Source organism: Ranitomeya imitator, chromosome 1 (assembly GCF_032444005.1).
Source record: "Ranitomeya imitator isolate aRanImi1 chromosome 1, aRanImi1.pri, whole genome shotgun sequence".
Lineage (NCBI taxonomy): Eukaryota > Metazoa > Chordata > Amphibia > Anura > Dendrobatidae > Ranitomeya > Ranitomeya imitator.
Genome location: NC_091282.1, coordinates 533253457 through 533397635, shown reverse-complemented (window position 1 = coordinate 533397635; position 144179 = coordinate 533253457). Strand labels below are relative to the sequence as shown.

At 45.8% G+C, this 144179-nt stretch overlaps 1 protein-coding gene across 2 annotated transcripts; it reads left to right on the top strand.

Moving 5' to 3' along the window:
- The first annotated feature begins 53602 nt into the window (after positions 1-53602).
- MELK (maternal embryonic leucine zipper kinase) lies at positions 53603-122295 on the top strand. Of its 2 annotated transcripts, none has more exons than XM_069767519.1 (18): positions 53603-53695; positions 83753-83845; positions 86893-86978; positions 87552-87668; positions 88961-89104; positions 89194-89262; positions 97421-97513; positions 97695-97793; positions 97890-97958; positions 98163-98261; positions 98418-98504; positions 99641-99769; positions 116048-116188; positions 116974-117190; positions 118958-119045; positions 120168-120336; positions 120449-120552; positions 121876-122295. In XM_069767519.1, exons 1-18 carry the CDS (start codon positions 53635-53637, stop codon positions 122060-122062), a joined length of 2052 nt encoding a protein of 683 aa, XP_069623620.1. In that variant the 5' UTR covers positions 53603-53634; the 3' UTR covers positions 122063-122295. The 2 variants fall into 2 exon arrangements, with proteins under 2 accessions (XP_069623620.1, XP_069623627.1); XM_069767526.1 differs by lacking the exon at positions 53603-53695 and adding an exon at positions 62097-62199.
- Positions 122296-144179: the final 21884 nt, after the last annotated feature.

Genomic DNA, 144179 nt, shown 5'->3' with positions numbered 1-144179 from the left:
ATATAGCCAAGGAAAGGTAAAGACTCCTGCTCAAACATACACTTCTCCAACTTTGCATAAAGAGAGTTTGCCCGTAGGAGGTCGAAGACTCTGCCAACATCTCTCCGGTGGGAGTCAATATCTGGAGAAAAGATGAGAATATCATCCAGATAGAACTGAGGTGGAAAGCATATCCCGGAAGATGTCGTTGACAAAGTCTTGGAAAACGGCTGGGGCATTACAGAGCCCGAAGGGCATTACCAGATACTCATAGTGCCCATCTCTGGTGTTAAACGCCGTTTTCCATTTGTCCCCCTCACGGATGCAAATCAGGTTGTAAGCACCCCGCAGATCTAGTTTAGTAAACACCCTTGCTCCCCGAAGCCTATCGAAAAGCTCAGATATCAAGGGCAAAGGATACCTGTTCTTAACGGTGATAGCGTTAAGACCCCTGTAATCTATGCATGGACGTAGTTCCCCATTCTTCTTCTGCACGAAAAAGAACCCTGCCCCAGCAGGTGACACCGACTTCCTGATGAACCCTCTTGCCAGATTCTCTTGAATGTACTGAGACATTGCCTCCGTCTCCGGGAGAGATAATGGATAGACTCGACCCCGGGGAGGCTCAGCACCAGGCAAGAGATCAATAGGACAGTCATAGGGGCGATGGGGCGGAAGGGTCTCCGCCGCCTTTTTGGAGAACACGTCTGCATAAGACCAATATTGCTTGGGGAGAGAGGATAGATCTGCGGGTACCTCTGTAGTAGCAACCTGAACGCACTCTCGGTGACACCTACCCCCACAAGATTCACCCCATCCCAGAATTCTGCCTGAGGACCACTCGATGTGAGGAGAGTGGTACCGTAGCCAAGGTATCCCCAACAGGACCTCATCAATTCCCTCAGGAATGATGAGCAGAGATATAATCTCCTGATGGGATGGCGACACGGACAGGGTAAAAGGGATGGTCTGATGTGTTATCTGTGAGGGCAGTGTCGACCCATTCACCACTCGTACCGTTACTGGTGGAGGTAGCATAACCAGGGGTATTGCGTGACGTTGGGCGAAGGCAGAAGACATAAAATTGCCCTCCGCCCCAGAATCCACGCAGAGCTCTACCGAGTGGGAGGATGAGCCTAATGTTATTGTCCCCTTAAAGGACAATTTGGAGGCAAACATCGCCGTGTCTAGTGTACCTCCACCTACTACCACTAGACGCTGACGTTTCCTCGACCGCTGGGGACATCTGGTGGCAAGATGTCCTGACTGCTGGCACACATGACAAACCTGGAGTGCACGAGCGGTCCGGGACTTAGATCCCGCTCGAGACACTACCATAGGCTCAAGGGACTCAGGAGCCTGGACTGGAGATTCCAAAGGTTTGGCGAAGGTGGGAGCCAGCCAAAACCTCTGCCTACACTGGGCTCGCTCTAACCTCCGCTCGTGAAAACGGAGGTCAATACGAGTGGATACTGTTATTAATTCCTCCAGTGTGGCGGGAATCTCCCTAGTGGCCAGGGCGTCCTTAACGTGGTCAGCCAGCCCCCTCCAAAATATAGGAATGAGGGCTTTATCCGACCACTCCAGCTCAGATGCTAGGGTGCGGAAGTGTACGGCAAAATGGCTGACCAAAGACGAGCCCTGAGTCAATGCCAACAGTTGGAGCGCCGTTTCATGGGTGACACGAGGTCTTAAAAAGACCTGTTTCAGAGTGCTCAGGAATAACGGAGCACTCTGCACCACATGATCGCCACGCTCCCACAGCGGCGTAGCCCACTGCAACGCCCTGTCCGACAGGAGAGACACGATAAACCCCACCTTTGCCCGCTCTGTAGGGAAACGAGAGGCCAGAAGCTCGAGATGTATAGAGCACTGACTCACGAAACCCCTACAAGACTTACTGTCACCAGAAAATTTCTCTGGTAGCGGGAGGCGAGATAGAGTCGGAACAGGGGTGGCAGTGGACAAGGTAGCTGCAGCCACGCTAGCAGCCTGAACAGTGACAGCAGTGACATCCACAGCTGAGGTTGAACGCTCTAGAGCCGCCAACCTTCCCTCCAGCTGCTGGATGTACCGCTGTAAACGCTGATCGTCCGCCATTTACTAGCCAGACCTTGGCGCTAGTATTATGTTAGGACTGGCGGAACGCACCAAGTACAAGATGAAATGGAACTAGGTGCGTTCGCAGTCCGAGGTCCACCGTGCAGGTAAAAACCCTGCTGCTAGTAAGACGGACTATATGGCGGTACTACAAGTATACACGCACAGGTTAACTACACCCTGCGTGAAGGAAGCGATCCTGTTGCGTCACAGGACCGTGGTACCGCACATAGAGCACGAGCAAGTAGTCAGCAAACTCAACCCCAACTAGGATTGAAGTCCGATTAGACACTTGCTGGCACAACACCGCAACTGGGTGTGTAAGGAAACCAAACAATAATATAAAGGCACAAGAGTGCGTGCGGTGCCGCACAGACGGACGCCACTAACCACCCAGGCTTGGGTCAGGAAAGCGCAGAGCAAGCGTACGGCGCCGTACAGGCGGACACAGCAACTGGTAGCTGTAATGTGTGTTACGTGCTGTTGGATAAGTCGGGCGCTAGATAGCAAACATACACCTTCCGCGAACAGACATTCAATAGGTAGGGTTATTTAAAGAGCAACTTTCACTCACAACACACACACATATTTACAAGACAATACTAGCGCATGGCCGTGCGGTCATGCGCAGTTTATATAGCTGCAGCACAGGAAACAGCTAAAGAAGTTTTGCCCTTTCAGGACCTGCCAAAAGGACCAATGGGATGTGCTGCAGTACCTGAACATGTGACCCTCGATCTCCAACAGGAGATCTTGCCCTGGGCATGCTCAGTGTGTGCAAATAAGGACTTAGATCCAGAAACGTCCACTCGCCGCTGCCCAGCACTGGCCTCAATGGCAGAAGCAGGAAAAGCAGCAGTAACTCTTCGCACAGAGTCAGACTGAGCGAGACGCTGCGATCGACGTCCCTGCTGAGCAGACTCCACTGCGGCTGGAGGAGAATGGGAGACCGCAGCGGAGACGGATCGAGATTCCCCCTGTGCAGCAGAGGAAACTCGACTCCTAACATACAGTGGCCCAGATTTATTCACTAGTCTCCCTGAAGAAAAAAAAAAAGGGTGCAGATTAAAATTGGCAAATCTGCATCAGTGGCAGTCCTGTGTGTGGCATCTGTGTCTCATTTTCTGGCACAGAAAACATACAGTCTAACAGTGGGCCTGATTTCTTGCCAATTCTCCCATAAATAAAAAAAAATAGTGGGAGATTAAGATTGGCAATTCTGCCTCAGTTCCAGTAGTGTGTGTGGCATCTGTCTTTAATTTTGTGCCACAGAAAACCTAGTGTGTAATACTTTGCCAGATTTTTTTTAAATTCTCCCAGAAAAAAAAAATAGTGGGAGATTAAGATTGGCAATTCTGCCTCAGTGCCAGTCGTGTGTGTGGCATCTGTCTCTCATTTTGTGCCACAGAAAACCTAGTGTGTAACACTGGGCCTGATTTCTTGACAATTCTCCCACAATAAAGTTACAAAAAAAGTGGGAGATTAAGATTGGCAATTCTGCCTCAGTTCCAGTAGTGTGTGTGGCATCTGTCTTTAATTTTGTGCCACAGAAAACCTAGTGTGTAATACTTTGCCAGATTTTTTTTAAATTCTCCCAGAAAAAAAAAATAGTGGGAGATTAAGATTGGCAATTCTGCCTCAGTGCCAGTCGTGTGTGTGGCATCTGTCTTTAATTTTGTGCCACAGAAAACCTAGTGTGTAACACTGGGCCTGATTTCTTGACATTTCTCCCACAATAAAGTTACAAAAAAGTTTGAGATTAAGATTGGCATTTCTGCCTCAGTGCCAGTCGTGTGTGTGGTATCTGTCTTTAATTTTGTGCCACAGAAAACCTAGTGTGTAATACTGGGCCAGATTTCTTTTAAATTCTCCCAGAAAAAAAAAAATAGTGGGAGATTAAGATTGGCAATTCTGCCTCAGTGCCAGTCGTGTGTGTGGCATCTGTCGCTCATTTTGTGCCACAGAAAACCTAGTGTGTAACACTGGGCCTGATTTCTTGACAATTCTCCCACAATAAAGTTACAAAAAAAGTGGGAGATTAAGATTGGCATTTCTGCCTCAGTGCCAGTCGTGTGTGTGGCATCTGTCTTTAACTTTGTGCCACAGAAAACCTAGTGCATAATACAGGGCCAGATTTTTTTAAAATTCTCCCAGAAAAAAAAATAGTGGGAGATTAGGATTGGCAATTCTGCCTCAGTGCCAGTCGTGTGTGTGGCATCTGTCTTTAATTTTGTTCCACAGAAAACCTAGTGTGTAATACTGGGCCAGATTTTTTTTAAATTCTCCCAGAAAAAAAAAATGGGAGATTAAGATTGGCAATTCTGCCTCAGTGCCAGTCGTGTGTGTGGCATCTGTCTTTAATTTTGTGCCACAGAAAACCTAGTGTGTAACACTGGGCCAGATTTTTTTTAAATTCTCCCAGAAAAAAAAAATAGTGGGAGATTAAGATTGGCAATTCTGCCTCAGTGCCAGTCGTGTGTGTGGCATCTGTCTTTAATTTTGTGCCACAGAAAACCTAGTGTGTAACACTGGGCCTGATTTCTTGACAATTCTCCCACAATAAAGTTACAAAGTGGGAGATTAAGATTGGCATTTCTGCCTCAGTGGCAGTGCTGTGTGTGACATCTGTCTCTAATTTTGCGCCACAGAAAACCTAGTGTGTAATACTGGGCCAGATTTTTTTTAAATTCTCCCAGGAAAAAAAAATAGTGGGAAATTAAGATTGGCATTTCTGCCTCAGTGCCAGTCCTGTGTGTGGCATCTGTCTCTCATTTTGTGCCACAGAAAACATAGAGTATAACAGTGGGCCTGATTTCTTGCCAATTCTCCAATAAATAAAAAAAAATAGTGGGAGATTAAGATTGGCAATTCTGCCTCAGTGCCAGTCGTGTGTGTGGCATCTGTCTTTCATTTTATGCCACAGAACATATACTGTATAAGAGTGGGCCACATTTCTTCAATATTCTCCCAGAAAAAATAAAAAGGGGGAGATTTTTATTGGTAGTGTCTGCATCTGCGTCAGTCCTGTTAGTGGCATATCTGTCTGCCACTGAAGCTGTGTACTGTTATACATTGGGCCTGATTTTCCCTGCAGTCTCACCCACCCATAAAGGGATATATAAATCCAACAGAAGTTTGAGTTCACCTTGTAACTGGTTTTACAGTAACAAATACCGTTAGTTTGGTTACGTTTTTCAAACAATGAGGAAGTCTGGTGGAAAAGGTCGTGGCCGTGGGCGGTCATTGCCAGCTGGTAATGATGGTAGTGGTGGTGGAGCATCAGGTGGTCGTGGGAAAAGCAATATAGCACCTAAGTCTCGAGTTGTTGAGCCAGGTTCGTCGTCTGGCTACACAAGGCCTCGAACGCTCCCTTTTCTGGGAGTAGGAAAACCGCTTTTAAAGCCGGAGCAGCAAGAACAAGTTTTGGTTTTCCTTGCTGACTGAGCCTCTAGCTCTTTCGCCTCCTCTTCTGAAACTGCTAAATGTAAAAGCAGCGCGTCATTAGTGGATGTTCACGGTCAGGGACAAGTCGCTTCCTTGTCTTCTTCACCAAGAACAACAGAGAAGGATGCGTCAGGCGACACAACGGGTTACTCCATGGAGCTCTTTACACATACCGTTCCTGGGTTAGAAAGTGAAATAGTTAACAGGCCATGCCCATTACAAGTTGAATCGGACATGGAGTGCACAGATGCACAGCCACAGCCAGATTGCTATGCTGTTCCTTTGACTCAGACCAGAACATTGCCCTCGCAGTGTACTGATCCAGAATCAGACCCAGATGAGACTATAGTGCCCCGTCACGAACGCTATACCACCGGCTTACACGGTGACACAGACGAAGTTGCACATGAGATAGAAGAGGAGGTCATAGATGACCCAGTTGTTGACCCTGATTGGCAGCCATTGGGGGAACAGGGTGCAGGCGGCAGTAGCTCTGAAGTGGAGGAGGAGGAGCCGCAGCAGGCATCAACATCGCAACAGGTTCCATCTGCCATGCCCGTATCTGGCCAAAAACGCGTGGCAAAACCAGATGTAGGACAGCGTGGCCATCCGGTTAAAGAAGCTCAGTCTGCAATGCCTGAAAAGGTATCCGATAGTAGAAAGAGTGCAGTCTGGCATTTTTTTAAACAACATCCAAATGATCAGCGCAAAGTCATCTGTCAAAAATGTTCAACTACCTTAAGCAGAGGTCAGAATCTTAAAAGTCTAAATACAAGTTGCATGCGTAGACATTTAACCACCATGCATTTGCAAGCCTGGACTAACTACCAAACGTCCCTTAAGGTTGTAGCACCCTCGGCCAATGAAGCTAGTCAGCAACGCTACATCCCTTCCCTCACTGTAAGCCCACCATTTCCCGCACCACCTGCAGTAAATGTGCAGGTTTCGCTGCCAGGTCAAAGCAGTCAGGGAATCACCAGGTTCGTGGTAGGAAACACTGCATGTAGGGCACCAGCAAGAATACCATCTCCAACCCTCTCTCAGTCTGCCATGTCCACCGCTACCCCCGCTAGTTCCACAATCTGCAGCTCTCCACTCCAGCTCACCCTACATGAGACTCTCATTAGGAAAAGGAAGTACTCATCCTCTCATCCGCGTACACAGGGTTTGAACGCCCACATTGCTAGACTAATCTCGTTAGAGATGATGCCCTACCGGTTAGATGAAAGCGAAGCTTTCAAAGCCCTGATGAACTACGCAGTACCACGCTATGACCTACCCAGTCGACACTTCTTTTCGAGAAAAGCCATCCCAGCCCTCCACCAGCATGTAAAAGACCGCATTGTCCATGCATTCAGGCAATCTGTGAGTACGAAGGTGCACCTGACAACAGATGCATGGACCAGTAGGCATGGCCAGGGACGTTACGTGTCCATCGCGGCACACTGGGTGAATGTGGTGGATGCAGGGTCCACAGGGGAGAGCAATATTGGGACAGTTCTGCCTAGCCCATGGTCTAGGAAACAGTTGGCTGTAGGCTTTCGCCCCCCCTCCTCCTCCTCCTCATCCTCCTGCAGAAGCGAGAGCTCGTCCACAGACCGCAGTCGCACGACCACTCCATCCGCAGCTGCCACTGTTGCACACGAGGTGTCCCATTATGGGACAGCTAGTGGCAAGCATCAGCAGGCTGTATTGGCAATGAAGTGTTTGGGCGACAACAGACACACTGTGGAAGTTCTGTCCGAGTTCTTGCAGCAAGAAACTCAGTCATGGCTGGGCAGTGTACATCTTGAGGCAGGCAAGGTAGTGAGTGATAACGGAAGGAATTTTATGGCTGTCATAGCCCTTTCACAATTGAAACACATTCCTTGCCTGGCTCACACCTTAAACCTGGTGGTGCAGTGCTTCCTGAAAAGTTATCCGGTGTTACCCGACCTGCTCCTCAAAGTGCGCAGACTTTGCTCGCATATCCGCCGTTCGCCCATACACTCCAGCCGTATGCAGAAACATCAGCGGTTTTTGAACCTTCCCTAGCATCGCCTAATCATCGACGTTGCAGCAAGGTGGAAATCCACACTGCACATTATTCAGAGACTGTGCGAACAGAGGCGTGCTGTTATGTATTTGTGAGAGGATACACATACACGGGCAGGCAGTTGGATGGCAGACATGGAGTTGTCAGGTGTGCAGTGGTCGAAGGTACAAGACCTGTGTCAAGTCCTTCAGTGTTTTGAGGAATGCACACAGCTGGTTAGTGCAGACAATGCCATAATAAGCATGAGCATCCCCCTAATGCGTCTGCTGATGCAAAGTTTGACGCACATAAAGGAGCAGGCATCTGCAGCGAGGAAGAGGGAAGCCTTGATGACAGTCAGCCATTGTCTGGTCAGGGCAGTCTACAGGACGAGGTAGCGTGCGAAGAGGAGGAGCACGAGGAGGATGATGGGGATGAGTATTTTTTGAATGAGGAAGCTTCTCCGGGGCCAATAGAAACAGACAAGTGACTTAGATTTGCCTGAAACTGCCCCTCAACCCAGCACAACCGCAGATTTGACAACTGGAACTTTGGCCCACATGGTGGATTATGCCTTACGTATCCTCAAAAGGGACCCACGCATTATTAAAATGATGACCGATGACGATTACTGGTTGGCCTGCCTCCTTGATCCTTGCTATAAAGGCAAATTGCAAAATATCATGCCACATGAGAACCTCGAACAAATATTAGCAACCAAACAAGCAACTCTTGTAGACCGTTTGATTCAGGCACTCCCAGCACACAGCGCCGGTGATGGTTCTCACACGAACTGCAGGGGGCAACAGGGCAGAGGTGTTAGAGGTGCACAAATCAGAAGTGGCGTTGGACAGAGGGGTTTTCTGACCAGGTTGTGGAGTGATTTCACAATGACCGCAGACAGGACAGGTACTGCAGCATCAATTCAAAGTGACAGGAGACAACATTTGTCCAGTATGGTTACTAACTATTTTTCATCCCTTATCGATGTTCTCCCTCAACCGTCATTCCCATTTGATTACTGGGCATCCAAAATAGACACCTGGCCTGAATTGGCAGAATATGCATTGCAGGAGCTTGCTTGCCCAGCAGCTAGTGTGCTATCACAAAGAGTATTCAGTGCTGCTGGCTCAATATTGACCGAAAAAAGGACTCGTCTGGCTACCCAAAATGTTGATGATCTAACCTTCATTAAAATGAACCACTCATGGATTTCGAATTATTTTGCCCCACCTTTCCCGGCTGACACCAAGCTTTCCTATAAAAAGGTCTTGCTTGTGGACTGGTCTTACTGACTGTTCCAATCTCTTAATTTGCAGCAGCTGTTTGTCCAGCATACGACATGTTTACACCTCCCTAAATGGGCTAACTCCCCCCACGGGACCGTGGTCTCGCCACTTGGCGAAAGCACCCGTGAGAGTGCCGTTTGTCTGAAGAGGTGGGTGTCCCCGCTTTTGGTTGATGGCACTGCCACTGGGTCCCTCATAGTACAATAAAGTGTCTCTGGCGGTGGTGGCCCGCACCCAACGTCAGACACACCGTTGTAACATGAGGGGCCCTGGGCCTGTACCGCCGGCCACAAGAGAGTTTCCCCCTCCAGCTCAAACAGTGCTCTACCACTTGCAAAATTATCTCTCACAGCTCCACCAATGTTTAGTCTATGCGCTGACATCCTTCAATGCCTGGCACTGACAATACCAATTTGTTGACATGTATGATGCTAGTTAAAATAGTCAGGGTCAGTGTCCTATATTGACACCAGTAAATACTTAGCGCCAAATTACTATGTCTGAAACTCAGCAGAGGAGCCCACCCCTGTACCTAAGTATGCCACCCTATTTTTTGGGTTTTGTTGTTTTGTGAGACATTAACATCTATTTATTTTTTGGGAGTACTAACTGTGTCAGACACTCCTTCCAATCATCCTCCGCTGACCACACCAATGCTGCCTGACTACCCCTGCAAGATAATTCAAACAGCTTTTAGCCTATTTTTTAAAATTTTAGGCCTACTAAGTCTGTCTGCGGTCCCTCCTTCCATTTGTCCTCCGCTGAGCACACCAATGCCGACCGTGTACCCATGTAACTTTTTTTCAACCTGCAGTGAGCCTACTTTGTGGTGTAAGGCCTACTAGCAGTGTCTGTCTGCGCCACTTAATACAGCTGTCTTCCTCTTAAAAAAAAAAAAAAAAAAGGCTGGCTTTCAGCCTGTCAGAATTATAAAACTGCATTGGGGCCAAAAGTTTCATTGTGGTCTACAAACTGAGTCTTCCGCTCTAAGGTGTTCTCTCTGTTGCCTTTCCCTCGCTTCTATCTTGAAGCTCTTGTTAAGTAGTTGTTGAAACAACACTGCATTAGGCCTACAAGTTGGGTCTGGGTTCTACAAACGGTGTCTTCTGCTCCAAGGTGTTCTCCAGGTTGCCACATAATCGAAGCTGCATAGAGCCTATTTTGTTATTTTAGGCCTACTAAGTCTGTCTGTTGTCCCTCCTTCCAATAGTCCTCGACTGACCACACCAATGCTGCCTGTGTACCCCTGGAACCTATTTAAAAGTGCATAGAGCCTACTTTTTTTATTTTAGGCCTACTAAGTGTTTCTGCGGTCCCTCCTTCCAATTGTCCTCCACTGAGCACACCAATGCAAACCATGTACCCATGTAACCTTTTTTAAACCTGCGTCGATCCAACTTTGTGGTGTAAGGCCTACTAACAGTGTCTGGCAGCGCCACTCAATACAGCTGTCCTCTTTAAAAAAAATTACCTGCAATTATCAGGTTTTCAGCCTATCGGAATTTAACAACTGCAGTAGGGCTACTAGTTTGGTTGGGGCCTACTAACAGTGTCTGCTGCTCCAAAGTGTTCTCCTGGTTGCCTTTCCTGAGCTTCTATCTTCAGGCTCTTGTGAAATAGTTGTTAAATGGAACAACTGCATTTGGCCTACTAGTTGGGTTGGGGCCTACTAATGGTGTCTGCCGCTCCGTGCTGTTCTCCTGGTTTCCTGTCCTGAAATTCCATTTTCAGGCTCTCGTTAAGTAGTTGTTGAAACAACACTGCATTAGGCCTACAAGTTGGGTCTGGGTTGTAGAGGCGGTGTCTGCCGCTCCAAGGTGTTCTCCAGGTTGCCTCTCCCTAGCTTCTATCTTCAGGCTCTCGTTAAATTGTTTTTAATATAACACTGCATTTGGCCTACTTGTTTTGTTGGCCCTACTAACGGTGTCTGCCGCTCCTTGATGTTCTCCTACACTGAACAAACCAGTGCCGCCTGTTTACTTCTGTTACCAATTTTGAACTGCATTTAGCCTACTTACTGATTTGGGCCTACTCACTGTGTCAGCCTTTCAATACAGTTGTACTCCACTGAACAAAGCAATGCCCCCTGGTTAGTCCTGTTACCAATTTTGAACTGCATTTAGCCCACTTTATTCTTTGGGCCTATATCTGTGTTTCCTCCTCATCCTGCCCATTGCCCAGCCAATGATAGATGAGTCTGCTGGTACATTGACCCATAACGCTACATTCCCCGTGCACGCTACACTGCAAGAATGTGACCCAGCTGAAAGTCAGGTTCCCCTTCCCGCATACCATACCACCTTACATGGGGACAAAGAGGAAGGTACAGATGAAATTGCAGGTTCCTTCATCAGGTGGGGGGGGGAAACTCGTTGGCGACATCACTGGCACAGGGCCCCTCATAGTACGCAAAAGTGTCGCTGCCGGTGGGAGGCGCCCCCGCCGTGCAAACACACCGCCGTACTTTGAGGGGCCCTGTGCCAGTGCCAATGCCGATGAGTGGGCCCCCCCTGCTTGCTCAGGATCACAGCACTTGCAAAGTTTAAATACTTACCTCTCCCTGCTCCACTGCCGTGACATGGTCAAGATTTCCTGGGCCCACTAAATACTTGAACCAGCCCTACCCCCCACAACTTTAGCCAAATGGCCCCCAATTTCCAATGCCTTACTATTATTATAAGGTAAATTAAGATTGACAAGCTTCAGTAACAAGAATGGATGTTTTTGCCATTAAAATGGGCACTGTAGGTGTTTTCCTGGCCTCCACTCACTGCCGACTATGCTTCCCCATTGACTTGCATTGGGTTTCGTGTTTCGGTCGATCCCTGACTTTTCGCGATAAATGGCCGATTTCACTCGACTCGACTTTTGAGATAGTCGGTTTTCGCGAAACCCGACTCGACCCTAAAAAACTAAAAGTCGCTCAACCCTATAATGCAGTAGAGGATATCTCAAGTAGAAATTGTTTGTAGCACCTAGTCAATGTTATACAGGCCTCATCGACGGGCAAAAAAAAATTCTGTTACTAACGTAATACTGTAGTGAACATCTCACGTAGAAATTGTTTGTAGCATTTAGTTAATGTTATACAGGCCCCCAACGTCATACAGTAGGGGGCATCTACTTCAAAATTTTTTTAAAGCATATCTTTTTTGTCATCCAGCCCTCATCCACACTTAAACAATTCTTTCTTCTGTTACTAACGTCATGCAGTACGGAACATCTCACTTTGAAATATTTTGGAACACGTAGTCAATGTTAGACTGTCCTCATCCACTGGCTCCCAAAAATGTTGTCGGTTACTAGGGGACATCGCACTTTGAAATTTTTTTGGAGCAGATCTTTTTGTCATATAGGCCTCATACGCACTGAAACAATTCTTTCTTCTGTTAGTAGCATGATTCATCACGGCATGATTCACCTTCTAATTCTAATTCACCTTTGTGCCACTGAAATTCAGCTGTGTGCAGAGGTTTTGCAAAGTAAAAAATATAATTTTTAGTGGATAATTGTCTGCTCCTAGAACACTATCTAAGCAACATGACTGCGAAAAAGTGAGGTTGTGGTGGAAGGGAGATTAGCCTTGGTGTTCAAGGTGTATGTGGGGTAGGTGTTAATGTTTCTGAAAGCAATAGTGAACCAACAATGTGACATCCTATCCAAAGACAACTGACAACTTCTGTTACTGGATTGTGAAGTTTTTAGTGTGTTGCATTGTTCTCATTTAATTGCAGTCTTTGATATCTTTAGTGGGGTTTATGTGCCTGCTGTTGCTGCTGCTGCTGCTATACACACACTATCTATATATATAATGGTCTAAGGGGTACTTCCGTCTGTCTGTCTGTCTTTCTGTCTGTCTGTAACGGAAATCCCGCATCGCTGATTGGTCGCGGCCACCAGGATGCGACCAATCAGCGACGGGCACAGTCCGGCCGAGAATTAGTCCCTCCCTACTTCCGTCCAGTCAGAGCCCGGCACCCTCGCCATACTCCCCTCCAGTCAGTGCTGACACAGGGTTAATGGCAGCGTTAACGGACTGCGTTACCCGCGGCATATTAACCCTGTGTGACCAACTTTTTACTATTGATGCTGCCTATGCAGCATCAATAGTAAAAAGATCTAATGTTAAAAATAATAAAAAAAACAAAAAACCTGCTATTCTCACCTTCCGTCGTCCGCCAATGCGCGAACGGCTGCTGCCAGTTTCCGTTCCCAGCGATGCATTGCGAAATTACCCAGAAGACTTAGCGGTCTCGAGAGACCGCTAAGTCATCTGGGTAATTTTGCAATGCATTGCTGGGAACAGAAGCTGGCGGCAGCAGCGCGCGCATCGGGACTGCTTCGCTGGATGCCGGTGGGTGAGTATATAACTATTTTTTATTTTAATTTTTTTTTAACAGGGATATGGTGCCCACACTGCTGTATACTATGTGGGCTGTGTTATATACTGCGTGGCTGCTATATACTACGTGGCCAGTGTTATATACTATGTGGGCTGTGTTATATACTGCATGGGCTGTGTTGTATACTATGTTAGCTGTGTTATATAATACGTGGGCTGTGTTATATACTATGTGGGCTGTGTTATATACTACGTGGGCTGTGCTATACAGTCATAGCCAAAAGTATTGACACCCTTGCAATTTTGTCAGGATTGCCCCAAAAATCTGTAGCAGGCCCAAAAATATTTAGCTACAGTTCTTAGATTTATCACTGTGAGTTATACACCACACACATCGCATATAATTGCTCAAAATATCTTTCAGTTTTAGTACTCCTCTTTTTTTTGTCATAGACCAAAAAAATCAAGGCCACATTTACAGTATAGAACATGGGCTGTGTTACATACTGAGTGGCTGCTATATACTACATGGGCAGTGTTATATACTGCATGGGCAGTGTTATATACTGCGTGGGCTGTGGTATATACTGCGTGTGCTGTGTTATATACTGTGTGGCCACTGTTATTTACTGCGTATCCTGTATTATATACTGCGTGGCCTGTGTTATATACTGCATGGCCTGTGTTATATACTGCGTGGCCTGTGTTATATACTGCGTGGGCTGTGCTATATACTGTGTGGGCTGTGCTTTATATTACATGGGGTGTGTTATATACTACATGGCTGTGTTATAGACTGCGTGTCTGCCATATACTACATGGCTCCTATATACTACGTGGCCTGTGCTATGTACTATGTGGCTGCTATATACATACATACATATGCTAGAATACCCGATGCATTAGAATCGGGCCACCATCTAGTTTACACTATAATCAATTGCTTAAAATGGCCACCACAAACCAGACAATATCTTGGGACTTTCCAGACATGAAGAGGAACTTCTCTCGGCCTCTCACAGCTTTCAACCTCTGAGACACAAGGACGGTAACACCCTTGACCTGGTCTTTGTCCGACTCTATTCAATCTCCTACCGCTTACCCTCTCTGACCACAACATTCTCTCCTTCACGCTCACAATTCCTCGCCCACCCCAGCACACTCCTACCTACCACACATTCAGAAATCTTCAAACCATTAACCCTCATACACTTTCAGACTCCCTACACTCATCACTGTCCCCAAGCTCCTCTTTTTCCTGTCCTGATCTGGTTGTACACTACTACAATGACACTCTCAGAAGCATCCTGGACCAAGTAGCGCCCCTCACCCTCAGAACCTCCATACACAGATTAAAATAGCCCTGGCTCACATGGCAAACTCGATTTCTCCAGTGATGCTCTAGGAGTGCTGAACGCTTATGGAGGAAAACTCACACACCAGATGACTTCATCCACTTCAAATTTATGTTAAGAACCTATAACTCTGCCCTTCACCTGACCAAACAGACCTACTACACCACCCTGATCTCCTGACCATCCAACAACCCCAAGAAACTTTTTGACACCTTTCACTCCCTCGTCAGGCCAAAAGCACAAGCCTCTATCACAGATATTTGTGCTGCTGACCTGACCTTCCTTGTTATAGAGAAAATAGATAACATCCATCAGGAAATCCGCTCCCAGCCACTAAGTGCTGTTACTCCCATCCCTCCATCCTGTGGCTCACTCTCCACATTTGATCCCATCACAGAAGAAGTCTCCAGTCTCCTCCCTTCTTCTCGTCCAACTACATGCACTACTGACACCATTCCCTCACATCTCCTCCAGTCTCTCTCTCCAGTCATTACAATTCACCTAACTACAATCTTTAATCTCTCCCTCTCCTCAGACATTTTCCCATCCTCCTTCAAACACTCTATCATTACTCCATTATTAAAGAAACCCACTCTCGACCCATCCTGCACAAATAACAGACCAGTCTCCAATCTCCCCTTCATCTTTAAACTCTTGGAGCGCCGCGGTCCCACAACAAAGTTCCACTTCCAACAATATTTTATGAAATGAGGAAAAAGGTACCTGAGAGTCTGGGTGACCTCCATGTTAGTCACCCACATTTAGGCGTTTCCGGACACCTTGTTGTGATGAGGCTGCAGTGCAGTTTAGAGCAGCCTGTGGTGAGGGAAGAGAGGCTGCACACTAACAACGTAGCAACACTGAGCAGCCACACTGGTGTCACAGGTAACGAAAGAGTGGTCAGACGAGCAGAGTCAGAAACTGCCAAGAGCAGAATTACCAGATGTAACAGTAAAGCACAAAGTCAGAGCCAAGCCAGAAGTCAGAGCCAAATGGGAGCGCAGTATCCAAAACATGAAACGTAAGACGAAGTCGGGGTACAAGCCAGAAGTCAAAGCCGGTCAGAGAACGAGGTATCAGAGATGGAAAGCAAGAGGCAGGGTTCAGAGATCAGGCCGAGTCATACACTGTAAAAAAAACCACCAGATGAACACTAAGTTAGGATAAGGAACGGGTCTAAGAAAAATACGGGAAGTCAGAGGCAGAAGGATTACCAGGGTATACGAGTCAGCTGCTCTAGCCTATAAGCATGAACTATTACTGACGCTGGCCAGCAGACTGCAGAGGACTGAAAAAGCCCAGCCAGCTCCAGAATGAGGCAGAGGGGGTTAACCCCCGCATGACCAGCGCAGAGACAGAATAGGAGAAAGCAAACTCCGGACTGGATCATGACACTTGCTAGTTGGTGGGCAGGAGGGACAGTCCTTTTTCCAATGTCCTGGATTTCCACAGTAGAAACACAATTTTCTTTCTTGTCGCCATCTCCTCTCTTTCTCCCTGAGGTTGATGGCCCCCACCTCCATAGGTTCAGAAGGTGGCATAACAACAGGAGTAGCAGGAAGCACTATATCTCTCTCCCGCAGCCTCCGATCCATAAGGATAGCCTGAGTTATGGCCTCCTCCAAGGAGCTGGGTGGTTGATGGAGAGCCAGAGCGTCCTTCAGGTGTTCCGACAGTCTTCTCCTGAACTCACACCTTAGTGCAGAGTCGTTCCAGGACATCTCAGTGGACCATCGTCATAACTCAGAGCAATACCATTTGGCCGAGAGCTTACCCTGAAATAGACCCATGATAGTGTCCTCTGCCACTCTGACCCGGTCAGGTTAGTCAAAAATAAGTCCCCAGGCCTCAAAGAACCTATCAACAAACACATGTTCAGGGGCAGTAGCAGGTAAAGAGAAAGCCCAAGATTGAGGTACCTCCTGAAGTAAGGAAATAATTATCCCCACCCGCTGACTCTCATTACCAGAAGATTGAGGTCTAAGGCTGGTTTCACATTTGCGTTTAAAAACGCAGCGTTTTAAACGCAAACGCATTTGGTGAAAAAACGCATTTAAACGCTGCGTTTTTTAGGCGCATGCGTTTTTGCATGTTTTAACACAAACGCGGCGTTTTGACGCATTTACATGCGTTTATTCCTGCGTTTGCGTTTTTGAAACGCATGATGAGAAGTGTGTGACGGCTGCCAATCATCAAAATCAAGTAGAAAACCCACTATAAACAGAAATACCTAGGGTTAGGGTTAGGGTTAGGATCCCTAGTAACCCTAGGGATCCTAACCCTAACCCTAAAACACAAACTCTAACCCTAACCCTAAAACACAAACTCTAACCCTAACCCTAGGGATCCTAACCCTAACCCTAGGGACCCTAACCCTAACCCAAACCCTAACACAAACTCTAACCCTAACCCTAACACAAACTCTAACCCTAACCCTAACCCTAAAACACAAACTCTAACCCTAACCCTAGGGACCCTAACCCTAACCCAAACCCTAACACAAACTCTAACACAAGCTCTAACACAAACTCTAACACAAACTCTAACCCTAACCCAAACTCTAACCCTAACCCTAACCCTAAAATACAAACTCTAACCCTAACCCTAACCCTAACACAAACTGTAACCCTAACCCTAACCCTAAAACACAAACTCTAACCCTAACCCTAGGGATCCTAACCCTAACCCTAGGGACCCTAACCCTAACACAAACTCTAACACAACCTCTAACACAAACTCTAACCCTAGGGATCCTAACCCTAACCCTAGGGATCCTAACCCTTAGGGTTAGGGTTAGGATCCCTTAGGGTTAGGGTTGGGGGGTGGCTTTTCAATGTGTATTCTTGTGTTTTTCTATAAAAACGCATGCAAATGCATGTGCTTAAAAACGCATGCGTTTACACAGACATCAATACTTTTTTTTGAGGCAAAAAAACGCATACTTTTTTTGCGGCAAAAAAACGCCGCTAAAATTACATGTTGCATTTGTGCAACACAACGCATGCAGAGAAAAAACGCATGCGTTGTCAAAACGCATCAAAACACATGCAAAAAACGCATGCATTTTTAATGTTAAGTATAGGAAAAAAAAGCATGCTTTTTTTGCATTTTTTTCCGCAAAAACGCCCCAAAAAACGCAAATGTGAAACCAGCCTTAGAGAAAACAGCAACTTACAATTCTCCCTGAACGTACAGTACTTCTCTTTTTCTCTGGAAAAGTCATCTGGGAGCCTGACCGTAGGGTTCAGGAGAGTGCAGTGAAACATCAACAGTGTCAGAGTGCTTACAGACAGATTGGGAAAAAGATCCTTGAAGAGATTTAACCATCTCAGAAAGCTCCCTCTGCAGTTGATTATGAGATGTGGCCAGAGCCCTATGTTCAACAGACAAGTCCTGCATCATCTGCGTCAAACTAGACATCTGATCTGCCAAGGTATGGAGCGAATCCATAGAGAGAGGAGCAGAAAAAAAAACTGTCCGTTCTGGTCAGTTATAATGTCACTTCACTGCAATGCAGGTAATTGCAAGCTCCACTAGGTGGCAATAGAGTGGACGGAGGATTGCACACAGCAAGACCAGATCTGCAATGCAGTGGCGAGGCCACCACCAGGTGGCAGCAGAATAGTCAAAACAAGCCGGGTCAATAAAAGACTGTAGCGCAGTACAACAGGAATAAGCAAACACAGAGTCAATAACAAGCCAAATGGGTCAGTACCAGTCAGGAGCAGATATGCCAAAGGCAAGAGACAAAACGAAAGATCAGGGTCCAAGCAAAGTCAAAACCAGTGAGTCAATACACGAAAGGGGAACACAGAGTCAGAAAGGGAAGAGGGGATAAACAGACATGGGTTCAGTAAGCAAGCAGCAGGACAAATCAGGACAAAAGGAGTCAGCTACACACGCAGTAGGCAGAAACTATAACTGACATGGTCTGCAGGACACAGCTAAGATAAATACCAAACCTGAGACCAGACTGAGGCTGAGAAAGTTAATCCCTGGAATGACCAGACCGGAAAAAGGGGAAGACAGCACTCAAAACCCGGTCTGGATCATGACAGTTTCATATGAACTGCTGACTTGTAAAGCTATGCGGAATATGCTTGTGATATATACAGTAAATCAAGGCTATTATTAGTAGTATGCATCAAATAGAACAGAAAGGAAGCTATGTGCCATGAAAGTATACAATTTTTATTGAAAATACAATTTAAAATACAAGATAACATGTACTAAAATCCAATAGAAGGGGACAACAGTGCAAAGAGAACAACCATACAAGAGACTATAACACCACAATGTAGTACCGTGTTACCACAATAAAGAATCCATTACAGAATGTTTTTATGAAAGTAAAACAGAGGGATGGATCGCGAGCTATCTCAATATATTTCGAATCAGCCATCAGTCACCTATAGATGGGCCCCCAATTTGAAGGATCAATTGATTCACAGCTATCATCCAGGATTACAACTAAGCATTTATCCCTGTGGGAACTGCATTGCCTGCCCCAACATGCACCGAGCCACTACTTTCGAATCAAGTGACGCTTTAAAGTGTTTCACATGTTTCACAACTCCGATGCCAAACTCCTCAAAGTCACTGGTATTGATAAAGTACACATTGACTTTAGAGGATTTAGAGGAGGCAATTGGAGAAAGCATCTTGCCCAACTGGAGGCGCGTTGGATCTCCAGGATCGGGTCCCTCCAACCAGCGGGTCTTAGTGACATTTTAAGCTTTGCCCCTTTTCTGTAAATACTGTGTTTTTACATGTTTATAATATATTTTAATTTTGATTTATTTTCTAAACAGTGTCCTTCTGTTACCTCTGTTTGGGTGGTGAATGCCTTCAGTGGCAGGTAGAGTTGAGCGACTTTTACTTTTTTAGGATCAAGTCGGGTTTCGCTAAACCCGACTTTGTCAAAAGTCGGGTCGAGTGAAATCGGCCAGTTATTGCGAAAAGTCGGGGATCGGCCGAAACACGAAACCCAATGCAAGTTAATGGGGAATCAAAGTCGGCAGTGAGTGGAGGACAGGAAAACACCTACAGTGCCCATTTTAATGCCAAAAACATCCATTCTTGTTACTTGTCAATCTTAATTTACCTTATAATAATAGTCATTGAAAATTGGGGGTCATTTGGCTAAAGTTGTGGGGGGGTAGGGGCTGGTTCACGTTTTTCTTGGGCCCAGGAAACGCAGACTACGTCACGGCAGTGGAGCAGGGAGAGGTAAGTATTTCAACTTTGCAAGTGCTGTGATCCTGAGCAAGCAGGGGGGGCCCACTCATTCGCATTGGCACTGGCACAGGGCCCCTCAAAGTACGGCGGTGTGTTTGACGGGGTGCCTCCCACCGGCAGAGACACTTTTGCGTACTATGAGGGGCCCTGTGCCAGTGACGTCGCCAATGAGTATGCCCCTCCACCTGATGAAGAAACCTGCACTTTCATCTGCACCTTCTTCTTTGTCCCTGTGTCAGGTGGTATAGTATGCGGGAAGGGGAACCTGACTTTCAGCAGGGTCAGATTCTGGCTGTGTAGAGTGCAAGTGGAATGTAGTGGTCTGGGTCAATGTACCAGCAGACTCATCTAGCAGTGACTGGGCAATGGGCAGGATGAGAAGGAAACACAGTTAGTAGGCCCAAATAATAAAGTAGGCTAAATGCAGTTCAAAAGTGGTAACAGGAATAGACAGGTGGCATTGCTTTGTTCAGTGGAGGACAACTGTAATGAGTGGCAGACACAGTTAGTAGGCCCAAGTAATAAAGTGGGCCAAATGCAGATCAAAATTGGTAAAAGGAGTAAACAGGCGGCACTGCTTTGTTCAGTGGAGGAGAACAACAAGCAGCGGCAGACACCGTTAGTAGGCCCAACCAAACAAGTAGGCCAAATGCAGTTTAATATCCGAAACAGGATGAAAATTGAGGCTCAGCTTTGTTCAGTGGAGGAGAAAAACAAGGAGCGGCAGACACCGTTAGTAGGCCCAACTAAACAAGTAGGCCAAATGCAGTTTAATATCCGAAACAGGATGAGAATTGAATCTCAGCTTTGTTCAGTGGAGGAGAAAAGCAAGGAGCGGCAGACACCGTTAGTAGGCACAACCAAACAAGTAGGCCAAATGCAGTTTAATATCCGAAACAGGATGAAAATTGAGGCTCAGCTTTGTTCAGTGGAGGAGTAAAGCAAGGAGCGGCAGACACCGTTAGTAGGCCCAACCATACAAATAGGCCAAATGCAGTTTAATATCTGAAACAGGATGAAAATTGAGGCTCAGCTTTGTTCAGTGGAGGAGAAAAGCAAGGAGCGGCAGACACCGTTAGTAGGCCCAACCATACAAGTAGGCCAAATGCAGTTTAATATTTGAAACAGGAGTAAACTGGCGGCTCAGCTTTGTTCAGTGGAGGACAACTGTAATGGGAGGCAGACACAGTTAGTAGGCCTAAATAAGTAAGTAGGCTAAATGCAGTTCAAAATTGGTAACTGCAGTACACAGGCGGCATAGCTTTGTTCAATGGAGGACAGCTGTAATGAGTGGCACAGACAGACTTAGTAGGCCTAAAATAAAAAAGTAGGCTAAAAGCAGTTCAAAATTGGTAACAGGAGTAAACAGGCGGCTTGGCTTTGTTCAGTGGAGGACAACTGTAATGAGAGGCGCAGACACAGTTTGTAGGCCCACAATAAAAAAGTAGGCTAAAAGCAGTTCAAAATTGGTAACAGGAGTAAACAGGCGGCTTAGCTTTGTTCAGTGGAGGACAACTGTAATGAGTGGCGCAGACACAGTTGTAGGCCCACAATAAAAAAGTAGGCTCAAAGCAGTTCAAAATTGGTAACAGGAGTAAACAGGCGGCTTAGCTTTGTTCAGTGGAGGACAACTGTTATGAGTGGCGCAGACACGGTTAGTAGGCTCAAATACAAAAGTAGTCTCAAAGGTGTTCAAAATTGGTAACAGGACTAAACAGGCAGCATAGCTAGGTACTGGGGTGGGCTCCTCTGCTGAGTAGCAGACAGTGGTAGTAGGCGCAAAGTATTAACTGGTCAAAATGGAGGCCAGGGCCCCTGTATACTTTAACTATCATCTATCATTTCAACAAATTTGTATTGGCAGTGCCATTGAAGGATTTAACAGCACAGACTACACAGTGGTGGAGCAGGGAGAGGTAAGTATTGCAAGTGGTAGAGCCCTGTTCGAGCTGTGGGGGAACACTCTCTCGTGGGCAGCGATACTGGCACAGCAACCCTCATATTACAACGGTGTGTCTGACGTTGGGTGTGCACCACCACCGTCAGAGACACTTCATTGTACTATGAGGGACCCTGTGCCAGTGCCGTCACCCAAAAGTGGGCACACCCACCTGTCCAGGCAAACGGCACTCGCACGGGTGCTTGCGTCGAGTGGTGACCACGACCTGTGGGGGGAGTCAGACCATTTAGGGAGGTATAAAAATCGCCTATGGTGGACATTCAGCAGCTGCAAATGGAGGGATTGGAGCAGTCAGTAAGAGGAGGTCAAAAGCAAGACATTTTTCAGGCAAGCTACGTGTCAGCAGGGGAAGGTAGGGCAAAATAATTTGAAATCCATGATTGGTTCATTTTAATGAAGGTTAGATCATCAAAATTTCGGGTAGCCAGATGAGTCATTTTTTCGGTCAGTATTGAACCAGCAGCACTGAAGACTCTTTCTGATAGCACACTAGCAGCTGGGCAAGCGAGCTCCTGTAATCCATATTCTGCCAATTCAGGCCAGGTGTCTATTTTAGATGCCCAGTAATCAAAGGTGAATGACCTGTGAGGGAGAACATCGATAAGGGAGGAAAAATAGTTCATAACCATACCGTACAAATGCTGTCTCCTGTCACTTTGAATCGATGCAGCAGCACCTGCAGTGTCTGCGGTCACTGCGAAATCACTCCACAACCTGGTCATAAAACCCCTGTGTCCAACGCCACTTCTGATTTGTGCACCTCTAACACCTCTGCCTTGTTGCCCCCTACAGCTCGTGTGAGAACCATCACCGCCGCTGTGTGCTGGGAATGACTGAACCAAACGGTCTACAAGAGTTGCTTGTTTAGTAGCCAATATTTGCTCAAGGTTCTCATGTGGCATGATATTTTGTAATTTCCCTTTATATCGTGGATCCACGAGGCAGGCCAACCAGTAATCGTCATCGGTCATCATTTTTATAATGCGGGGGTCCCTTTTTAGGATACGCAAGGCATAATCAGCCATGTGGGCCAATGTTCCAGGTGTCAATTCACTGCTTGTGCTGGGTTGAGGAGCACTTTCTTGCAAATCAACATCACTTTTCTACAGCAAAAAACCTGTACCTGACCTTGCAACGCCACCAGTTTCTATTGCCCCCTGAGAAGAATCTTCCTCCCATAAATATTCATCCCCATCATCCTCCTCCTCCTCTTCATCTGCCACCTCATCCAGAAGAGTTCCCTGAGCAGACAATGGCTGACTGTCATCAAGGCTTCTCTCCTCCTCGGCCGCAGACGCCTGCTCTTTAATGTGCGTCAAACTTTGCATCAGCAGACGCATTAGTGGGATGCTCATGCTTATGATGGCGTCGTCTGCACTTACCAGCCGTGTGCATTCCTCAAAACATTGAAGGACTTGACAGAGGTCTTGTAGCTTCGACCACTGCACACCTGACAACTCCATGTCTGCCATCCAACTGCCTGCCCGTGTATGTGTATCCTCCCACAAATAAATTACAGCACGCCTCTGTTCACACAGCCTCTGAAGCATGTGCAGTGTCGAGTTCCACCTTGTTGCAACGTCGATTATTTGGTTGTGCTGGGGAAGATTCAGTGATCGCTGATGGTTCAGCATACGGCTGGAGTGTATGGGCGAACGGCGGATGTACAAGCAAAGTCTTTGCACCTTCCGGAGCAGGGCTGGTAACCCCGGATAATTTTTCAGGAAGCACTGCACCACCAGGTTAAAGGTGTGAGTCAGGCAAAGTATGTGTTTCAGTTCTGAAATGGCTATGGCAGCCATAAAATTCCTTATCACTGACTACCTTGCCTGCCTCAAGATGTACACTGCCCAGCCATGACTGAATTTCTTGCTGCAAGTACTCGGCCAGTACTTCCGCGGTGTGTCTGTTGAAGACCAAACACTTCATTTCCAACACAGCCTGCTGACGCTTACCACTAGCTGTTCCATAATGTGACACCTCGTGTGCAACACTGGCAGCTGCGGATGGAGTGGTTGGGCGACTGCGCTCTGTGGACGAGCTTTCGCTTCTGGAGGAGGAGGAGACATGTCGAACGCCTACTGCCAACTGTTTCCTAGACCGTGGGCTAGGCAGAACTGTCCCACTATGGCTGTCCCCTGTGGACCCTGCATCCACCACATTAGCCCAGTGTACCGTGATGGACACGTAACGTCTCTGACCATGCCTACTGGTCCATGCATCTGTTGTCAGGTGCACCTTTCTACTGACTGATTGCCTGAGTGCATGGACAATGCGGTCTTTGACATGCTGGTGGAGGGCTGGGATGGCTTTTCTCGCAAAGCAGTGTCGACTGGGTAGGTCATAGCGTGGTACTGCGTAGGCCATCAGGGATTTGAAAGCTTCGCTTTCAACCAACCAGTAGGGCATCATCTCTAACGAGATTAGTCTAGCAATGTGGGTGTTCAAACCCTGTGTATGCGGATGAGAGGATGAGTACTTCCTTTTCCTAACGAGAGTCTCTTGTAGGGTGAGCTGGACTGGAGAGCTGCATATGGTGGAACTAGCGGGGGTGGTGGTGGACATGGCAGATTGAGAGAGGGTTGGTGATGGTATTCTTGATGTTGGACAACATACAGTGTTTCCTACCAAGAACCTTGTGATTCCCTGACTCCTTTGGCCTTGCGACGATACCTCCACATTTGCTGTTGGTGGTGTCCTAACCGGTGGACTTACAGTGAGGGAAGCAATGTAGAGTTGCTGAGTACCTTCATTCTGAGCGGGTGCACCAACGGTACGGGACGTTTGGTAGTTAGTCCAGGCTTGCAAGTGCATGCTGGTTAAATGTCTATGCATGCACATTGTATTTAAATTTTGGACATTCTTCCCTCTGCTAAAGGTCTATGAGAATTTCTTACAGATAACTTTGCACTGATCATTCAGATCTTGGTTAAAAAATTCCCACACCGCACCCTTCCTACTACTGAATACCTTTTCAGGCATTGCACGCTGTTCTCCTTTTACCGGATGGCCACGTTGTCCTAAAAGTGTTTTTGGTTTTGTCAACCGTTTTTGGCCAGATACGGGCCTGCCAGATGAAAGCTGTTGCGTTGTAGATGCCTCCTGCAGATCATCCTCCTCCGCTTCAGAGCTACTGCCAGCGGCACCCCGTTCCCCCAATGGCTGCCAATCTGGGTCAACAACTGGGTCATGTATCACCTCCTCTTCAATGTCATGTGCACCTTCCTCTGTGTCACCGTGCAAGGTGCTATAGCATTCGGGACGGGGCACCATAGTCTCATCAGGGTCAGATTCTGGCTCAGTACACTGCGAGGGCATTGTAGTGATCTGAGTCAATGGAACAGCATAATAATCTAGCTGTGGCTGTGCATCTGTGCACTCCATGTCCGATTCATCTTGTAATGAGCTGTTAACTATTTCCCTTTCTAACCCTGGCACAGTATGTGTAAAGAGCTCCATGGAGTAGATTGTAGTGTCGCCTGCCGCATCCTTCACTTTTGCTTTGGGTGAAGGACACCACTTCCACTGATGACTCGCTGCTTTTATATTTAGAACTTTCTAAAGAGGAGGCAAAAGAGCTAGTGGCTGAGTCAGCAAGGAAAGCCAAAACTTTTTCCTGCTGCTCAGGCTTTAAAAGCGGTTTTCCTACTCCCAGATAAGGGAGCCTTCGAGGCCTTGTGTAGCCAGACGATGACACTGGCTCAACACCTCCAGCCTTAAGTGCCATTTTGCTTTTCCCACTACCACCAGATGCTCCACCACCACCACCATCAGTACCAGCTGGCAACGACCGCCCATGGCCTCTTCCACCAGACTTCCTCATTTTTGGGGAAAATCTAACCATAATAACAACCATTATATGGTACTGTAAAACAAGGTAGAAGGTGTATATAAACTTGTTGGCAATTTAAATCTCCCTTTTTTGGGGGGGGAGACTGCAGCAAAAGACAGGCCCTGTGTATTACACTACACAATGTAAGTGGCAGAACGTGGCTGGCATATATACAACAAACAGAACTGATGTATATAAACTTGTTGGCAATTTAAATCTCCCTTTTTTGGGGGGGAGACTGCAGCAAAAAACAGGCCCAGTGTATTACACTACACAATGTAAGTGGCAGAACGTGGCTGGAAGATGTACGACAAACTAACAGAACTGTGACATAGATCCATTTAGTGCCAATTTCAATCTCCCTTTTTTTGGGGGGAGACTGCAACAAAACTCAGGCCCAGTGTATTACACTACACAATGTAAGTGGCAGAACGTGGCTGGAAGATGTACGACAAACTAACAGAACTGTGACATAGATCCATTTAGTGCCAATTTAAATCTCCCTTTTTTTGGGGGGAGACTGCAACAAAACTCAGGCCCAGTGTATTACACTACAAAATGTAAGTGGCAGAACGTGGCTGGAAGATGTACGACAAACTAACAGGACTGTGACATAGATCCACTTAGTGCCAATTTCAATCTCCCTTTTTTGGGGGGAGAATGCACCAAAACTCAGGCCCAGTGTATTACACTACACAATGTAAGTGGCAGAATGTGGCTGGAAGATGTATAAAAAAATACAAGGGCTGTAGTACAATTTCAATCTCCCTACAATGATCTCAGGAAAAGTATGACAGCAATAAAAAGGACTGCTGCACACAAAAGTGTGGACAAAGAAACAAGAGAACTGTGCAGAAAGGAGCAACAGGATTTTTGCTTTTAAAAAAGCAGTTGGTTTGCACAGCGGCGTACAAACAGCAATGCAGCCATCAGGGAGCCTTATAGGGCAGCCTAATAAGCTACAGAGCTGATGCACAAAAAAAAAACTCCACTGTCCCTGCAAAGAAATGGTGGTGTTGGACAGTGGAAATCACTACAGCACAAGCAGTTAGGGGGTTAATCTTCCCTCCCTAACTATATCCCTTCTTCTGATGAAGCTGCAGCAACCTCTCCCTATGCTAAGATCGGCAGAAGTAAGATGGTGGTCGGCGTGCACGCCCCTTTATAGCTCCTGTGACGCCGCAGAAAGCAAGCCAATCACTGTAATGCCCATCTCTAAGATGGTGGGGACCGAGACCTATGTCATCACACTGCCCACACTCTGCGTCCTCCTTCATTGGATGAGAAATGGTGCTGAAAGCATCATACGAAACGTGACTTTGGCGCGAAGGTCGACAACCTCATGGCCGATCCCACACTAGGATCGGGTCGGGTTTCACGAAACCCGACTTTGCTGAAAGTCGGCGACTTTTGAAAATGTCCGATCCGTTTCGCTCAACCCTAGTGGCAGGATCTCAGGCCTTGCATAGTCTTCTTGTTTGCCGTTACACATAGCCTATAATGGAGCACGCAGGATTAAAAGACACAGTCTTCCTTGATGTTTGTGATGTTTTGCTACACAGACGCTTTGAAATATACACAGTTATATTTTATATGTATCTTTTAAAAAAACATTGTTTGTGCTCCTTTTTTGGAGTATATTATATTATTATGAATGTTAGTTATTCACATAATCTGGTATCACTTGTGTATATATATATATATACAGTATATATTCATTTGTAAATTCCAACTTCATTGTTACTGCTTTTCCTTACACTTAGAATATGCACTTCCGCATTCTTTATTGTCACCTTCCTCCTTTGCTCGTATCACTTATTTCCTTCTTATTCTCCCTAACACAGTATTACCTTCCAGGTATCATCATCATGATATACGCTCAGGAAATCCCCCACAGCAATTTTCCATTATTTGTTTTCCCTTCATTTCACACACTTCCACATCTTTTTATTTCTATTAATTTACTTCTAGCATCATCACAATTGTACCTGAAAGGTATTCTTTCTCTAACACTCTTTGTCCAGTATTTTCTCCTGCCCCACAGCATTCTCCTTTCATCTACTCACTTTCTCACAGTGAGCGCTTCCCCCTGGCTCCCCGCCTTCTGCCGTTGCCCTGGCGATGCGTCTCCATAACCTTCCACGCCTCCCCCTTGCTCTGACGCGTTGAGCGGGGTGTGACGCGGGCGTCATGTGACGCTGGCCGGTGGTGACGTCACGTGGGAGCACCGCTGGAAGCACCGTACACAGCCGCTGCCATTAATTCTGTAGGCCTATATAAGTACGATCTATGGGCACCCTTACACACACCTCCCCTCGATAAAGCTAACGCGAAACGTGCGTCGGGGTGTCAGCACCATCTCAAGGTATAGTACACACAGACCACTAATGATTTTCTTATTCATTTAATCCATACTGCTGCAAACTGTTCCGGGATTACCTATTTCACCACTGAGGATATGCACATTAAGCACTTTAATCTTCCACTTAGATACATGCACATTTGCACTTTCCTTTAAACCCGACATGTGGTATTTATCTATTGGCTTTAAGGCATAGTATGATTTCTATTGAAGCTGGTTCTTGCTCATTGATAATCCTGATATAATATGCCCTTTGTTTTACTTTCATAAAAACATTCTGTAATGGATTCTTTATTGTGGTAACACGGTACTACATTGTGGTATTATAGTCTCTTGTATGGTTGCTCTCTTTGCACTGTTGTCCCCTTCTATTGGATTTTAGTACATGTTATCTTGTATTTTAAATTGTATTTTCAATAAAAAATTGTTTACTTTTATGGCACATAGCTTCCTTGCTGTTCTATTTGATGCATTGATCCTCTTTGGAAGTGCCAATTAGGCATTCTTTTTCTTTGATGATTATTATTATTAGTAGATTGAAGAAGATGAAGTTCAAGCTCTTAGCTTTGCCATGTTTAGGAGGATAGACTCTATTACATGAGCACAATTGTGCAAACGATAGCTCGCTGCTGTGCTGCAGGGCTGCCACTAGAAATTTCGGGGCCCCATACTGGCAAAATTTTCGGGGCCCCCTTGAAACTCCGCCCAGGCTCCACCCCAGCCCCGCCTCCAGGCTCCACCCCACGAACTGTCCACAGTCCCACCACTCTCTCTTGGAAAATCTCCACTTCTCACCTATCACACATTAACAGTTCCCATCACCAGATCACACATATAGCCGGCAGCTTTTGTTTTGGCCAAAAGATTTTTTAAGCCGCCACCACAACAAGGTAGACACTTTTGGCCGGGCCCTACTCTACTGTAACCTACTAAATATTTGTTAAAATATGCAATACAATTTAGGTATATTTTTATTTATTTTTCAATTTTTAAAATGACCTATAATACTACATACAAGGAACAAATACCACAACACTATGACCAGATGACATATTACCACCACAGTGATCGAATAATATAAAATACAAGGAACAAATACCGCTACACCATGACCAGACCACATATTACCTCCACATCATGACCAGACCACATATTACCAACAATGACTGAATACTACAATACTGATCAGTAATACAAAAAAAACCCACAATACTATCACCATCAGTGCCATTATGCACAGGAGATCTGTAATTAGTAAGCAGTGTCTGTGTACAGGTAATACAGTGATCACTGGTGACATTACACACAGGAGCTCTGTATATAATGTATAGATAATAGAGTGATCACTGGTGACATTGTACACAGGACCTCTGTATATAGTATACAGTGTATAGTGTAAGTGTATAGGTAACACTGACTCACCAGTGACGTCTCTAGGTGAAGTCCTTCATCTTTCATCCAGCACAGACCGCCATCACTTTATCCAGCCAGGACTCGTCTCTGCAGGAAATAAAACAGTTATCTCGAGTTCCGCTTGTAGAACACATTACTTAATTTTCCCAACTTCTACATTACACCACATGAAGAAGGCAACATAGTATCACTCTACACAGTAACAGGACCGCCCCCCCATTTAAAACAGTATACTCAAAAAATAAAATAAATACATCACTGCAATAATAATATCCCTTAATTAGCCCCTATGGTAATATTCGCCATCCTGGCCACCGTGTGTCTCATTTCAGGCTCCAGCCATATGTTCTCTCATCCTGCCCTCATGAGTATCCATTCTACCCCATATGATCTCCCCATCCTGCCCCATCTGTCTCCATCGTATCCATCCTGCCCCATCTGTTTCCAATCCTGCACCATCTCTGTCCAGCACTCTGCCCCATCTCTGTCCAGCACTCTGCCCCATCTCTGTCCAGCACTCTGCCCCATCTCTGTCCAGCACTCTGCCCCATCTCTGTCCAGCACTCTGCCCCATCTCTGTCCAGCACTCTGCCCCATCTCTGTCCAGCACTCTGCCCCATCTCTGTCCAGCACTCTGCCCCATCTCTGTCCAGCACTCTGCCCAGCACTCTGCCCCATCTCTGTCCAGCACTCTGCCCCATCTCTGTCCAGCACTCTGCCCCATCTCTGTCCAGCACTCTGCCCAGCACTCTGTCCCATCTCTGTCCAGCACTCTGCCCCATCTCTGTCCAGCACTCTGCCCCATCTCTGTCCAGCACTCTGCCCCATCTCTGTCCAGCACTCTGCCCAGCACTCTGTCCCATCTCTGTCCAGCACTCTGCCCCATCTCTGTCCAGCACTCTGCCCCATCTCTGTCCAGCACTCTGCCCCATCTCTGTCCAGCACTCTGCCCCATCTCTGTGCAGCACTCTGCCCCGTGTCCAGCTTTCTGCCCCCCATGTGTCCAGCTTTCTGCCCCCCCCCGTGTCCAGCTTTCTGCCCCGCCCCCCCTGTCCAGCTTTCTGCCCCCCCCCCGTGTCCAGCTTTCTGCCCCCCCCCTGTGTCCAGCTTTATGCCCCCCCGTGTCCAGCTTTCTGCCCCCCCCGTGTCCAGCTTTACTGCCCCCCCCCGTGTCCAGCTTTACTGCCCCCTCTGTGTCCAGCTTTACTGCCCCCTCTGTGTCCAGATTTACTGCCCCCTCTGTGTCCAGATGTACTGCCCCCTCTGTGTCCAGATTTACTGCCCCGTGTCCAGCTTTACTGCCCCCTGTGTCCAGCTTTACTGCCCCCTCTGTGTCCAGCCTTCTGCCCCCCCTGTGTCCAGCTTTACTGCCCCCCTGTGTCCAGCTTTACTGCCCTTCTGTGTCCAGCGGCCTTCTGCCCCCCCCCCCGTGTCCAGCTTTACTGCCCCCCTGTGTCCAGCGGCCTTCTGCCCCTTCTGTGTCCAGCTGCCTTCTGCCCCCTCTGTGTCCAGCTGCCTTCTGCCCCAGTGTCCAGCTGCCTTCTGCCCCCTCTGTGTCCAGCTGCCTTCTGCCCCTCTGTGTCCAGCTGCCTTCTGCCCCCCTGTGTCCAGCTGCCTTCTGCCCCCTCTGTGTCCAGCTGCCTTCTGCCCCCCTGTGTCCAGCTGCCTTCTGCCCCCTCTGTGTCCAGCTGCCTTCTGCCCCCCTGTGTCCAGCTGCCTTCTGCCCCCTCTGTGTCCAGCTTTACTGCCCCCCCGTGTCCAGCGGCCTTCTGCCCCCGTGTCCAGCTGCCTTGTGCCCCCTCTGTGTCCAGCTGCCTTCTGCCCCCTCTGTGTCCAGCTTTACTGCCCCCCTGTGTCCAGCGGCCTTCTGCCCCCCTGTGTCCAGAGGCCTTCTGCCCCCGTGTCCAGCGGCCTTCTGCCCCCTCTGTGTCCAGCTGCCTTCTGCCCCCTCTGTGTCCAGCTGCCTTCTGCCCCCTCTGTGTCCAGCTGCCTTCTGCCCCCCTGTGTCCAGCTGCCTTCTGCCCCCTCTGTGTCCAGCTGCCTTCTGCCCCCTCTGTGTCCAGCTGCCTTCTGCCCCCTCTGTGTCCAGCTGCCTTCTGCCCCCCTGTGTCCAGCTGCCTTCTGCCCCCCTGTGTCCAGCTGCCTTCTGCCCCCTCTGTGTCCAGCTGCCTTCTGCCCCCCTGTGTCCAGCTGCCTTCTGCCCCCCTGTGTCCAGCTGCCTTCTGCCCCCTCTGTGTCCAGCTGCCTTCTGCCCCCCTGTGTCCAGCTGCCTTCTGCCCCTCTGTGTCCAGCTGCCTTCTGCCCCCTCTGTGTCCAGCTGCCTTCTGCCCCCCTGTGTCCAGCTGCCTTCTGCCCCCTCTGTGTCCAGCTGCCTTCTGCCCCCCTGTGTCCAGCTTTACTGCCCCCCTGTGTCCAGCTGCCTTCTGCCCCCTCTGTGTCCAGCTGCCTTCTGCCCCCTCTGTGTCCAGCTGCCTTCTGCCCCCGTGTCCAGCTGCCTTCTGCCCCCTCTGTGTCCAGCTGCCTTCTGCCCCCCTGTGTCCAGCTTTACTGCCCCCCTGTGTCCAGCAGCATTCTGCCCCCTCTGTGTCCAGCTGCCTTCTGCCCCCTCTGTGTCCAGCTGCCTTCTGCCCCCCTGTGTCCAGCTGCCTTCTGCCCCTCTGTGTCCAGCTGCCTTCTGCCCCCTCTGTGTCCAGCTGCCTTCTGCCCCCCTGTGTCCAGCTGCCTTCTGCCCCCTCTGTGTCCAGCTGCCTTCTGCCCCCCTGTGTCCAGCTTTACTGCCCCCCTGTGTCCAGCTGCCTTCTGCCCCCTCTGTGTCCAGCTGCCTTCTGCCCCCTCTGTGTCCAGCTGCCTTCTGCCCCCTCTGTGTCCAGCCTTCTGCCCAAACCCCCCCCCCGATCGCCGCTCTCCGCTCACCGCTCTCCGCTCTTAATAGAAAAAAAAAAAGTTCTACTTACCTGCCGCGCTCCTGATCTCTCCACGCAGCTGCACTGTGCACTCGCCGGCGACTGACAATGACGTCAGACGCCGGCGACCTGCACGCTGCGGCTGGCGGCTGTTAACTATTGACGTGCGGGCGCGGGCCCGCATGTCAATAGCGTACAGCTGCAGCGCCGGCCGCCGCTAAGGGCCCGGTTCAGCCTGCGGCTGCCGGTAGGGGCCCGGTGAGCAGGTAAGAGGGGGTCCGATGCGGGCCCCCTCTGCTCACCGGGCCCCTTACGCCAGTCACGGCTGTAATGCCCTGATGGCGGCCCTGCTGTGCTGACACAGGGTGGAGTAGGGTGAACACGACAAACTGCTGAACTGGATGCAGGCGGAAATGTTACAATGGATTGAGAAAGATGGGGTGTGCTTGGTATGTAAGATCAGTGCAAAGCAGCAGGCATGTCCAATTTCATATCAGTAACAGGCTCTCAGTCACCCCAACTGTAGGGGGTAAACGAGTGGAGGTTCTTCAGCCGCAGTCGTGTGTGACAACACTTGCCATGGTGAGGGAGGAAGAAGAATCAGAAGATGCGGTTGATGGGGTGGATGGTGGTTGGCGAGGCCCGCTAGACTGCATTTTAGCACAGGGACATTCCCAGATTAATACATGTTGATCGTGCATATGCCAGGTCATGCATGTAGTACTCAAATTATTTCATTTTCTTTTAAGTCTAGTATGTCGTTTTTAAAAAAGCTGACAGATAACGTGATTTTAGATTTTTTGGCCAGTCTGAAAAAAAGACCAAAGCTAGGCAACTGCAGAACTGTAAATGTTGCTGGAAACAGAAACACATGGGCTACTTGCACAGTGAACAAGTCTGTAGGATCATGTTCACACACCACCAAGAAACCTGAAGACACAAAAGAGAATAGTAAAACCAAAAACACTCAGTTTGAAAAAAATGTTGCAGTAATCCGCAAGTGCTAGTAAAAGATGTAAAAAACAGGGTATTTGGTTGATACGTTTTTTGCAAAAAATGTATACTAAGCTGCTCTACCAAACTTCACGGTATACCCTTATCAGAGCAGTCCTAACTAATGTATGCAATCCCTATCTGATGTATTTAAAAACCTGATCATCTGTATATTACCTGTGTGAACAGGGTTCAGAGAGGAAAAATCCATGTGTGCATACAGAGTAGAACAGCTTTTGTGCAGATAGCCCAAGAGGAGTGGTGGTGGATAACTCCCCAGTCTTGTAGACACAAGAGAACAATTATGGAAACAGAAACACATGGGCTACTTGCACAGTGAACAAGTCTGTAGGATCATGTTCACACACCACCAAAAAACCTGAAGACACAAAAGAGAATAGTAAAACCAAAAACACTCAGTTTGAAAAAAATGTTGCAGTAATCCGCAAGTGCGGAAAAACGTATCAACCAAATACCCTGTTTTTTACATCTTTTACTAGCACTTGCGGATTACTGCAACATTTTTTTCAAACTGAGTGTTTTTGGTTTTACTATTCTCTTTTGTGTCTTCAGGTTTCTTGGTGGTGTGTGAACATGATCCTACAGACTTGTTCATTGTGCAAGTAGCCCATGTGTTTCTGTTTCCATAATTGTTCTCTTGTGTCTACAAGACTGGGGAGTTATCCACCACCACTCCTCTTGGGCTATCTGCACAAAAGCTGTTCTACTCTGTATGCACACATGGATTTTTCCTCTCTGAACCCTGTTCACACAGGTAATATACAGATGATCAGGTTTTTAAATACATCAGATAGGGATTGCATACATTAGTTAGGACTGCTCTGATAAGGGTATACCGTGAAGTTTGGTAGAGACGCTTAGTATACATTTTTTGCAAAAAACGTATCAACCAAATACCCTGTTTTTTTACATCTTTTACTAGCACTTGCGGATTACTGCAACATTTTTTTCAAACTGAGTGTTTTTGGTTTTACTATTCTGTAAATGTTGCTGTCCACTGCCAAAGTTGGGGCTCAGGATGCATTGGTTGTCCTGGTTGCGTAATTCTTTGCCTGCGTAACCTCCTAGTCTTCCTCCTTCTCCTTGTCTGATGAGCTACTCAGCTGCATGCCTCTGAGTTGACACCAAGTGTGATCTACTACCTCATAGTTCATCCTCTCTGTTCTCCCACTCCTCACCCTGAGAGTTATCCTCCTCTTCTTCCTGACCTGACAGCACAGCACAGTCCGCAGGTGCCTCAAGTATCTGAATCTCGTCACGAATGGATCAGCTGTTGATGAGGGTTTGGATTATGCTCGCACCCAACTTCGTCTTGCCCTAGATCAAATTGAGAAACAATTTGGCCATTGGTGCAGATGATTTCCTCCTCTTGACTCTGTGAATCTTTGGAGCACACTTCCGATGCCCATGGCATGCAATGTGTGAACAGATCTGCAGACTCAGCTATATATGGTTCCCAACAATCAGTTGAGCGGTTGGAGAGTTGTGAAATGGGGGAAAACAAGGGTAATTGGGGTGCCACCACTGAGGACTGTACTGTGTGTGATGTTAAGGTGGAGGAAGAGGAGCAGAGGCCACTTGATGCAGCACTTGCCATCTACTGGAGAACATGTTCTTTCTGGCCCTCATCTACAATGCGTACCGCTGTACGGCTGCCAAAGAAAGGGAGTGGAATAGTCCATCCAGTACCAGAAGTAAGAAAAAAGCTGTGCAATTGCTCACTGCAGAAAAATAAACCTACTTCTCATCTCTCATATTATACCTGCCTCAAAACCCTAAACAGCTATTCAGTATTTTCAATTCTCTCCTCCATCCACCAGCTCCCCCTTCCTCTCTTCTCATCTCAGCTGAAAACTTTGCCTCACCACCTGTGAACCTGCCCCAATAAAGTCCCACCTCATTATAAACTTTACCACAGTCTTCATCCCAAGCCTAACCCACCTCTTCAACCTGTCACTAGCAACTAGTGTTTTCCCTCCTGATTTAAACATACCTCGATCAAACCCATCCTAAAAAATAAACACCCTTGACCCATCCTCTGTGTCTAGCTATCACCCCTTATCATTTCTCCCCTATGCCTCCAAACTATTGGAACAACATGTCCATTATGAATTGTCGTCCTATCTCTCCTCTTTCTCCCTCTTTGACAGCTTACAATCTGGCTTCAGACAGCACCATTCCAATGAAACTGCCCTGACTAAAGTCACTAGTTCTACTCTAATGCAATTGATGCCACTTTGTTGGTGTCTGCCACTAATTTTTGTAAATGTGTAGACTCCTGGTTGGGTCTCCTTTATGTGTGTTGCCTGTAGCAGTAGACCTCCGAGACCGTCAGGCCTCCACTGCCTTGGAGTCAACTACATGTATTTCAATCCTTACATTTTTCTGACAATAGTAGTCTATGAATCTTGATATTTGTGCCACCTGAGTGTGGCTATGCATGAAAGCGGGTTGAACTGTTGCATTTGGTATCAGGGCTCCCAGCACAGCAAGTTTACACCAATTCCTCACCCACTTCATCTTACTTTGACGTTCAATTGTAACATAGTAACATAGTAACATAGTTAGTAAGGCCGAAAAAAGACATTTGTCCATCCAGTTCAGCCTATATTCCATTATAATAAATACCCAGATCTACGTCCTTCTACAGAACCTAATAATTGTATGATACAATATTGTTCTGCTCCAGGAAGACATCCAGGCCTCTCTTGAACCCCTCGACTGAGTTCGCCATCACCACCTCCTCAGGCAAGCAATTCCAGATTCTCACTGCCCTAACAGTAAAGAATCCTCTTCTATGTTGGTGGAAAAACCTTCTCTCCTCCAGACGCAAAGAATGCCCCCTTGTGCCCGTCACCTTCCTTGGTATAAACAGATCCTCAGCGAGATATTTGTATTGTCCCCTTATATACTTAGACATGGTTATTAGATCGCCCCTCAGTCGTCTTTTTTCTAGACTAAATAATCCTAATTTCACTAATCTATCTGGGTATTGTAGTTCTCCCATCCCCTTTATTAATTTTGTTGCCCTCCTTTGTACTCTCTCTAGTTCCATTATATCCTTCCTGAGCACCGGTGCCCAAAACTGGACACAGTACTCCATGTGCGGTCTAACTAGGGATTTGTACAGAGGCAGTATAATGCTCTCATCATGTGTATCCAGACCTCTTTTAATGCACCCCATGATCCTGTTTGCCTTGGCAGCTGCTGCCTGGCACTGGCTGCTCCAGGTAAGTTTATCATTAACTAGGATCCCCAAGTCCTTCTCCCTGTCAGATTTACCCAGTGGTTTCCCGTTCAGTGTGTAATGGTGATATTGATTCCCTCTTCCCATGTGTATAACCTTACATTTATCATTGTTAAACCTCATCTGCCACCTTTCAGCCCAAGTTTCCAACTTATCCAGATCCATCTGTAGCAGAATACTATCTTCTCTTGTATTAACTGCTTTACATAGTTTTGTATCATCTGCAAATATCGATATTTTACTGTGTAAACCTTCTACCAGATCATTAATGAATATGTTGAAGAGAACAGGTCCCAATACTGACCCCTGCGGTACCCCACTGGTCACAGCGACCCAGTTAGAGACTATACCATTTATAACCACTCTCTGCTTTCTATCACTAAGCCAGTTACTAACCCATTTACATACATTTTCCCCCAGACCAAGCATTCTCATTTTGTGTACCAACCTCTTGTGCGGCACGGTATCAAACGCTTTGGAAAAATCGAGATATACCACGTCCAATGACTCACCGTGGTCCAGCCTATAGCTTACCTCTTCATAAAAACTGATTAGATTGGTTTGACAGGAGCGATTTCTCATAAACCCATGCTGATATGGAGTTAAACAGTTATTCTCATTGAGATAATCCAGAATAACATCCCTCAGAAACCCTTCAAATATTTTACCAACAATAGAGGTTAGACTTACTGGCCTATAATTTCCAGGTTCACTTTTAGAGCCCTTTTTGAATATTGGCACCACATTTGCTATGCGCCAGTCCTGCGGAACAGACCCTGTCGCTATAGAGTCACTAAAAATAAGAAATAATGGTTTATCTATTACATTACTTAGTTCTCTTAGTACTCGTGGGTGTATGCCATCCGGACCCGGAGAATTATCTATTTTAATCTTATTTAGCCGGTTTCGCACCTCTTCTTGGGTTAGATTGGTGACCCTTAATATAGGGTTTTCATTGTTTCTTGGGATTTCACCTAGCATTTCATTTTCCACCGTGAATACCGTGGAGAAGAAGGTTTTTAATATGTTAGCTTTTTCCTCGTCATCTACAACCATTCTTTCCAATTGAAAGCTGTAAATGCTGGCCCAGACCCTGATATCTCATGCTAGGCTGATTGCTGCCGTGCCATACTACAATTTGTACTGTGGGTGAATTGAGGCCACTTTTCTAGTGTCTGTCCCTCATTTGATGTGTTTTGGCAGCTTTTAGGGCAATTTGAAGATGTTGCGCATGCATTTGTTTTTGCCTCCCATTAACTTGAATGACATTCGGCTATGTTAGGAGAATATTTGACGAATAAATCAGCGAATATTGTAAATTAGGCTATCGTAATCCGAAACGAATATTGAAATATTTGCTCATCTCTAGTAAAGAGTACAAATTACATGTAGGCCTGCTGCTTGCAGATGTCTACACGAGTTGATCTACATAATTGTTTATCTTAGGCCAGTTTCACACGTCCTTTTACTTCCATTACCGTAAAAATGGTACTGGAGATATCCGTGTCTGTGTGACCATGTGTTTAATACATGCGGCACATGCGTGGCAACCGAGTGCCACTCGTGTGCTACATCAATACCACACAGACAGCCACCGGGGAAGAAGCGCTACAGTAAACGCAGTTCCCTGGGGGAGGGTGCTGAAGACGGCTCTCATCATTCTTCCTTGCTCTGCCGGCGATCGGAGCGAACAGATGACAATGATGAGAGTTATATTACGATAACAGCAGTTGGGGGCTTTTGGGACTCTTACTCCCATTATCCGACACCTGCTGCCACTAATAACAGTGACAGCAGGAGCGGATGATCGGAGTATTCCTCAGCCGCCACCTGCGACATAACAAAATAAATGAATGAAAAACCAGGCGTGAGTTCCCCCCTATTTTCAACCCTCAGCTGTCATCTTCAGCAAGGTTGGTTATCAAGAATAGAGGGGTCCTCACTCTGTTTTTTTATTATTTAAATAAATAATTTAAAAAAATGGTGTGAGGTCCCCCCCATTTTTGACAACCAGCCTTACGAAAGCTCACAGCTGGGGGCTGCTCTATGAGATGCACCAATTCTGACGCTTTGCCCAGCTCTTCCCACTTGCCCTGTAGCGGTAGAATGTGGGGTTAATATTTGTTAAAAATTGTTATGGTGATCTGCTGTGAAGACACTGAGCTTGAACTGCGGTGACCTCATCACTGTCTTTTTGGTGGAGGAGCCTATTAATGGGTTTAGTAAGCCATGAGGTACCCTTTGGTTTACGAGAGGCTTTAGCAGAGTTTTCTGCTTAAAGATTGCCCAGTGTAAATCAGACATCAAGTATGGGGAAAGATGAGGTCTTAATGCGTGAGCTTGCCTCAAAGGCTGGGACTCTACTTTTGAAGTCCAAGAATGTTGAATGAAGGTAGTGAAGGGATTAATGAGGATATAACATCCAACATGATCTGCAAGGTCTTCCTTTATAGTAAAGGGGATGATTTTAGTAATGGTCATAGAGACAACACTATAGTTATTTTAGGGTGAGAAAGTGTGGATTGGAACTATTGGTTATAGTGAGATCTATTCAATTTTGGAGTTTTGATACAAAATATGTGGGCTATATTAATCTTCATATGAAGCTATTGCTAAAGGAATGCTATGAGTAACCAATTAAATCCAGGTGGGTGGAGGACTGGAAAGGTGTAATGTATAAAAGTAAAAGTAAGCACATTTTACATCTAAACAATGACGCATGGGTAACCAGGGAGGGAACCAAGAGACTCTCAAAATGGAGCCTTAAAGGGAAGGCGCCGTGATTTTAATTTTCGTAGTAATAATTATTGATTATACAATCAATTATTTTTAATACAAAAACAAATTAACTACTTTAATAGTTTTTTATTTATTGACTTTTATGTTTGCCACTGGTGGCTGCCATTTTCATTAGTGTGGGCGTAAATGTCTGGGCACGACAATTGCACACCTCACTTACGGCATCCATGGGCATAAGAGCCAGTGGTCGGACTCCAACCGCATCTCTTGCATTGAGGCCGCTTATTCTGCCTCTTAGCTGTGATCTGGGCACCCCTCCTGGGCTGTGGGAGGATATCGCGGCCATTTTGCTGTAGTCCACAGTGTATGCTGTGGGCTTTATTTTCACCTGTCATTTCACACACTGCTCAGTGCATCCAATGACAGGAGCTTTTGCTATGAACGCTGGTCAGAGCACTGCAGGATCATGCTCTCACATGTCAGCAAGACCCCGTAGCTGTGATTGTTACCTGCGGTAATGCTAAAGCCGGTACAGTCGGTCACAGCGCTGCGGGATCATGCTGTCTGCTGTCAGCATGACCCCGCAGCTGTGACTGCCACCCATGGTAATGCTATCGCAGATACAGTCGGTCATAGCGCTGCGGGATTATGCTGGCAGATATCAGCGTGATCCCACAGCTGACTGTGACCTGCAGCTCCCATCGGAGCTATGTCTGCTGTCACTGGTAACAATGAGAGCAAGGGCCGCTGATGGGAGAATAGTATCATATGCTGGCACCTGTGCTCACAGTTAAAGGAAAAGTAAAATTACAAACCTATTCACATAAAGATAAAAAATCCATTATGCTCACCTTAATGCCCAATCCCCAACGCCCTCATCTCCTAGAAATAATGTAAAATAATAAACCAACATATACTCACCTTTCCGCTATAGTCCAGGTAATCTGAGTGTCCCACGGCGATCTCACGTGTAGAACAGTCACAGAGTTCATCAGCTCCAGTGCTCCCACTTACGGCACCGCTGCGTGAGAACTTTCCCACGTAGCAGTGGTGCCGCTCATAGACTTTCTACAAGACCATATACTGTGACGGATTGGTAAATCTGTGCTATGACATGTAAATGTCTTTTATACTGCCATATTCTGACACAAATTATGTACCTAGAAATGAGAAGTAAGGCTACTTTCACACTGGCGTTTTTTGCAATACGTCGCAATGCGTCGTTTATGGCAAAAAAACGCATCCTGCGTGTTGTGGCGGACCGCCGGGAGCAAAAAACGTTAAATGGAAAGTTTTTTGCTCCTGACGGACCGCTTTTTCCGACCGCGCATGTGCGGCCGAAACTCCGCCCCCACCTCCCCGCACCTCACAATGGGGCAGCGGATGCGCCGGAGAAATGCATCCGCTGCACCCGTTGTGCAGTGCGTCAAATGCTAGCGTCGGAATCTCTGCCCGACGCATTGCGACGGGGAGATTCCGACGCTAGTGTTAAAGTAGCCTAACTGAGTTATAAAATCTTCTAAAACATGACCAGAAAAAAATGACAAGCATGCACATTTCAGATCTACTGTCCACAAGCACACACCTTAGCATCAGGACTGGAAGTTACATTTCAAAATCACTTGTAGCTTCATGGGTCAAGTTTTCTTGCCATTTTCCCTCCCAGACCTTTCTAAATTATTGCATTTTTTCACTATAATTAGCAGCACTGTTAGGAGACAAGAAGGAAAGTGATGTCACTTGTTTTACAGAAGAAATTTATTTAAAGTAGAAAAAAGATAACTGCAAATTGGGAGTGTGAGCTAGAAAAACTACAAAATCCATTTTTCATACAAGGCAAAGTTTGGATAACCAAACTCAACTTCTTGGAAAAAAAAAAAAAACAATAAAGAAACACATTTTGAGAATAATTCTGTTGTGCCATTAGTTAGTTGTTCCTCTGATTTTGTATCTCAGCATGATACCAATTATGCACTCTATAAATTGGTTATTATTTATATGATTGAGAAATCATTTTAGAATTGACGTTTAAAGTGCTGTATAATCAGTGTCCTCCGTTAGTACAATCCCACACGTTTCTATCAACCTGCTGTTGACTGTTAGCTGACAGATTACAGACCTGTGGTGCTTTTACAGGCAGCCAATACATTCCTCCATCTTTTGCACTCACACTGTTTCAAAGTATGTGTTAAAGAGGCTTTACATTTTTTTGTAGTAGAGAAATAAAGAATATACCATGTTTCCCCTTGTTCTAAATTATTTTAATTACATTTATTGGAAGAAGAGTATTTTTTAAATTAATTTGAAGCTGAGTCGTTTTCACGCCGTTTCTTCCTAAAATAACATATTTGCACATGATTTTTAAATTTATAAGTTTATAGATTAATTTATCCTGCAACACTTTACATTTAGTATAGCTATTGGTCAGTACCATTGTGACGGGGTGTACAGCAGAGCAAGAAGGGACAACAGGCCGAGGGATGATTCAACAGATTTATTATCAAGAATGCTGGAACAACACATGCAGGTAGATCTACAGAGTCCACAATTAGTCCAACGGAACATATTCGGGGGCACCTCCCGATAATCCTTGTGCCAGGTAACAAAGCAATAGTCCACAATTAGTCCAACGGAACATATTCGGGGGCACCTCCCGATAATCCTTGTGTCAGGTAACAAAGCAATAGTCCACAATTAGTCCAAGGGATCCCAAAACAATCTCCTGAACGACGAGATAAGTCCTCAGCTCAAGTCTCGCCCCGTTCGCTTCCAGAGTCCCAGATGGGCGTGGGGTCTTGTCTCAGCTAAGAATCCCCACTCCTTCTCCTTCAAGGATCAACTCACATCTGATCTAAAAAATAAGAATGGATTGACTGAGCTCCTGGGATCAGCCCATGAAGGGGGGTAGGGGTCACACCTTCTATTCAATGGTTGGGTCCACCAGAAGATTCTAGACTGGTGGGCTCCAGGTAGTCTATGTAGTATGTACACTTGACTAGCCACCTGCTGTGAGGAAGAATGGCTATTCTTTCACTAGTGGTGTTGACAAAGCTTAATTACATTATAGCTTAGGGCTGCAAGTATTGGGGGAAGGAGACATTGTTAAAGGTGAACTCCCAGCACAAGAAAATACATAAATTACAGCTAATAGAAACCAGAGAACAGTTACATACATCAAATGGCATATTATTCAAATACAGAACAGGGCAAAAGTACATATCATGACAACCATATACTGGAATAGTTGAATACTATAATGTCTAAACAGGAGTATTGTATACAATTTGGGAACTCTTCAAGGTCATAATAGACTGCTCTAAATAAATAAAAGTAAGAATCGAAAAGTCAGAGGTCCCATAAGCATAGCAAGTCAGTTAAAGAAGCAAACTGGGGATGATCGTTACTCGAACCAAGCAATTCTTAATGAAGTGTAGAAAAGTCGGGGGTTAATCCAGGCTTTGTTTATTTTTATCAGAGTGGACCTGTCAGTATTTTCCATTGGCAGGCGAAAGCACCTGTCTATTATGAACCCCTCTGGAGGCACTAAAATCCCTCTCAGAGAAGATGCTAGAGGCATTGCAGAACAACACCTCCAAGACATAAAGGGACAGCTCATGCCAGGTGTCCGGCTTTGAGACACAATAGCAGAAGGTCACAGAGGAACTAGGGAGTACACTGGATTTGTTGGCCAGATATTGCTTGAGCATCTTTAAAATTTTGAAAAAATCAAAGGGGGTAAAATTAGTTACAGCAACTTTCATACCTGAGGCTGCTAAAAAAAGGTGAATTTGTGGGGAAAAAGAATTGTTGGGATACCACAGTGAAGAGGGAACTGTGGAACTTGGACCTGCCTCTGATGCTTCAGCAGTGACGACCAACTCCACTACCACTGGGCTGTCGGATCCTCTGAAGCAGTGTTTCTCAACTCCAGTCCTCAAGACCCCACAACAGGTCATGCTTTCAGGATTTCCTTAGTATTGAATAGGCGATGGAATTAATGCTTGAGCAAGTGATGAAATGATCACTTGTGCAATACTAAGGAAATCCTGAAAACATGACCTGTTGTGGGGTTTTGAGGATTGGAGTTGAGAAACACTGCTCTAGAGGATGGGTCGTCGGCACTGGCTGGAAACTGCTTTGCTTCAGAGTCTGTGTCACAGAAAAATAGGGTAAACGCCTGCTCCATGGTGAACGTTCTGTGGTCCATTATTATATTGAATATGCCTGCCTAACAAAAACCTAAACCTAATCTAACACTAGTATTTTTTTTAAAACTTTTGAAAAAGCTTTTAGCCTAACCCTAACTGCAAAGAATGAAAAAAAAGGGGGTGTTTGTTATCAAGTTGATGACTAGGAGATTGCGCTAGGATTTACAGAAACGGAGCAAAACGATTAGATTTTCTTTCTCTGACAGCACAGCACTTGAATGTAGTGTATCTCTCTTCTCTCCCAGAAGAACTACAAGGAGAGAAGAGAGCGACACAGCCCAAGTGCTGCCATAGTTACTAATATTGGGGCTTTTGATCACTGTGATAGACCCTATCACAGTGATCAGGTACGGACTGGGGCTGAAATTCAGTCCTGGCATTTGAAATCACTCAGGCTCATGTTGTCCCTATCCCCAAGCACTAGATAGGATATACTGTATTACTAATATTACCCTGGATAGAGGAAAGCAAGATTTACTACAAGACCAATATTTCTAATGATACCTGTGGCCTGCTTGGGTAAGTGACTGAGTCATCCACTTTGTGCTCCGTCACAACTCTTAACAGTATGGATGTCTTGAGAACACGGATTCTGTTAACAATGTAGAAGTGAACGCAGCCCACAACCAGACAGGCCCAGCTGGAATTTGCCAGAATTGCCAGATGGCCAGTCCGGCACTGCCTATCACAATATATTTTTGTCATATATCGGTAACAAAAAAGTGAAGCAGGCTCAGGAGTGCAGCGCAATTCATGCATGTCAGATGCCAGCTGTGTTACATTACTAGCATCAGCCTACAACTTCAGCTACCAGACCTCTAATTTATACTGCCCATGGTTTGCTCGGCATGAATCAAGTGACAAGATTTCTTTAAATAATAATAATAAAAAATGAAGACAAATGTTTGGTATCACTGCAGTTGTACTGGCATAAAGTTTTATATTGCCAGGTCACTTTCATCGCACAAGAAATGTAAAAAAAAAAAAACAAAGCCCAAAAAATTATTGTGGAATTGGATTTTTTTGGCAACTGTGTAATTGCATTTTTTTGTGAATTGTGGGAATTGTATTTTTTTTTTAACAATTTCACTGTACTTGGATTTTTTTCCCCATTTTCCAGTTTACAATTCTCCCATTTACCACTCAATGAAAAATAAAAAAGCTATGCCTTTTGGAAGAAGGGGAGGAAAACTAACAAAAGTACAAAATTGAAATATCGCCAGGTCATTAAGAGTTGAAAGTGAACCTGTCACCAGGTTTGGCCAATAAGAGATACGGCCATCACCTTTCAGGACTGATATACAGTACAACGTTCTCCTGGTGAACTCACTGTTGCACCATGACTTTTTCTTACTGTGCGAATGGTGATCTCACCAAGGTCACCACAGTTCATGGGCCCGACTGGGAATGCAGCCTCAGTGACTTGTGGTTACCTCGATGATATCACCGCTGGTCACTGACGCTGAGCTTGCAGAAGCTCATTCTTCAGTAGTTCCCAGCCTGAACGGTCGCATCTTGGCACTGTCCAGGTTGAAAACTAGTTATCCCCAGACATGGAGTACGGCGTGGCACAGAATGACGAACAGGTGAAAGATATTGTTGTTTTTTTATTTTTGTTTTATTACAGGAGACGAGGGATTCTGGAATGTGTGTAAGGTGAGTATAACTATGTTTGTTATTTTTAAATAAAAAGGGAAGAGTGTTTTTTTTATTTCAATTAAAAGACTTTATACTTTCTGTGTTTTTATTTACAGTATAACTATAGGATTAGTAATGGATAGGTGTCTTATATGCACCTCTCCATTACTAATCCGTGGGCTTTATGTCACCACACAATACAAATGTAACATCAATCCCACAAATATGGGAAGAGCCAGGCAAAGAGCCAGAATTGGTGCATCTAATTATCTGTTGGCTACAGGCTCTACGGTAGGGACGGGCTGCACCTCAATGGGGAGGGTGCAGCTGTGCTTGGGGAAAAAATGGTAGGACGGATGGAGGAGCTTTTAAACTAGGATCTGGTGGGAGGACAGGTAGTGCTAATAAGGGGATATATAGCCAGAGAGTGGGAGGCAGTAGGGGTAAATGAGGTTTTAGGAGGCTGGGATATGAAAGGAAAGCAGGGAACTGAGTAGGAGTAACAAATGTGCTAATAATATTAACCCCTTAATCCCATATGACATACTATCCCATCGAGGTGACCTGGGACTTAATCCCCAGTGACAGGATAGTACATCATATGCGATCGGCCAAGCTCACAGGGGAAGCGCAGCTGATCGCGGCCAGGTGTTAGCTGACTATCGCAGCTGACATCCGGCACTATGTGCCAGGAGCGGTCATAGACCGCCCCTGGCACATTAACCCCCGGCACACTGCGATGTTATGATACGGTGGTCTAGGAGTAACATGGAACGAGCTCTGAAGGACGTGGTAACTGTACTGACCGCAGTCCCTAAGCTCAACACAACACTAGAAGTAGCCGTGGAATGCTCCTAACGCTCCCTAGGCCTCGGTTTTTTTTTTCTTACGGTGTTTACTGAAGGGGTTAACTAGTGGGCCAGTTTTATAGGTCGGGTCGTTACGGAAGCGGCAATACTAAATATGTGCACTTTTATTGTTTTTTTTTTTATTTAGATGAAGAAATGTATTTATGGGAATAATATATTTTTTTATTTTTCCATTATTTAGGATTTTTTTTTTTTTTTACACATTTGGAATTTTTTTTTTATTTTGTTCCAGGGGGGGACATCACAGATCAATGATCTGACAGTTTGCATAGCACTCTGTCAGATCACTGATCTGACTTACAGTGCTGCAGGCTTCACAGTGCCTGCTCTGAGCAGGCTCTGTGAAGCCACCTCCCTCCCTGCAGGACCCGGATCCGCGGCCATCTTGGATCCGGGGCTGGAGCAGGCAGGGAGAGAGGTAAGACCCTCGCAGCAATGCGATCACATCGCGTTGCTGCGGGGGGCTCAGGGAAGCCCGCAGGGAGCCCCCTCCCTGCGCGATGCTTCCCTGTACCGCCGGCACATCGCGATCATCTTTGATCGCGGTGTGTCGGGGGTTAATGTGCCGGGGGCGGTCCGTGACCGCTCCTGGAACATAGTGCCGGATGTCAGCTGCGATAAGCAGCTGACACCCGGCCGCGATCGGCGGCACTCCCCCCGTGAGCGCTGCCGATCGCATATGACGTACTATCACATCGGTGGTCATACGGGCCCACCCCACCTCGACGGGATAGTACGTCTAATGTCAAAAAGGGGTTAAAATTTGGAAAAAATCAAAGGGGTAAAATTAGTTACAGCAACTTTCATACCTGAGGCTGCTAAAAAAGGGTGAATTTGTGGGGAAAAAGAATTGTTGGGATACCACAGTGAAGGGGTAACTGTGGAACTTGGACCTGCCTCTGATGCTTCAGCAGTGACGACCAACTCCACTGACCACAGTCCCTAAGCTCAACACAACACTAGAAGTAGCCGTGGAATGCTCCTAACTCTCCGTAGGCATCTCGTCACAACCTAAGAGCTAACTACCCCTAAAGAAAGAAGCAGGAAAACTATCTTGCCTCAGAGAAAATCCCCAAAGGATAGATTAGCCCCCCACAAATAATGACTGTGAGTGGAGAGGGAAAAGACATACACAGAATGAAACCAGGATGAGCACAGGAGGCCAGTCTAGCTAAATAGATAGGACAGGATGGAATACTGTGCGGTCAGTATAAAACACTACAAAAATCCACGCAGAGTTTACAGAAAAAACTCCACACCTGACTAAAGGTGTGGAGGGCAAATCTGCCTCCCGGAGCTTCCAGCAACACAGAATAAATTCACACTGATAAGCTGGACAAACATAGAAAGCAGAGAATGGATAAGTCCACAATCTATGGACAGAAAAGAGCAAGCAAAAACTTAGCTTAGCTGAACTGGTCAGGATAACAGGGAACTCCAAAGAGATGTGAATCCAACCAGAAACCATTTACAAGTGGCACTGGCTGAAGATAGAGCCAGACCTAAATAGCCGAGCAGAAGAGAAGATAAGTGGAGGCAGCTGATGACAGCTAACTCCAATGAGCAGCCAAACCACTAGAAACCACAAGAGGGAGCCCAAGAGCAGAACTCACAAAAGTGCCACTTACAACCACCGGAGGGAGCCCAAGAGCGGAATTCACAACACTGCGATCAAACATGATCGAAGTGTTCATAGGCATAGGGAAGCATCGCGCAGGGAGGGGGCTCCCTTCGTGCTTCCCTGAGACCTTCGGAGCAACGCGATGTGATCGCATTGCTCCGAGGGTCTCCTACCTTCTTCTCCCTGCAGGCCCGGATCCAAAATGGCCGCGGGGCTACATCCGGGTCCTACAGGTAGGTGGCTTACCGGGTCTGCTCAGAGCAAGCGCTGGTAAGCCTGCAGACCTACCTGTCAGTGCTGCGCAAAGTGTCAGATCAGCGATCTGACCCTATAACATGATGACCCCCCCCCCAGGGCAATGTTGTAAAGTGAGAAAAAAAGTATTCACATGTGTAAAAAAAAAAACCTAAATAAAGAAAAAAAATATCGTTCACATATATACATTTCTTTATCTAAATAATAAAAAACAATAAAAGTACAAATATTTAGTATCGCCGCGTCCGTAACGACCCCACCTATAAAACTGTCCCGCTAGTCAACCCCTACAGTGAACGCGGTTAAAAAAAATAAAAACGAGGCAAAAAACAACGCTTCATTATCATACTGCTGAACAAAAAGTGGAATAATACACAATCAAAAAGACGGATATAAATAACCATGGTACCACTCAAAATGTCATCTTATCCCGCAAAAAACGAGCCGCCATACAGCATCATTAGCAAAAAAATAAAAAAGTTATAGTCCTCAGAATAAAGCGATGCAAAAATAATTCTTTTTTTCTATAAAATAGTTTTTATTGTATAAAAGCGCCAACACATAAAAAAAGATATAAATGAGGTATCGCTGCAATCGTACTGACCCGAACAATAAAACTGCTTTATCAATTTTACCAAACGCGGAACGGTATAAACGCCTCCCCCAAAAAAGAAATTGATGAATAGCTGGTTTTTGCTCATTCTGCCTCACAAAAATCGGAATAAAAAGCGATCAAAAACTGTCACGTGCCCGAAAATATTACCAATAAAAACGTCAACTAGTCCCGCAAAAAACAAGACCTCCCATGACTCTGTGGACCAAAATATGGAAAAATTATAGCTCTCAAAATATGGAGATGCAAAAACTATTTTTTGCAATTAAAAGCGTCTTTTAGTTTGTGACGGCTGTCAATCATAAAAATCCGCTAAAAAAATGCTATAAAAGTAAATCAAACCCTCCTTCATCACCCCCTTAGTTAGGGAAAAATAATAAAATTTAAAAAATGTATTTATTTCCATTTTCCCATTAGGGTTAGGGCTAGGTTTAAGGCTAAGTTTAGGGCTAGGGTTAGGGTTAGGGCTAGGGTTGGGGTTAGGGCTAGGGTTGGGGTTAGGGCTAGGGTTAGGCTTAGGGTTTCAGTTAGAATTGGGGGTTTCCACTGTTTAGGCACATCAGGGGCTCTCCAAACGCGACATGGCGTCCGATCTCAATTCCAGCCAATTCTGCGTTGAAAAAGTAAAACAGTGCTCCTTCCCTTCCGAGCACTCCCGTGCGCCCAAACAGGGGTTTACCCCAAGAGATGGGATATCAGCGTACTCAGGACAAATTGGAAAACAACGTTTGGGGTCCAATTTCTCCTGTTACCCTTGGGAAAATACAAAACTGGGGGCTAAAAAATAATTTTTGTGGGAAAAAAATAATTTTTATTTTCACGGCTCTGCGTTATAAACTGCAGTGAAACACTTGGGGGTTCAAAGCTCTCACAACACATCTAGATAAGTTCCTTGGGGGGTCTACTTTCCAAAATGGTGTCACTTGTGGGGGGTTTCAATGTTTAAGCACATCAGAGGCTCTCCAAAGGCAACATGGCGTCCCATCGCAATTCCAGTCAATTTTGCATTGAAAAGTCAAACGGCGCTCCTTCCCTTCCGAGCTCTGCCATGCACCGAAACAGCGGTTTACCCCCACATATGGGGTATTAGCATACTCATGACAAATTGCACAACAACTTTTGGGGTCCAATCTCTTCTTTTACCCTTGGGAAAATAAAAAATTGGGGTCGAAAAGATCATTTTTGTGAAAAAAATGATTTTTTATTTTTACGGCTCTGCATTATAAACTTCTGTGAAGCAATTGGTGGGCCAAAGTGCTCACGACACATCTAGATAAGTTCCTTGGGGGTCTACTTTCCAAAATGGTGTCACTTGTGGGGGGTTTCAATGTTTAGGCACATCAGGGGCTCTCCAAACGCAACATGTTGTCCCATCTCAATTCCTGTCAATTTTGTATTGAAAAGACAAATAGCGTTCCTTCCCTTCCGAGCTCTGCCATGCGCCCAAACAGTGGTTTATCCCCACATATTGCCTATCGGCATACTCAGGACAAATTGTACAACAACTTTTGGGTCCATTTTCTCCTTTTACCCTTGGTAAAATAAATCAAATTGGAGCTGAAGTAAATTTTGTGTGAAGAAAAGCTAAGTGTTCATTTTTATTTAAACATTCCAAAAATTCCTGTGAAACACATGAAGGGTTAATAAACTTCTTGAATGTGTTTTTGAGCACCTTGGGGGTGCAGTTTTCAGAATGGTGTCACACTTGGTTATTTTCTATTATATAGACCCCTCAAAATGACTTCAAATGAGATGTGGTCCCTAAAAAAAAGGTGTTGTAAAAATGAGAAATTGCTGGTCAACTTTTAACCCTTATAACTCCCTAACAAAAAAATGCTGGTTCCAAAATTGTGCTGATGTAAAGTAGACATGTGGGAAATGTTATTTATTAAGTATTTTGTGTGACATATTCTCTGTGATTATACCCACCCAGGGGCGGTCCCGCTGCGGTCCAGGTCCGATGGGTGTCTCAGGTCCGGTCCAGCACCTCCCATCTTCATTCCATGACGTCCTCTTCTGGTCTTCACACTGCAGCTGCGGCGCCGGCGTACTTTGTCTGCGCTGTTGAGGGCAGAGCAAAGTACTGCAGTGCGCAGGCGCCGGGACAAGTCAAGGAGGCCCGGCGCCTTCGCACTGCAGTACTTTGCAGTACGCCTGCGCCGCAGCCGCGGCGTGAACACCAGAAGAGGACGTCATGGAATGAAGATGATAGACTCCGGACCGCACCGCGACACCCATCGGAACTGGACCGCGACACCCATTGGACCCGGACCTCAGCGGGACCGCCCCTGGGTGAGTATAATCTAATGTCTTTTTCTCCTCTTTCAGGTAACATCGGGGGCTTATCTACAGCATTACACACTAAATCCTGTGATCAATGAAGACATTGGGGCAGAGGATGAACAGGATAGTACAAAGTTTAATAAGACAAAAACAAAGGGCATTCAAAATCTTGAAAGCCGAGAATACTGAAATAGCACTCCAGGAGTATAAAGATCTAAATAAGAAATATAAAAAATAAACCAATTAAACATTAAAATGAATCCCAAATGTTTTATAAATACATCAATGCCAAAAAGAAAAAAATAGATGCTATTGGTGCCTTGAAAGATGACAGTAACAAGTTAATCACAAAGGACAAAGAAAAGGCAGAGATATTAAATAGGCACTTTTCATCAGTGTTCACAAATAAACTGTCTGTTACAGAGATTGTTCAATAAGGCAACAATCAAAATTCACAACCTGATATAACTAGTTTAACACAAAAAGAAGTGCATTTATGTCTGAGCAATTTAAACATTGACAAATCCAAGCTACTGGAACAACACGTCTACCTTGAACTGTCCTCCCATCTCTCTTCTTGCTCCCTCTTTGACCGCTTACAATGTGGCTTCCAGTCACACCATTCCACTGAAACTGCCCTAACTAAGGTCACCAATGACCTCTTAACCGCCAAGAGCAAGCGACACTACTCTGTCCTCCTCCTCCTGGACCTGTCGGCTGCCTTTGACACAGTGGACCATTCCCTATTATTACAGACCCTCTCATCCCTTGGCATCACAGACTTGGCCCTATCCTGGATCTCATCATACCTAACAGACCGGACATTCAGCCTCTCCCACTCACACACCACCTCCTCACCTCGCCCCCTATCTGTCGGAGTCCCACAAGGTTCAGTCCTAGGGTCCGTGCTCTTCTCCATTTACACCTTTGGCCTGGGACAGCTCATAGAATCTCATGGCTTTCAGTATCATTTCTATGCTGATGACACACAGATCTACATCTCTGGACCAGATATCACCTCCCTACTAACCAGAATCCCTCAATGTCTGTCCACTATTTCATCCCTCTTCTCCGCTAGATTTCTGAAACTTAACATGGACAAAACAGAATTCATCATCTTTCCCCCATCTCACGTGACTCCCCCAACGAATCTATCCATTACAGTAAATGGCTGCCCACTTTCCCCAGTCCCACAAGCTCGCTGCCTCGGGGTAATCCTTGATGCTGATCTCTCCTTCAAACCACATATCCACGCCCTTTCCACTTCCTGCCGACTTCAACTCAAAAATATTTCACGAATCCGTTCATTTCTCAACCAAGAATCTGCAAAAACCCTAGTCCATGCCCTCATCATCTCTCGCCTTGACTACTGAAACCTCCTGCTCTGTGGCCTCCCCTCTAACACTCTCGCACCCCTCCAATCTATTCTAAACTCTGCTGCCCGACTAATCCACCTGTCCCCCGCTATTCTCCAGCTTCTCCCCTCTGTCAATCCCTTTACTGGCTCCCCATTGCCCAGAGACTCCAGTACAAAACCCTAACCATGACTGTTATGGCTGGCAATCAGGCAACACAGCGTGCAGTGATCAGCGCACATACAGAGATCTGGCAATAACCAAAACAATAGGACGAGCTCTGAGACGTGGAATCTCTGTAGACTGCAGTACCTGATCTATCCTCACACAACTATAAGCAGCAGTGGATTGCGCCTATCACTACCTATGCAACTCGACACTGCCTGAAGAGCTGACTAGCCTGAAGATAGAAATACAAGCCTGACTTACCTCAGAGAAATACCCCAAAGGAATAGGCAGCCCCCCACATATAATGACTGTTAGCAAGATGAAAAGACAAACGTAGGAATGAAATAGATTCAGCAAAGTGAGGCCCGATATTCTAGACAGAGCGAGGATAGCAAAGAGAACTATGCAGTCTACAAAAAACCCTAAAACGAAAACCACGCAAAGGGGCAAAAAGACCCACCGTGCCGAACTAACAGCACGGCGGTGCACTCCTTTGCTTCTCAGAGCTTCCAGCAAAAGTTAATAGCAAGCTGGACAGAAAAAACAGAAAACAAACTAGAAGCACTTATCTAGCAGAGCAGCAGGCCCAAGGAAAGATGCAGTAGCTCAGATCCAACACTGGAACATTGACAAGGAGCAAGGAAGACAGACTCAGGTGGAGCTAAATAGCAAGGCAGCCAACGAGCTCACCAAAACACCTGAGGGAGGAAGCCCAGAGACTGCAATACCACTTGTGACCACAGAAGTGAATTCAGCCACAGAATTCACAACACATGACGTACAAAGCCATGCACAACCTGTCTCCTCCATACATCTGTGACCTCGTCTCCCGGTACTTACCTACAACCTCCGATCCTCACAAGACCTCCTTCTCTACTCCCCTCTTATCTCCTCTTCCCACAATCGTATACAAGATTTCTCTCGCGTATCACCCCTACTCTGGAACCCTCTACCCCAACATATCAGACTCTCACCTACCATCGAAACCTTCAAAAAGAACCTGAAGACCTACCTCTTCCAGCAAGCCTACAACCTGCAGTAACCACCGATCGACCAAACCGCTGCATGACCAGCTCTACCCTCGCCTACTGTATTCTCACCCATCCCTTGTAGATTGTGAGCCTTCGCGGGCAGGGTCCTCTCTCCTCCTGTACTAGTTATGACTTGTATTGTTTAAGATTATTGTACTTGTTTTTATTATGTATACCCCTCCTTACATGTAAAGTGCCATGGAATAAATGACACTATAACAATAAATAATAATAATAAATCCCCTGGCCCAGATGAAATTCATCCACGGATGCTGAGGGAATTGAGCTTAATAATTGACAGACTGCTGTATCTCATATTCTTAGACTCTCTTGTAAGATGGGTGGTGCCACAAGATTGGAAAATGGCTCACGTGGTACTGACATTTAAGAAAGAAGAATGTGGATCCAGGCAACTACTGTCCGGTAAGCCTAACATCAGTAGTGTGCAAAATTTTTGAGTGCATTGTAAGGGATGACCTGCAGAAATATATTGTAGATAATAATCTAATAATTGACAACCAGCATGGATTCACGAAGATTAAGTCTTGTCTAACTAACATGTTGAGTTTCTAAGAGGAAGTAAGTGCAAATATGGATGTTGGTAATGCAGCTGATGTGATTTATCTGGGCTTTGCAAAGGCATTTGATACAGTTCCTCATAATAGACTTATACACTGCTCAAAAAAATGAAGGGAACACTAAAATCCAACATCTTAGAATTCACTGAATGAAATATTCCAGTTGTAAATCTTTATTCATTACATAGTGGAATGTGTTGAGAACAATTTATCCTAAAAATGATCAACGTAAATCACAACTAATATCCCACGGAGGTCTGGAGTTGGAATGATGCTTAAAATCAAAGTGGAAAATAAAGTTACAGGCTGATCCAACTTCAGTGGAAATGCCTCAAGACAAGGAAATGATGCTCAGTAGTGTGTGTGGCCTCCAAGTGCCTGTATGACCTCCCTACAATGATTGGGCATGCTCCTGATGAAGCGGCGGATGGTCGCCTAAGGGATCTCCTCCCAGACCTGGACTAAAGCATCCGCCAACTCCTGGACAGTCTGTGGTGCAACAATGATGGACGGTGCGAGACATGATGTCCTAGATATGTTCAATTTGATTCAGGTCTGGGGAATGGGCGGGTTAGTCCATAGCTTCAATGCCTTCATCTTGCAGGAACTGCTAACGCACTCCAGCCACATGAGGTCTGGCATTGTCCTGCATTAGGAAAAACCCAGGGCCAACTGCACCAGCACATGGTTTCACAAGGGGTCAGAGGATCTCATCTCGGTACCTAATGGCAGTCAGGCTACCTCTGGCGAGCACATGGAGGGCTATGCGGCCCTCCAAAGAAATGCCACCCCACACCATTACTGACCCACTGCTAATCCGGTCATGCTGAAGGATGTTGCAGGCAGCAGATCACTCTCCAAGGCGTCTCCAGACTCTGTCTCGTCTGTCACATGTGCTCTGTGTGAACCTGCTTTCATCTGTGAGCACCGGGTGCCAGTGGCAAATTTGCCAATCCTGGTGTTCTGTGGCAAATGCCAAGCTTCCTGCACGGTGTTGGGCTGTGAGCACAACCCCCATCTGTGGACGTCGGGCACTCAGACCATCCTCATAAAGTCGGTTTCTAACCGTTTGTGCAGACACATGCACATTTGTGGCCTGCTGGAGGTCATTTTGCAGGGCTCTGGCAGTGCTCCTCCTGTTCCTCCTTGCACAAAGGCTGAGGTAGCGGTCCTGCTTCTGAGTTGTTGCCCTTCTATGGCCCCCTTCACCTCTCCTGGTGTACTGGTCTGTCTTCTGGTAGCGCCTCCAGCCTCTGGACACTACACTGACAAACACAGCAAACCTTCTTGCCACAGCTCGCAATGATGTGCCATGCTGGATGAGCTGCACTACCTGAGCCACTTGTGTGGGTTGTAGAGTCCGTCTCGTGCACCCGAGTGTGAAAGCACAACCAACATTTAAAAGTGACCAAAACATCAGCCAGAAAGCATTGGTACTGAGATGTGGTCTGTGGTCCCCACCTGCAGAACCATTCCTTTATTGAGTGTCTTGATACTTGCCAATAATTTCCATTTGTTGTCTATTCCATTTGCACAACAGCATGTGAAATTGATTGCCAATCAGTGTTGCTTCCTAAGTGGACAGTTTGATTTCACAGAAGTTTGATTTACTTGGAGTTATATTCTGTTGGTTAAGTGTTCCCTTTATTTCTTTGAGCAGTGTACTTATGCTACGGAAGCAAGGACTGGGGAAAACTATATGCAGATAGGTGAGGGATTGGTTAAATCCCTCACCCATCTGTATAATTATAACCTGTTACCTCATTGTTATAAGGACATATGTAGCAGTTACACAATAGTATGTGGACATACGTGGCATAAAAAGTCAGCCATATTTACAAACCCCTTATGTGTATGCAACCATAATACTAGGCCACCATCCCCTCCATGAAGGGCAGGTGTGTGAGTGGTTTTTTTTATCTGTATTGTGTACCTGTGCTGCCCCCGCCTTTATTATGGGGGGCTGCTGCATCCTGTAGTGCATTAGCACCTGTACTGGTAAATACAGCTGACGCATATCTGTGATATTTATTATGTCCTTTTCGCGATGAGCTGCATATTTGGTAGGCACACTTTTATGGGGGCATATGTGGCTCTTGTCACCTGCATCTTAAAAAACATCTCCAGAATCCGACCTTTTCTCACCTTTGAAACTGCTAAGACTCTTACTGTTGCTCTTATTCATTCTCATCTGGACTACTGCAACTCTCTTCTGATCGGTCTCCTTCTTACCAAACTTTCTCCTCTCCAATCCATCTTGAATGCGGCAGCCAGGGTCATATTTCTGTCCAGCAGCTTCACCGATGCCTCCATCTTGTGCCAGTCATTACACTGGCTACCCATTCGCTACAGGGTCCAGTATAAACTCATCTCTCTCACCCACAAAGCTCTCCACAGTTCTGCACCACCTTATATCTCCTCTCTCATCTCTGTCTATCGCCCTACACGTGCCCTTCATTCCACAAATGACCTAAGACTAACATCCCCCGCAATCCAAACCTCACACCTCTGTCTCCAAGACTTCTCTCGTGCTGCGCCAGCTCTCTGGAATGCACTTCCCCAGACAATCAGACTGATACCTAGCCCCAACCTATGCAAGCGCGCTTTGAAAACCCATCTTTTCAAACAAGCCTACCACATCAACTACTCAGTAAACTAACTTTGCTCTGTTCCCTCATTCCAAATATACTCTGAATCTGCACCCTACTATTCATCTGTCTCCACACCCTCCATACACATGATAACTGCACTTGATACTTGACTATTGCACTTAAACACATGGGCTGATGACCGGATCATGCAGCTTCATATGAAAATCCCTATTTATTATAATTGCCAGACCTGAAATAAAAAGCACTTTTCACCTATTGTGTCCTCTCATTTCCTTGTAGATTGTAAGCTTGCGAGCAGGGACCTCACCCCTAATGTCACTGTTTAAATTGTCTTAATGTCCCCACTTAATTGTAAAGTGCTGCGGAATATGTTGGCGCTATATAAATAAAAATTATTATTATAACATTGTTGTGGGGTCATATCATATGACAGGCATGCACTGTTGTCGGGGCATATCAAATGGCAGGCAAGCACTGTTGTGGGGGCATATCAGATGGCCGGCATACAGTGTTGTGGGGGCATATCATATGGCAGGCATACACTGTTGTGGGGGCATATCAGATGGCAGGCATGCACTGTTGTGGTGGCATATCAGATGGTAGGCATGCATTGTTGGGGTGGCATATCAGATGGCAGGTGTGCACTGTTGTGGGGGCATATCAGATGGCAGGCATGCACTCTTGTGGGGGCATATCATATGGCAGGCATGCACTGTTGTGGGGGAATATCAGATGGCAGGCATGCACTGTTGTGGGGGCATATCATATGGCAGGCATGCACTGTTGTGGCGGCATATCATATGGCAGGCATACACTGTTGTGGTGGCATATCAGATGGCAGGCATGCACTGTTGTGGGGGCATATCATATGGCAGGCATGCACTGTTGTGGTGGTATATCATATGGCAGGCATAAACTGTTGGGGTGGCATATCAGATGGCAGGCATGCACTGTTGTGGTGGTATATCAGATGGCAGGCATGCACTGTTGTGGTATATCAGATGGCAGACATGCACTATTGTGGTGGTATATCAGATGGCAGACATGCACTATTGTGGTGGTATATCAGATGGCAGGCATGCACTGTTGTGGGGGCATATCAGATGGCAGGCATGCATTGTTGGGGTGGTATATCAGATGGCAGGCATGCACTGTTGTGGTGGTATATCAGATGGCAGGCATGCACTGTTGTGGGGGCATATCAGATGGCAGGCATGCACTGTTGTGGGGGCATATCATATGGCAGGCATGCACTGTTGTGGTGGTATATCAGATGGCAGGCATGCACTGTTGTGGTATATCAGATGGCAGGCATGCACTGTTGTGGTGGTATATCAGATGGCAGGCATGCACTGTTGTGGGGGCATATCAGATGGCAGGCATGCATTGTTGGGGTGGTATATCAGATGGCAGGCATGCACTGTTGTGGTGGTATATCAGATGGCAGGCATGCACTGTTGTGGGGTATATCAGATGGCAGGCATACACTGTTGTGGGGTATATCAGATGGCAGGCATGCACTGTTGTGGGGGCATATCAGATGGCAGGCATGCATTGTTGTGGTGGTATATCAGATGGCAGACATGTACTGTTGTGGTGGTATATAAGATGGCAGGCATGCACTGTTGTGGGGGCATATCAGATGGCAGGCATGCATTGTTGGGGTGGTATATCAGATGGCAGGCATGCACTGTTGTGGTGGTATATCAGATGGCAGGCATGCACTGTTGTGGTATATCAGATGGCAGACATGCACTATTGTGGTGGTATATCAGATGGCAGACATGCACTATTGTGGTGGTATATCAGATGGCAGACATGCACTATTGTGGTGGTATATCAGATGGCAGGCATGCACTGTTGTGGTATATCAGATGGCAGACATGCACTATTGTGGTGGTATATCAGATGGCAGACATGCACTATTGTGGTGGTATATCAGATGGCAGGCATGCACTATTGTGGTGGTATATCAGATGGCAGACATGCACTGTTGTGGTGGTATATCAGATGGCAGGCATGCACTGTTGTGGGGGCATATCAGATGGCAGGCATGCATTGTTGGGGTGGTATATCAGATGGCAGGCATGCACTGTTGTGGTGGTATATCAGATGGCAGGCATGCACTGTTGTGGTATATCAGATGGCAGACATGCACTATTGTGGTGGTATATCAGATGGCAGACATGCACTATTGTGGTGGTATATCAGATGGCAGGCATGCACTGTTGTGGGGGCATATCAGATGGCAGGCATGCATTGTTGGGGTGGTATATCAGATGGCAGGCATGCACTGTTGTGATGGTATATCAGATGGCAGGCATGCACTGTTGTGGGGTATATCAGATGGCAGGCATACACTGTTGTGGGGTATATCAGATGGCAGGCATGCACTGTTGTGGGGGCATATCAGATGGCAGGCATGCATTGTTGTGGTGGTATATCAGATGGCAGGCATGCACTGTTGTGGTGGTATATCAGAAGGCAGGCATGCACTGTTGTGGGGGCATATCAGATGGCAGGCATGCATTGTTGTGGTATATCAGATGGCAGGCATGCACTGTTGGGGTGGTATATCAGATGGCAGGCATGCACTGTTGTGGTGGTATATCAGATGGCAGGCATGCACTGTTGTGGGGGCATATCAGATGGCAGGCATGCACTGTTGTGGGGGCATATCATATGGCAGGCATACACTGTTGTGGTGGCATATCAGATGGCAGGCATGCACTGTTGTGGGGGCATATCATATGGCAGGCATGCACTGTTGTGGTGGTATATCAGATGGCAGGCATGCACTGTTGTGGTATATCAGATGGCAGGCATGCACTGTTGTGGTGGTATATCAGATGGCAGGCATGCACTGTTGTGGGGGCATATCAGATGGCAGGCATGCATTGTTGGGGTGGTATATCAGATGGCAGGCATGCACTGTTGTGGTGGTATATCAGATGGCAGGCATGCACTGTTGTGGTATATCAGATGGCAGACATGCACTATTGTGGTGGTATATCAGATGGCAGACATGCACTATTGTGGTGGTATATCAGATGGCAGGCATGCACTGTTGTTGGGGCATATCAGATGGCAGGCATGCATTGTTGGGGTGGTATATCAGATGGCAGGCATGCACTGTTGTGGTGGTATATCAGATGGCAGGCATGCACTGTTGTGGGGTATATCAGATGGCAGGCATACACTGTTGTGGGGTATATCAGATGGCAGGCATGCACTGTTGTGGGGGCATATCAGATGGCAGGCATGCATTGTTGTGGTGGTATATCAGATGGCAGACATGTACTGTTGTGGTGGTATATAAGATGGCAGGCATGCACTGTTGTGGGGGCATATCAGATGGCAGGCATGCATTGTTGGGGTGGTATATCAGATGGCAGGCATGCACTGTTGTGGTGGTATATCAGATGGCAGGCATGCACTGTTGTGGTATATCAGATGGCAGACATGCACTATTGTGGTGATATATCAGATGGCAGACATGCACTATTGTGGTGGTATATCAGATGGCAGGCATGCACTGTTGTGGTATATCAGATGGCAGACATGCACTATTGTGGTGGTATATCAGATGGCAGACATGCACTATTGTGGTAGTATATCAGATGGCAGGCATGCACTATTGTGGTGGTATATCAGATGGCAGGCATGCACTGTTGTGGGGGCATATCAGATGGCAGGCATGCACTGTTGTGGTGGTATATCAGATGGCAGGCATGCACTGTTGTGGTATATCAGATGGCAGACATGCACTATTGTGGTGGTATATCAGATGGCAGACATGCACTATTGTGGTGGTATATCAGATGGCAGGCATGCACTGTTGTGGGGGCATATCAGATGGCAGGCATGCATTGTTGGGGTGGTATATCAGATGGCAGGCATGCACTGTTGTGGTGGTATATCAGATGGCAGGCATGCACTGTTGTGGGGTATATCAGATGGCAGGCATACACTGTTGTGGGGTATATCAGATGGCAGGCATGCACTGTTGTGGGGGCATATCAGATGGCAGGCATGCATTGTTGTGGTGGTATATCAGATGGCAGGCATGCACTGTTGTGGTGGTATATCAGAAGGCAGGCATGCACTGTTGTGGGGGCATATCAGATGGCAGGCATGCATTGTTGTGGTATATCAGATGGCAGGCATGCACTGTTGTGGTGGTATATCAGATGGCAGGCATGCACTGTTGTGGGGGCATATCAGATGGCAGGCATGCATTGTTGTGGTATATCAGATGGCAGGCATGCACTGTTGTGGTGGTATATCAGAAGGCAGGCATGCACTGTTGTGGGGGCATATCAGATGGCAGGCATGCATTGTTGTGGTATATCAGATGGCAGGCATGCACTGTTGTGGTGGTATATCAGATGGCAGACATGCACTGTTGTGGGGGCATATCAGATGGCAGGCATGCATTGTTGTGGTATATCAGATGGCAGGCATGCACTGTTGTGGGGGCATATCAGATGGCAGGCATGCACTGTTGTGGGGTATATCAGATGGCAGGCATGCACTGTTGTGGGGGCATATCAGATGGCAGGCATGCACTGTTGTGGGGGCATATCATATGGCAGGCATGCACTGTTGTGGTGGTATATCAGATGACAGGCATGCACTGTTGTGGTATATCAGATGGCAGACATGCACTATTGGGGTGGTATATCAGATGGCAGACATGCACTATTGTGGTGGTATATCAGATGGCAGGCATGCACTGTTGTGGGGGCATATCAGATGGCAGGCATGCATTGTTGTGGTGGTATATCAGATGACAGGCATGCACTGTTGTGGTATATCAGATGGCAGACATGCACTATTGTGGTGGTATATCAGATGGCAGACATGCACTATTGTGGTGGTATATCAGATGGCAGGCATGCACTGTTGTGGGGGCATATCAGATGGCAGGCATGCATTGTTGGGGTGGTATATCAGATGGCAGGCATGCACTGTTGTGGTGGTATATCAGATGGCAGGCATGCACTGTTGTGGGGTATATCAGATGGCAGGCATGCACTGTTGTGGGGTATATCAGATGGCAGGCATACACTATTGTGGTGGTATATCAGATGGCAGGCATGCACTGTTGTGGGGGCATATCAGATGGCAGGCATGCATTGTTGTGGTGGTATATCAGATGGCAGGCATGCACTGTTGTGGTGGTATATCAGATGGCAGGCATACACTGTTGTGGGGGCATATCAGATGGCAGGCATGCATTGTTGTGGTATATCAGATGGCAGGCATGCACTGTTGGGGTGGCATATCAGATGGCAGGCATGCACCGTTGTGCGGGCAGATGTGACAGGTGTACCATGTAAGGAAACCAATAAGCTCCCAATACTCAGCAAATCACTATAATGAACAGCACACATAACTCAATAACAAAAGCCATGCTTATAGCACCGAGCAGTAAAGCGCCACGGTACATGCTACATTGGCTCATTGTAAAATAAATAATACACGAAATCAGAACATGCTAGCTACTACTCCTCCACCATCATGGCGCTCGGCGCCGTCATACTCCCACATGACCTCCCTCCCGGCATGCACGGCGCTTGATTCCAGAGGTTTGATTCCATTGGTTACTGCTCTGCAGCCGGAAGTTGTCTTTGTTCCCCGGTAAATTTAAATGTTGATTCCCGTAGACGTAATCGTGAAGCTCTGCGTGTCAGCGGCCGGTGGGGGATCGGCTGTGAGAAGCAGCGAGTGACAGGTTGGTTACTGATCCGAGCAGGGGCCGCGGTGCAATGTTCTAGCTCCTGATATGTGAGCAGTTTGGTGGGTTGCTGGCTATATATATGTATATATTTCCGTAGTGCTGACCTCCCATTCCGTGAGCCCAGTGACCCTCTCCCGGTGGACGCTGCGGTCAGTGATTGGCTGCAGCGCCTCTGTGATCAGTGCTGTGGGCAATGACCGGCACCTGCAGGAAGTGGCAGGGTCTCCAAGCCGGACCCCACAGGGAGGAGTGAGGCGCATGTTTGTTTTCTACACTATAATTTCTGAAAGCTGATCATTCTTTTATCCTTCACCTTCTATGAATATGGTTTTATGATGTTCAGTGTACTCTGGTCGTTTGACACTATTTGTTGTTTTTTATTTTTGGAATATTATTGAAACTGTTGCTAAATTTATAATAATGTCCTTATTTACATTGTCTTGCTTTCCTTGACTGCAGTGGGACTAAGTGAGGACTCGGACTTTAACCCCTTAGCGACCAGAGGTATTCTTAACACTTTTGTTTTTTTTTTTTTTTGCTCCCCTTCTTCCCAGAGCCATAATTTTATTTATTTATTTTTGTCAATATGGCAATGTGAGGGCTTATTCTTTGCGGAACGAGTTTCACTTTTGAACGACATCATTGAGTACACAACATGGTAAAACCAATCACGGGGAAACAAATTCCAAGTGTAATGAAATTGCCAAAAAAGTGCAATTTTTACTATGTTCACTAAATGCTAAAATTAAGCGGCCATTATGTTTATCCAGGTCATTGCGGGTTCATAGACACCAAACATGTCTAGGTTCTTTTTTTTATTTTTTTATCTGTGATTCCAAACTTTGTTAAAATTGTGCCATATTCTGATACCCGTAATGTCTCCATTTTTCGTGATCTGGGGTGTGCGGGCTTATTTTTTTCACTCCGAGCTGACAATTTTATTGATACAATTTTGGTGCAGATACGATCTTTTGATCGCCCGTTATTGCATTTTAATGTTGCAGCGACCAGAAAAGCGTAATTCTGGCTTTTTTTTTCTTTTTTTTTCTTCCTTGGTAATGCTATTTAACGATCAGATTAATCCTTTTATTTTTTACTTTTGGCATTCTTCAATAGTCTCCATGGGACACTAGTGCAACACCCGCTAGGGCCGTGGGGTACTCGGAACCGGGTTGGACGATTCTGTCATGGCAGCAGTAACCCAGTCCGTGGCCCTGGGCATGCAATAAAAGTAATGAGGGAATGTTTGTAGGGGATTTCACGTGACGCCACCTGTGGTGTTCAGCTATAGATGGCCGATGCTGCTTAAGGGGACCACTGGGGCCGATGGTGTTGCAGCTGAGATGGTTCGGCTTCACACAGGTGGAGCGGGACCCCAGGGCTACCAGATCAGTTTATGAGGGATGGTGGATGTTGGGGTGCAGGAAATGATTGGAGGACACAAGGACTGTAGTTTCTTTACCTTTTAAAGGGACACTGTCACCTGAATTTGGAGGGAACAATCTTCAGCCATGGAGGCGGGGTTTTGGGGTTTTTGATTCACTCTTTCCTTACCCGCTGGCTGCAGTATTGGATTGAAGTTCATTCTCTGTCCTCCATAGTAGACGCCTGGGCAAGGCAAGATTGCACCTTGTGCAGGCATGTACTACGGAGGACAGAGAATGAACTTCAATCCAATATTGCAGCCAGCGGGTAAGGAAAGGGTGAATCAAAAACCCCCAAACCCCGCCTCCATGGCTGAAGATTGTTCCCTCCAAATTCAGGTGACAGTGTCCCTTTAATTGCAGGTGCAGCCCCCGGGTACTGGTGACAGGTGATCATGGAGGTCTGGGCAGCCTGAAAGTATTTCAAGATCCACCTAGCCATGTGGATTTGGAGGCCCTCCCCCTCCCTGCTCCCTAGGTCCTTTGATGCTTTAAGTGAGTCGCCCACCTGTGCCGTGTAGTTCTCTGTACCACACCAGTACACCCGGACTGGGCAAAGAAAACACAAACAGGTTAAAGACAATTTTTTGGAAATGCATTTCAACAGGTTAAAACTAACTTAATCATCCCTTTATGGGAGGTATGGTTCTTGAACGTTGCATAACATTAACATAAGTGGACACAGGAAAAAGTGCAAACATTTGAATAACAATAAGGCGTATTGACCAGTGCTGGCCTCCAATACACCATACAGTTCTGCTGTAAAGAAACAAGGCCCTACCCACGCCGGCAACGTGGGTCAAACCAGGGTGCCAACTATTTACAGGAACCGTTCTCAGGTAATCATTGTCCATTACCACCCCTCTTGTCTCTTTAACTGTAAAGGTACCTTCACACTCAGCGACGCTGCAGCGATATCGACAACAATGTCGATCGCTGGAGAGCTGTCACACAGCTCTTCAGCGACCAACGATGTCGGTAACAAAGGGTAAACATCGGGTTAATAAGCGCAGGGCCACGCTTAGTAACCCGATGTTTACCCTGGTTACCAGCGTAAAAGTAAAAAACAAACCAACACTACATACTTACCTTCCGCTGTCTGTCCTCGGCGCTCTGCTTCCTGCACTGGCTGTGAAGCACAGCGGCCGGAAAGCAGAGCGGTGACGTCACCGCTGTGCTTTCTGGCTGGCCGGTGCGCACAGCCAGTGCAGGAAGCAGAGCGCCGAGGACAGACAGCGGAAGGTAAGTATGTAGTGTTTGTTTGTTTTTTACTTTTACGCTGGTAACCAGGGTAAACATCGGGTTACTAAGCGCAGCCCTGCTCTTCTTTCCCGCCGGCCATCTCCAGGGGCAGATCCGTCCTGGTGACGGATATGTTTTGGTGGCTCTGGAGGGGGTGGATCCAGCTTTTGCACTGGTTCTTGAACTCCACCCATGGCAACACATCATCTTCCTCCTTTATCCACCTCGTGGTACGGCAATGGCGGCCATATTACAATTTTACAGTCCATTATAATCCATGTCGCACAGGACCCATTTCAATGGGTCGGTCCATCCTGTTCGTGACGCCAAGTTGAGTCGCGCGCCTGGGTCGTGGGGTACTGGGTCCGGTCGCTCTTAAAAAGGATGTCACAGTGGCTGCGACCCGGTCCGTGGCCCTGGGCGCCCAGGCAAAGGGACTAGGTCTTTAAAGGGAATATGGTATAAAGTCTATTGTTTGTGACGCCACCTGTGGTTCTCGGTCAGTAGGAACCGATGCCGCTTAAAGGGGTCCTCTGGGGTGATGGTATGGCGGCTGGATGGTGATGCTTCCCACAGGTGAAGCGGGGTCCCCAGTGCTCCCAAGGTGTGTGGCAAGGATGTTGTATGCTATCGAATAAGTGGAGGACACAAGTTGTAAAGTCTTTACCTGGTTTACTGTGAGCAGGCCACAGTCCAGGGTACCAGGCACAGGTGGTGATGAGGTTTGGCCGGCTTGGAGGCAAAGGTGATCACTCTCTCTCAGGAGAGGTCCGTAAGCCTTTCTTACTTGCGCTAAGATAGCGAGGTCCCTGCTGCTTGTAGCTTGCTGTCAAGGAATCCTCCCTCCTGTCCTGGGACAATTACGTGCATGATGGGCAGCTTGAGACGTTTTACAGGGACTCTATCATGCCCTGGGCTCTTCAGATGCTGCTGCGTCTCAGGTGTGGTGTGGGCCAATCACATAAAGATCTTAGCCCTTCTGTTCTGCTCTCTTAGGGCCCCTTTCCACTAGTGTGAGAAAAAAGCGGTCCGATTTACGGACTGAAAAAACTGATGTAACGTCTGCGAGTGTCATGCAATTTTTTTTTTTTTTTATCGCAACATCCGTATGACATCCGTATTGCTGTCCGATTTTCACGCACCCGTGTCCTTAGAAAAGCCGGTAATTCAGCGCAGAGTACAGCAAAATCACAGTGACAGGTTAGATTAGAGTAGATATATACACATAGAATAGGTATATATGTCAGGGAGACATATATATATATATATATATATATATATATATATATATATATATATATATATATATATATATATATATATATATATATTGCAGCGCTATACAGCTTTAAAGCTGGTAATTCAATTACCGGCTTTTGCTTTCTCCTTCCTAAACCCGACATGATATGAGACCTGGTTTACATACAGTAAACCATCTCATATCACCATTTTTTTTTTGCATATTCCACACTACTAATGTTAGTAGTGTGTCTATGCAAAATTTGGCCGTTCTAGCTATTATATTTAAGGGTTAAATGGCGGAAAAAATTGGCGTGGGCTCCCGCGCAATTTTCTCCGCCAGAGTAGTAAAGCCAGTGACTGAGGGCAGATATTAATAGCCTGGAGAGGGTCCACGGTTATTGCCCCCCCCCCCCCCGGCTAAAAACACCTGCCCCCAGCCACCCCAGAAAAGGCACATCTGGAAGATGCGCCTATTCTGGCACTTGGCCACTCTCTTCCCATTCCCGTGTAGCGGTGGGATATGGGGTAATGAAGGGTTAATGCCACCTTGCTATTGTAAGGTGACATTAAGCCTAATTAATAATGGAGAGGCGTCAATTATGACACCTATCCATTATTAATCCAATACTAGTAAAGGGTTAAAAAAATACACAAACACATTATTAAAAATTATTTTAATGAAATAAAAACAAAGGTTGTTGTAATATTTTATTTAACGCCCAATCCACTCAGTGAAGACCCTCGTTCTGTGACAAAAAAAATAAAATAAACCAACAATATACTTACCTTCCGCAGATCTGTAAAGTCCAACGATGTAAATCCTTCTGAAGGGGTTAAAACATTTTGCAGCAAGGAGTTCCGCTAATGCAGGCTGCTCCTCCTCCTCCTCCTCCTCGCTGCAAAACCCCAGGGAATTAAGCTAAATATGGGTCAATGATCTATATTTAGCTTCATTTGCGGTGAGGCGCCCACTGCTGGCTGTTCATAGATCGTGGGAGCTTTCCTTGAAAGCTCCCAGGCTTTCTAGGAAAGTTCCCACGATCTAGGAACAGCCAGCAGAGGGCGCCTCACCGCAAATGAAGCTAAATATAGGTCATTGACCTACTTTACCTTCATTTTCTGGGGTTTTTGCAGCCATGAGCATCATTGCATTAGCAAAGCTCGTGGCTGCAAAATATTTTAACCCCTTCAGATGGATTTACATCGTTGGACGTTACAGATCTGCGGAGGGTAAGGATATTGTTGGTTTATTATGTTTTTTTACTTACAGAACGAGGGTCTTCAGTGACTGGATTGAGAGTAGAATAAAATACTCCAACAACCATTGTTTTTATTTCATTAAAATAATTTTAAATAATGTGTTTGTGTTTTATTTAACCCTTTACTACAATTGGATTAATAATGGATAGGTGTCATAATTGACGCCTCTCCATTATTAATTTGGCTTAATGTCACCTTACAATAGCAAGGTGGCATTAACCCTTCATTACCCCATATCCCACCGCTACACGGGAATGGGAAGAGAGTGGCCAAGTGCCAGAATAGGCGCATCTTCCAGATGTGCCTGTTCTGGGGTGGCTGGGGGCAGGTGTTTTTAGCAGGGGGGCCAATTACCGTGGACCCTCTCCAGGCTATTAATATCTGCCCTCAGTCACTGGCTTTACTACTCTGGCGGAGAAAATTGCGCGGGAGCCCACGCCAATTTTTTCCGCCATTTAACCCTTAAATATAATAGCTAGAACGGCCAAATTTTGCATAGACACACTACTGACATTAGTAGTGTGGAATATGCAAAAAAATGGTGATATGAGATGGTTTACTGTATGTAATCATGTCTCATATCATGTCGGGTTTAGGAAGGAGAAAGCAAAAGCCGGTAATTGAATTACCAGCTTTAAAGCTGTCTCGCGCTGCATTAAATATAAATATAGGTGTCTCCCTGACAGAATAGGTATATATACATATATATATATGTGTATATATCTACTCTCATCTAACCTGTCAGTGATTTTACTGTACTCTGCGCTGAATTGCCGGCTTTTCTAAGGACACGGGTGTGTAAAAATCGGACAGCACTCGCATGGTGCGAGTGCTGTGCGTTTTTTTTCTCGCACCCATTGACTTGCATTGGCGAGTCTCGTCCGAGAATCTCAGCAATACGCAGCATGCTGCGATTTGTTTTTTTTTTTTTTTTTTTTTTTTATCGGATTGCACTCGTCCGTTTTTCTCACAAGTGGAAAGGGGCCCTTAGAGTCCCACAAAAGCCTTGGGCTCCAGGTACCCGGCTACTGCTCTCTGGCTCTGAGAGTGCCTGATCGCAGTTCCCCTCTGAGCCCCTCTTCTCTCCTTTACTCCTTCCCTCTGTAGCTCCTCCACAGAGGAGGGGGGGGGGGGGGTCCCCCGGTGGGCAGATTTCCGGCACGATTGCCGGAAATGCATGATAAAAATGCCGCTGTCTGCATTTGACAGTGGCATTTAACGGGTTAATAGCCACAGGTGGATCATGATTCCTCCCCTGGCTGTTAGCAGCATATTTCGGCTGTTCAAAACGGCTGACATGTATCAGGGAAGATGTTGGCTCAACGCCGGAGCCGGCATCAAAGCGAGGGTGTCGGACATCGGCGTAAATGTATGCTCGATTGTAGTTGAGGGGTTAAAGCTGGACTTCAGAAGGCAGATTTTAATGGAGTCAAATAGGGTAGGAAAGTGCCAATGTCTGGATGTTCTAGAGGACAGAAATGTCCTGGAAGGCAGGGAGATTTTGCTAAATGAAACTCTCTTCACAATCTGTTGCAATCCTGAAAAGAAGGAAAAATTGGAAGTACAATTATTTTATTTTTTTTTTTTTTGGACTAGAAGATACTCCTAGGTTTTACAGAAAGAAATTAGCGGGAAAAAAATGAAGCAAAAAGTGGTCAACTCTGTACTAATATCCCTAATACTGTGGCATGCGTGCGTGCGTGCGTGCGTGCGTGCGTGCGCGCCCCCCACCCCAAAAAAAAACAAAAAAATAAAAATTACTTCAGATCCAATTTGTTATATTTTACTAAGGGTAACAGGAGAAATTGAACCCCAAAAGTTGCTGTACAATTTGTCCTGAGTATACCAATACCCCATATGTGGGGGTAAACCACGGTTTGGGCACATGGCAGAGCTCGGAAGGGAAGGAGCGCCATTTGACTTATCAATTCCAGCTTATTTTTAATTGAAATCGGACACCATGTCTGGTTTGGAGAGCCCCTGATGTGCCTAAACGGTGGAAAACCCCACAAGTGACTACATTTTGAAAAGTAGACCACAAAAGGAACTTGTCTAACATGGTAACATAGTTATTAAGGTTGAAGGAAGACTTTAAGTCCCTCTAGTTCAACCCATAGCCTAACCTAACATGCCCTAACATGTTGATCCAAAGGAAGGCAAAAAAAAAACCATGTGGCAAAGAGTAAGCTCCACATTGGGGAAAAAAATTCCTTCCCGACTCCACATACGGCAATCAGACTAGTTCGCTGGATAAACGCCCTATCAAGGAATCTAGTATATATACCCTGTAACATTATACTTTTCCAGAAAGGTATCCAGTCCCCTCTTAAATTTAATTAATGAATCACTCATTACAACATCATACGGCAGAGAGTTCCATAGTCTCACTGCTCTTACAGTAAAGAACCCGCGTCTGTTATTATGCCTAAACCTTCTTTCCTCCAGACGTAGAGGATGCCCCCTTCTTAGGTCTATGATTAAAAAGATCATCAGAAAGGTCTTTGTACTGTCCCCTCGTATATTTATACATTAACATAAGATCACCCCTTAGTCTTCGTTTTTCCAAACTAAATAGCCCCAAGTGTAATAACCTATCTTGGTATTGCAGACCCCCAGTCCTCTAATAACCTTGGTCGCTCTTCTCTGCACCTGCTCCAGTTCAGCTATGTCTTTCTTATACACCGGAGACCAGAACTGTGCACAGTATTCTAAGTGTGGTCGAACTAGTGACTTGTATAGAGGTAAAATTATGTTCTCCTCATGAGCATCTATGCCTCTTTTAATGCATCCCACTATTTTATTTGCCTTTGTAGCAGCTGCCTGACACTGGCCCCTGAATATGAGTTTGTCATCCACCCATACACTTAGGTCTTTTTCATTGACGGTTTTGCCCCGAGTTTTAGAATTTAAGCACATAATTATACATCTTATTACTTCTACCCAAGTGCATGACCTTACATTTATCCCCATTAAAGCTCATTTGCAATTTATCAGCCCAAGCTTCTAGTTTACATAAATCATCCTGTAATATAAAATTGTCCTCCTCTGTATTGATTACCCTGCAGAGTTTAGTGTCATCTGCAAATACTGAAATTCTACTCTGAATGCCCCTACAAGGTCATTAATAAATATGTTAAAAAGCAGAGGGCCCAATACTGACCCCTGTGGTACCCCACTGCTAACCGCTTCCCAGTCCGAGTGTGCTCCATTAATAACCACCCTTTGTTTCCTATCCCTGAGCCAGCTCTCGACCCACTTACACATATTTTCCCCTATCCCCATTATTCTCATTTTATGTATCAACCTTTTGTGTGGCACCGTATCAAAAGCTTTTGAATAGTCCATATACACTACGTCCACTGGGTTCCCTTGGTCCAGTCCGGAACTTACCTCTTCATAGAAGCTGATCAGATTAGTCTGACATGAACGGTCCCTAGTAAACCCATGCTGATATTGGGTCGTGAGGTTATTCCTCTTCAGATACTACAGCATAGCATCCCTTAGAACAGGGGTGTCAAACTGCATTCCTCGAGGGCCGCAAACCATGCGTGTTTTCAAGATTTCCTTAGCTTTGCACAAGGTGCTGTAATCATTATGTGTGTAGGTGATTAAATTATCACCTGTGCAGTACAAGGAAATCCTGAAAACATGACCTGTTTGCAGCCCTTGATGATTGCAGTGTGACACCTCTGCCTTAGAATGCCCTCCAGGATTTTACCCACAGTAGAGGTTAAGCTTACTGGCCTATAATTAGAGTTCAGTTTTTGTCCCCATTTTGATCATCTAGATGTGTGGTGTACACTTTGGTATGTGTATATGTGTGTGTTTTGGCGCTTTTAAACAATGAAAACTATTTTATAGAAAAATTATTTTTGCATCGCTTTACTCGGAGGGCTGTAACTTTTTATTTTTTCGCTGAGGACTCTGTATGGTGGCTCCTTTTTTTTTTTTGCGGGACAAGATGACATTTTCAGCGGTACCATGTTTATTTATAGCTGTCTTTGTGATTGCGTATTTAATTTTTTTTTTTTTTTTTTGTTCTGCAGTGTGATAGCTATTTATTTATTTATTTTTATTTCCAGGACGTCATCCTGACAGCACCCTGGAGGACGTCCTCCTCCCCTTGCTGGGACAGGAAACACACGAGTTTAAAAGGCCAAGTCCCACCCACAGTCCTCAGTGTTTTTCCTGTCCCTGCAAGGAAGGGACGCACGAGTGAGAAGCTGCGCAGGACTTACCGGAGCTCAGGGGGATCGTGCGGCTTGCCAATACCCTTCCCCCTGTCAAGAGGCTCAGGGCAGAAACGCTCCGGTGGGGGGTCCCTCTGCTCCAAAGACCAGGAGTGGACGAAGCTCCTGGTGGCAGCCGCTCCTCCCGGTGGGAGGCTCTCGGCTGCGGACGCTATCCACGCGGTGCGCGGCCATCCTGGGCAGCGTGGTATCCAGAACGGCGTCTCCCGGCAGGAAGTCGTCAGAACGCGTCACTTCCGGTCCGTCGGCATTTCGTTACCGCTACTTCCGGTAACGCTGTATGCGCGGGGGAAAGCGTGCAGTGAATCGCACAGCGGCAGAAGCGCTCCTGATCTGGCGCTGAGAGCTGCGGGGACCTGCTACCCTCATCATGGAAGCAAGTACTCCAACCGAGGAGGGGGTAAGTGCGCATGGCGCAAGTTCCCCTATCTATATGCAGAAGCAGGCTCACCCCAGTGCTTATCCCTTCTTATGTCATTTAAGGATAAGGGAAACCCCGCGGGTCCTCCTGTTCAGATTAAGAAATCCGGCAAGGCATCTGGGAAATCTGTTAGATGTCCCCTTTGTAATATGAAGCTCCCGGAATCCCATGGGAAATCTTTATGTGGGGACTGCACAGCTAAGGTCGTAAGGGACGAACAACCCACATTGCTGGCTGAGATGAGATCCCTTATACGTGAAGAAGTACAAGCTTCTTTGTCTACCATGGTGCAGAAATCCAGTCCTATCCCCACCCGTAAGCGGGCCAGACGGGAGCAGGACTTAAGAGAACAGGAGGTTACTTCTGAGGACAAGTCTAACTCAGAGGACTTCGTCTCAGAGGAAGAGGGAGAGCTTCCGTCAGGAAGCCAGGATTACCAAAGAAAATACCTCTTCCAGGCAGAAGACACAAATGATCTGGTGCAGGCGGTGCGATGCACTATGCAAATAGAGGAGACATCTAAACCACAAACCAGGCAGGACTTGATGTTTGGTGGACTTATGTCACGTCAGCAGACAGTATTTCCGGTTAGCGAGCACATTAAGGCCATGATTCTGGAAGAATGGAAAGAGGCAGAACGCCGGCTGGTGTTATCCAAGGACTTTAAGGCTCGTCTACCTTATGAGCCGGAGGACATAAAACTATGGGACGAAGTTCCCAAAATTGACGTTCCTGTGGCAAAGGTGGCCAAGAAAACGGCCATACCTTTTGAGGACTCATCAAACTTGCGTGATCCTATGGATAGGAAAGCCGACATATTGTTAAAAAGAGCCTGGGAATCTTCTGCGGCTCTAATAAAAACAAATATAGCGGCTACTTCGGTGGCTCGGTCTATGTATCTATGGATGGGTCAATTGGAGGAACACCTATCCAATAAGACCCCGAGATCTGAAATCATAAATTCCCTCCCTATGATGAAATCTGCCACTGCTTATCTGTCTGATATGACTGCTGAGTCAGTCAGGTTTTCGGCCAGATGCAGTTCCTTATCTAACGCGGCTAGGAGGGCGGTCTGGCTAAGGTCCTGGTCGGGGGATAATGCTTCCAAATCTAAACTTTGTTCAATTCCCTTCTCAGGTGAAAGGGTTTTTGGACCCTCCCTGGATACCATTTTGGAGTCAGCCTCCGACAAAAAGAAGGGGTTTCCAGAGGAGAAATCTAAGAAGCCCCAGTCCTTTCGGAGAGGATTCCCCTTCAGAAGGCAGTCTGAGTTTCGAGGAGGCAGATCCAGTAGAGGATCTTATAGGGGCTCCGGTAGCCAGGGCAATAGAAACAGAGGTTTCTTCTTCAGCCCTTCCTCAAAATCTAAATCGCAATGACGCCAGTCTCATAGGGGGTCGACTCCACCAATTTTCGCACAATTGGGCTCGGATCACTCAAAATCAGTGGGTCCTTCGGACCATCTCAGAAGGTTACAGTATAGAGCTCTACTCCCCCCCCCCCCCCCCCCCCCACCAGACAGATTCATCAGTCCTACGGTAGTACCGCGAGACTCTCCCATGTTGACAGACCTGATGGAAATGCTCTCCTCAGAGGTCATAGTTCCGGTACCATCTCCGGAAATAGGCTTGGGTCATTACTCCTCCCTTTTTTCCATAATGAAACCGTCCGGCGAATCTCGCACTATAATAAATCTGAAACCTCTAAATGCCTGGGTCAGGTACAAGAGGTTTCGTATGGAATCCATCCGTTCGGCAATACTCCTAATAGATCAGAATGCCGTGATGTGCACTCTAGATCTAAAGAGTGCCTATTATCAGGTTCCCGTCCACCCTTCTTCTCAGAGGCTTCTGAGGTTTGCGGTAGTCCTGCCGTCCGGGACCTGTCACTTCCAGTTTCAGTGCCTTCCATTTGGTCTTGCCTCAGCACCTCGTATCTTCACAAAACTGGTGTCGGAGATTATCGCTTTCCTAAGAAATCAAGGGATCAGAATAATCCCTTATCTCGACGACTTTCTCCTGGTGGCAAGAACGCCAGAAATTCTATCAGACCACAGGAACCGAACTATTTCAGTGATGGAAGAACTTGGTTGGGTCATAAATTGGCGGAAATCCGATTTGACTCCAGAGTGCATGAAGACGTTTCTGGGAGTACGTCTGGATTCAAGGAACAGAATATCCCTCTTACCCGAGTCCAAGCTGATTGTAGTGCAGTCTCAGGTTTGGCTCCTGCTGGAGCACAGGGTGACGACAAGGACGGCCATGCGAGTCCTCGGCCTGATGACGGCCTGTATTCCGTGTGAGATGGGCTCAGTTCCATTCAAGACCACTACAGAAATTGATTCTTTCCAGATGGGACAGGAGTCTGTCTTCTCTGGACAGTACTTTACACCTATCACATTGTGTAAGAAGGTCTCTCCTCTGGTGGACAAAGCCAGAGAAATTAAGAAAAGGAGTATTATGGTCCGCAGATCCATACGTAGTAGTTACTACAGATGCCAGCGCTTGGGGCTGGGGAGCTCACCTAGAAGACAGGATCCTTCAGGGGAGATGGCCGGAAGACGTCATCCACAGCTCCTCCAACTTCAAAGAACTATACGCGGTCTGGGAAGCTTTGAGAAGGAACCGACACATCCTGGAAAATCGTCATGTCAGGATAATGTCCGACAATGTGACAACAGTCTCTTTTCTGAAACATCAAGGAGGTGCGAAACACCATGCGCTTCAGGAACTGACAGAGAAGATATTTCGTTGGGCAGAAAGATCGGTCCTTTCTATTTCAGCGGTTCACCTAGAAGGCTCCCAGAACGTTATAGCGGACTATCTCAGCAGAAGGGAGGTGTCTGCAACAGAGTGGGAACTCAACCAGGACGTCTTCCAGGACTTATGTCTTCGCTGGGGAACCCCCTGTATAGACCTATTCGCAAGCAGGAGAAATTCGAAGGTCTCAAAATTCTTCTCTCTGAACCCGCGGGATCTTCCAGAAGGAATAGATGCTCTGAGCCAGGATTGGACGGAACCTCTCTCGTATGCATTTCCCCCTCTGGCGTTGGTTCTGGCTGTTCTCAGAAAGATCAAGGAGGATCGAGCTCTCGTCATATTGATCGTTCCATACTGGCCAAGAAGGAGTTAGTTTTCCCTTCTACTAGAGCTAGCAATCGAGAATCCAGTAGAGCTCCCTCTCAGAGCGAATATAATCCACCAGGGTCCGGTATTCCACCCAAACCCAGAGAAGCTTCATCTCTCGGCATGGATCCTGAAGGGTCCATCTTGAAGGCCAAGGGTCTATCAAGCCAAGTAATATCTACTATGAAGTCTAGTAGGAAGCCTGTTACGTCAGCAATTTACTTGAAAATTTGGAGACGGTTCTGTCTGGAGGGTGGCAGGTCTGAGGTTACGGCAGGCACTCCCGACTTACCCAGAATTTTAGATTTCTTGCAGGCTGGGTTTGACAAAGGTCTTAAACCAAGCACATTGAAGGTGCAGATCTCGGCACTTAGTTCTTTCCTCGACTATCCCCTAGCGTCACACCCGTGGATAGTTAGATTCATCAGAGCTACCCAGAGGTTGCGCCCCACTATCAGACATATGTCTCCTTCTTGGGACCTTAACTTGGTCCTCAGATTTCTCTGCAAAGACCTCTATGCGTCAGTGGATAATATGCCCATTTCCATTCTTACACGTAAAACAGCGTTTCTTGTAGCAGTGACTACGGCTAAAAGAGTGGGGGAAATTCAGGCCCTGTGTACTAGGGACCCATACCTTCAAATTAGAGAGGATTGTATAATTCTTAAACTCGACCCCTCCTTTATTCCAAAAGTAGGAACATCTAAAAATAGAAATCAAGAGATTGTGTTACCATCTTTCTGCAATAACCCTGCTAATGCTAAAGAAAAAGTCCTTCATTCTCTGGATGTCAGGCAGGCAGTTCTTGACTACCTGGCAGCCACCAACACTTGGCGCATCGACCCAAACCTATTCATTTTGTATGGGGGCAAAAATAGGGATAAAAAGGCCTCTAAGGCCTCTATTGCTCGGTGGATCACATCTGTGATCTCTGAGGCCTATCAATCTGAAGGGCTCTCTCCTCCGGAGGGTCTCCATGTACATTCGACTAGAGGGATAGCTACTTCTTGGGCAGAGAGGGCAGGTGCCTCTCTAGAACAGATTTGTAAGGCCGCGACATGGGCTAGTGCCAATACCTTTTGCAAACCCTATAAACTTGACGTTTTGTCTGGTCAGCATACTGCATTCGGGAGAAAGGTTCTCCAAGCGGTTATCCCACCCTGAGGAGGTGCTTTGGTACTCTCCAGGGTGCTGTCAGGATGACGTCCTGGAAAATAGGTATTAAGCTTACCGTTAATTATGTTTCCAGGAGTCCATCCTGACAGCACGGGTAGTTCCCTCCCTGTATTATTATATGATGCATGGTATTCTAGCATGTTTGTAAGGCTACGTTCACATTAGCGTTGCGCCGCTGTTGCGTCGGCGAAGCAGCGGCGACGCGCCCCTATGTTTAACATAGGGGACGCGTGCGTTTTTGGGTGGCGTTTTTCGCCACGTGCGTCGTTTCCGACGCTGGCGTCGGACGCACGAAAACGCAACAAGTTGCATTTTCTGTGCGTCCGATTTTCGTCAAAAACGACGCACGCGTCGCAAAACGCGCGCGTTTGCGCGCGTTTTTCCATGCGTCGGGCGTTGCGTCGCCGACGCAGGGCGGCGCAACGCTAGTGTGAACGTAGCCTAACCTATTCCTAGCATATGATGTAATATGTTCCTGGTTATAATGTGATATGTTTGCTACCATTAAACAAAGATTTTTTTCTGCATTTCCTTGAGGCGGTTCTTGTTACAACACTGAGGACTGTGGGTGGGACTTGGCCTTTTAAACTCGTGTGTTTCCTGTCCCAGCAAGGGGAGGAGGACGTCCTCCAGGGTGCTGTCAGGATGGACTCCTGGAAACATAATTAACGGTAAGCTTAATACCTATTTTTTTTTTTCCTTTTATGGTGTTCACTGAAGGGGGTTAACTAGTGGGACAGCTTTATAGGGCGGGTTGTTACGGACGCGGTGATACTAAATATGTGTATTTTATTTACATAAAGAAATGTATTTATTGGAACAATACATATATTCTTTTAGGAATTTTTTTAACTTTGTCCCAAGGTGGGGCATCACTGTATAGTGTCAGATCGCTGACTGTGTCAGATCAGTGATCTGACAGGCAGTGCAGGAGGCTTGCCGGCACCTGCTTTCCCTGCCTGACCAGGAAGACACCACCCCCCCCCCCCCCCCCGCGGCCATCTTGGATCCGGGGCCTGCAGGGAGGAGAAAGGAGACACTCAGAACAACGCAAATGCATCGCGTTGTCCTGGGGAAGCACGCAGGGAGCCCTCTCCATGTGCAATGCTTCCCTGTGCTGCCGGAACGCAGCGATCATGTTTGATCGCAGTGTTCAGGGGTTAATGTGTCGGGAGCCAATCGTGACTGCTCCTGGCATATAGTGCCGAATGTCAGCTGTGATAATCAGCTGACCCTCAGCCGCGCACCCCCAAACCTCCCGTGAGCGTGGCTGATCGCATATGACGTACTATCCCGTCGGTGGTCATGCGGGCCCTGGCCACTTAGACGGGATAGTACGTCTAATGTCAGAAAGGGGTTAAAGCGGTCTACAAATATCTGAAGGGATGTCAGTGTAGAGGGATGATCATTATTCTCATTTGCACATGGAAATACTCAATGCAATGGAATGAAACTCAAAGGGAGAAGATGCAGATCAGATATTAGATAAACGTATTTGACAGTGAGGGTGCACAATGAGTGGAACAGGCTGCCATGAAAGGTGATGAGTAGAGATGATCAAATATTTCAATGTTTGGATTACGATTTAAGTATTTGCAATATTCGCCGAACGTCATTTGAGTCAATGGGAGTACAGATTAGCGAACATGGTCGGACACGATTGTCAAACATAAATTCTGCACAAATATGGCAAATTTGGATTTGGTGATCGTATTCCGAACATATTTGCTCATCTCTAGTGTTGAGTTCTACTTCAATGGACGTCTTCGGAGTGTGGACAGACCTCTGTGGGAGATGGTTTAATGGAGCCTGTATAGAGCAGGGGGTTGGACACTGACCCTTGACGTGCCTTCCAACTCTAACATTCTATGTCCTGTACACTACAGGTCTGTGTGACTGCATTAGTCCTGAAGATGGCAAGACAGGTTTTTCCAGCGCATCCTGCTGATTCTTGGAGGCCAATTCAATACCATGAGCAATGTATGCATGAAGTGAGGAGCATGTCCATGCTGATACATGATACTGCTATTAGAGAATACTAAAGCCATAAGGCTATACTTGGTCTTAATCCATTTAGTAAAGTGGTGACAGCAACATGGATCCCAGGGCCAAAAGTTTTCCAACAGAATATCATCCAGGTCCTCACAATGCTTCCGCGATCTTGCCTTCTTCCCATAATGCGTTCTGGTGCATCATCCTCTCCAACACTCGTCAAACTGTGGTTCACACCCCGCAATGCCAACACAACCCCCATTATACTGTGCAGAGGGCTCTGTGGGAGTTATTGTTGGGGAATCATACTATATGGAGGTCACCCTACTTTGCTGAGGTGGCTACAGTAGGGTCTTCATAACGTGTGCATAGAAGATACTATGGAGGAATTCACTGTGAGTGTATTGTGCTGTTATGGGGGGCACTTTTGTTGGCATCACACTTTAACTGTATTTAATTCACTTCTTTTATCCTTTATTACATATTTAAATTGGGCCATATGCTTTTTATTGCTCTTACATAAAATCTAATATTCCAGTATGTCCCATTTGATTCTTATATTTTTTTTAATAAGATCAATTAATTGGAGTTGTTTGACGAACAAAGTATGTCAATTTTTTTTTATTTTTTATTTTTTTTTTTTTAATGAATACAAGGAAAAACTTCCTCAATTGTAGACTTTTTTTTGATAGTTGTGGGCCAACCTTGATATCAGTCCGTAGGTTTTTTTTTTAATTTTTTTTTTTTTTTTTTTTTTTTTTTTTTTACTGTATTTGAGGTTGTAGATCAGGGATGTCAAACTATGGAGGAACTAGAATCAAATAAAATGTAAACTCCCAAAACATTGAACATTATACAAAAAATAATGTAGAAGGCAAAATGATTGCCAAATTTACTATAATTGTATTTGTCACAAAGACAGGTTGTGTAGTTATTGAAAAAAAAAAAAAAAAAAAAAAAAATGCTTACCGTAAGTTACACCTACGGTACATTAGCGCTTGACAGTTTGTGAACCCCTCACAATCTTCCATATTTCTGTAAAAATGTCACCTATAAATAAATCAGATTTTAGCTCAAGTCATAAAATAGTGAAACAATTCAAAGTTGTGAATATTTAGACTTTGTAAAAAAAAAATTTTGAGGGGAAATTATCCCAAATCAAATGTCTGCAAATGGTAAAAGTATGTGAAGCTCTGCTTTCAGCTTCTGGTCTGACCCACCCCCATCCCACCCCTTGTTCAGCAATAATTGCATCTACTGGTTTCTAGCAATTCATTATTCCTGCACGTCGGCTTGGAGGAATTTTCGCCCATTCCTATTTATAAAACAGCTTGCTCAGTTATTTTGGTGGCTTTTCTTCCATGAACTGCTCCCTTCAAGTCCTTCCACAACACTTCAATAGGGTTGAACAGGTTGCCCCATCTAAAAGACAAAAAATATTTTTTTTCTTCTATCTAATATGAACTTGCTAAAAAAAAAAAAAAGCCACCTCTGCTTCACCCTCCTAGCATCCAGTGTCTTTGCTGCTGCCCCTGTCTTCATTGCTTTGTCGTGATATCACATCGAAGTCGCTGCAGCTAATCATTCGGCCAGTGGCCTATGTAAAACACACACATGCAGCGCCCCAGAGTCCTGGTCGTTGCAGTAATGTCATTCTTCCACCAGGAGGAGTGATGTTACGTCTGGCAATAAAGGAGATCACCTTACCAGGTATCACAAACCACACAACACACTTCACACTCCAGTCCACCAGGGGGAGCTATGCTCCTATCTAGTAGGGCACTCTTCACAGTTGGGTAAAACTGGTGGTCTGGATAGGAAGTTGGGCAGAAGCTGACTGGGCATTGACCCAGACAGAATCTGACTGGGCTTCACCCAGGCAGCACCTGTCAGGCAGACAGGGGAAGGAGGAACATCAAACAGCTGCAGACAGAGAGGTCCCTGATGGGTGGGATCCTAGGTGGAGGGTTACGGAGCTGCGCCTGCCCCGATGTGCGGCAGCATCATAAGAAAGGACACTAAGAGAATTGCGTTGCTGAGAGTGAGAAACTATGTCATAGCACAAGGAGAGGAATCCAGAGGGAGTTCTGCCCTGCAACAGGCTGCCTCCCTCTGAAGCGCAGAAGCCGGTAGCCAGAACACCGAGGGAGTAAGGATCTCTATGCTTTACTTCAGAGACTGGCAGGACAGTTAATTCCACGTTAGCTGCCCGACCTTACATCCAGGAGGCACAGTGGCAACTTGTGGGGGTTGGGGCGTCTCTAGGGTCCCTGTAAAAAGCCTCAGGCCATCAGTCATACGGGTTTGTCCTATCCATACCATCTGGGGGACAGAGAGCGAAAGAGACATAACATCGAGAACACCAGCATCAGTTGTGAGGACCTCACCAAGAAGCTCAGCAGGGAGGTACTACAACATTCAGGCGCTAGAGCAGGGCTCCCCAACCTGTAGCTCGGGAGCCACATGTGGCTCGCGACTGTCTGCCAGCTTGATGCATTAGGTCCAGGTCTAGCAAACCGGTATGAAGACCACATCTCAAAATGGTGACTTTTGTGAGTAGCCCTGCACAGAATTGCAGATCTAGATGCAAATTTACTGGTCTTAGCGGTTTAGAGATGTTTTAGGTATGGTGTGCTGGAGGTTTGTACTACCTGTTAGAAGAGGTGCTCAAAGCTGAATGTGACAGTGTGTTGGGAGAATACTGAATGGGTGTATTGTGGGAACCCCTGGATATCAGTGTACTGCCCTGGAGTGATTTCTGTAGAAAAGCTTTGGTTATCATTATACCTCTACTGGGGGCTTTGGTTAACACTACTTTGAAGGGGGTGGGTGCTGATTGTGGCTCGCGACCCTCTCTCTAAGCTGAATGTGGCTCTCAAGGTCAGAAAGGCTGGGGACCACTGCGCTAGAGGAAGGCTACTGATTTCCACCTGGATAAGGGGACTCTGGAGTTGCCTTCAGATCGGCTGGACTCTGAATACCCTGTGGTCCCTACCCTGGACTGTGGATGCTGAAGCCTTCAGTAAAGGTAAAGAGACTGCAACCTTCTATCCTTGTTATTCACTGCGCCTTACAACACCCACCATTCTCCTTCTACACTCTGGGAAGCTCTGGGGATGCACTTCACCTGTGGGAAGGTATACCATCTAGCTGCCATAACATCACCCCAGCAGACCCCTAAGCAGCGTCGGTCACCTTGACCGAGTACCACAGGTGGCGTCACGAACACTATCCCTTTTAAAGACCTTTCCCAAATATTAATGGAAGTTCCCTAGGGCCATGGACCGGAACAGCCACTGTGACATCCCCGCAAAGAAATGAAGGACCCGGTACAGAGTACCCCACTGCCCTACACAGGGGGTGATACACACACTTACACACTTTTCCAGAGGGGTAATTGGACTAAACAAACAGTACAATTTTATGCAATTTCTCCTGAGTACGTGGATTGCCCTGTCAGGGCAGCGGGGTACTCGGTACCGGGTCCTTCAGTTCACAGGGGGATGTCATGGTGGCTGACCCGGTCCATGGTCCTGGAACGTCCGTGTAAAAGGGAAAGGTCTTTTAAGGGGAAATATTCTTGACGCCACCTGTGGTATTCGGTCAGGGTGACCGACGCTGCTTTAAGGGGTCCGCTGGGGTGATGTTATGGCAGCTAGATGGTATACCTTCCCACAGATGTGGTGTGGGTCACAGGGCTTCCCAGTGTGTAGATGGTGGATGATGAGAGGCGCAGTGAAGAACGAGGACACAAGGTTGCAGTCTTACCTTTACTGAAGACTTCAGCATCCACAGTCTAGAGCACCAGATCACAGGGCAGGCAGATTCCAGCCGTTTGGAAGCAAGTGCAGAGTCCCCTTGTCCAGGTGGAAATGAGTAGCCTTCCTCTAGTGTTGTAGTCCCTTACTGCCTATGGCTTCACATAAGGTCCTCACAGATGTTATAGATGTCATGTCTCTCTGTGGGGAGTGACCTAATAAATAGGAGCAGAGCTCCCCCTGGAGGCCTGGAGTGTGAAATGTGTTGCATGTTTGTGACACCTGGATGCAGTTGTCCTTCTTTGCCTCCAAACGTAACATCACTCTCCCCTAGAAGAAAATGACATTGCTGCAACAACCAGGACCATGGGGCGCTGCATACGCTGATACCATATGTGGTCAAAAACTACTTTTGAGGCCCAGTGCAAAGCTCAGAAGGGAAGGGTAAGTTGCTATACATGGCATCCTTTGCAAGAAAGCATGCACGTGAAATGCTCTGGTCATTACTCCACGTGGATTAAATGGTTGCTAAAGTGTTGTTTTATTAAAGGGAACCTGTCACCCCCAAAATCGAGGGTGAGCTAAGCCCACCGGCATCAGGGGCTTATGTACAGCATTCTGGAATGCTGTAGATAAGCCCCCGATGTATCCTAAAAGATGAGAAAAAGAAGTTAGATTATACTCACCTGGGCGGTCCGGTCCGGGGCCTCCCATCTTCATAGGATGACGTCCTCTTCTGGTCTTCATGCTCCGGCGCAGGCATACTTTGCCCGGGAAAGGTCAGAGAGGCTCGGCGCCTGCGCAGTGCAGTACTTTGCTCTCCCCTCAACAGGGCAGACAAAGTACGCCTGCGCCGCAGCGTGAAGACCAAAAGAGGACGTCATCTGATGAAGATGGGAGGCCCTGGACCGCGACGCCCATCGGACCGGGTCCGCCACTGGTGAGTATAATCTAACCTCTTTTTCTCATCTTTCAGGATACATCGGGGGCTTATCTACAGCATTCCAGAATGCTGTAGATAAGCCCCTGATGCTGGTGGGCTTAGCTCCCCCTCAATTTTTGGGGGTGACAGGTTCCCTTTAAGATGAAGCTTTTTTAGCTGCCATCCTAAAGAAATCTCCTACGCATTTGGCAACAGGTGTGATTTTACTTGTAGCTATTCTTTATGCCAGGGTTCATTCCCTTGCATGTACTGCTGTGAAGTCTAACAGTAGAGCAGTCTTACCTTATATTTAGTATAATGCTGTTATTTGGCGCTGATTTAATAAGAACTTTATTGAAGCCATTCTTTCATTGTCTCCTTATGTACTTATGCGATGTATTAATTGTAGGCGGATTATACACAACTGTGCGACGATGGGGAGCGGCAAATCATGAGAACTGCACTTGGCTACACTTTAATGTGTGGACTCTCAATACTAGGACACTTGTACACTTTTCCACCCTGTTTTCTCACATGAATACGAAATGTAACATGGTGTGTGTGATATTAGTGCTTGGAAATCCGATAAATTGACAATATCCCAATTTTGTTGACAGGCTGAAAATAATAGTGCCTCTGATAACTAATGATGGAACCGGCCTGTGGGTAATTTCCCCAAAAGCACCCACTGTAACGTTTGTTGGACATTATTCTGACGTGTTGTTACATTTGCAGGCCCTGTGTGCGAATCCGAAGATAAAATCATGGTGGTCCACGATTATGAAGAACTGCTCAAGTATTATGAGCTCCATGAGACCATCGGTACAGGTAACAACTGATTCCATTTTTTTTTTTTTTTTTTGTGGTAAAATGTTGGGGTACATATAACTTAAAGGCGTTGTTCCACAGACCATAATATTTCATTGATTAGATCTTGGACTAAGTAGTTCCACAATTTGATGGCTGTGTCTGACTGTACATGGACCTGGTCTGCACAATTCCTGACCAAGGGAAGAAGAATGTGAATATTTAAATGACCATAGCAATGACTCGCAGGCAGCTGTTTTCTGAGATCTAAAACTTGACTTTACCTGTTTTATCACAGGAGCGAGTGTTTCTTCCGTGTCTCCAGTCCCATCCTCTCATCCTAAATCAAGTCAGTGAGGTAGGAGCTCTGGCTGATGATAAAACTCGTTGGTCAATGACTTAATTTATGAACAGCTGAGAGGCCTGGAGACGCCGAAGCCACACTCAATCATGTGATTCAAAACTGGCAAGGAAATGTTTTGTCACAGAAAGCCCCAGCTACAAACCACTGCGGTCATCCGTATAATCGCATATTTCCTGGCTAGACAAGGAAGAATGTGGTATGATCAGCCCATGTTCCTGTATGGTCAGACACAGCCATTGCACAGTACATAGAGGCATGACTATCTTGGCAATGGAATATCTACTATATAATTGTCTAAGGGTCACTTCCGTCTGTCTGTCCTTCTGTCTGTCACTGTTATTCATTCGCTGATTGGTCTCGGCAGCTGCCTGTCATGGCTGCCGCGACCAATCGGCGACGGGCACAGTCCGGAAGAAAATGGCTGCTCCTTACTCCCCGCAGTCAGTGCCTGTCGCCCGCATACTCCCCTCCGGTCACTGCTAACACAGGGTTAATGCCAGCGGTAACGGACCGCGTTATGCCGTGGGTAACGCACTCCGTTACCGCCGCTATTAACCCTGTGTGTACCCAACTTTTTACTATTGATGCTGCGTATGCAGCATCAATAGTAAAACGCTCTAATGTTAAAAATAATAATAATAATAAAACCTTATTCTCACCTTCCGTCGTCGCATCCTCTCCTCGGCACTGCAAGCGGCAGGTTCCGCTTCCAAAGATGCTATGGGAGAAGGACCTTCCATGACGTCACGGTCATGTGACCGCGACATCATGGAAGGTCCTGCGCTAATACCAATCCTGGGACCGGACACTGCACACAAGCGCCGGAACTACAACAGGCTCTACGGATGGTGAGTGTGGTGTGGTTTTTTTTTTTTTTTTTTTTTTTTAACATGTAACCTATCTGGCTGGACAATATACTACCTGTCTGTGCTGTATACTGCGTGGCTGGGCAATATACTACGTGGCTCTGTGCTGTATACTATGTGGCTGGCCAATATACTACGAGGACACACATTCTAGAATACCCGATGTGTTAGAATTGGGCCAACATCTAGTAATATATAATAACTCTTTACTTGCCGCTATCACTATTGACAATATGTGAGAGATTAAAGTGCTGGGATAGGCACCATTATCAAGCTATGTGCACACGTTCAGGTTTTTTCGCGCTAAAAACGCTATAAAAACATTAAAAATGCATACATTATGCATTCTATCATTTAGAATGCATTCTGCATGTTTTGTGCACATGGATGCGCATCGCGGTAAAAAAAAATGAGCATGTTCGTTATTTTTGCGGATTTTCTGCGTTTTTTTTCCTGCAATTCTATGCATTTGGGGAAAAACGCGTCAAAATCGCGGTAAAAACTCATGCGGATTTCTGGCAGAAATGTCCGGGTTTTTGTCAGGAAAATTTCTGCAAGAAATCCTGACGTGTGTGTATATACCATTAAGGCCCCGTCACACATAGCGACGCTGCAGCGATACCGACAATGATCTGGATCGCTGCAGCGTCGCTGTTTGGCCGCTGGAGAGCTGTCACACGGAGAGCTGTCACACAGACAGCTCTCCAGCGACCAACGATCCTGAGGTCCCCGGTAACCAGGGTAAACATCGGGTAACTAAGCGCAGGGCCGCGCTTAGTAACCCGATGTTTACCCTGGTTACCATCGTTAAAGTAAAAAAAAAACAAACGCTACATACTTGCCTACCGCTGTCTGTCCTCGGCGCTCTGCTTCTCTGCTCTGGCTGTGAGCACAGCGGCCGGAAAGCAGAGTGGTGACGTCACCGCTCTGCTTTCCGGCTGCCCGGCGCTCACAGCCAGACCAGAGAAGCAGAGCGCCGGGGACAGACAGCGGTAGGTAAGTATGTAGCGTTTGTTTTTTTTACTTTAACGATGGTAACCAGGGTAAACATTGGGTTACTAAGCGCGGCCCTGCGCTTAGTTACACGATGTTTACCCTGGTTACCAGCGAAGACATCGCTGAATCGGTGTCATACACGCCGATTCAGCAATGTCAGCGGGACCTCAACGATCAAAAAATGGCCCAGGCCATTCCGACACGACCAGCGATCTCACAGCAGGGGCCTGATCGCTGGTACGTGTCACACATAGCGAGATCGCTACTGAGATCGCTGTTGCGTCACAAAACTTGTGACTCAGCCTTTAGTGTCTGCACACACAGCAGGAGCTTAGCTGTGGATAACAGTTGACTCCTGCTGCAGATGGCATAGTCGGGTTATTTCGGTCTTCATAAATGAGTGTTGTTGGCTAGTGCATGTATGAACAAGCACTTTTTAAAAATTTTACTGTTTTATTAAAATTTGCAACACTTGTTGAGATAATGACTCTAATTTTTGTTCTCCTTGCCGGGGAGAGCGACCACCAATGCTGTCTATATTGTAAACACTGCACTGAAGCTTGCAGATAATGATATAAGTGTGCAACCCTGCCAGCTTGAATGCAGTGAATACAAGCTCAATTGAAAGACTTATAAGCACTGTAGTCGGACACTTGTGCAACAAGCTCTTTAAAAAAAAATTCAAGACCAACTAAAAATGAATGAACATTGCAAAATATAACATACAACAATTATTAAAATGGACTCCTCCTCCTTTTAATGGTGAAACAATTCAGTCTCAGTTGTGTTAACTTCTACCATTTTCTTGTCTTCACAATCATATCATCCACTTTCTATGGTAGGGGGATTTGCTAAAGTCAAGCTAGCAACTCATCTTCTGACTGGTGAGAAAGTGGCAATCAAGATCATGGACAAAGAATCCCTAGGGGTATGCTTGTGTTTTGGTAGATCGATATTTTTTTTTTTTTTGTTGTTGTTGTTTTTTCCCTGCTTTTTTGATAAACTGCTACCAAGATAAGAAATATATAAGGTACGCTAAATGTTTTGTAAGAATACCATATATAATCTGGCCTGAAGTGCAATGGGGTCATGACCACTCACTTGGCCCGCTTCTTTGCACTTCAGCTTGATCTCTATATGAGTTTCATGCTAGATTTCTTATGAAACGAGACGTGTGTATTTTGATAATTAAGTGAATAACTAATAACTTGCCAATGTCCCGCCTGTTCTGTTTCAACACCACCCTATTCCGCTGCAGCTAATCACTGGCCTCAGCGGTCTCATGCCCTACAATCAAACATAACCACTGAGGCATGTGTCTGGCTACAGTGATCACATAGAAACACATAACCTGCTCAATGCAGCACATTAATACTTTTGGACCACCTGAGTATTGGAAAGAGATCCCGGCTAACCCTTTTCAGTAACAAGTGTAGTGCCTATTTTGGTATATGTTTGCATCTAAAAGGTGTTTGTGTGTGTGTTTTTTTTTTTTTTTAAGGACGATTTGCCTCGTGTCAAAACAGAAATTGAAGCAATGAAGAACCTAAGTCATCAGCATGTTTGTAGACTCTATCATGTTATTGAAACCCCAAAGAAGATCTTTATGGTTCTTGAGGTTGGCTCCCTTCCATGTATATGTTCACTATATACTGTACTGTACAAACGTCCTAGGAAAGGTGGAAAAAAAAATTCAGCAAAGGAAGAATGCTTTTACAAACAGAAGTGTTAAATAGTTTTATTTTTATGATCTAGCATAGTGAGCAAATGATTGCCATTATCAAATCAGTATTTGTTGTGATCACCCTTTGCCTTCAAACCTCCCGAATTTCTCCAATAATTCTTTGCAAATATAGCTAGAAGAATAGTTTATTTTTAAATCTATCTACTCTTCCATTGTGAAAGCGTTCTTACATTGCACAGTACTGTAATATATTGTAATATTTCCATAGATGTTTTTATAATCTCTACTGCTCACATACGGAAATCCAAAGCGAATGGAAGCAGACTGTAAACCCTCCATTCCACAAAACAAAAAAATGTTGTTTTTTTTTGTTTGTTTTTTTTAATCGCTGCATCCATAAAAAATCGAGTTGATGAAACCTTAAATTTTATAAATTGGAAGTTCAATCCATCAAGTATGTGACTTATACGTATAGGCGCAGACCTGTCACTCCAAGGCAGTGGGCTGGGAGAAGCCGCCTGGGACCCACAGGTCTGGCTCTGTCCCTGGTGCCTTTTATTAAAGTTCTGTGAAGCGTTCATGGCTGACTTCATACAGCCAGTGTCTGCTGCATGCTGTTCACTTTAAGGTATATGTCAGAGGTGCACAACCTGCCATCTGGGGTTTGCAGGTGGTCTGCCATGTCATTTTATGTGCCCCCCTAGCCTTCTGTAAAATATAGTGGGCATATAAGCGGGGAAAATACGTGGTACGCTGCTCAGGCGTATGAATGGAGCACAAAGTACTCATGAGTTCCCCCATTCATAGCTATCATTCCTTGACCCCTATTTAGCACCGCAGACAGGCATATGTGGGTTAGTGGTGGCTGCCTATACATGCAGCACTTACCGTATTCTGTTTTATGGGAATTGTGAAATGAAACTAGCTACAACAGCCATCATCTTCAATGGAGAGAGTTTACATGTGTGCAAGGTCGCCTCCATGCTAGAGTGCAATCTTCCAGATATGTGGGAGTCTTGGTGTTGCAACCTGTATCTCCTTTATGGCTTATACTTTAGATATGCCATAAACCTCTTGACAGGTAATACACCTTTACATTTACTGCGGCTCTTGGAAGTCATTGAATATAACCGTGCACCTTCAGACCAATAAAGGTTGTGCACCCCTAGCGTATACGCTGACATTTTAGTTGACCATCGACCATCACTAGCTGTTTTCTATTGCAGTACTGTCCTGGTGGAGAACTATTTGATTACATTATTGCAAAAGACCGTCTTTCTGAAGATGAAGCAAGGGTGTTTTTCCGGCAGATCGTGTCCGCTGTTGCATACATTCACAGCCAAGGATATGCACATAGAGATCTAAAACCAGTGAGTCTGCGTAATAGAAAAATATATAGATCTATATCATTTTTTTTGTGTATTTAGTTTGCACTTCTCAATTCTTATTTCTTCTGTAGGAAAATCTTCTTATTGATGAGGATCAGAACTTGAAACTAATAGACTTTGGACTTTGTGCAAGGCCAAAGGTATGCAAATGTCTTATTGCATGATGGCGTGAGGCGGAAGCAGTGGGCTAGGTACTCGTGATTAATGCCCCAGCATGCTACATGAAAATGGGGGTCCTGGCTGTGTGTGCGAGCGCACGCTCTTGTTATCTTGGCGGTAGGCCTCTACATGCTGCTGCTAAATAAGACGAGCCTGGACCAGATGTTGGGGAGACCAAAGTCCAACAATGTTTTTGCTGAACATGAACTTGATCACAAGTATGTCCATCAGATATTAGGTAGGATTCTTCACAAAGGCTTCTCTTGCTTTTAAGCAGACATGGACACTTCATAGTTTCATTTAGGCTACTTTCACACATCAGGTCTTTTGTTTCAGGCTAAATCCGGCAAATGTTGGAAAAACTGGATCCGGCGCAGATTGTGAAAAACTGATGCGACGGATCCGTTGTGTGGTGGCTTTTTTTTTTTTTTTTACGGATTTGGCTAGCCTATCTAGATTATTGGATAAAAAAAAAATAAAAAATTGGAGCATGCTCAGTTTAAAAAAACAGGATCAGGCTGCCGGATCCGGCTTTTTCTGGATCCGGCTCCCATAGGCTTCTACTCTAGCAAACAGCTTTTTTCCAGACGTCGGAATCGAATGTTCGCCGGATCCGGGAAAAAAAAAACGGAAGAAACCCTGGGCCATCCGGCACTAATACAAGTCAATGGGGGGGGGGAAACCAGTTCCGGTTTTTATTTTTTCCGGTTCCTGGTTTTTCTCCAAAGAGCCGGATTTAGCCTGAAACCAAAAACCTGATGTGTGAAAGTAGCCTTAATATCCCTTCACTTCTTTTGCTTTTCACACTCTTGCTTCTCATGACAATCCAGCAGATGGTTATGGGAGACTCTTCCTCGTGAGTTGGCAGCGGGTCGAGGAGTAATGCTACGGCTGCTCCCAGCTACTCTCCGTTCCCAACTGTCTAAAGATGACTCCTCATTAGAACCTTGAAATGCCACTGCTCGTTCTTTGTTTCCATTTATTTATTTATTTTTTTTAAGTCCCAATATGGTGACCATTGTTTCCTTTCCATACACACAATTGAGCTTCTTTCACTGTAGATAATTATTAGTCATGCTGATACGATCTGGTCTAGTTCAATCCCATTTAAATGGGCCTTCTACTTTCCCTGGGTTAAATTCCATGGCGTTTAAGAGGCCTCTCTGGCCTGGGTTCCAATCTGTCAATTCTCTGTCAGAAATCGCCTCGCATTTCCTGGCTCTTTAGGACGTAATATCTAATGCCCTGTGATCTTTCCTCTTCACACTGTCACATGTCAGTCTGCCAACTGTCAGTCCAGTGCACTGAAAAGCCATACCTATGGTCTAACTCTCTATCGGGAAGTCCTCTTCCTATATAGCCCTTCCCATTCTGGGCTAGTCCTCTTCCCCAATTAAGTGCATGCAAATTGCTAAATATCAAAAATCACATCTTCACAGTGCAGTGCATTATATAATCACCTCTTCAAGGGATGATGTGTGGACAGCACCTCCACTTCCTTACATTTTGATCACTGGAAATTACAGTAATACCTTTTGTGGGTCTTTTGTAAGTCAAACAATTACTTATGACAAACTCTATTTTTTATTTTCTGTTCTTCCTTTTTTAAGCAATATAGATTTTTCCCATATTTCTGTATATGCTAGCCACCTTAGGGAGAGACCCAAGTTGGGCTAAATGTAGCGGGACGAAAGAGACCAAAAGGCCCTCTACTTAAAGGAAATACATAGTGGATGCTTTCCTGAAACGGAAAGTACTTGCAAGCAGCATAATACAAAGAATAGCAGTTTTACCCAGAATCCTTTGCAGTAGGCAGAGCTATGCAAATCATCTCTTTCCACCCCTGTCTAATCCACAGCGCTTGGAACCGCCAAGCGTGCAATGCTGCGGATTAGTTTCTAAATTTACACAGCCAACCAATTCCTACCTGTGGACACGTGTTTCGGGCTTTAGGCCCTCATCAGCACAGGGCTGGAATTGGTTGGCTGTATGGAGTGGGGCTCGGTGAGCAAGCGATACATATATGCTAGCCACCTTAGGGAGAGACCCAAGTTGGGCTAAATGTAGCGGGACGAAAGAGACCAAAAGGCCCTCTACTTAAAGGAAATACATAGTGGATGCTTTCCTGAAACGGAAAGTACTTGCAAGCAGCATAATACAAAGAATAGCAGTTTTACCCAGAATCCTTTGCAGTAGGCAGAGCTATGCAAATCATCTCTTTCCACCCCTGTCTAATCCACAGCGCTTGGAACCGCCAAGCGTGCAATGCTGCGGATTAGTTTCTAAATTTACACAGCCAACCAATTCCTACCTGTGGACACGTGTTTCGGGCTTTAGGCCCTCATCAGCACAGGGCTGGAATTGGTTGGCTGTATGGAGTGGGGCTCGGTGAGCAAGCGATACATATATGCTAGCCACCTTAGGGAGAGACCCAAGTTGGGCTAAATGTAGCGGGACGAAAGAGACCAAAAGGCCCTCTACTTAAAGGAAATACATAGTGGATGCTTTCCTGAAACGGAAAGTACTTGCAAGCAGCATAATACAAAGAATAGCAGTTTTACCCAGAATCCTTTGCAGTAGGCAGAGCTATGCAAATCATCTCTTTCCACCCCTGTCTAATCCACAGCGCTTGGAACCGCCAAGCGTGCAATGCTGCGGATTAGTTTCTAAATTTACACAGCCAACCAATTCCTACCTGTGGACACGTGTTTCGGGCTTTAGGCCCTCATCAGCACAGGGCTGGAATTGGTTGGCTGTATGGAGTGGGGCTCGGTGAGCAAGCGATACATATATGCTAGCCACCTTAGGGAGAGACCCAAGTTGGGCTAAATGTAGCGGGACGAAAGAGACCAAAAGGCCCTCTACTTAAAGGAAATACATAGTGGATGCTTTCCTGAAACGGAAAGTACTTGCAAGCAGCATAATACAAAGAATAGCAGTTTTACCCAGAATCCTTTGCAGTAGGCAGAGCTATGCAAATCATCTCTTTCCACCCCTGTCTAATCCACAGCGCTTGGAACCGCCAAGCGTGCAATGCTGCGGATTAGTTTCTAAATTTACACAGCCAACCAATTCCTACCTGTGGACACGTGTTTCGGGCTTTAGGCCATCATCAGCACAGGGCTGGAATTGGTTGGCTGTATGGAGTGGGGCTCGGTGAGCAAGCGATACATATATGCTAGCCACCTTAGGGAGAGACCCAAGTTGGGCTAAATGTAGCGGGACGAAAGAGACCAAAAGGCCCTCTACTTAAAGGAAATACATAGTGGATGCTTTCCTGAAACGGAAAGTACTTGCAAGCAGCATAATACAAAGAATAGCAGTTTTACCCAGAATCCTTTGCAGTAGGCAGAGCTATGCAAATCATCTCTTTCCACCCCTGTCTAATCCACAGCGCTTGGAACCGCCAAGCGTGCAATGCTGCGGATTAGTTTCTAAATTTACACAGCCAACCAATTCCTACCTGTGGACACGTGTTTCGGGCTTTAGGCCCTCATCAGCACAGGGCTGGAATTGGTTGGCTGTATGGAGTGGGGCTCGGTGAGCAAGCGATACATATATGCTAGCCACCTTAGGGAGAGACCCAAGTTGGGCTAAATGTAGCGGGACGAAAGAGACCAAAAGGCCCTCTACTTAAAGGAAATACATAGTGGATGCTTTCCTGAAACGGAAAGTACTTGCAAGCAGCATAATACAAAGAATAGCAGTTTTACCCAGAATCCTTTGCAGTAGGCAGAGCTATGCAAATCATCTCTTTCCACCCCTGTCTAATCCACAGCGCTTGGAACCGCCAAGCGTGCAATGCTGCGGATTAGTTTCTAAATTTACACAGCCAACCAATTCCTACCTGTGGACACGTGTTTCGGGCTTTAGGCCCTCATCAGCACAGGGCTGGAATTGGTTGGCTGTATGGAGTGGGGCTCGGTGAGCAAGCGATACATATATGCTAGCCACCTTAGGGAGAGACCCAAGTTGGGCTAAATGTAGCGGGACGAAAGAGACCAAAAGGCCCTCTACTTAAAGGAAATACATAGTGGATGCTTTCCTGAAACGGAAAGTACTTGCAAGCAGCATAATACAAAGAATAGCAGTTTTACCCAGAATCCTTTGCAGTAGGCAGAGCTATGCAAATCATCTCTTTCCACCCCTGTCTAATCCACAGCGCTTGGAACCGCCAAGCGTGCAATGCTGCGGATTAGTTTCTAAATTTACACAGCCAACCAATTCCTACCTGTGGACACGTGTTTCGGGCTTTAGGCCCTCATCAGCACAGGGCTGGAATTGGTTGGCTGTATGGAGTGGGGCTCGGTGAGCAAGCGATACATATATGCTAGCCACCTTAGGGAGAGACCCAAGTTGGGCTAAATGTAGCGGGACGAAAGAGACCAAAAGGCCCTCTACTTAAAGGAAATACATAGTGGATGCTTTCCTGAAACGGAAAGTACTTGCAAGCAGCATAATACAAAGAATAGCAGTTTTACCCAGAATCCTTTGCAGTAGGCAGAGCTATGCAAATCATCTCTTTCCACCCCTGTCTAATCCACAGCGCTTGGAACCGCCAAGCGTGCAATGCTGCGGATTAGTTTCTAAATTTACACAGCCAACCAATTCCTACCTGTGGACACGTGTTTCGGGCTTTAGGCCCTCATCAGCACAGGGCTGGAATTGGTTGGCTGTATGGAGTGGGGCTCGGTGAGCAAGCGATACATATATGCTAGCCACCTTAGGGAGAGACCCAAGTTGGGCTAAATGTAGCGGGACGAAAGAGACCAAAAGGCCCTCTACTTAAAGGAAATACATAGTGGATGCTTTCCTGAAACGGAAAGTACTTGCAAGCAGCATAATACAAAGAATAGCAGTTTTACCCAGAATCCTTTGCAGTAGGCAGAGCTATGCAAATCATCTCTTTCCACCCCTGTCTAATCCACAGCGCTTGGAACCGCCAAGCGTGCAATGCTGCGGATTAGTTTCTAAATTTACACAGCCAACCAATTCCTACCTGTGGACACGTGTTTCGGGCTTTAGGCCCTCATCAGCACAGGGCTGGAATTGGTTGGCTGTATGGAGTGGGGCTCGGTGAGCAAGCGATACATATATGCTAGCCACCTTAGGGAGAGACCCAAGTTGGGCTAAATGTAGCGGGACGAAAGAGACCAAAAGGCCCTCTACTTAAAGGAAATACATAGTGGATGCTTTCCTGAAACGGAAAGTACTTGCAAGCAGCATAATACAAAGAATAGCAGTTTTACCCAGAATCCTTTGCAGTAGGCAGAGCTATGCAAATCATCTCTTTCCACCCCTGTCTAATCCACAGCGCTTGGAACCGCCAAGCGTGCAATGCTGCGGATTAGTTTCTAAATTTACACAGCCAACCAATTCCTACCTGTGGACACGTGTTTCGGGCTTTAGGCCCTCATCAGCACAGGGCTGGAATTGGTTGGCTGTATGGAGTGGGGCTCGGTGAGCAAGCGATACATATATGCTAGCCACCTTAGGGAGAGACCCAAGTTGGGCTAAATGTAGCGGGACGAAAGAGACCAAAAGGCCCTCTACTTAAAGGAAATACATAGTGGATGCTTTCCTGAAACGGAAAGTACTTGCAAGCAGCATAATACAAAGAATAGCAGTTTTACCCAGAATCCTTTGCAGTAGGCAGAGCTATGCAAATCATCTCTTTCCACCCCTGTCTAATCCACAGCGCTTGGAACCGCCAAGCGTGCAATGCTGCGGATTAGTTTCTAAATTTACACAGCCAACCAATTCCTACCTGTGGACACGTGTTTCGGGCTTTAGGCCCTCATCAGCACAGGGCTGGAATTGGTTGGCTGTATGGAGTGGGGCTCGGTGAGCAAGCGATACATATATGCTAGCCACCTTAGGGAGAGACCCAAGTTGGGCTAAATGTAGCGGGACGAAAGAGACCAAAAGGCCCTCTACTTAAAGGAAATACATAGTGGATGCTTTCCTGAAACGGAAAGTACTTGCAAGCAGCATAATACAAAGAATAGCAGTTTTACCCAGAATCCTTTGCAGTAGGCAGAGCTATGCAAATCATCTCTTTCCACCCCTGTCTAATCCACAGCGCTTGGAACCGCCAAGCGTGCAATGCTGCGGATTAGTTTCTAAATTTACACAGCCAACCAATTCCTACCTGTGGACACGTGTTTCGGGCTTTAGGCCCTCATCAGCACAGGGCTGGAATTGGTTGGCTGTATGGAGTGGGGCTCGGTGAGCAAGCGATACATATATGCTAGCCACCTTAGGGAGAGACCCAAGTTGGGCTAAATGTAGCGGGACGAAAGAGACCAAAAGGCCCTCTACTTAAAGGAAATACATAGTGGATGCTTTCCTGAAACGGAAAGTACTTGCAAGCAGCATAATACAAAGAATAGCAGTTTTACCCAGAATCCTTTGCAGTAGGCAGAGCTATGCAAATCATCTCTTTCCACCCCTGTCTAATCCACAGCGCTTGGAACCGCCAAGCGTGCAATGCTGCGGATTAGTTTCTAAATTTACACAGCCAACCAATTCCTACCTGTGGACACGTGTTTCGGGCTTTAGGCCCTCATCAGCACAGGGCTGGAATTGGTTGGCTGTATGGAGTGGGGCTCGGTGAGCAAGCGATACATATATGCTAGCCACCTTAGGGAGAGACCCAAGTTGGGCTAAATGTAGCGGGACGAAAGAGACCAAAAGGCCCTCTACTTAAAGGAAATACATAGTGGATGCTTTCCTGAAACGGAAAGTACTTGCAAGCAGCATAATACAAAGAATAGCAGTTTTACCCTGGGTAAAACTGCTATTCTTTGTATTATGCTGCTTGCAAGTACTTTCCGTTTCAGGAAAGCATCCACTATGTATTTCCTTTAAGTAGAGGGCCTTTTGGTCTCTTTCGTCCCGCTACATTTAGCCCAACTTGGGTCTCTCCCTAAGGTGGCTAGCATATATGTATCGCTTGCTCACCGAGCCCCACTCCATACAGCCAACCAATTCCAGCCCTGTGCTGATGAGGGCCTAAAGCCCGAAACACGTGTCCACAGGTAGGAATTGGTTGGCTGTGTAAATTTAGAAACTAATCCGCAGCATTGCACGCTTGGCGGTTCCAAGCGCTGTGGATTAGACAGGGGTGGAAAGAGATGATTTGCATAGCTCTGCCTACTGCAAAGGATTCTGGGTAAAACTGCTATTCTTTGTATTATGCTGCTTGCAAGTACTTTCCGTTTCAGGAAAGCATCCACTATGTATTTCCTTTAAGTAGAGGGCCTTTTGGTCTCTTTCGTCCCGCTACATTTAGCCCAACTTGGGTCTCTCCCTAAGGTGGCTAGCATATATGTATCGCTTGCTCACCGAGCCCCACTCCATACAGCCAACCAATTCCAGCCCTGTGCTGATGAGGGCCTAAAGCCCGAAACACGTGTCCACAGGTAGGAATTGGTTGGCTGTGTAAATTTAGAAACTAATCCGCAGCATTGCACGCTTGGCGGTTCCAAGCGCTGTGGATTAGACAGGGGTGGAAAGAGATGATTTGCATAGCTCTGCCTACTGCAAAGGATTCTGGGTAAAACTGCTATTCTTTGTATTATGCTGCTTGCAAGTACTTTCCGTTTCAGGAAAGCATCCACTATGTATTTCCCATATTTCTAACACTTGCGCCCTCTACTGTTACTCCTGATGATTGCAGCTAAATTTTTCAACTGAAAACTGAACGGATTTGGAGAGGTGTGTGTGTGTATCTCTATTCCACAATCTGAATTCCGAACTAATAAAATCAAAGGGTGTCTGCTGCACACGATGGCTCATGTGTGTATATATCGAATTCATACTTCGTTCATATATACAATAACCTCCATCACAGGGGGAAAAGTAAAGCCTTTTCTAGGACCACTCTTTCCATCTATAGTCCCATGTTTCTTATCCACAGATTTTTCACAAGTAGTCCTTAATCTACACATTTGTGTTTTCCCCCCCCTTTTTTTTTTTTTTTTCCCTTGAGCAATCACAAGTGTGCTGTGGAGACTCGGAAGTCTGCAGATGTCAAGCAAAAAGAAAAAAAACCTCACAACCCCTTTGAAATATAAGGCGCACTGCCATCTTTAAGGTGCATTTAATTTTGATTTTGCATTTGTCTTCCACGTATAGGGTGGCATGGATTATCACTTGATGACCTGTTGTGGCAGCCCGGCATATGCAGCCCCAGAACTTGTCCAGGGAAAAGCTTACATAGGGTCTGAGGTAGGAGCATTAAATCTACCTGGCTGCAACTGTGCAGTCTGATTCCTGCTGAATGGGGTTTGGGCAGCATGAATCCACTGACCGTTTCCCTTTTCAATGTGGTTGGCATACACCGTGCTATAGAGCTAGATGTTGTGGAGTCAATAGCACGGCGTGCGTTAATATCCTTGTATGCTTCCAGGCGGACATATGGAGCATGGGAGTGCTGATGTATGCACTAATGTGTGGCTTCCTACCATTTGATGACGACAATGTGATGCTCTTGTATAAAAAGATAATGGTAAGCCATTTTCTTATAAATAGTATTCCAATTTTAACTTCTTTCAATTCTCCAAGGTTCTGCTTCTCCTTTTATAATTTTTTTTGTTTTTGGCAGAGAGGTAAATATGAAATCCCCAAGTGGCTTTCTCCTGGAAGTGTGCTGCTGCTCAGTCAGATGCTTCAGGTAATGACGGGAACTTTCGCCATGATTTTGGGCTAGACTTTACTATAGGCAATGGCCAAGATGAAGCCTGCATGAGGTGGGCAAGGTCTTGGCTCATCTGCAGAGTCTTGCAGCTATTGGCCACCGCCTGGCAGAGAATACTGTATGACAAGTGGTGGTTGTTGTATGTCTTTAGTCTTGTACCTAAAGTACATTTATCTGTAGGTGGATCCCAAAAAAAGGATTTCTGTGAAGCATCTTCTGAGACACCCATGGCTCTTTCAAGGTTACCCCTGCCCTGTGGAATGGTACAGTAAATGCCCTGTGAGTGTTCCTACTGAACAACTTCTGGGATCTGCTAATGTCCAGTCATGTGGCAGTTAACTAGATTTTTTTTTTTTTTTGAACAATTGTTGGTTTATATATCAAGTTTCTCACAAATGGGCCATTAAAATGGTTATCTGTTTGTTCTGCCCTTAGCTTGGATACATGGATGAAGATTGCATGACAGAGCTATCTGTATATTCCAAGCTCAGTAAAGAAACCATGTCTCAGCTGATCTCTGAGGTATTTCCTTGCTTTTATTTATTTTGCTCCCTTATATAGCACCACTAATTCCACAGCACCTTACACACATTATTATCACTGTCCCTGATGGGGCTTACAATCTAAATTCCCTATCAGTATGTCTTTGGAATGTGGAAGGAAACCAGAGTGCCCGGAGGAAACCCACGCAAACATGGAGAGAACATACAAACTCCTTGCAGATGTTGTCCTTGATGGGATTTGAACCCAGGACTCCAGCGCTGCAGTGCTATCCACTGAGCCACCGTGCTTTTCGGGAACATCTCTTGTATCCGTTAATAGTCCTCTGCTATACATGTACTGTGCTGGGTTCGCCTTATGTATCACACTAGGACTAGATTTGCTGAGTATCAATGTTTCTCAGGGCTTTCATACAAGCTGGACTTCCAAAGTAGTCGCTGGCTTATACAGAGATCACAAAATTGAAAGAAAAAAATTCCTTATAGTACCTCTCCCAGCTAAGTTTGTATTCCCTGATCTGCTGTGTAGTGAAAGTTTACTAAAATACTGAGCGGTTTCTGGCATCACTTTGGTCCTCTTCTGACCCCAGTAGGTGTTGTGGTCTAGATGGGGACCGGAGCTGGGCTGGAAACCGGAGTAGACAGCAAGTAGTAGTAGTAGGTATTTTAATGCACTTATGCTACACAACATACATGTTTAGAAAGAATAAAAGTTTAGCTTGGAGATGTCATTTAAACATGCTTAACAAAAAACAAGTTATCCTTCAGCCTTCAAAGGTTCCTCGCTCTGAAGGTGTCCCCACAGGTCCACCATCCTGCTTGTGTGCAACAATGGACAGCTTTTTCTGTCAGCAATCATTGGTGCAGAGTATGAAGACAAAAAGGAGGCTGGCTTGGCTATTGAAATTAGCGAGAAGTTTTTACACACTGCACAGATGTGCAGACACAGGAAATGCTGTATTGTGATGAAAAAAAATCTAGATGTGGAGATCCTCAGATTGGGTCACATTTGATGAAAGATTTTAGTGAAGTTAAAGAACTAGCTATTTTAAGAAGTTGTTTGTGGGTTTTTTTTCTTTTTTTTTTATGCACTAGACAAAGTATTTAAACGTCATCCATATTAGTATTTATTTTGATTTGGAAATAATGTCATTCTAGTGGAATTACGATCACACTACTGCCACCTATCTGCTACTCCAAGCCAAGAAGAGCAAAGGAAAGCCTGTTCGTTTGGTGCGCTCATTAGCTGCTGTGGAGCCCTCTGGTTCAAGTTTTCAGGATCTCCGGGTATGTGCATGTCTGATAAGATGTAATAAAATCTATAATGCCCTTCATATCACATACATATTTCAATTCCTTGCTCCTTCCTTTTTTTTTTTTTTTTTTTTTTTTTTTTTTTTTTGTGAATGCACTAAAGCCAGCAGATGAGTGCTCCTGCCTACTAAGCCAAGTTATGTGTATTCAAAAATGTGTGTGCATTTCTCCCAGAAAACTGCCATTCTGCATGTTTTGCTATACACATTTCTTTCCTTTGTGTCGATTGCAGAAACACAGAAATAAAAAAAACAAAAAAGAAAATTGGACATAATTTCAACCCCCAAAAAAGGGCCTGGCTAAATTTAGCACCCTTGACCTAATCTTTGGTTGCACACCCTTTGAAATAAATAACTGCAGTCAATCGCTTCCTATAACCATCAACAAGCTTCTTGCATCTCTCAACTGGAATGTTTGACCACTCTTCTTTTGCAAACTGCTCTAGATCTCTCATATTTTGAGTGCCTTCTCCCAACAGCAATTTTAAGATATCTACACAGGTGTTCAATGGAATTTAGATCCGGACTCATTGCTGGTCACAACAAATAGTAAGGTTGCACCACATTATGCAAAGAAGGATTACTCTAGCGGTGTTCCCCAACTCCGGTCCTCAAGAGCCACCAACAGGTCATGTTTTCAGGATTTCCCTAGTATTGCACAGGTGATTGAATGCTTGCCTGTCCAGGCAATTATCACCTGTGCAATACTAAGGAAACCTGTTGGTGGCTCTTGAGGACTGGAGTTGGGGAACACTGCTCTAGAACATTGCTGCCTTAAAAAAAAATGGTGCTTTTATTTTTTTTTCTTCGTCACCTCCTCAGAGATCTATTCACATGTTCTATACCATATGCGTGGAAAAACTTTGCACTACAACCATGCTGCACAATGAAGTGTCTGTACGCTGCCAACACACTGCGGGTTAAATTTCCCGTATACCCCATGTCATAAAGGTGTTCAGTAATGCAGACTTTCAGCTTGCGTGAAGTACAGCCAATATAGGATAACTGACATGCAGTACAATCAATTTTGTATACCACAGAAGTGGTGTTACAATTAATGTATTGTTTTATATTGAACACTCTTGAATTGTCTGAATTATTAAGTTTTAGTAACAAAAGCATGTGCGCATGTTTTGCACTGATTCAAAACGCATTTGTAAAAGCCATTGTAATGCAGCCAGGTTTTATCATTATTACTGTTGGTACAATACATACTAGGAGAAATTCTATTCCCAATAGTGGAACCTCTCCTGGACACTATTAACACCTGTACCCAAGATTCTGGCCAAACTTTCATCTTTCAGGAAAGCTTGGATTTCTTTGGAACTTGATTGGGGCTGTTTATGCACCATCCGGACTATCCCGTGTTTCAACCTCCTCAACTTTTCTCTGCCTCCCCGCCTCCAGCGAGACTAGCTGCAGTGCCATGGATTGTAAACTTCTTGCTTATGTTGCACACTGTGGACAAAGGAACATCAAGTTCTCTGGAGATTTGTTGATATTGTATATTCAATATTTTTGATTCTAATGTCATCAGACAGTTCTCTTCTCATCTTTCTGTTCTCCATGTTTAGACAGACACACGCGCGCGCGCACGATTTGGTCCACGTCTCCCCTTTTTATTTGGTTTCAGGTGTGGTTTTCATGTTGCTCACACCTGCCACTTGCCACAGGGGAGTTTGAACAAGCATTGCATGCTTGAAATAGTTGTTTGCACATAATTTGGAAAAGGTTAACAGTTTTGTCTGGCCAATATTTGAAGTTATCTGGGACATTACTGTACATGTAGCTGTTACACCCTCCCCTTCTTTTGTTTTCTGTCTTTATTTGGCAATTATGTCTACAATGGGAGAGTCTTAAGGTACCTTCACACTGAACGATATCGCTAGCGATCCGTGACGTTGCAGCGTCCCGGCTAGCGATATCGTTCAGTTTGACAGGCAGCAGCGATCAGGATCCGATCCTGCTGTGCCATCGTTGGTCAGAGCTAGAAGGCCAGAACTTTGTTTCGTCGCTGGACTCCCCGCAGACATCGCTGAATCGGCGTGTGTGACGCCAATTCAGCGATGTCTTCACTGGTAACCAGGGTAAACATCAGGTTACTAAGCGCAGGGCTGCGCTTAGTAACCCGATGTTTACCCTGGTTACCAGCGTAAATGTAAAAAAAACAAACACTACATACTTACATTCCAGCGTCTGTCCTCTCCGGCGCTGTGCTTCTCTGCACTGAGCGCCGGCCGGAAAGCAGAGCACAGCGGTGACGTCACCGCTGTGCTTTCCAGCCGCTGCGCTTACACATTGCAGAGAAGCAGACCGCCGGAGGACAGACACCGGAATGTAAGTATGTACTGGTTTTTTTTTTTTTTTTTTTCCTTTTCCATTTACGCTTGTAACCAGGGTAAACATCGGGTTACTAAGCGCAGCCCTGCACTTAGTAACCCGATGTTTACCCTGGTTACCAGGAGACCGGCATCGTTGGTTTGCTGGAGAGCTGTCTGTGTGACAGCTCTCCAGCGAACACACAGTGACGCTGCAGCGATCAGGATCGTTGTCTGGATCGCTGCAGCGTCTCTTAATGTGAAGGTACCTTTAGCATAACCAGCAGACCAAGGATTGACTCCACTGGAAAAACGAGGCACCAAATGACTGTTGCAAGCTGCCGCAGAGTCAGTCCGTCACCAGAGCCTTGATGAGGGCGAATCCAGCCCAAGAGCAGGTGGCGCTGCTGCAGAAGTCCAACTGGTGAATGCCAGCTATACTTGCAACCCTCCTGCAGATGGCCTTGGAGCAACTCAAAGCAGACGATCGTGAGGGACATTTCCAGCTAATTCAGCAACACCGACAGGCTCTGGCTGAGCAGGAGAAGCAATAGATGGAGCAGGAAGAGCGACAGGCCAAGCGGTAGTGGGAAGAGTGACAGTGCCAGCTGGAGTTAACCCAAATCCAGGGGCAGAGATCTTCCCCATACAGCAGGGAGTCCAGCAACGCCAATTGCTTTAAACCCCGTCCCAAGCATTTTCCTGTGATAGACAAGGACGGGGACTTGGTCATATTTCTGTGAGGGTTTGAAAAAGCCTGCAGACAGTACCAGCTGCATGAGGGCCAGTGGGCCCCATATTTAACTCCAGGGCTCAGAGGAAAATTTCTGGTACCAGCTGACTCCTGAGGTCTACCGTAAAAAGTTCTGAGCCCACCAACGTGGACCACATGACAGCTACAGTGATGTGGTGGATGGGCTCAGAATCACCTCTGAGCAGTGAGTCAAGGGACTGTCAATTGCCACCATTGAGGAACTGAAGGATCTGATCGTGAAAGACCAATTTCTTCATCTTTGTCCCATGGAGGTGTGACAGTTTGTGCTGAACTGGAAGCCGCCAAGGCAGCACAGATCGCAGATACCTATGAGGCCATCCATACACCTGAGGTGCGGAAGTCAGCTGTCGCCAGCTGGAAAGGGGGTAAGCCGACAACTACCCCCAGTGTCCCTGCCAGCTGGCCCTCAAGGGATCCTGCCCAATCTTCCAGCACCCGGCCTGCATATGACTCACATAAGCCTTGTCTGCCCAGTGAACCCCACACCTGAGGCCCCAGGGCCCAGTGTAGCCATTCTTTTTGTGGGTGGGGCGGTTGGGAGAGCCCATGAGTTTGCAATCAGTTACTGTTGGCAACACCAATACTGTTGGGCTTAGATACTGGCGCAGAATGAACTCTAGTGCCCCCCGAGTTTGTATTACTGCAGGAACTCATTCCTGGGAAGACTGTCACTGGTTTTGGGGGTGTTCGCCGTCTCTTACCGATGGCCCAGGTTTTTCTGGATTGGAGTGCGGGGAGGGGGATAAGTGAAGTTGGTGTGTCAAGAGAATCTCCCCACAAATGTTCTATTGGAAACTGATCTGGGACGGTTGGTTGTCTGATACATCCTTGAAAACCCTCCCAGATCTGATATGTAATGTCATGCAAGTGTGAATGTGATGCATAATAAAAATGTGTTGTGATACTAGAGAACTCAGCCACACAGCTGATGCAGCTGACCAGTGTCACGACGGACTGTGACAAGGCCGGTGGTAGCTGGCCCATGATTGGCACAGCTCCTGAGGGATCATAAGGAAGGTAGTCCCGTGCAGCTGATCAATGGCACAATGCACCGTGACATGGCCAGTGGTAGGAGCCCCACAGTTAGTAAAGCCTCTAAGGTAAAAAGGAGGCCAGAGAATGTGTTAGCCCCCGCCCATCCAGGGTGTGGAAATGTATGTCCTACAGCTGGGCAGGGTGAGGGAAATGTGTGTCTCACTGTCTGTCAGGAGGATGGGGTAAAGGTACCCCTAGCCTGTCAGACGGGTGGGAAAACTTGTACCCAGAGTTGGTCAGAGTAGTGGGCAGGTGTGTCTCACAGCCAGTCGGAGAAATAGGAAAATGTTATCACCCAGGGAGACAGCCTGTCCAGGCGCGCAGTCACCTGTGGCCAGAGAGCCCAGAATGCAGGAAGCGTCCTGTCTTCCGGACTCCTGAAGTGGGATAACAGGACTAGCGATTGACCCCGATCAGGTGCCAAAGGGTTTCTGTAAAGGTACCATCACACTCAGCGACGCTGCAGCGATATAGACAACGAGCCGACCTAAACTAGATCGCTGGAGCGTCGCTGTTTAGATCGCTGTAGAGACGTCAAACACAGCAGCTCCAGAACGATGCAGGAGCGATCCAGTGACGTAACGGCGACTCCCTTATCGTTCTCGCTGGTTGTTGGCTCCATGTAAAACATTGCTGGCATCGTTGCTTTTGATGTCAAACATGACGATACACGCCAACCTGGCGACGAAATAAAGTTCTGGACTTCTAGCTCCGACCAGCGATGGCACAGCAGGATCCAGATCGCTGCTGCGTGTCAAACACAACGAGATCGCTATCCAGGACGCTGCAACGTCACGGATCGTTGTTGTTCTCGTTGTAAAGTTGCTGAGTGTGACGGTACCTTCACACAACGATTTCGTTAACAATATCGTTGCTTTTTGTGACATAGCAACGATCCCGTTAACGAAATCATTATGCATGACAGCGACCAACGATCAGGCCCCTGCTGGGAGATCGTTGGTCGTGGGGAATGATCAGGACCATTTTTTTTTGGGTCGCTGATCACCTGCTGTCATCGCTGGATCGGCGTGTGTGACGCCAATCCAGCGATGTGTTCACTGGTAACCAGGGTAAATATCGAGTTACTAAGCGCAGGGCCGCGCTTAGTAACCCGATATTTACCCTGGTTACTATTGTAAGGCTATGTGCACACGTAGGAAATGTGATGCAGAATTTTCTGCACTAAATCTGCATCTCCTGGCAGAATCCGCAGGTGCATTTTTTTGTGCAGATTTTACCACTGGATTTCTATAATGGAGGGGAGCAGAAACTCTGCAGAACTGCACAAAAGTGACATGCACTTCTTTGAAATCTGCAGCATTTCTGCGCAGATTTTTCTGCACCATGTGCACAGCTTTTCTTTTTTTTTTTTTTTTTTTTTTTTTTTTTTTTTTTTATACATTGTACTGTAAATCACAGTGCAGTTCTGCAGCGTTTCTGCTGCAGAAAAATCTGCTGCAGTTCTGCACTAAATCTGCACCGCTCTGCTTTACGGCCGGTGCTTACACAGTGCAGGGAAGCTGACGCCGGAGGACGTGACAGACCTCAGAATGTATGTACTTTTTATTCAGTCGCCATGACAGCACAACGAGAGAGGGGATCCACCCTTCAGGGACAGGAAACCTACAGACATAAAAAGGGCGATGCCTCTCTCCCACGTCAGTTGGTTTCCTGTCCCTGACAGCGGAACCTCTTCAGACAGGCCTGTGAAGTAGGTCGACGGTATGAAGACGTCCCCACTCCTGGCAGGCCGGTGCAGGTAGCGGGGGTCCCCTACCTCGGCCTGATCAGGAGGCAGGAAGCACCACACGGCAGGGGGACTGTTTTGTGTAGGTGGCAGCAGGAGGAAGCAGCCTCTGACATATAGGCTAGCTTCTGGGGTGTCCGCAGCGAGGGGTACCTGTGGAGTCTGTGCTTGGCTGCTGGGTTCCCGGGAGCCAGTCTGCGCCGTGCGGGGGTGCGGCATTGGTCCGGTGAGGTGTTCGCTGCCGTCCTGGGCCGCGTGTCGGCTTGGCGCCGCTGCCGCGTCCGGAAGGGGCGTGTCCGGATGATGCGGCGCGGCCGGATGACGCGGCTGGGCGTGCGCAGTAGCGTCGTTTCCGGCTAATGGCGGCGCCCAGCTGCGGGGACAGTCGGGGCTTCGGGGAGGGGCAGCGCAGTGGCGGACGAGCGATTACCACCTGGGATTCCCTGCTGGCCCCCATCCGGGAGCGGTACCTTGGGGGCATTATTTAATGCTGCAAGCTTGGATGGCTGGTGTTCCTTGCCCATTCCATAATGGAGTCGCCAGAAGGAACTAACGGCAGCCAGCAGGAGCAGCAGCCACAGCAGCAGCAACACCAGCAGTCAGATAAGCCTCGAAGAAGCTCCCAGCGTCGGTCTAGTGGCAGTAGCCGCACTGGTGGAGCTAAGGAGGCTCGGGTTTCTATACCAAAGTCCTCAAGCCGTAAGAATTTGCCGGCTACAAAGGACCCCCCATCTATGGTACCACTCATTACTGGACGGGGTAAGTGATCTTCGTGAAAGTTCACTTAGTGATGGTTGTATTCCCCTTGTTTTTTCCCTCTATCCTTACTAGGGGAGGAAAAGTTCGTCCAAAGCCAAACATAGGCAGTGTGCCGAATGCGCAGAGCCGCTTCCGGATGGGCATTTGAAAAAGTTGTGCAAAATATGTATCCAACGCCTGCTGGAGGAGGAGGCGCCTGATCTGACCTCTACAATAAGAGAGATGGTTAGACAGGAAATTAAAAGTTCCGTGAGATCCAAGTCTCGGGGAACGGAAGTTAAAAAATCATCCCCTTTATCTGATGTAAATTCGGACTCGGGTGAGCTGAGCTCAGGGTCCCTCCCGTCTACTTCCTCCTCTGAGGATCTAGAGTCCAGTCGAGCCTGTTTGTCCCTGGATAGGGTTAACCATCTAGTTAAAGCAGTTAACAGCACAATGGGGATAGAAGATACCCAGTCGGAATGTTCCATTCAAGATGTTATGTTCAAAGGTATTGAGAGGAAGTCCCGAAGAGCCTTTCCAGTGATTGACAAAATCAAATCGCTAATCTCAAAGGAATGGAAGAAACCAGAAAGGAAGGGGTCGCTTCCGCCAGCTTTTAAAAGAAGGTATCCCTTTGAGGAGGAGGCTTCATCCTCATGGGATAAAGTTCCGAAACTGGGTGCGGCAGTCGCCAAGGCATGCAAGAAAACATCTCTCCCCTTTTGACGACTTGGGGAACTTGAAGGACCCATTAGATAGGAAAGCTGATATCTTCCTTAAAGGGGCTTGGGAGACTTCGGCGGGGTCCTTGAGGCCAGCTATAGCAGCCACCTGTACCGCTTGGTCCTTGATGATATGGTTAGGTCACCTCGAAGATCAGCTCAGAGATAAAGTCCCTAGGACGGAAATATTATCCTCTATGCCTATAATCCAGGATGCCGCAGCTTTCCTTTCGGACGCATCAGCAGACTCGGTCAGGTTGGCCGCCAGGTCCTCGGCGTTATCCAACGCAGCCCGGAGAGCGCTATGGATAAAATGCTGGCCAGGGGACTTACAAGCCAGGACGAAATTATGTAGCATTCCCTGTGAAGGAGCTCACTTATTCGGACCGGTCCTAGATGAGCTATTGGAAAAAGCAGGGGATAATAAAAAACGCTTTCCTTTCCTAGGAAGACCCTTCTACAGACGGGACTATAATAGAGGATGGTCTAACCGCAGAAGGCCATATAGAGACTCTAACAGAGAATCTACCAGATACGACAGCAGCAGAAGGAGGGGGAAAGGATTTATGTTTAATCCTTCATGAGATGTTAAGAAACCGCAATGACTGGCGGACCAGGTGGGGGGTAGGCTTTTGGCCTTCTACCCGTCCTGGGTACGGATTACAAACAATCCATGGATCCTAAGCATTGTGGGGAAAGGCCTAACCTTTGACTTTCACCATACTCCTCGGGACAAGTTTATGTTGACACCTGTTCGTTCCTCCTCTACAGAACAGTTGGCGCTGGAGTCTGAGGTCCGGGAACTTCAACGGAAGAAAGTTCTAATTAGAGTCCCTACGGGAGAGGAAGGTAGGGGGTTTTATTCCCCTCTGTTCCTGGTCAAAAAACCTGACGGTTCATATCGCACCATTATCAATTTGAAAGGCCTGAACAATTTTTTGTTGATACCCTCCTTCAAGATGGAGTCGGTTAAGACAGCAATAAAATTACTCTTTAACCATTGTTTTATGGTTGTCTTAGATCTCAAAGACGCCTACTACCATGTTCCAATACATGTAGATCATCAGAGGTTTCTTAGGGTGGCAGTTTCACTAGCCGGCACGATAGAGCATTTTCAGTATCAGGCACTTCCCTTCGGAGTCGCTATTGCACCCCGGGTGTTCACAAAAATCATGGTGGAGGTTATGGCGCACTTGCATGAACAAGACATATTAGTAATCCCATACCTGGATGATTTGCTAATTGTGGGTCACTCAGAGTCACATTGCAAAGACCAACTACAGAAGGTCATGACAGCTTTACACGAGCTGGGCTGGATAATCAATTTCAAAAAGTCGCGTCTTCAGCCCCTAAAAGTACAAGAGTTCCTGGGATATATTATAGACTCTAGTCAGCAGGAATGTCGCCTGCTGGACACAAAGGTTGCTAAGGTTGAACGATTGGTCACCAGGGCAATTGGTAATCCCTTAGTATCAGTCAGAAGTGCGATGTCTCTCTTACGTCCTGTATCCCGGCGGTTCTCTGGGCCCAGTTCCACACAAGGGCTCTACAGTGGGACGTTCTACACAATTCCCGTCGTCTAAAAACTCACCTCGATAGTAAATTTACACTTTCTGCGGAGACTACACATTCCCTTGTTTGGTGGACTCACACTTCGAATCTACGCAGGGGGGTCCCTTGGATAAATCATGTATCTAGGGTATTGACTACAGACGCTAGCCCTAAGGGATGGGGGGCTCACTTAGGGGAGGATTGGGTTCAGGGGCTATGGCCTCAGTCTGAACAGGACTCTTCCTCCAATCTGAAGGAGCTGTTGGCTGTAAAACATGCCTTAAATAAATTCCTTGTACCCCTACAGGGTCGACACGTCAGGCTATTATCGGACAATCGGGTAACCGTGGCCTACATTAATCGTCAAGGTGGCACACGATCCAGTTCATTGATGGAGGTTGCAAATCATATCTTTCAGGTGGCCGAAGTACATCTTCTCTCCCTGACGGCGCTACATATAAAAGGAAGTATCAATACCAAAGCCGACTATCTAAGCCGCAACGAACTCAGACAGGGAGAGTGGTCGCTAAATCCAGCCGTCTTCAAACAGATCATTCAGTTATGGGGTTGTCCGGAGATAGACCTTTTTGCCAGCAGGGGGAACAAAAAATTACACCAATTCTGCTCCCTAAATCCAAAAGACAACCCATACGCTGTGGACGCTCTGCTGGTATCTTGGCGCTTCAGGTTCGCATATGCATTTCCCCCTCTAAATCTAATTCCTTTAGTTCTGAGGAAGATTCGGGAGGACAGGGCCCAGGTAATCTTGATAGCCCCATTTTGGCCCAAGAGATCTTGGTTTCCTTGGCTGAGGAAGATGTCTGTCTGCCAACCATGGATTCTTCCAGAGCTACCAGACCTGCTCTCCCAAGGGCCAATCCTCCATCCTCAAGTAGCCAACTTACACCTTGCGGCATGGAACTTGAGGTCCTTACTATGGGGAAGGGGATTCTCTCAGAATTTAGTAAATACACTCCTTAAAAGTAGGAAACCCTCTACAACAAACATCTATGTTAGAGTGTGGAGAAAATTTCTATCATATTCAGGGGCTCAATTGACCAAAAACCATGTATAAATCAGATTCTCGAATTTTTACAAAAAGGCCTAGAGATGGGCTTGGCCACAAGTACTCTTAGAGTTCAGGTGTCAGCTCTGGGGGCATTATACAATCTTAACTTATTATTATTATTAATAATAATAATCTATATTTTTATATAGCGCTAACATATTCCGCAGCGCTTTACAGTTTTACACACATTATCATCACTGTCCCCGATGGGGCTCACAATCTAGAATCCCTATCAGTATGTCTTTGGAATGTGGGAGGAAACCGGAGTGCCCGGAGGAAACCCACGCAAACACGGAGAGAACATACAAACTCTTTGCAGATGTTGTCCTGGGCGGGATTAGAACCCGTGCTGCCAGTAATCACTGGATATCTAGGTTTTTTTTTAAAGCAGTCACTAGGTCCAGGCCAATTATTAAACAAAGGTTAGCCCCATGGGACCTAAATCTGGTACACTCAGCCCTAACGCAAGCCCCATTCGAGCCCATTGATACCATCCCTGTAAAAATCCTTTCAATCAAAACAGCCCTGTTGGTTGCACTCACATCTGCTAGAAGGGTTAGTGATCTGCAGGCACTCTCCAGACATCCACCATACATGCAGGTTAGGTAGGATAGGGTAATATTGAAACCCGATCCCCTATATCTTCCTAAAATTGCGTCAAAATTCCACAGGGTACAGGAGGTAGTTCTACCCTCATTTTGCTCTAATCCTGCTAATAATAAGGAACGTAGATTTCATTCCTTAGATGTAAGAAGATGCCTCCTTAAATATATTGCAGTGTCAGATGCCTGGAAAAAAGAAAACTCCCTGTTTGTAGCCTATCAAGGAGTGAGGAAGGGTCTTAGAGTATCTAAAAACACTCTAGCCAGGTGGATTAGGGAGGAAATCTCTCTCGCTTATACAGCAGGTGGCAACGAAGTTCCAGATGGTATAAAGGCACACTCCACGCGGGCCGTAGCATCTTCCTGGGCGGAGAGGTCAGAAGTATCGATCGAAGACATATGTAAGGCGGCCACATGGTCTTCTCCTACCTTTCTAAGGGTACCGTCACACTAGACGATATCGCTAGCGATCCGTGACGTTGCAGCGTCCTCGCTAGCGATATCGTCCAGTGTGACAGGCAGCAGCGATCAGGCCCCTGCTGTGCTGTCGCTGGTCGGGGAAGAAAGTCCAGAACTTTATTTGGTCGCTGGACTCCCCACAGACATCGCTGAATCGGCGTGTGTGACACCGATTCAGCGATGTCTTCACTGGTAACCAGGGTAAACATCGGGTAACTAAGCGCAGGGCCACGCTTAGTAACCTGATGTTTACCCTGGTTACCATCCTAAAAGTAAAAAAAAAAACAAACACTACATACTTACCTACCGCTGTCTGTCCTCCAGCGCTGTGCTCTGCACTCCTCCTGTACTGGCTGTGAGCACAGCGGCCGGAAAGCAGAGCGGTGACGTCACCGCTCTGCTTTCCGGCTGACCGACGCTCACAGCCAGTACAGGAGGAGTGCAGAGCACAGCGCCGGGGACACAGCGGTAGGTAAGTATGTAGTGTTTGTTTGTTTTTTTTTTACTTTTAGGATGGTAACCAGGGTAAACATCAGGTTACTAAGCGTGGCCCTGCGCTTAGTTACCCGATGTTTACCCTGGTTACCGGCATCGTTGGTCGCTGGAGAGCTGTCTGTGTGACAGCTCTCCAGCGACCAAACAGCGACGCTGCAGCGATCTGGATCGTTGTCGGTATCGCTGCAGCGTCGCTAAGTGTGACGGTACCTTTAGACACTACAGATTAGATCTGGGTAGTTCCTCGGACCTTACGTTTGGGAGAAGGGTGCTGGAGGCTATTATCCCCCCCCCTAAATCTTCCGTCTCAGAAAGTCTCTCGTTGTGCTGTCATGGCGACTGAATAAATACGTACGCTACTCACCTGGTAGCAGTGTTTTTTCAGGAGCCATGACAGCACCCTTAGATTCCCTACCCTATATTTTTGGATAATTCAACACTCTGTTGGTTTTTCGTTAAATTCCATGTTCACTTACATAATAAAATGTATTTATCTATATGCTGCATCTGTGTTACTAACCAAGGTGGTCCTCTCATGCTCTGGAAACAACTGACGTGGGAGAGAGGTACCGCCATTTTTATGTCTGTAGGTTTCCTGTCCCTGAAGGGCGGATCCCCTCTCTCGTTGTGCTGTCATGGTTCCTGAAAAAACACTGCTACCAGGTGAGTAGCGTACATAATTTTTTTTTTTTTTTTTTTTTTTTACTTTTACAATGGTAACCAGGGTAAATATTGGGTTACTAAGCGTGGCCCTGCACTTGGTAACCCGATGGTTACCCGGGGACTTCTGCATCGTTGAAGACAGTTTCAACTATGCTGAAGTCTTTCCCCTGATCGTTGGTCGCTGGAGAGAGCTGTCTGTGTGACAGCTCCCCAGCGACCACACTACGACTTACCAACGATCACGGCCAGGTCGTATCACTGGTCGTGATCGTTGGTAAATCGTTTAGTGTAACGGTACCTCAAGTTTGGGACCTTATTGGCACATTTGGCTACCCCTATCCAGGAGTCCCAGACCTGTCGGAAGACGCTGACTTGCCCCCTGGAGAAGCCCATCTCCGAATCCCCAACGGAGAGTGTATTATGGGATCCAGGAAGGGTGTGCCGTAAGGTACACTTAAGGGGCGATCTGTTAATATGCCCCTATGCCACCTCAAAAGAGGGGGAGAGGTTAAAGAAAATATTATACATACTAGAGGTCCCTCATGTTCCCCCCCCCCCCCCCCCTCCCTTTTTCCTTTTATCAACCATTTGTCCTGAAGAGCAGGGAGATGGCAATCACACCAGCCTTTATGCAAAATGGCAGTGATACAGCTATGTGAAGCAGATTAATTAAAATACAAGGATCCCTCTGTCCAGGTAGCTTCAAAAGAAGTCTATTGCCCCCACAGAGACAGGAGAACGCCTTGTTATGGCCTGGAGTGGATCAAAGAAGAAATTACACCCTTTACAAAGCATCACGGTGACAGCAGACAGTATGGCTCCGGGAGAAAATATGGAATATTGGATTTTCTATACATCCAATATTAATGAGACTTGCATTGTTGGCATCGGGATAACCAGGCCAAAAATACACATTTTTCTCATAATTATAATCCCCACCAAAAAGCCGCAAATCCATAGGGGTTATATAACGACCACCAGCAGGAAAGCCACGTTTAGTCTCGAAGCATAGCTAAAATCCCGATATGAAAGATGACATCTGTCTCGACCTTCTGTGATAACTTATTACAAAAATTGGGATTTCCTAAAATTATGAAGGGCTGAGTCCAGCCCACAACTGGGACATTGTGAGGTCATCGTCCTGACAAATATACGGATCCACGACCGTTTACCCACAATTTTGGAAAGGGGCTAACAAGTTTGTCTGGCCCATATTTGGAGTTTTGTGTGAAAATTGTGTCCAGTTTGCCGTTTTCTGTGTTGTTCCAACACACAAAGGAAATAAGCATGTGTAATTGCAATGGGTTTCTGGGAGAAATACTTAATTTTCTGGAATAATTTCAAGGGTGCCAACACTTTTGGCCATGACCTATATATACACGTGGATCGCCCCCAGACACAGGGCCACGCATTTTCGGTACCGGGCCTCTCTGGTTCGGTTCTGAGGCTGTCACAGTGGCTATACCCGGTCCGTGACCCTGCTAAGGGGGCGTCCAATAAAGGTAGTACAGTCTGTCAAGGGTTCGTGACGCCACCTGTGGTGTTTGGTCAGGGTGACCGACGCTGCTGTGGGGTCCGCTGGGGTGATGGAATGGCAGCTGGATGGTATACCTTCCCACAGGTGAATTATATCCCCAGGGCTTCCCAGTAAGATGGATGGTAATGGTGTGAGGTGCAGGCAATAACGAGGACACAAGGCTGCAGTCTCTTTACTGAAGGCTTCAGGATCCTCAATCCAAAGTACGTTTAACAGGGCTCTCAGAGACCGGCCGGTCCGATGGGCACATCCAGAGTTTCCTTCGCAGATGGAAATCGTTGCCTACCACTAGCGCCTGTGTGTTGTAGTCCTACCCTGCTGAGCATTCGGAATAGTCCTCACAACTGCTGTTCTCGTTCGTTCGTTCGTTCTCTACAGCTCTCTTTCTTTAGTTCCAGATGTTACTAGTTTCTCGTCCCCCAGTATGTTTTGGCTAGGACGCACCCGTATGATGGGAAGGCTTGGAGGTCTTCCGGGACCCTAGAGACGCCCCTCTCCCAATGTTGCCCCCTATGTCTTCTTAGGAAATTTAAGGTAGACAGCCAACCTATAATTAACTGTCCAGCGGAGTTTGAAGTAAGGCCTGAAGTCAGTTACTCCCGCGGTGTTCCGGCCACCGACTACGCGCCTCAGTAAGATGTTGCCTTCCTCTCACGGTACGACTCCTACTGGCTCTCCTTTGTACTTGATCTCGTTTACACTGTTCCACAATATCCTTCCCTTCGTGTCTCTTTCTTAGGATGCCGCCGCAAGAGGTGCAGGCGCGGCTCCGTAACGTTCTGTTTGCTAGACTCCTGCCAGGTTCCCACGCCTGACAGGGACCCCCCTGTGTCTTCTCCCCGCAACACCCCCTGCCACGGGATGTTGCCTGAATCCAACCCAGTCAGCTTCTGACTAACTTCCTCCCCAGCCCCTAGTTTTACCAGTGTGAAGTGTAATGTGTGCTGGTGATACCTGGTCAGGAGAACTCCTTTAGTGCCATCAGACGTACCATCACTCCCATTAGTGGCAGAGTGCCATACTGCAACGACCAGGTCTCTGGGGCGCTGCACACTCATTCTAGGAGACTGGCAACATATGGCTCAGGACCATAGAGTAATAGCAGGCACCCTTGATTTTCTGACAGCTGTATAAGATCGGAAAATATGGAGGCGATGGGGTAACTCAAAAATTGTTATGGACTTCTGAGTATATGAATATCCAAGTGAATTAACTAAATCTTCTTCTTCTGCTGTAATAGATGTCAAGTGTTTGTTTCACAAATTAACTTTTTAATCAGTAGTTCTTGGAATAACAAGTTCTATAATTGAATGTGTTTAAATCTCCGCATAGGAACTTTTTTATTATTATTTTACTCGCTTAATTTCACTGCGCTTTACAGACGTTATCGGCACTTTCCCCATTGGTGCTTACAATTTAGATTACTTATCAGAAGTATATTTTTGGAGAGTGGGAGGAACCCGGAGAAAACCCACGCAAATACAGGGAGAATGTACAGACTCTTTTCAGATGATTCCTTGATGTGCTTTCAATCCAGTACTAAGCACTGAACCACCTGCTGCCTGTTAATGCTGATATAATCTGATAAATGTGCCCATGATATGTACTGTTGTTTGTGTCCGACCATGGAGAGCTGCTCCATTTTATGGTCTGCACACTCCACAGCTCCTGGTTAGGGGAGGAAGCATAAGTCACTTATGGTAAGTGTGCATACAGATGACAATTTGTTAGGTTGCACATTTCCTTGCCTGAGGTAACACAGGAATGAGTGCTTCTGCCTTCTCCACCCCTCTGAGCTCATCATAAATCAATTTGGTGATGTAGGAGCCCCAGCAGTTGCTGAATGTCACAACTGGCCGATTTATGATGAACTCACAATGCCACAGTTCACTCCTGTGATAAAGCAGTCAGGCAGAGAAGTGTTTCCTGCTGTCTTTATATTCACTTATTATAAGTGACTTATGCTGACTATGATGGTGTGTGTGTGTGTGTGTGTAATACATCTAATTTTATATCAGATCTCCAACTGTATAATTTTTATTCCAGACTGCTCAGCTTGTACCTAAGCATTCTTGACTTCCACAATGATTACTCAAATCATTGGGCAGATCTCTTGACCTGGATACACACGGATCAACAGAAATTAATTACAAGTTGTCAAGTCCTAATTTTAAATGCTTACCACAACTATGGGTAGGGCGAAAACAACAATCTGGCAAACCGGATTCCTGTCACCCCCTGTGGATCCACCAGTAATGAGGACATCCTTCTGTTAAGACAACTACAGACAATCATAGGTCTCAGTGGTCTTGTCATTGGATGTTTTCCTGATGCTTCCACTGCTAGTACAGGCTGCTGGAACAGTAGTAGCTGATTGTCAGATTTTATAGTCACCCTATCCATTCTTATGATATTATTAGTTAGGCTGGACCATCACAAGTGTAACAAAGTTAGTAAAAGTTTGGTTAGGCAGACTTTGTGGCATAATCATCTTACAATTTTATTTCTTTGTTGTATTTTATTATATTCTTCTAACAGGGTCGAAACAACAAGTTGAGTTTTGATGAGGTGGAAACCGGTGAACTTCCATATGTATTTGGATCCATGGAGTTCTCCGATGACGAGCTCTTTTATGAAGACTGCACATACAGTAGTGTAGAAATGATCACCATGAAAGAGGTATGGACATGGTCATGTCTCCCTCTTTGTACTTCATTTCACTTACAAAAGTAAAAAAAAAAAAAATCAATGACTGGACATTTTGTTGATTTTATTCATTTATATGTAGCAGTAAAAGGGAAAACTCGAATATCACAAACTAAGGCTGGTTTCACATTTGCGTTTTTTTTGCCGCTGCGATTTAGCACAAAAAAAGCATGCATTTTTTGCATTTGTTTTGCCGATGCATGCGTCGTTTCTACGCTTGCGTTTTGTTGCAGAAATGCAACATGTAGTAATTTCTAGCGGCGTTTTTTTGCCGCAAAAAAAAGTATTGCTGTCTATGTAAACGCATGCGTTTCAATAGAAATACACAAGAATACACACTGATAAGCCACCCCCCAACCCTAACCCTAAAGGGATCTTAACCCTAGCTATTTCTGTTTTATAGTGCGTTTTCTAGTTGATTTTGATGATTGGCAGCTGTCACACACTTATCATGCATTTCAAAAACGCAAACGCAGGAAAAACGCATGTAAACGTGTCAAAACGCCACGTTTGTGCAAAAAACGCAGCGTTTACATGCGTTTTTTCACCACCTGCGTTTGCGTTTAAAACACTGCGTTTTGAAACGCAAATATGAAACCAGCCTAAGGCCAACTATAAAAATTCAGTGTGAGATTTGAATTTAAGAGATCAAAATCCTTAAATGTCTCATTTCATAAGTGAACCTGACGTAGAACCGTGTAATGGGTGATTGTGTATCTTGTACCTATGCTGACTTGTTCCTATATATATATATGTAGCGCACTAAACTTCGTGCGGAGTTTAATAGTGTGGGTTCTGCGCCTTCAACACCAGTGGAGCAAAAGACTCAAGTAAAACAAAAGGAGGATAAAGAAAACTCTGATGCCAAGCTATCAAAAAATGAAGGCCTCTTTTTGCATCCAGCACCATGGACTCCAGTTACAAAGAAGGGAATCCTTACCACGCCCAACACAAATGTTCTGCCACCAGGAAAAGGTAGCTTTCTCCCCCCCCTTCCCGTTCTTGCAAGTAGCATCAGCCACAAATGTTTTGTGTACTTAGATGCACATTTTTCAGATGACGATATGCATGCTGCTACTAATATTTTTATGTATCAAATATAATTCATAATGGTGTAACTAATAGAATGAATGCAGTACCTAGATACTAAGTAGTGATGAATTTCCGCTACACTGATCCATATACAGCAGCACTATCTGGTAAAACATTAACATTTAAAACGGTTGAAAGGAGTGACATTCTCACGATATCAATATCTACCAAGTGGTGCGATCTATTAGGCACCGCCTGACCCTCGTTTTTCTGATCCTAACTCACAATAACTCTTAAATTATCAGAGGCAGTTTGACAATGGCCAAAATGCGATTACTAAACCAGAAAATCCCCAAAATAGAAGGTCTGGTGGGGTGTTTTTCTGGTATGTAGTGATTTAGGATTTCCAAAAAAAAAACCGTGGGTCAGAGTAAGGGAAATCTATTATTATTATTATTATTTATTGTTATAGCGCCATTTATTCCATGGTGCTTTACATGTGAGGAGGGGTATACATAATAAAAACAAGTACAATAATCTTGAACAATACAAGTCATAACTGGTACAGGAGGAGAGGGGACCCTGCCCGCGAGGGCTCACAATCTACAAGGGATGGGTGAGAATACAGTAGGTGAGGATAGAGCTGGTCATGCAGCGGTTTGGTCGATCGGTGGTAGCTGCAGGTTGTAGGCTTGTCGGAAGAGGTAGGTCTTCAGGTTCTTTTTGAAGGTTTTGATGGTAGGCGAGAGTCTGATGTGTTGTGGTAGAGGGTTCCAGAGTAGGGGTGATACGCGAGAGAAATCTTGTATACGATTGTGGGAAGGGGAGATAAGAGGGGAGTAGAGTAGGAGATCTTAAAATCTATAAACCAGCAACCGGCTCGTACTCTGCTCTAAGGACTTAGGGCTGCATAGGCTTTTCTGTTGGATTCAAGTTAATTCTGGCTATTATAGAAACACATCAGAACACCTAGGGCACGATTCATCAGGGTACGCCAACCCTCCGACTCCTCAATCTCCCCGACCCCACAGCACTGGTCACTACTGAGCATGAACATAAAGTGCAGCACAGATTCATCTCTGCTAAAAGCAGAGATCCTTACATCAGAACAGACATTTATAGGACATTTCTTAACTTTCCCAAATTCTTATGAAAACATTTACAGCTCATCCTGCACTGAACTAGTGAACCCAATATATTCTATATTATAGGAGCCAGTCAATTTTATACCAACTCCAACAAAAAGATATCAGTGGAAATTCTGATTGAAGGCTGAGTTATGGCAATTTAATGTATTGCTTTGATATTCACTTTAAGAATGTAAGCATCTAAGTAACTTTGTATGTTAAATTTTATGTGAAAATGTAATAAAAATAGTTTAAAAAAAAATGGACACCGATTCTGACTCCACATCCCTGCTTTAAGGGCAAGTCAAATTTACAGTAGAAACTTTTTGCACAAAAATCTCTATGGAAAGCCGCATAGGCAGATTTGTCACTATAGCAGAAGGCTAGAGAAAAAAAAATTGAAACAAGACCTTTCTTTTTGCTTTCCTTAGAAGGGTATATGCAGCAGAGAATTCTGCACTGAAAACTCCTCTTGGCAGGAAAAAGCAGAATTTAAATTGTTTTTTTTTTTTTTTTTATTAATTTCCTCGCCCTTTACCTGTTGAGTTAATATAGCATCCATTTTGTGTCCTGTTTATTATAGAGAAAAATTCAGCCAAAAAAGAAACCCCTATTAAAAAAGTGATCGAGGCAAGCGGCGACATGAACCCTTCAATAAGTCCTGAAAGACGGTAAGCGAGTACATATCTGTGGCTACAGCATGTGTAAGATCTGAGTCGTCCATATGGTGGTCTACTGGTGCGTGGAGGTCAGTAGGCGCTGTGTAACCCCTCAAGGAGGACTGCAGATATGTGACTGGAGATTACTAATGAGAACGGCTGCTAGTTGGAATCCTGGTCCCTAGAGGAACTGTTGTGCAAGTCGGAGAACTCCCCTTTTTAAGACCCAATGGTGGAGGTTTGCTACCATAAATGTGCCAGAATTGGGGCAAAAAACAAGTGTACAGACCTTGGCTCACATTTGTTTTACACGCTTTCATCTCCCCTCTCTGAAATGGGAGCTTTGCTTTGTGGGAAAAGGTCATAGCCCAACTTACACCCCATTGCACCAAAATTTAGGTGCAAATTTCCGCACAAAGTTGAGGCAACTAATAGGTGGTTGTGCACATTTCCACCGCAGATGGTGTAATGTTGCGTCCGTTTTATCATACAGCATGACCCACTGTGGTGGACAAGACTGTGTTAACCAAAATTTGCTCCATCCTTAAAGGGATTGTACACCAACCCCCTTCTTAATAGCTATATTTGTTCCCCAGTATAAAATAACCGCCTGTACTCACCTTTAGTGCCGGCACTGTTCCAGCGATGACCACAGTGCGTCCTCCAGACTTCCTTTGGAAGTAAGACATTCGGAGAAAGACACAGCAGCAGGAACTCACTACTTCTGAATGTCCATTGCTGCCAAAGGAATTCTGCTATGTGTTTTTTTTTTTTTTTTTTTTTTTTAAGTTTTTGTGGCATTCATTGTACGGTAAAAAATTACTCACTTTCCAGGTCAGTACAATTATGACTATATGAAACTTGCATATATTTTATTTTTGTTTAGTGGGATGTGGGGAGGGGAAGAAATGGAGATTCTGAAGATTTTGTAAATAACAGCTTAATTCTTCTCCATTTTCAAAGACCTGTAATGTTACTTTTTCTATTCCTCCTTTTGAACTATGTGAAAACCTTTTGGCTGCATGCAGTACTCCAGTTTGTCCACTAGGTGGTGCTACATGGCAATAAGATGAGGATATCTGACTTTCATGGCTATAAACTTTTCTTTTTTTTTTTTTTTTTTTTTTTTTCCAGCTGTCGCTCAGTAGATTTGGACTTGAATCAAGCACATCTGGATGGTGCCCAGAAGAAAAAAGGAACCAAGGTATTTGGAAGCCTGGAAAGAGGACTTGATAAAGTAATCACTATGTTAACACCGAGCAAACGGAAAGGATATGTAAGAGATGGACCTCGAAAGCTCAGGGTAAAACTTCTGTCTTATTATGTGAATTTTTTTTTTTTTTCTCTCCTGACTTCTAGTCTAATATAGACTATACACAGTGACGATTAATGTTTAATTTGTTGTATACTTACAGGCTCACTACAACGTAACAATGACCAATATGCTGAGCCCTGACCTGCTGCTAAATGAAATAGTCAGAGTGCTGCCCCAGAAGAATGTCGACTATGTACAGAAGGGGTAAGGTGGTCGGTTAATTTGTTAAATCAAGAAATATGGTCTCAAAGGGGACATATAAAAAAAAAAAAATAAAAATTCCCTCCTATCTCATGATCTATATATGCCACTCAAACGTGTAGAAATAAGATTTCTCTAATATTACTACTTTTTGGTATGTATACATACGCGTGAACATATACACATGCATATTTCTTGTGCATATATTTTGCACACACATATACACACGCATATTTTCGCGCGCATATATACAATTATTAATAATTATTCCTTTGGCGTGGTCATGGTCTCAGTGTCACTTTCCTCCACACTCACTCTCCTTATGCTGATTTGTCAGCCATTGCTTTGGAGTGCTGTCTAAATTGAATCCTTAGGCCTGCCAACACTGACACTGCAGGAGCTGAGGGCACACCCTGTCAGGAGATGTACTGCCGTAATGGCTGCAGTTGGTGAGATGAGTGCACGCTCACTTGCCTCCTGCAGAGTCTGTGTACTTGTCTTCCTCTCCTGTCGGCATCGGACAGCTGCTACTATGTGATCCCATGTGCAGTGAGCGGCCGTTGCAAACAGGAAAGTGGAATGACCCCATTCTTGCATACGGTGTTCTCTTGGCTCCTGCAGTGTCAGTGTGGGCAGGGCTGAAGGTTGCATTCAGGCATCGCTCCCAATAGAGCATTAAATGTGTTATACACTATAAGTAGATATTATATGCCCTTTTTATGTAGTTAAAGGATTATTCCCATCTTCGTAGTTGGGTATTGTTGGATAGTGCCTGTCAATCCAAGTAGTTTTGTAATTTAATTCTTGAGATCTTGTTTGTATTCGAAAAACCACTCATTGCCTAGGTGACCGTCCACTACTGCTGTCTAGCGGCGATGGCTAAACATGCTCTGTGCTTATAGTAGCTTTTCTATTGAGCTTGTAAGCACTGTTTTGAAGCTGGCCAGGTTCACTGTTGCATTCATTTGGTTATCTTCATACCTTGGCCCGCATCCGTGCAGTGCTTGAAAGCTCTACCGCAGCAGTGGTTGGTCACCTAGGCAACAAGCTTTAAAAAAAACCTATAAATCGCAAAGTCCTTGTTTCACCAACAATACTTGTCTGAAGATAGAAGCGACATTTTAGTACAAGATCTTTGGCGTAGCTGAATCCTAAAGGTAGGTATCAGTGTAGTAGTATCTAGCTTTACCAAAAGCCACCCCCAAGGAGAGCTATGATGCAAGAATAGTGTGTGTATATACCGAGGTGCCACCACGGAAGCCGTATACTGTACACTGGGGTAATATACAGATCGTACAATAACTTGTCCCACGTTTGGAATTTCAGGTATACTTTGAAATGCAAAACGCAGTCTGACTTTGGAAAGGTGACCATGCAGTTTGAACTAGAAGTGTGTCAAGTGAACAAGCCAGATCTCGTAGGGATCCGAAGACAGCGGCTTAAAGGTGATGCCTGGGTATACAAGAGACTAGTGGAAGACATTCTTTCAAGCTGCAAGGTTACTGTGGTCTAACTACTACAGCGAACTGTCTCACCGTGTACATAGACTTTCACTCGAACTATTCCTGTCCTGTATCATAGTCCGTAAAGTCATATTGGAGATTTGGCCAGCCATTAGGACGAGAGCCACTGGTATATAATCCTGTGAATAACTGTAAAGTCTAAGTGTCATTTTGTTTTAATTGTGAATTTTTTTAAATGTTTGTATGTTACATTTAAAATAAAACAAAACAATTTTTAACCTTCTTTTTGAGTATTTTATTATCATGTCACGCAGATAGAGCAGCGGAAATTCCCCGAGCGTGGAATGTTTCCTAGGACATGGGTGTCAGCAAATTTGCATAATTCTTTTGCTGTCTGTGGTTCTTAAGTAGGATTTATTGAGGTCATTAATTAAGCCACAGCTGTGGTTACTAGAGTTAAACTGTATGCTCATATGTCGAGGAAAATAGGATTGACTCCAATAAATGCGTTCTTTAGTCAACAAAAATGCCAGGCTCCCAACGACGAAGCAGAATGCTTTGTGTAACCAACGGGTAATGATCAGCACTCTGAATGCCCATTGCTAATCTCCTTTGAAAGGTCATCAAAGCCTTCACATAAGTATCCTTGTCGTTCCAGGGAGGCCTTTTTTTACGTGTGTGTGTGTGTATATAGTATTTTTGTAGAAATGCAATGAAAAACAATCCAATTTTTAACCTTAAATGATAAAAAAAAAATCTTAATGCTGTATCGGAGAAATCTGCTTAATTTCCCACTTGGACTTTTTTTTTTTTCTTCCTCCTGAATTTATCCACTGTGAAGAATCAGCGCAAGTCCAGTCTTGCGTGGGGACACTGTCCAGTATACTCTATAGAGAGGAGAGGGGATCGGTAAAGGGAACAGACAGAAAACCTTGTGCATAGATACAGACGCTATGTCCAGCCATTTGTCACTTACGGAGTTCCTAACTGTAGTTTGTTTTGATACAATCACTGTTTTATCAGCAGGAGATTATCACTAGAGGATTAGTAATCCTTCTGCCTGGTAGTGAAGCATATTCAAGAGTTCCATATTACTTCCCTTCCCACTGATTAGCAGAAGTCTTTGTAGCCTGTGACCGCTTTCTGCTTTAGTAAGCAGTAGTGATGAGCGAATATACTCGTTACTCGAGATTTCTCGAGCATGCTCGGGGGTCCTCAGAGTATTTTTTTTTTTTTAGTTCTTGGAGATTTAGATTTATTGCCGCAGCTGAGTGATTTACATCTGTTAGGGTACCGTCACACTATAACATTTCGATCGCTACGACGGTACGATTCGTGACGTTCCAGCGATATCGTTACGATATCGCTGTGTCTGACACGCAGCAGCGATCAGGGATCCTGCTGAGAATCGTACGTCGTAGCAGATCGTTTAGAACTTTCTTTCATCGCTGGATCTCCCGCTGTCATCGCTAGATTGGTGTGTGTGACACCGATCTAGCGATGCGATCCAGCGATGCGTTCGCTTGTAACCAGGGTAAACATCGGGTAACTAAGCGCAGGACCGCGCTTAGTTACCCGATGTTTACCCTGGTTACAAGCGTTAAACTAAAAAAAACCAAACAGCACATACTTACATTCCGGTGTCCGTCAGGTCCCTTGCCGTCTGCTTCCCGCACTGTGACTGCCGGCCGTAAAGTGAAAGCGGAGCACAGCGGCTGTGCTTTCACTTTCACTTTACGGCCGGCAGTCACTGAGTGCGGGAACCAGACTGCAAGGGACCTGACGGACACCAGAATGTAAGTATGTGCTGTTTGTTTTTTTTTTAGTTTAACGCTTGTAACCAGGGTAAACATCGGGTAACTAAGCGCGGTCCTGCGCTTAGTTACCCGATGTTTACCCTGGTTACCCAGGGACCTCGGCATCGTTGGTCGCTGGAGAGCTGTCTGTGTGACAGCTCCCCAGCGACCACACTACGATTTACCTACGATCACGGCCAGGTCATATCGCTGGTCGTGATCGTAGGTAAATCGTATAGTGTGACGGTACCCTTAGCCAGCACAAGTACATGGGGGGGGAGGGGGGTGGGATTCTGTAGCAACCAGGCAACCCCCACATGTACTTATGCTGGCTAACAGATATAAATCATTCACCTGAGGCGATGAAAACAAACTCAGAGCACTAAAAAATACTCGGAGGACCACTGAGCGTGCTCGAGAAATCTCGAGTAACGAGTATATTCGCTCATCACTAGTAAACGGTGGTGTAGGCAGAGCTCAGCATTCGGAGAACTGGTAGATCTGCAGCAGGTAAAACTGTTATTTTTAAATTATAGCAAGCGGCTCAGTAAGTAACATCACTGGAATCGGGTCTCTACCCCTACATTATGCTCACACGGAGTTACAAGAACTTGGTAATAGATTTCCTTTTTACAAGTGTTTTCCCCGACTTCAGAGCTTGATGCAAATCAAAACAGCTCAGCTCTGCTGTATAATGTCCTCCCATGTTGCTAAACCTTTTGTGAGCTAAAAAGTGAGTAAAGAGCAGGCATTCCCCTCGCTGTGCTGTCTACGGGAGAAATCACTGCAGCTCTTCTCCCCTCAGCTTCCAGTGGATTGTAAATTACCGAATGATGAGCATGCAGGATATATGTCACATAGACACAAATTGTGTTATTAATGTACACACAGGACACCTAATTCTGAAAAGTTACTTGAAAGCAGTTACCGTTATAAAATACATTGTATTTAGGCTAAAAAGCATTTTAGTAGACTGATTTAACATCAAATCTGTTAGCTAGCTTTATCTGACGTCTGGGTCTATATAATCTTTTCTCTTGAACAATCTTCACAAATGATATGAGCAAAGATCGAATCTGTTCAGTCTTTTTAGCCACTCAAAATATGCCTGCTATTAGAGGGGGGGGCACAAAAGGTGAACTTTTTTTTTTTTCTAAATATTTACAAATGCTTCTCACAAAATTAGAATATCATCAAAAAGTTAATTTATTTCAGTTCTTTACAAAAAGTGAAACTCCCATATTAGTCGTTGCAGAGTGATATTTCAAGTATTTACCCGTTTGTTTTCCTCTTCCACCCAAGAGGAACAACACTATCAATTTTTAATTTTCAGTTGATTTAGGAAAATGTTTCTTCTGGACTCTTGATGGCCAGCATACATGTGGTCAAGGGGAGATCCTGTCATTCTATGGCAAAAGATTGGTTCATCTAGTCCAGACGTTTCATACATCAGCAGGGATCTTGGGCTCCCTGGCCTGGTGGCAGAACAGGGGACCTTTCCTGGGGATTCTGGGTTTCTACCAGACCGAGGTAATCTGCTCTTTCAGGGATTATGGAGTCCTTTGTTGGAGGACAGTTCCTCAAATCTAAAGGAGCCCAGAGCAGCAAAACTGACCTTACAGCTCTCTGAAATTATTTCTGAAAGAGGTATGGGGGGCACGGGATATCTATTACAACAGCACAACAATGACTTGCCTAAATCACCAGGCCATGTCAGGGCCTTTGATGATCAAGGAAGGGAAAAATCTTGGCATTGGTAGGAGAAAATATTCTATTTTTATCCTGCTGTTAATTAAGTAATCAACTATGAGATTCTCCGACCCTCTTAAGTCATTATCTGCTCAGTCAGGGGTAATGGACCCTGAATCAAGATATCTTCAGTAAAACTTGTGTTTGTGGAGTCTTCTGGACAGAAAAAAATTGCCAACTCAAAGCATTAATTTCTTTAAACCCTAGTTAGTCCCACGGGAGGAGTGTAGATTTGTTCCTTCAGAAGGGCGAATTTTTTTTTTTTTCTCCCCCCCCCCCAACTAGAAAAAAAAATGATAGATATATATATATATCTATCTCCATCTATCCCTTTTAGTTTTAGCTGTGGAGGGAGCTTGAGTCATTCTAACTGCTCCCTTTTTGGGGGGAGATTTCTGCTTTTCTATCGCAGGGTCCAGTCTGTCCTCAAGTTCGCAGCCTGGATCGGACATCCTGGGACCTGAAGGGAGATTTTGATATGCTAGATTCTTTTTGCTGACTTAGTCTTTACTCTAATTTATAAAAACAAAAAATAAAGCAATGGCCATTCTAAGCTGAAGTGTTCCTGCCCTCGATGGATCACAGCGCAACGCAGTTGAGGACAGGTACCGGGTAGTTGCCAGCATGGGAGACTGGAGGGAAATCCCCTGGTTCCATTAAAGGGGTTGCTTCTCTGATACTAGAATTTGGTTCTTAAGATCGCTTTAGGAGAAATTTATCAACTAAACAGATTCCTCTTGGAGCTTCTGGAAAATTCTCAGAAAGAGCTCTAAATGAACAGATAATCGCCAATGATTCCTGGGGCTAGGTTTGTTAAAGCTCTCCTTAGATATAGATTAGTGAGTTGAGCTAAGGTAGTGTCCTGTGGTCTAAATCTGGTGCTTGATGCTTTCTGCACTTGCAGTGCTTACTCTGAAAATTGCCCTTCTAATAACATTTTAGCTAGAAGGGTTTCCAAACTACAGGCCACTTTTAATATTTTCACAGCTTATCTTGACTATAGTGATATCATAAACCTGATTTAATAATCTTCAGAGTGCCTTCTGGTTTTTCATAGATCCCAAGAAATAGTTCTCCCTTTCTATCAGAATCTATGATCTCAGAGTGCGGTAATACTTCATTCCTTAGATTTTAAGAGACACTTCTTAAATACCTTGAGGTTCTGAATCCATAGTGGAAATCTTTGTACAGGTTTATTTCAACACCCCAATAAGGGCAGAATGTTTTCTACAGCTTCCTTATCTAGACTGGTTAGAATGGCCATATCTCTGGTCTATTCTTCGTTCTGTCAAAATTCCCTTTAGGATATCAAGGCTTGTTCTGCAAGAGCCATGGCCACTTTCTGGGCAGAAAGGGCCAATGCATCAGATATGTAAGGCAGTAGTTAGTCTTCACCTTCTACTTTAAGCACTGCAGGGTGGATTTGGGATACTTTATCCCCTCCCTAGGAGGAAACTCTTTCAGCGGTGGTCCCTCCCTAGGGATTGTTTTCGATTTTAATCTCTGATGCTGTAACTGTGTAAGGGAAAACTACTTACCTGTAATTCCCTCCTTATGGTTTTATTGTGGTGGGATGTCTTCCTCAGTAGTCACGACGTGTACCAAAAACACAACCTATTCTTACATGTAAGAGTTGGCATTTTCATGTCTTTACCTGTACAGCAACCCTTTATGGTCTAAACGCACGGAGGCATATGGAGAGGTTCTGCTGTTTTTATTCTGTAGGCTTCCTGTTCCTGTGGGTGGATCCTCTCTGTACAGTGCTGACATGGTTGAGGAAAATCAAATTACCGCTAAGTAATTATCTTCTTTCAACTGAATCTTTTATTCTAATTTATGGAGACAATTGTTTATTAAAGATGGTTAAAAAGACTATTTTGTGGTGCTGGATTACGGAGCTTTGTTTCCATTGTTTCTCTATGACACCGACATTGAGTATCTGTACATTGGTCACAGCATTCAAAAATGAAAGAAAAAAATCTAAAGAAACCTCACCTTGCTCAGATCAACTAAACCAAAGCAGATCTCCGTGGCGAAGTTGCTCACCTGGGTAAGTTGTGCAATCCAGGTACAACAGTGAGATGAGGTTAAATAAATCCCCTGCAGGCTGCTGCTCCACACGCTGGACCCAGCAAGGGATCCAGATGGAAATCAAGAGGAAAGAGGAATGAAGACTGAGTTGGTGGTCTGGATTAATATAATCTTTTATTGTTTCTACGCGTTGTGGGGCCCAACTGGCTGACACTTGCCTGGTGGAGCCAGTTGGGCCCCGAAACACGTCGCAACAATAAAGATTATCTTAATCCCTTTAAGATTGCCAGTGGCATCCATTCTTGTACTGCTTGGCAGCGCTTATCGAAACCACCGACTCAGTCTTCTTTCCGATCATTCAAACATGACATTTCTCATGGTGAGCTGATTTGTTTTGTTTTTTTTTTCAATTAAAAAAAATTACAACTTATCCTGCAAAAATGAACCCATGGCTAATTTGTCAGAAAAATAAAAATCTTGGAAAAGAAAGTAAAAACCAAAGGAGCAAAGATGAGAAAAATCGACCTGGGGTTAAACAACTGTGACCATTTAACTAATTGGTGACAATTTTTTTTCACAATCCTTTTTGGCTGTTGGACATGGTTAAAGGGATAAATCACCTCTCGGACGATCTTTTCTTTTTTTTTTTCTTTTTTTTTTTCAATTGCGCCCCCCCCTTCCCCCATAAAATAAAAGCAGCAGCAGCTCTCACTTCTTGTCACTGTCAGTTTTATCCAAAGGAAGTGAGTGTGAAGTTGCCTACTATTGGCCACTGATTTGTCTGCCGGGCTAGCGTGACATAAAAATGTGACATTATCCCTGGGATAAGTGTCGCTTGTTCATTATAATAGGTATTGGGCTCAATTCATTAAAAGTCTTCTGTATTTGTTGCTTACCGAAGTAGTTTAAGAAATTGATCTGATTGTATCGTTTTGTAAGACAATCTTGTAGTTTTTTTTTTGGGGGGGGGTATTTTTTTTAAGAGGGCACTATTGTTCTGTCTATCAAAGCCTATTCGATACAGTTAGGTTGTGGCTACATGGCAACACATGTCCTACAGCCAAAGTTTGAGTTGCCGCTGCTGCATCACAGTGTAATACAAGAGAATTAAATCCTGAGAGTACTGCAACTGTGGCAAGGAAATTGCTAAATATCTGAGACTGTTGGACTTTTTTGTGATCTGCGGAAGTTTAAATGTCTCTTCACACTGACAGATTAAGGGCTCATACTCACATGCGAGAAACTCAGATGAGTCTCACACGTCAATACCCGGCACTGCACCTGCAGCGCCCCAGAGTCCTGGTTGTTGCAGTAATGTTAGGCTGCGTGTCCACGATCAGGATGGCCGACGGTATCATCGGAGCGGCAAACCCGCTCTGCGGTAAGCCCCGCCCCCTTTCTGGGACGCGATGATGCCGGATGTGTTCATAGCACACATCCGGGATCATTGCTCTCCACCATAGGGCCCTGTGCTATATCTTGCGGCGACGCAGCGTGGCCGCAAGATATACAGACATGCTGCGATCTGAAAAGACGCGCAGCATGTCCGGAGTCGCAGGGCCGCCGCGTGCGTGTTACCACGCATAGTGGAGACGGGATTTCATTAAATCCCCTCCACTATGCTGTAACATCTGGACGCTGCGTTTCTGACGCTGCGGCTCTATGCGGCGTCAGACACGCAGCGTTTCCTGCACGTGGAAACATACCCTAAGGCTATGTTCACACTTTGCGGATTCCACTGCGGATTTTTCCGCAGCAGAATTCCAAAATCCGCTGTGAAAACCCGTCGCGGTTTTTACTGCGGATTTATCGCGGTTTTTACTGCGGTTTCTTCTGCGGATTTTCATCTGCAGTTTCCTATTGGAGCAGGTGAAAATCCGCAGAAAAGAAGTGACATGCTGGGGAATGTTATCCGCAGCGTTTCCGCGCGGATTTTTCTGCAGCATGTGCACAGCGTTTTTTCTTTCCCATAGGTTTACATTGTACTGTAAACTCATGGGAAACTGCTGCGGATCCGCAGCGGTCAAATCCGCTGCGGATCCGCAGCAAAATCCGCAAAGTGTGAACATAGCCTAATTCTTCCACCGGGGAGAGTGATGTTACGTCTGAAGGCAATGAAGGAGATCTTCTGTCCAGGTATCACAACCACAATACACACTTCACACTCCAGGACGCCAGGGGGAGCCATGCTTCTATTAGGGCGCTCCTCACAATTAGGTAAAACTGGTGGTCTGGGCAGAACGTTAGAAGGAGGAGAGGAGAGCAGACGGAAGGTCTGTGGGAGAACGAGGGTTCACGGAGCTGCGCCTGCCCCACGTGCGGCAGCATCCAAAGAAAGAGACATTGAAAGGAATTGTGTTGCAGTGAGTGAGAAACAAAGTCATAGCAAAAGGAGAGGAACATCAGGGGGAGACCAGCTAGAAGCAGGCTGCCTCCTTCTGAAGCGCAGTAACTGGTAGCCAGAACACCGAGAGGGTAAGGATCTTTATGCTTTACTTCAGAGACTGGCAGGACAGTTGATTCCACGTTAGCTGCCCGGCCATATACCCAGGAGGCACGGTGGCAACGTGTTGGGGCTGGGGTGTCTCTAGGGTCCCTATAAAAAGCCTCAGGCCATCAGTCATACGGGTTTGTCCTATCCATCAGAGGGACAGAGAGAAAGAGACTTAACACCGACGATAGTTGTGAGGACCTCACCAAGGAGCTTAGCAGGGAGGGACTACAACACTCAGGCGCTAGAGGAAGGCTATTGAATTCCACCTGGATAAGGGGACTCTGGATTTGCCTTCAGACTGGCCGGACTCTGCCTACCCTGTGGTCCTTACCCTGGACTGTGGATGCTGAAGCCTTCAGTAAAGGTAAAGAGACTGCAACCTTGTGTCCTCGTTATTCACTTACATCATCCACCATCTACACTCTGGGAAGCCCTGGGGACATACTTCACCTGTGGGAAGGTATACCATCTAGCTGCCATAACATCACCCCAACGGACCCCTAAGCAGCGTCGGTCACCCTGACCGAATACCACAGGTAGCGTCACAAACATTATCCTATAAACATTTGTCCTTTTATTGGACGCCCCTCAAAGGGCCACAGATCGGGTCAAGCCACCGTGACATCCCTGACGAGAACCGAAGGGCCCGGTAACGAGTACCCCATTGCCCTAACGTGGGGGCGATCCACACCCGTCACTCAGGAGCGGAGCGTGCGGCTGCACGCTCCGATCCAAGTGCCGAGTATTGATGTGCGAGAATCATCCGAGTTTCTCGCATGTGAGTATGAGCCCTAAAGTGAACCATGCACACTATATCGCTCAGTACCCATCAGCTGCCATGGTTCTTGAGTCAATGAAGAAATATCCACCACACTCTCAAGATCAGTTCCAAGGTGATTTTTTTTATTCAACAACGTATACACACAATGGAATGGGGTGAATCAGATGAAACGAAAAGTGACAATTTTAAAGGACATTTTGACCTGTTCTTGGTTTGTCAGTGGTTGCGGATTCCTCGAATCATCGATGCAGATATTGGAGGCATATGCTGTTCTGATAAAAGCTGGAGACAAGCTGGATCAGATGTTGGGGAGTAGAGCAGGCGCATCCCACAAAATCCATCCGATTCACCCTATTCCACTGTGTATACACTATTGAATAAAATCAACTTGCAACTGATCTTAAGTGAGGTGGATATTTCTTCATTGACTGGTTTCACAGCCCACACTCCCAGCACCTCTCCTTTTGAGTGAAGACTATGCCTCTTCATTAAATGGTTCTCAACAGTGTAAGTCCCATTAACACTAGACGATGCTCCGCTGAGAACAATGATTTTTCTCTGTCCCCCATGACTGCACCATGGAGAGAGGGGATCCCCCCACCAAGGACAGGAAACCTACAGATAAAAAGGGGGTACCTCTCTCCCGCATCAGTTTGGTTTCCTGTCCTTGATGGGGAACCTGCAGCAGATCTTACCTCAGATCGTCATTGGATTCCGGGGCCAGTGAGACCAGTTCAGGCAGCGGGGGTTCACTGCCTCGGCTAGGCTGGGCCACCCGAAGTGCCACCGCTGGGATCAGTAGGTCTCTAGGGTGCGCGGGGAGCAGCAGCAGCATTGCTGCTCCCAAGAAGAAGCCTCACTAAATGAGGAGATTGGCACCAGGAAGCCTGCAACAAAACCACCGTGAGGGGTCCCTCCAGGGGTGAAACGCGGCGCGATAACGCACGCCTTAACAGCCGCATCAGGGTGCCGGGCTTCCTGTAATGTAACGCGCATGCGCGGGCGCCGCACTGGATGCTGGACCTGCGCATTGCATGCTGGGGAGGTGCGCGGCATGCTGGGGCAGCGCAGGTGCGCACAGTGAGCTGCACAATGCATGATGGTCCCGGCGGGGACGCGCACGCGTGGCGTAGACATGCGGCCACTATATTTAATGGGGGTCGCTTCACTGGCTGGTTGCCCTAATGGAGTCCAGCCAGTGCTCCCCAACAGCCATGAGTGACCCTGAACTGCAGGGATCACCAGCGCAGGAACCGCAGCAGCAAAAACGCCGGCAGCAGGGGAAAGGAACCCCTCATGGCCAGCAGCATGGATCTGGAGCACGGTCAGGATCCCAGCACAGCAAGAATTCTAGTGCTGCATCCGGACCAAAGGAGCATCCCGTAGTGAATATGGACCGTACACAAACCGGTACTGAGGGGCACACCAGGTGGTGAGTGATCTACATGAATGCTCCGGCTAATAGAGCCTACTCTTTCTCTTGCTTGTCTTCTTAGGGAAAGAAAAGCTCAGGTAAGTCCAAACACAGAATCTGCGCACTTTGTAAAGAAGATTTACCTTCTACGTGGGAAAAGAGATTGTGTAAATCCTGTATAGAGCAAACACTCTGCGAGGGGCTTCCAGGGTTCGCTACAGAACTCAAAACCTTGATTAAAACTCAAGTGGAGGATACCTTTAAATCTCTCCACGAGAGTAAAAAGATCAGACACAAATCCCCTATCTCTGACTCCAGTGAAACAGATAGTGGGGAGATTAGTTCGAGTTCTTCTAATTCCTCATCATCTTCATCATCTTCCTCTTCTCGAGGGGCTGTAGTTGCTTCCCATTAGAAGAAACAAACTCCCTGGTTAAAGCTGTCAGAAGCACCATGGGACTAACTGATTCTCATCCCAAAAAAACAGTCCAAGACATCATGTTTGGGGGGCTTGAGCAGAAGAAAAGAAGAGTATTTCCGCTCAATGATAAAATACAGGCTCTAATTAATAAAGAGTGGAAAAAACCTGTAAGGAAGGCCTTGCTTACTCCCAAAAGGAAATATCCTTTTGAGGAACCAGCATGCTCCTTCTGGGATAAAGCTCCCAAATTAGACATAGCCATTGCTAAGGCGTCAAAAAAGTTTGCCCTACCTTTTGAGGATATGGGGGTCTTAAAGGACCCCATGGACAAAAAAGCGTATGCTTTTCTAAAAAGTTCATGGGAAGCAGCTGGAGGGGGACTGAAACCAGCAGTGGCCGCTGCTTGTACTTCCCGCTCCCTGATGGTGTGGTTAGACCAGCTAGAATCTCAGCTGAAAGGGAGATCATCCAGAGTCAGTATATTAAGTACCTTGCCAGTAATGAAAGGGGCAGCCGCTTTCCTGGCTGGTGCATCAGCAGATTCCATCAGGCTGACGGCCAGATCAACGATTTTCTCCAATGCGGCCAGAAGAGCTCTCTGGCTCAAGTGTTGGCCTGGAGACCATCAAACAAAGTCAAAACTTTGCAATTTTCCCTGTGAAGGAGAATTTCTATTTGGCTCCACACTGGATGATATTTTGGAAAAGGCAGGGGACAAAAAGAAGTCCTTCCCCATCCTGGCATATCCATCTTACAAACGTCCCTTTCGGAGTAAGAGATTCAACCGTAGAAAACCCCCTAGAACACAGGACAGGTGGGAAGACACAAAGAACAAAAATAAGGGATTTATATTCAACAAAAGCCCCACCGATACCAAAAAACCCTCACAATGAACATTCGCCCCAGATGGGAGGAAGATTGTCCCTCTTTTTCTCAGCCTGGGAAAAGATAACCAGCAGCACCTGGATTCTAGAATTGATAAGATCGGGACTAAAGTTCAGATTCCTCACTTTTCCTCAGCCGTCCTTCCTGGTAACGTCTCAGAGAGCTTCTCCGCAGGAGCGAATAGCTCTGGAACAGGAAGTCGCAACATTGCTAGTCAAATGGGTTCTTCTGGAAGTCCCTCCCTGAGAAAGAGGGAAAGGGTTCTACTCACCGGGTTTTCTCAGGAAAAAGCCAGACGGGTCTTTCAGGACAATTATCAATTTAAAAAATTTAAACAAACACCTGATAGTGGAACCATTCAAAATGGAAACAATAAAAACAGCAGTCAAAATGTTGTTTCCGCATTGTTTCATGGTAGTATTAGACTTAAAGGACGCATACTACCACGTCCCCATTTACAGAGACTTCCAAAAAATTTCTCAGGGTGGCGATCGAGATCGAGGGGGTTGTAAGACATTTTCAATTTGCAGCTCTCCCTTTCGGTCTCGCAATAGCCCCAAGGGTGTTCACCAAACTGATAGCAGAAGTCATGGAAGACCTGAGAAAACAAAACACCCTAATCGTCCCATACTTAGTCGATTTCCTGGTGATCGGCAACTCTCCCCAGCATTGCAAAAATCAACTGGAAATAGTCATGGACTTGGGTTGGCTCCTAAATCTAGAAAAGTCCAGGTTAACACCGAGTCAGATTCAGGAGTATCTGGGCATTACGCTAGATTCCATCTCCCAAGAGTGTCGCCTACCCCAAGGGAAAATCCAAAAGATGGTGGGGCTAGTGTCCCAGGCAAGGGAACTCCCCTCTATATCACTCCAAGAAGCAATGTCTCTTCTGGGGTCTATGACAGCCTGCATTTCCGCGGTCCAATGGGCCCAGTCACATACGAGGGAACTCCAATGGCATATATTGGTAGAGGAAATTTCTATGAAAGGAAATTTAGAGAGTCAGTTCACCTTCTCGTCAAACACAACCCTCTCACTAGATTGGTGGACAAAGGAGAGCACTCTGGGCCCCGGCCTTCCATGGGTAGTCCCAATATCAAAAGTGGTAACCACAGACGCAAGTCCCATGGGTTGGGGGGCTCACCTAGATGATCTAGTGGCTCAGGGGACATGGTTAGACGACTTAAAAGCAGTATCCTCCAATATGAAGGAATTACTAGTGGTGAAATTCGCACTTATAGAATTCCTGATCCCCCTTCGCTCACATCATGTAAGAATATTTTCAGACAACAGGGTGGTAGTGGCCTACCTGAACCATCAGGGAGGCACCCACTCTCAACCACTGATGGAAGTGACACACTCAATCTTACAGATGGCCGAGAACAATTTAGCATCCTTGTCGGCCCTTCACATAAAAGGGGTGGACAATCTCAAGGCAGACTACCTAAGTCGGTTCCGCCTAAGACAAGGGGAATGGGAGCTGAACCAATCCATATTCAATCAGATCACGGAGAAATGGGGAACTCCTGTTATAGATCTCTTTGCGAACAATTTAAATCGAAAAGTGACCACCTTTTGTTCCATAAACCCAGCAGGAAAACCGGTGGCGTTGGACGCCTTCCTAATTCCTTGGAATCACAAACTGGCTTATGCGTTTCCCCCCAATCGCATTGATACCAGCAGTTCTGAGGAAGATAAGGGAGGACAGGGCCCGAGTAATATTAATAGCCCCCTTCTGGCCGAAGAGGATTTGGTTTTCTTGGGTTAGGAGAATGTCTGTAACAGATCCTTGGGTACTCCCAGATCTGCCCAATCTCCTATTCCAGGGACCAGTAACACACCCGCAGGTAGCAAGTCTACATATGACAGCTTGGAATTTGAAAGGGGGTTACTGATAGAGAAAGGCTTTTCTCAAGGTTTAGTGTCAACCCTCCTGAAAAGTAGGAAACTAACAACCACCAAGCAATATGGTAAAATTTGGAAGAAATTCCTCTCTTCCTTAGGCTCTAAAGTTTCTAAAGGAATCCCGCTTAAAGCCAAATGGGCTAGAGAAAGGGCTAGCCACAAGCACACTTAAGGTTCATATTGCAGCACTAGGGCACTGTTTAACTACAACCTAACAAGGATTCAATGGGTTTCCAGATTCGTTAAGGCGGCAGAAAGATCTAGACCTCTACCCTTACGAAGGGCCCCACAGTGGGAGCTAAATTTAGTCCTCACAGCTCTAACTAAACCCCCCTTTGAGCCCTTAGAGGAACTTCCCTTAAAGATCCTATCCTTTAAAACCTCCCTTTTGGTAGCCCTTACTTCAGCCTGAAGGGTTAGTAACATACAAGCCTTGTCAGCCGGCCCACCCTTCACACAAATCTTAGATGACAGGGTGGTATTAAAAACAGATTCGGCATATTTACCAAAAGTAGCTTCCCGGTTCCATAGATCCCAAGAGATCTCCCTCCCCTCCTTCTGTCCAAACCCTAAAAACGAAGGGGAAAAAACATTACATTGAAACCAGGGATTCAAGCTAGAGGAGGCTAATTTGCATATTCCAGGTGCCTTCTGGGAAAAGCAAGGAGTCTCCCTAAGCTAGAAGATCGTTGGGTACAGCCGGGACCAGCTGCTTGGAAAGCATCACCAAACCAGGGATTCAAGCTAGAGGAGGCTAATTTGCATATTCCAGGTGCCTTCTGGGAAAAGCAAGGAGTCTCCCTAAGCTAGAAGATCGTTGGGTACAGCCGGGACCAGCTGCTTGGAAAGCATCACCAAACCAGGGATTCAAGCTAGAGGAGGCTAATTTGCATATTCCAGGTGCCTTCTGGGAAAAGCAAGGAGTCTCCCTAAGCTAGAAGATCGTTGGGTACAGCCGGGACCAGCTGCTTGGAAAGCATCACCAAACCAGGGATTCAAGCTAGAGGAGGCTAATTTGCATATTCCAGGTGCCTTCTGGGAAAAGCAAGGAGTCTCCCTAAGCTAGAAGATCGTTGGGTACAGCCGGGACCAGCTGCTTGGAAAGCATCACCAAATTTTTGCCTGTAGGACATTATTGCAAGAGAGCTTGGCTGAGTAGATTACACAAGAAGGAAAACACACAGCAAGTCAGCAGGATCTAGGAGCAACATGGCAGATGTGACAACCTACATGGTGAGCTGCAGCATGTGCTACATGTTCACAGATCGACCAGAAGAAGAATCCAATTTCACCTGTCAGAAGTGTAGACTAGTGGCCCTTTTAGAAGAAAAGGTGCGGGGTCTGGAAGAAAGAATAGCAACTTTGAAACTCATCAAAGAGAATGAAGACTTTCTAGACAGAACAGAAGCATCTCTACTGGTCACAGAAGGTGAAAAAAGTGTCAGAGAACCTCCAAAAGCAGATGAGTGGAAGCATGTGACCAAAAGAAGCAAGAAGACCATGGAGAAATCACCAACCACACAACTGAAGAACCGATATCAAATCTTTGTAGAGGATGAAGATGGCACACCTAAGGATGAAGCAATACCAGCAAGCAAAAAAGAAAAGGGCACACAGCAACAAGTGACAGCAAAAAGTACAGCCAAGAAGCAACGAAGAGTGGTGGTGGTGGGAGACTCACTACTGAGAGGCACAGAAGCAGCCATCTGCAGACCGGACATAACTGCAAGAGAAGTATGCTGCCTTCCAGGTGCGATGATCAAGGATGTGACCGATAGGATACCAAAGCTCTTCAGCGCCAAGGACGTCCACCCATTTCTTCTGATACATGTTGGCACCAATGACACGGCAAGGAAGGACCTACCGACAATCTGCAAGGACTTTGAAGAGTTGGGGAAGAAAGTAAAGGAACTGGATGCACAGGTAGTTTTTTCTTCTATCCTTCCAGTAGACGGGCATGGCACCAGGAGATGGAACAGGATCCTTGATGCAAACATCTGGCTAAGACGATGGTGCAGACAACAAGGATTCGGATTCCTGGACCACGGTGTGAATTACTTGTACGATGGACGCCTCGCCAGAGACGGACTACACCTCAACAAACCTGGGAAACACACATTCGCCAGAAGACTCGCTACACTCATCAGGAGGGCGTTAAACTAGAAGAAGAGGGGACGGGAAGAAAAACATTAGACGTGAACAAAGAAGACCCAGGAAAACATACTCAGAAGGGAGGTAAGAACATTTCTAAAACAATCCACAGCGAGGAGATTGGAACAAAACAAAATCCTCTAAACTGCATGCTCGCAAACGCCAGAAGCCTGACAAACAAGATGGAAGAACTAGAAGCAGAAATATCTACAGGTAACTTTGACATAGTGGGAATAACCGAGACATGGTTAGATGAAAGCTATGACTGGGCAGTTAACTTACAGGGTTACAGTCTGTTTAGAAAGGATCGTAAAAATCGGAGAGGAGGAGGGGTTTGTCTCTATGTAAAGTCTTGTCTAAAGTCCACTTTAAGGGAGGATATTAGCGAAGGAAATGAGGATGTCGAGTCCATATGGGTCGAAATTCATGGAGGGAAAAATGGTAACAAAATTCTCATTGGGGTCTGTTACAAACCCCCAAATATAACAGAAACCATGGAAAGTCTACTTCTAAAGCAGATAGATGAAGCTGCAACCCATAATGAGGTCCTGGTTATGGGGGACTTTAACTACCCAGATATTAACTGGGAAACAGAAACCTGTGAAACCCATAAAGGCAACAGGTTTCTGCTAATAACCAAGAAAAATTATCTTTCACAATCGGTGCAGAATCCAACCAGAGGAGCAGCACTTTTAGACCTAATACTAATTGTTATTCTAATAGACCTGACAGAATAACAAATCTGCAGGTGGTCGGGCATCTAGGAAATAGCGACCACAAGATTGTACAGTTTCACCTGTCTTTCACTAGGGGGACTTGTCAGGGAGTCACAAAAACACTGAACTTTAGGAAGGCAAAGTTTGACCAGCTTAGAGATGCCCTTAATCTGGTAGACTGGGACAATATCCTCAGAAATAAGAATACAGATAATAAATGGGAAATGTTTAAGAACATCCTAAATAGGCAGTGTAAGCGGTTTATACCTTGTGGAAATAAAAGGACTAGACATAGGAAAAACCCAATGTGGCTAAACAAAGAAGTAAGACAGGCAATTAACAGTAAAAAGAAAGCATTTGCACTACTAAAGCAGGATGGCACCATTGAAGCTCTAAAAAACTATAGGGAGAAAATACTTTATCTAAAAAACTAATTAAAGCTGCCAAAAAGGAAACAGAGAAGCACATTGCTAAGGAGCGTAAAACTAATCCCAAACTGTTCTTCAACTATATCAATAGTAAAAGAATAAAAACTGAAAATGTAGGCCCCTTAAAAAATAGTGAGGAAAGAATGGTTGTAGATGACGAGGAAAAGGCTAACATATTAAACACCTTCTTCTCCACGGTATTCACAGTGGAAAATGAAATGCTAGGTGAAATCCCAAGAAACAATGAAAACCCTATATTAAGGGTCACCAATCTAACCCAAGAAGAGGTGCGAAACCGGCTAAATAAGATTAAAATAGATAAATCTCCGGGTCCGGATGGCATACACCCACGAGTACTAAGAGAACTAAGTAATGTAATAGATAAACCATTATTTCTTATTTTTAGGGACTCTATAGCGACAGGGTCTGTTCCGCAGGACTGGCGCATAGCAAATGTGGTGCCAATATTCAAAAAGGGCTCTAAAAGTGAACCTGGAAATTATAGGCCAGTAAGTCTAACCTCTATTGTTGGTAAAATATTTGAAGGGTTTCTGAGGGATGTTATTCTGGATTATCTCAATGAGAATAACTGTTTAACTCCATATCAGCATGGGTTTATGAGAAATCGCTCCTGTCAAACCAATCTAATCAGTTTTTATGAAGAGGTAAGCTATAGGCTGGACCACGGTGAGTCATTGGACGTGGTATATCTCGATTTTTCCAAAGCGTTGATACCGTGCCGCACAAGAGGTTGGTACACAAAATGAGAATGCTTGGTCTGGGGGAAAATGTGTGTAAATGGGTTAGTAACTGGCTAAGTGATAGAAAGCAGAGGGTGGTTATAAATGGTATAGTCTCTAACTGGGTCGCTGTGACCAGTGGGGTACCGCAGGGGTCAGTATTGGGACCTGTTCTCTTCAACATATTCATTAATGATCTGGTAGAAGGTTTACACAGTAAAATATCGATATTTGCAGATGATACAAAACTATGTAAAGCAGTTAATACAAGAGAAGATAGTATTCTGCTACAGATGGATCTGGATAAGTTGTAAACTTGGGCTGAAAGGTGGCAGATGAGGTTTAACAATGATAAATGTAAGGTTATACACATGGGAAGAAGGAATCAATATCACCATTACACACTGAATGGGAAACCACTGGGTAAATCTGACAGGGAGAAGGACTTGGGGATCCTAGTTAATGATAAACTTACCTGGAGCAGCCAGTGCCAGGCAGCAGCTGCCAAGGCAAACAGGATCATGGGGTGCATTAAAAGAGGTCTGGATACACATGATGAGAGCATTATACTGCCTCTGTACAAATCCCTAGTTAGACCGCACATGGAGTACTGTGTCCAGTTTTGGGCACCGGTGCTCAGGAAGGATATAATGGAACTAGAGAGAGTACAAAGGAGGGCAACAAAATTAATAAAGGGGATGGGAGAACTACAATACCCAGATTAGCGAAATTAGGATTATTTAGTCTAGAAAAAAGACGACTGAGGGGCGATCTAATAACCATGTATAAGTATATAAGGGGACAATACAAATATCTCGCTGAGGATCTGTTTATACCAAGGAAGGTGACGGGCACAAGGGGGCATTCTTTGCGTCTGGAGGAGAGAAGGTTTTTCCACCAACATAGAAGAGGATTCTTTACTGTTAGGGCAGTGAGAATCTGGAATTGCTTGACTGAGGCGGTGGTGATGGCGAACTCAGTCGAGGGGTTTAAGAGAGGCCTGGATGTCTTCCTGGAGCAGAACAATATTGTATCATACAATTATTAGGTTCTGTAGAAGGACGTAGATCTGGGGATTTATTATGATGGAATATAGGCTGAACTGGATGGACAAATGTCTTTTTTCGGCCTTACTAACTATGTTACTATGTATATTACACATTGGATGTTAGAAGGTGTCTCATTCATTACCTGGAAGCTACTAGGGAGTGTAGGGAGGATAGATGTCTTTTTGTGTGTTTTCAGGGCCCTCGAAAAGGCAAAAAGGCTTCAAGGGTACACTGGCAAGATGAATCAGAAATGCCATCAACCTCTCGTATACCTCAAGTGGGATGCCAGTTCCAGGGAAGGTTAAAGCTCATTCAACTAGAGCAATGGCTGCTTCCTGGGCAGAAAGAGCCGACGCTTCAATTGACCAGATATGTAGAGCGGCTACTTGGTCTTCACCCTCAACCTTCTTTAAGCACTATTGGTTGGACTTCTTCTTCAGACCTTACATTTGGTAAAAGAGTTCTGGAAGCGGTAGTCCCTCCCTAATGTACAGTCTCTGCAATTCTCTCCATGGTGCCGTCATGGGGGACAGAGAAAATGGTAGTTACTTACCGATAACGGTGTTTCTCTGAGCCCATAACGGCACCCGTACATTCCCTCCCTTCACCTGTGGGTGTACACACTATTATAATGTTTAGTTAAATATTTAGCAATAAGCATGCGGTATCTCTATTAAGGCTTAGTAATGTTGAAACTATTAACCTGATATTCCCTTCATGCTCTGTAAACAACTGATGCGGGAGAGAGGTACTGCCTTTTTATCTGTAGGTTTCCTGTCCTTGGTGGGCGGATCCCCTCTCTCTGTGGTACCGTCATGGGCTCAGAGAAACACCGTTATCGGTGAGTAACTACCATTTTTTTATGCTGTGCAAAAAGATCTCATCCAATGAATGAGTGTTTTGCTCGTTCATTAGGTGACCAGAATCCTGTGTACACTGCAAGATGATTGTAAAACGTGGGGTTTTAACAGCACTCGTTCACTACTATCAAGTAAAGACTTTATAAATCAGAGAATCCTTTGAATCTAGCATCTGAAGGCTGTAGACAACTGCCCCAAGCATCCCTTCCACTACTTTTGGTAACATCCACCCAGGTGTTTATTGTCATCCATTTTACAATGTAGTATTAAATTATTTGAGAGAATTTTATTGCTCTCTTGGTGTGGAATTTTAATATAAGTTATGAAAACAAAGGTCTTTTAGTTTTGTAACATGCAGAAAAAAAGTGATATATTCCCTGTGCTTAAATGCTGTATATATTCTTTTTTGAAGGTAGTGTACTATATATGTGAAAGGGAATAAAAGTACATCAACTACTTGTCTTTATTACTGACGGAGTGAAGGTTATAAATGGGTAATGAATGGGGATGGAATGCCAAGCTATAAATCAATCAGGGATTTCTGAACCTATAATAAACTACCGAAGTAAAACTCCAGAGTTTAGTAATAACTCCAGTGCCCGGAGGGGAATTTATGACTGTTTTATCAATCAGTTCCTAACCGTTCCCGCTTTATATACTGTCAGACTATCGCTGATAAGAATTGTTAAATCATGGGCACTATGTTTGCTGGCCATTTTTTCCAGTATGCTTTGGCAGTAATACGTAATTTTATTTCTCCAAGCAAAAACTAATATGGACCCTTGTGAATAAAAATGCACTGAACTAAACTTTCTCCATTTTGAAGCCTATTAGGGTACTCTACATTGAACACCCCTGTCAAACATTTCACACTTTAACTTGAAAGCTGAGTAACGCAACTCTTTTCCATGTTACTGATTTTGTTTTCTAACCCATTCACACCCAAAATAAATTTTTAAAAAATTGTACAGGTTTCTTTTTAGGAGACGTGCACATGTTAAGCTTGGTTCTCCAGCTGGTTTTTAATTTTTGATTTCTTACCTGCCATCGAGTTCATCTGATATCGGTGCCGCTCACATTGGTCTCTAGTCGTTTATGACCAGCCAGATAGCTGCAGTGTTTGATAGGTGAGCCGAAAGTCACTACTCAATGTAAGGCCGGTTTCACATTAGCGTTTTGAGGAGCTGCGGAGGGCTGCGGACTTCCTCCGTGAAGCCCAGCCCTCGGCTGCACCTCTGCCGCTAGCTCCGCCTACTTCTGCATGCGGCCTGTGTACCTATCTTTAACATTAGGTACGCAGGTCGTGCCGCTTTATGCGGATGCTTCTGCATGCGTCGTTTTGACGATGCGCGTGACCAGCGTAGGACGCAGCTTGTAGCAATTTTTTTTTCTTCGCATTGTCAAAAGGATGCATGCGGAAGCATCCACATACAGCGGCACGACCTGCGTACTTAATGTTAAAGATAGGTACGCAGGCCGCATGCAGAAGTAGGCGGAGCTAGCGGCAGAGGTGCGGCTGAGGGTGGGGCTTCACGGAGGAAGTCCGCAGCCCTCCACAGTGCCTCAAAACGCTAGTGTGAAACTAGCCTTAGTGTATGGGAGCCGGAATTAGGTCAGAACGAGGTTCTCATAGACTTGGACTGCAAGGGTTCCTCTTCTGCCTGTGTCTGCCCTTGCATGCCACGTATCTCAAACCTCGAGCTCTTTTCAATTTACAGTGGAGATATTGTTTGCAGTGTGTACATGAGTTTTATGGCTTTTTTATCGACTTTTCTATTAAAGATTTTAATTCTCACATAGTGTAAGAAGAAACATTGGCATGCTAGAGCAAGTTGGACCACATGCTACTGTTTTGGCTACAGTGTACAAAAGACCCCTATTGCAAATATCATAACGTCAGGAAGGAACAATAATGTAAACAGCCACCAATTCCCAGTAACCGTGACAGGGATCAGGGTTGCTAATATTATAAAGGGCTTGTCTGGCCTTATGACACAGATGGCTAATTTGCAGAAAAGATCAGACTGGTCCAACAGCCTGGACCACCACCTCCGGTGTTGATGCAATTTCATCAATGTTGGCACTGACTCTCCTGGGGCTCACATCACCTTGTCATGCGATCCCCGTGGCCAATCAGCGTTTGTTTCACACTTCTCTTCTATGGATGTAATTGACATCCGGTGGAAGTCAGAGTGTAGCACTAGCTCACACTTCCTCCTGATGTATTGATCTGTATGAAGGAGGTGAGAGTGAAGCCAGTATTGCTTAGCCGCAGGAGAGCCACTTCTGACAACGCTGGAACGGCACCTGTGCAAGAGGTGAGTACAAGTGTTATCTTACTGGGGGTTAAACATAGGGATTCAGAACGGGTTGTCCAAGTAGTGGACAAACCCTTTAAGTTCCCCTCCGTCCTCCTCACAAATGTATACTTGCATATCAATAGTAAGTTTCGCAGATGAAAATAAAAGGAGCCAGGACAATGTTTTCCTAAATGCAAAGAATATGCAAAATAACCCTTTTTTCCCCGAAGGAAGAAAACTTTTGTTCTATTGTCACTTATAGGTGGTGTTGTTGACCTTTTCTTTCTTTTTTTTCCCACAGTGTTGTAATATATTTTTAAGCTACAATTATGTTATCTATTAAATCTCGAAATATGAAATTTACAGCAAACTTTGTTTTTGTTTTTTTGTCATTTTTACTCAGATTTGAGTAAAGTGTAGCCTGCTCTAGGAGGGCAGACGAAAATC

What these genes read in the sequence shown, in the direction of transcription:
- MELK (XM_069767519.1), top strand. Translation starts at nt 53,635, where the DNA reads ATGGCTCACGTGGTACTGACATTTAAGAAAGAAGAATGTGGATCCAGG. An exon ending in TGGACAAAGAATCCCTAGGG is followed by an intron (nt 86,979 to 87,551) that starts GTATGCTTGTGT and finishes TTTTTTTTTAAG; the next exon opens with GACGATTTGCCTCGTGTCAA. An exon ending in GTCGACTATGTACAGAAGGG is followed by an intron (nt 120,553 to 121,875) that starts GTAAGGTGGTCG and finishes TTGGAATTTCAG; the next exon opens with GTATACTTTGAAATGCAAAA.